Consider the following 119,176-nt stretch of genomic DNA (forward strand, 5'->3'; position numbering starts at 1 on the left):
CTTTATACATCAGGTGACATTTTTGAACAGCATACAGATAGTCCTCAATTTACAACTACAATTGAGACCAAAATTACTGTTGCTAAGTGAGATTTTGCCCATTTTATGACCTTTCTTGCCACAGTTGTTAAGGGAATTACTTCAGTTGTTAAATTAGTGACACAGTTGCTAAGTGAATCTGGCTTCCTCATTGGCTTGCATGTCAGAAGATCACAAAATGTGATCATATGACCCTGGGAACACTGCAATCGTCATAAATATGAGTCAGTTGCCAAACATCTGAATTTTGATCATTTGACCATGGGGATGCTGCAATGGTCGTAAGTGTGAAAAATAATCATAAGTAATTTTCTTCAGTGCTGTTGTACCTTTGAACAGTCCCTAAGAGAATTATCTATAGTGTGTACATCTCTTGTTGAAGAAACTTTCTGTTTGTAAATAGGATTGGTAGAAATTTAAAAACAGAGACAGAGATCTCAACTATATGGAAACAAAAGCAATAGGTGTGTTGAAAAAATAGATCATAATCTTCCTTGCAAAAAAGAATATTCAGACATAATGTTATACTTCAAAGGCAATATTTTTTACAAAAATTATTTTATTGGCAGTGTAAAAATTATTTGATTACAGTGTAAACTTTCTTTGTCACCTGAACTTGAAATAACACTGGTTACTGTTTTTAAAGAAGCACCTTTTGTCTGTTTCAGCAGTTATTTTAACTTACAGTTTCAGATATTTCTAACAGAATGAAAAAAAAATTAAATGTATTAAAAGTTATACAAAAGTTATATCGAATTTAAACATTTAATATAGTATTTTAGATTTCAATGATAAATATAACATGAAAATGTAATCAGAGACTTAATATTGGCTCTGCTTTCCTTACATGGAAGTCTGGTGAGCTATGATTTCTGATGCATATTTTATTTTCTTAAAAAAATAAATTGCTGTCTTTTAGGACGGCTATCTTGACAAATCTGATTTGCTTGTTGGGCTGTAGATATACTTTACCACAGAAGCAAACCTTCGTAAACCATTTGGAAATATTTTTATTAACCCACAGATTGTGGGTTATAAGACTCTACTTTGTTAATTTGAAGGCTAGCAAGTGGCACAGAAAATCTACTCCTTTTTTCTTAATATCAAGGAAATCATAGAATAAACACAATGACTAAAGAAAATAATTCATCTACCTAGTGGGTGGTTTCACAAATAGTAATTGTTCTTGCCATATGTAACTAAAAAGCAAATCTAAATTGGAAACAAAGAAACTACAAGTAGTCCTCATTTAGTGACTGCAATTGATCCAATGACTTAGTTAAGTGAAATAGACAATACGTGGACATACAGTATGTCAGAAAGAAGAGAGAGACACTGCAAAGATCACTGCCTTCTCCTTCAGAAAGGTTGTCTCATACAGTGTCCTGTGCCTGGTTTTCTTCTCCTTGCAGAGAGATTGCTTAATCGAGCTATTATTGAGTTGCTTTTCTCCATAGCCCAGCACTTCCCTAAAAAGTGCTAACCCTTTTGAGAGCTGTATGCAACATAATTTCATTTTAATGTATGGCGGTTAGTGTACATTCAAAGTGACAATAAAGTGATTCTAAGACCTAAGTCTAACCCCAATTTAACAAGCTCATTCCCTCCAATGCTGGCAGTTGCTGCCTGAAACTGACCAGACTTTAATCAGTTTCTACACTAAAGGGGTAGAAATGGTTGGGAAATGATTTTTTTATCACCATTTATTATCACCATATTTATGAACAATCACTATCCAAGACAGTTACTAAATAAGGACTACCTCTGCTAGAAAAAAAGGATATAAAATTTATGAAGTATATTTGACAAATTTTCATCTGAAACTATTTTCCCACTGTTAACACTTTTTGCTGTTCAATGCAGACATCAACAAGGTCCTACCAAAGAGCAAAGGAATTCTGCAATCATTTGCTAAAGGCTGTTTATTCTTCTACTGAAATTAGACAAATAACTCATATATATCCTTTTACTTCCACAATTTCTTTCTGCAAAATTAAGTTGGGGAAAAGATAGCATTAAGAGAATTACACAGAGATGTTGTCAATTTTTAATATCACCCTGCTTTAACCTTCTTAATAGAGCATCTAATCTTATTTGTATTCTCAAGGGTTCTGTGGAAAAGTGATTGTACTTAAGATATTTGGCATAAAAACATGAGATTCTCTTTGGCTTAGGTAGCTGATTATCATTACAAATAAACTCCTACATTTTGGGCTTCAAGTCATTTCATTAAATTCCTTCTTGGTGTTTTATTGCCCAGCGTTCAGTTGTACAAGTTATACGTTATACATGAGTTGCCAAAATATGAATCCATACTAAATAAACATGGATGTTTAATATTTGATTCTCTTGTGCTTTGTAACATCCTGTTACCATAATTCATACAATAACTGGTTTAGACGGTTTTATTTAACTGGCACAATTACAGCTAGTTGTTATATTTTGTGTTCTTTTGTTTCTTTTTTAAAAAGGAATGTATAAGAAGTGGCTGGAGAGAAGTGCCAATATTCGATGTGCTTCAGGCTCCAAGGGAAAGAGTAGTGATTATCTTAGAAATCTTTCCATTATCTTAAGGAAACTTGCTGCTTACTTAGTGGCAGTGTAGTTCCCCAGGGAGGAGGGAGTTACAGTTTTCAGTTCCTTTCTATACAATCCACTCCAATGATGTTATCTGGGCATCGGCAAGAACGGCCTCCTGGGGTAGCCAGACATAGATGAGTACATCCTCCATTGTTCAAGGAACAGTAGTTATGTCCTGCAAAATATATATGCCAGCTTAATGAATCCAAATTATTTATTTATTAAAGAAAGCCTTTTTACAATGGTGGCAAATATCTGTAGCTCAGGTAGAGGAGGAGGGTGGAGATTCATTCTCCGAGCTTTTGGGTTTGTTTCTGAATGTTTCATTACCAGGCTAGGTAACAACTTCAGTGGAGTTTAGGCCCTTATAAACAGAGGAACACTGATATTTACATTCCCTAAACTCAGCTGAAGTTATTACCTAGCCTGGTAACAAAACACCTGGAAACCAACTCACAATCTCGGAGAACAAACCTCCACACTTTAAACATTTTGTGGTAAAACAAATATTAAACCAGCTTGCATACGTAAGCCACAATGTACCTTAGGAGAATCTTCTTTTACTGTCTACCGTTTGCATACAAAAATGAAGACCTTGGTTCTTTCAGAGAATCCAGTCTAAATATCTCGCAAACTGTGCGACAAACTATAATAATAATGGACTGGAAAATCTGTGTGTTTGGTTAATGAGCCGCATATCACAGGGAAAGATAACTAACTTGGGTAGTTCCTTCCTAGAATTCTTCTCAGCATTCTTGAATAATACTTGCCAAAACTCTATTAGTCAGCTCTGAAATGGCATTTTTGTCGCACAAGCTGTAACCAATACTCAAATTTCCCAAATATTAACCAAGAGTCTTGAATTTGCTTTTATAATAATTTTTACTTCATTCAATCCATCTTCTATTTTAGCTTTTTTTGCCTGTTTCACAATTGCACAAACAAGGTGATTTCCCCAAAATAAGACCCAACTGGAAAATAAGCCCTAACATGATTTTTCAGGATGCTCATAATATAAGCCCTATCCCAAAAATAAGCCCTGGTTAAGATTGTCAGTCAGACAGGCACATTTTGGTACTGTATTTCCCCAAAAATAAGGTCTAATCGGAAAATAAGTATGAATGTGTCTTTTGGAGCAAAAATTAATATAAGATCTGGTCTTATTTTGGGAGAAACACAGTAGGATAAGCAAAGAATAATTTAAGTTCTTTATTTCTAATTTCAGCAGAAAGCATGCCAAAAGCTTTTTATTCTTGATAGTGCTAAACTCTTCATGGCACTGATCAGTCATGAAAACTGACTAAAATTAAAAATGATACTCTACTAAAATATATTACCAAGCAGGAAAATCTAATATTTTCTGTTTGTTTTGGCTCTTCTAAAGTGATCGAAAAAAAGAAATGCAATGTACTATTATGAATGAGGCTGATTTTTATTGATAGTGGAATTTCTCCAGAGAATTTTCTGAAATCCATGGTGTATCTTCTTTCATATTTCAGCCTCTACAGTTTGTTATAATTTTTTAAAAACTCACACCATTACCTGCTGGACATTGAGCCAAGGCTGTAGTTATTCCATAAAGACGAGTGCGCTTATAGGGTTGAAAGTTATCATTCTCTTTAGAGATTGTACGATCCACTGCTACCACAGCATCTCTATGGCACACAAAATAGTGACATAAATAAAATATGAGATAATGGAGAAAGAAGGAGAGAAAAAATTACACCTAAATAAACCAAAACTTGTTGGCGTGCACACATACACCCACACACACCTCAGGAAATTTATTTCAGTTATCTGTCTGCAGTGGATGGAGTATTTTTAATATATAGATTTGTCCTAACTACATTTAAAGTCTTTATCAGTTATAAGAGGCTTGGAGGTGGGGGAGTAGAGACTATGAATAAGCACAGGCTTTTTTGTAAATAATACAAAACAAACAAAAACAGGTAAATCATACCTTCTCCAGTCAGTGTAAAATAAATTCTTCCCATAACTTGTGATGCTAAAAGGATATTGAATTCCTTCAAGGATCTTTCGACGGCTCTGTTGATTGAGATCCATACATTCTACTCGTTTGGTCCCTGCATGTGAAAAAAATAAGCTGGACTTTGCAAGAAACCGATGGCCCTTTTCTTTATAAGGTTTTAATTTAGCATTAATATATTCTCAGCTAAAGAAGATAGCTTCTCCACATATAATTTGTACATGATTATTTGAGGATCCCCCTCCCCTTTTGGATAAATACAGTATATATGCAGTACTATTATGGCTTCCTTTTCAATTCTTCTATATTAGCCAATGTCAAATCTGTCTACCTCTTGTCCAGACATTCACACTGAAAATATTAATTACAAAGTTTGCTTGCTGTCACACAGTTTTGTGTTGGACACCCAAAGAACAATGTAAATAAAACAAAGATTCTTAACATTTGCTTTCCTTGGCCCTTTCTGTATGCTTGAATCATTCTAGGGCTAACCATTACCCATTCCCATTATGGGTAATTTAACATAATGTGTTTTGTAATGACTGACGGTCCAGAGAATTTCAGATAGCAGACTTCCACAGCTGTGCCTTCAGACCTGAGAAATTAAAACTGGACTTTGATGAGAGGTTAGGAGTCACCTCTAAACCACTGCTATTTTGAAACAGAAAAGAAAAAGATAAGCAGCAGTAATTGTTGAGAACTGAGAAGTAGCACTATCATGACAACACCTCGATATTTTTATCACCCAGCTGTTCACTTATTTCATCAGTTTAATTCATTCTACAGTGCAAGACTTTACCTGCATCTACCCAGCACAGCAATGAAGAATAGGTGTCAAATGTCAGCCCATTTGGCAGTCCCAAATCATCCTTTACAAGAATTCTTCTATTGGTACCATCCATATAGGAAGTTTCAATTTTAGGAGCTTCTCTGTTCCAGTCTGTCCAGTAAAGGTTTCTGAGTGTATTGATAAAGACACATAAACAAACAAATAAATGTAATTGTGCATAAGGAGGGTATTGGTATTATGTAGTATTATTGCTAATAAAATTACATGGATATTTCCATTAAGGCACCAGGAGTCAAGCTTGACGTGGGGGAAATGGTACCTTTGCACAGTATTTTTCTCTTTATTTTATTTTGATAATAATTTAATCACAGATTGAGGTTCACAATAATTTGATCTCTGACTGGAGGTTCAATGTGTTATGTAAACAGCAGGTAAATCTTGAATTTATCTGCTATTTACATAACACAGTGAACCTCCAATCTCTCAATCACTTTTTAATCTAAGGCGCTGTGCAAACTCAAGTCAGGCAGGTAGTTTATACATTGAATCTGAATGAAGTTAGGTAATTTATAGTTCAGCATCACCTAAGGAAACAGCTATGTCAGCATACTGAGTGAACAATTTAAACCAGAGGTGTCAAACCCACGTCGTCACAGCGGCATCACATGACATATTGGGACTTTCCCCCCTTTCACTAAACCGTGCATGGGCGTGGCCAGTGCATGACGCATCCGGCCCACACGCGGGAAGTTTGACAGTCCTGAGTTAAGCCATCACATATTTTTAAAAAGAAAAATAGGACATAGCATATTATATTCAGCCAGTTGTGTGATTCTAATTCACGTTTAAATTTTAGTGTGTTTAGTATGTTGCATGATCTCAGCCAGTATGTTGTGGAAAACTAAAATTTGGGGTAAACCCAGAGCTCAGTGAACGGTCAGTGAGCCTTTCGTGTGAATACACCTTTTCTTCCCAAGGAAAAAAAGATCAGACCTTTAAAAAAATCACTTGTCTACCAAAACACAGGGAAAGTTTTTTCAGTAGCTAGAAAATTCTAGGCACTATATACCAAACACTAAAAACATTACACTGCTTCTTATTATTTGTTAATTTAGCATACTGCTTCTGTTACATACTAGCTTCAACTATAGTGGTTTCCACCAAGGTCCTCTGTTCCGGCGGGAACAGAGGTTTAATCTCATTGGTCGAAGGGTCTGACAGCTCCCTATAAAAGGGCTGCTGTCAGACTCAACATTTGCTGGATTGTCCTCACTTGTTGCATTTAATAAAGAGCTGTTGTTACCGTTAGCTGTGTGTGCCTATCCATTACCCGATCTAACAGCTTCCATTCTATATTTTTCTTCAGTTGTATAGCTTAATCCTTTTTGTTTGTTACAGAACTATAGTTAGATTTGTAGCCCACTATGGGACTAAGACTGTTGCCTGTTTTCAATTTAGGCTTTCATTTGAATTCATGAATTCAAATGATTTTATTAGTATGCTGTACAAGGTAGGTTGTGATTAGTGTGAGTTCAAGTACTGTAGTGTGATATTCGATTTAGTGCAATTTATAAATAGATACTAGGTATGTTTAATGTGAGCCAAAATTCAATTAGTGTGAGGCTGGCACACGCACAGTTAAAACTAGTGCATGCACAGCCTCCCTTAAACCATAGTTAACATATAGTTTGAATAAATAAAGACAAGATATAGAGGAGAGGTGATATTCAGCCAGTTCTGACAGGTTCTGGAGAACCAGTAGCGGAAATTTTTAATAGTTCAGAAAACCGGCAAATAGGCTGATCCTGCCCCTGCTGCCTCCTAGCTGATCTTCTTTTGTTGTCCTGAACAGGAGAACGGAGCTGCAAAGCAGGTTAGTGGGGTGGGGAGGGAATGGGCATTTTGCAGTATCCTTCCCCTGCCACGCCTACAAAGCCACGCCATGCCCACAGAATCAGTAGTAAAAGTTTTTGAATCCCACCACTGATATAGAGTCATCTCTCATCCCTTCACTGATCTGGAGCCAGTCTGCTTTCTCATGTCTCACCCTGTCCTGTATATAGGTTTCATCTAGGATTCCTATCTTCCTAAGGACATTCCACTATTTGGCACAGTCCACACAATTGAATGCCTTTCTATAACCAATGTTTCTTTAAATATCTCTTGGAGGGTTTTAGTTGTTGTTGTTGTTGATGTTAAATTCCTTCTTGAAATCATTTTTTCTCAGTGCTGGCTTCTCTTTCTTGGCAATCTTCATCATCTGTTCTGACAGTCAGTTTAGATTCTTGTTTTTCTTTGGCAGTTATTTTTCATGTTCATCCTTAATGACTTATTCTATTTCATTACACAGTTCACCTGGTTCTTTGTCAATGAGGTTTGGGGACTTCGGAGCAATTCCTGAACTTCTTGAAAATGCTGCAAATGGGGTCAAACTCTTATTGTGAAAACTGCTTGGCTTGTTCTTCCACTTTAGCTTGACTTAGAGCTTGCACATAAGAAGTTTGTGATCTGTTCCCCAATCAGCCCCTGGCTATGCCTCTGCTATTATAACTGAGCTCTTCCACTCCTTGTACCATTAATATGGTCAATTTCATTTCCATGCAACACTGGTCCAGTTTCACCAGGTTGTACCTGATGTGAGATACTCTTCTCACCTTTTCTAGTCTTGAGCTACTGCTGGATTCCCAATTGAAATCATTTGCATAGAAAACACAATCTCATACCGGCAGCTTCAGCTTGTATACAATATTAATTTTTGTAAGCTGCCCAGGGTCACCTCTAGACAAGATGTGTGGCACAAAAGTCAAATAAATAAATGTAACAGAAAGTCCCTAAGCTGATCCCTACACTGAAAGAATTTCAACATTCAAAGGATGGGTTCACACAACATATTACACTAAACCAGTGTTTCTCAAACTTGGCGACTTTAAGTCCTGTGGACTTCAACTCCCAGAATTCCCCAGCCAGCATAGCTAGCTTCAACTATAGTTGAAGCTAGCTTCAACTATAGCATAGCTGGCTGGGGAATTCTGGGAGTTGAAGTCCACAGGACTTAAAGTCGCCAAGTTTGAGAAACACTGCACTAAACTATAACAGACTGGAGAATTATAGTCAGGTTCTTATGGGATTCTACCCTTCTCTTACTATGCTGTGGGACAATTTATTTATTTGGCTATAACATGTTGTGGACTGATAGTTTTAGCATGGGAAAAACCCTGATATAGGTACTGAAGCAGCATGGGCAGTAGGAATAGGAAATAGATTAGAAATAAAATAACAGGATATTTATACATCCCTACCCCCTCACAGGATCTGCAACAATGGCTCGAGGATTCACCAGCTCAGTGTCAAACAATACACGTCGATGGGTGCCATCTACTTTGGCTACCTCTATTCTGTCAAGCTGAGAATCAGTCCAGAAGATGGTACGACCAAGGTGATCCAGTGCTATTCCTTCAGGACTTTCCAAATCTTGAAGAAAGAGATATGAAGAGAAAGCATCAATCAAATGGCATGGCTAACATTCAAAGCCATTTCTGAGGAAGTTTATTTTGTTCATGAGATCTTCCTTCCACATTTGGTCTCAAAAGTCTGAAGAGGGCTTGAGGCAGCCAATGTTACAATGGTAATACAGTACCCCAAACACAAAAAAATGCAGGGGTCCCTAATAATAAGAAAAATGTTGAGACCCTAGTGCCATATTTTTATGTATATCCAGTGTGGGTATTGAGGATTTTGAACCAATTTCCTCTGGAGTGGAATATCTCATCTTGCTCCAAGCAAATTCAAGGAAAGTACATGTTGGTTGTGAATAGGATTTCCTAAAAATCACAGCAATAACTCGTTAGCGGTAAGGCAAAGGCAGACTACTATTCTTAAAGATATCGAGAATATCGAGAAACTACATGGGATAAATTATTAAACAAAAATATACATTCTGTTGAAGAGAAGGTAAAAGGAAGCTACATTGGTGGAAGCATTGGTGGATTTCAACTGTTACTTCAATATATTAGAATTTCTTAGTTATGGATTTACAATAATTGTTGGAACACTTGCCCTAACCTTCAAATCAATTACTATAAGTAGTATAAGTACAATCTTGGGAAGAATATATTTCTTTTGTTAATTGACTGATACAATTTTGTTCTGCACTTCCTCAGGAGCTCACAGTAGTGAATAACACAATTGTTCTCTCACAACTTCCCTGTTGAGTAGTTTGAACTAAAGAGTGCCACTGGCCCAAAGCTATCTAGTAAACTCCAAGGTTCAGTGAGGCTTTAAATGTAGGTCTCCCCTAACCCTAAATTATAATGGTATAATATATTGTGGTACAGTATAAGTCACTATACCCATTAGTACTTATCATATTGTGACTTTTAACATTCTAATTAAAGCAAATACTGTAGGTTTATTCCATATAGACATCTACAAGGAAATATCTACACTGAGTGCCTGTAAAATTTCATAAATATGACAGTCTCTATTGTTTTTTACTAAAAGAAACAAAATGGGGCAAACTTATAAATATTTAAATATTGTCAATACGCACTTTTCTGATAGATATACAATACTATGATTTTAAACTATTGACTGAAAAACAAACAGAGGAACACCTATTTTGAGAACTTTTTAAAATCAATTGGTCTTTAGTCATCAGGAGAAAATTTAGAGTTCTAAGTAGCTAATTGTTTTGGAAAAGAGATTTCAGCTTTAGAAGAACTCCTAAAAATGTATGCAACTAGTTTTTCTTAGACAGTGACCAAGTCCAAGGCAACAGGAAATAGCAGATGATAACCTCTACACTGGCTCCAAGGACTGATCACAAACACAGATTGCATATAGACATCTTTTTAAAAGTTCAACATTCATTCAACTGTGCTGGATTTTTTTCAGCTCAAAAGGGTTTTGTTCTATTCAAGAGAGACTGACCACAATTTAGGCCAAGACTGTAAGCACATTCTGTTTTTAAATTAATGTTATACAACTTTTGGTTTGTTTTTTTTTTTAAAAAAAAAGTATACTGCAGTTTGCCTGTTAAAAATGTTAACACTATCTTTTATGTATACACTCCAGGACACTCCCGCTCCCTACTCCTTTTCTTATTTAAAATAAGATAAAAGGAGTACTGAACTTTTTCTTTTCTTTTCTTTTTTCAGGTTTTCAAACCTATGTTTTTGTGATGAAAAGTTTCTAGTTGATTAAACAAGCCAGTAAAAGTCACTAAGTTATTTGATTCTGCCCACATAGTTAATGAAATGGATGTAACCATTTTAAGACACTTATTACAGTATGTAACTCTTCCAATACTGTTACAAAATTTGATTGCTGTTTGATTATGAGACCACCTCGTAATCAGTCAGGCATAATCCACCCATGTTTTAATGCAATGACATTTATAACATTAAAACCGTTCCCCCATTTGATTGTAATGTTGGGATTATGCAAGAATGGAAAGGAGTTGAAGGTTCAGGGCACGATGCTCAAGTGAACAACTGCAGATGATTATAAAGGTCCCATCTGCTCAAGTGAACAACTGCAGATGATTATAAAGGTCATAGGCTACTCAGCTGACATAGAATCTAGGTTTTAATGGGATTTCACTGTGCAAAGCCACTTCTACTTATCAGGAAGGGGTTAATGCAGACTTCCCTGTGGAAACTCTTTCATAGAGGCAGCTGTGCTAGTGCTCTGTGGCCTTGTGAGAAACAGCAGCCAGAAGAGCTTCATCCAAGTTGGCACGTTTCTTACATACATTTTAAAAACTTTTTCTAAACAAGTCAGTAGGTTATTTGTTCTCATTGAGATTGAAATCTCCATTCTAGGCAATAACTCACACTGAGCTCGGGGATATTTACTTCTGAGTTATATATAAAGGGACAGCACTGTACATACAAATTAGGGTTAATAAAATAAGCCCCTGTAGCAATAGATGCAATCAAAATGACATGCAAAATTTTATAATAAAATTAGCTTAATACACATCACTTTAAAGAAATAAATTACAAATAAGTATATGTCTTAATTTGCCTGTTATGCTAAAATAACATTGAAAACTGTCAAAAGTTGAAAAATGCAATACATAATAGTGTTTTATTCCAAAATATTTTAAAAATAGCAAATCAAATCAGTATTTATTGATTTGGGAACAAAGTTATCCTAACATTAATCAGTACCATCAAGATAAAAACAGTCTGGTTTATCAACATTATCAACATGTCAATTCAAATCTACACAATTTTTCAAAGTTCTTGGTTGTACCTAATAAATATAACAATCAATGGATTCTTTAAACAGAGTAGCATTAGTACCATTCTACACTAAAGTTTCTTAGTTAAGTTTCCTGGATCTGGTTGCTTGTATGAGAACTTGAATAGCAGTAGCAGTAGCAGTAGTAGTAGTAGTAATAGACCAAGTGAATCTAATTAATCTAGTTGATTAGGTATTTTTCTGCAACTAAAAAGCTTTTTGATGCAGCAGAATGTTGAGCAATTTTTCTCCAAAAAGAGACAAATACTGCAATTCTCTATCTGTGCACTAATTTCAAACTTACCCCATAGGGCTGATTTTTTTAAAATCAAGATATTGTGAGAGGTTATGCTGAGGACTTCAACGTTAACTGTAGAAAGTCATCTTTCATCTTTGGAAATATACATTGGGTTCAGTGTGACATGGTGAGGAAGGAAATCTATAATTCCTACCTGTCTTTATGATGGATATTGGTTCTCCTCCACCAAGGCTTGCTCTACTGATGGATGGGCTGCTGATATCTGTCCAATAAACCATCTTCTCCAAGCAGTCATAAGCAACTCCAATAACAACTTTATCCTGCATTTTAAACAAACCATTACAAACTATTATATCATATTCATAATGCTAAAGAAATGGCTACGAATTTTGTGGCTTGAAAATTCTACAATGAATAGTAAGAGACTAGTGAGGAAATTCAAGGTTAAAGCCTTACATTCTAGTTCTAATGAAGTCTGACTTTATTTAGCATTTAAGAATCAGTCCAGGTGGGTTGAGTGCTGCCTTCTGGCTTAAGGCGATACCCAAGATCAGAAACAAATTGCATTATAGCAATAGAAAAGGAATAGGTTGTCACCTAAATCTTGGGACCCCTGTAATCCCAGCTAAAAAATGAAGTGACAGAACAGTAGGACTATTTCACCTAATATTGATTTCAGTCTTTCCCAATTTGATATTTGCAAATTCACACCAGGCTGTATTTATTCCATTCCCATTTCTAAAACCCAAGACTACAGCTTGGAAACAAAATGTCACTGAACCACTTAGAGACATAATATTCAACAATATTTTTTCTTTTAGGTAAAGATTGTGATTCAGTGGCATGCAGAAGCTCCAAATTTCTGCTCTATGTAGTTAAAAAGGATCTAATCAGAGCTAAGAAAAATTTCATGATGACGCCTTAGGATGTTGCCATTTGTGTGAAATCAATTGTTTGACCATCTATAAGGCAGGTTCCTATATTTAAGTGCCAAATACCAATTATAGATAGATTGGGCTTCTGGACAAATCAGAATATATTACACACAGTCATGAAAGAATAACTATTCTAATTAATTTGAGAATAAAAATCAATTCCCCTCAATCTTTGAGCTTGATGAAATTCTAGTTTCCCTGTCCTTTATTGCTCGTATTCTCTTCTCCATATCCAAATTTGTCATTCTAACACCTGTTGTCATTGAAACAATAAATTTCTTGGCACTATTTCATTAACCTCTCAACTTTGGGTAAAAAAGATATGTACAAATGTGGCATGAGTGTATAATTAGAGTACTGGAAATTAAGGGGAGAAATGCAACTTTGGTTGAATGTGCAGAATCAATTATTTCTATTAGCTTTTCAAAAAAAATACAATGCTAATCAACCCATTAAGAGGATCTGAACTATTTTAAATGATGAAGACTCTACTACAGCAATAGCGAACCTTTTTTGGCTTACGTGCCATAAGTGGGGGGAGCGTAGGGGGGGTCATGCGTGGGTAATGCAATGCGTGACCCCCCCCAGTGAGCATGTGCACATGACAGGCGCTCCCGCCCCATTTTCTGCATGCTTTTTTTGCCCTCCCCAGGCTCCCAAGGCTTTATAGGAGCCTGGGGAGGGCGAAAACACCTCCCCTGCCCCCCCGGAGTCCCTCTGGAGGCTTTAGGGACCTTCAGGAGGCTTCCCTGAAGCTTCCGGAGGGCAAAAAACGACCCTACGAGCAAACCGGAACTTCCAGTTTGCTCGTAGTGGCATTTTTAGTCCTCCAGAGGTTTCAGGGACCTTCAGGAGGCTTCCCTGAAGGAAAGATTGAACTCAGCTGGCCAGCGCAGGCATGCGTGCCCTGACAAATGGCTCCGTGTGCCACTTGTGGCACGCATGCCATAGGTTCGCCATCCCGGCTAGATAGCAAGAAACTCAGAGTAATTTCAGAAGAAAATGGGAGATTAGGGAAATACTTACTTAGGTCAGACACAGAGAAGAGACAAAAAAAGAAACCTATGACAGAATATAGACACTGACCACTTTACAGGAAACTATTAGCAATTATAACATTTACAGTAGAAATATAATTGCATCAAGAAAGGAAGTACTCGGGAAGAAGCTTGTATGTCCCATAAATTTTTATAGCTGTCTACAATGGCAGTTAAAATCCAAGAGTCTCAAACAATGGAAACTTTATAGGAGATCGTGACTTGCTTACAAAGCCAATAAAAATTATCTCCACATAGAGTAAATTTGCTTGTAAAAGTTTGGCCTGATTATCTCAGAAGCAAGATAACTTATAAAATACAATGCTTCAGGAACATTTTATTCCTTTGAGATCCCTGCCTTTCACGACAAATTCTAAATAAATATACATGCCACATATTTTTTAAGGTCAGGGTTCAAAAAATGTACTAGACACAAGGTTAAGTCTAGCCATTCAATATACAGTTGCTCCTAGAACTGGATTGGAGAGGCATTTTTCAAGGCATAGAAAAATAGAAATGGATAACGAAGACGAGAGAAATTGCTGAGATGACTGCTTTAATTAGAGATAGGACACTGTCTAAATGTAAAGATGATTGGAAACTCCTTATTGATTTTTGTGTGTGTGTGGAAAACAGAAAAAAAAAAGAATATATGATTTTGAAGATTAGAATAAAAATGATAAGATTATAGAGAAAATCCAAAAAGAAAAGAAATGTATCATGTTCATGATATACTTACTGGCACGTGCAGCAAAGCTTTTGCGTCTGATTTCTTCATAACATTCCCCTCCAGAGGGACATGGTCAATCTTCCCACTCTGAGCAATGAGTAAGTGGCTTCCCGGAGGCAGGGGAATTGTATCTGGTTTTACCGAGGGTCCAATTGTAACAGGAGGAGCAACTGTGCCCAGACCTTATTGACCAATAATATAAAACACATCAGGTTACTCAAAGACTTGCCGTATCTACAAGGCCAGGTAATCTTACTGATACCATACAAGCCTGGCAATTTAACACATTTACGATATTGCTACAATACATGCATAAGAGATTGCAATTTGGTGCATTGTTATTTGACATTTAGGTCCAATGTCATTAGCTGCCCTAGTCTCAGATTGCAATGCATGTCTCCACCACAACAAGTGATCAGATTCTAAATGCAAAACTTACATGATTACACCACTGCATGCATGCGTCATCAAACATGCACACACACAAACCTATAGCATATAAATATTCATTGCATACTATGTGTTTCTACCAGGTTTCTACTAGGGACCTATGGTTTCTACCAGGGACCTATGCTTTCACTTTCTGGGGCTTTCACTACTAGGGCAGTGTTTTTCAATCTTGGCAACTTTAAGATGTGTGGACTTCAACTCCAAGAGGAATTCTGATAGTTGAAGTCCATATATCTTAAAGTTGCTAAGGTTGAGAAACACTGAACAAGGGTAAAATGCAGTATTGACTGGAAAACGTATGCAAAATGTTTCATGCTAACAATATTTTACATTTTCTGCTGCAGTTTCTATTATTGGAAATACAAATCTAATTATAAAATAAAACCAAATCATTCAAATCACATATATAGTATAAATGTACATTTCACTTAATCACAGAACTTTGATATACAAAAAACTGCAAATATCTCGAATTCATACATATCAATTTTCTTAGTTAAGTTGAACGTAAGAATAAGCAAAATTGAAATGAAGAAAATTATTGCTCTAACTTATTAACTTAGAAGCAACTTACATGGAGGTTGGATACCTGGGCCACTTCTAGTACCATCCATCTCATTACCATCTCTGTCCACACACCAGCAGTAACCAGTGCTAGGATGGCACTGGGTTGGCAAGTAATTCCCATAGATATCACACTGGGGGAAAAATTGGCCAATTGGCCTATGTTCTCTTGGGCCCAAAGCCAGAATTTGTTCTTGTTCTCTTTGACATTTGGTCTTCTCTACTTCTGTAATAAAAAGAAGAAGAATATGTAAACATTCTTTAATTTTATTTCTCTTAGGTGAATTACCTAAGCCCATATTCTACCCACATGAGTTCTTCAAAGTCAGCTGGAATCCATATAGATCACAACTGATCATTTAGACTACTCACTGTTTGTTTAGAACTGCAGTTAAAAGATACAAACTATTTTTTTCTTTACACAATATGCATTTAAACTTTGGATTCACTACACAAGGAAGTCATGGGGGTCAATGGTTATTAGCTATCATCATTGTGACGGTTTCTGAAGGCCATCTGTTGGCTTACTTATGGAGTTATTTGTAAGAATAGATTGATGGGCTAGATGGGTCAGAGAGCCAATCCGGCAGTACCTTGCTTATGTCTTTATTCTTTCTCTTTTTCTGTAGGAATAGTGTTTATAAGTAGCTATTATTGTTTCTTTTGTGTTTTGGTGGAGCAGAATCAAACCAATGGTCATTTTTCCATAGTTGTAAATAATATATGCAAATAATATATTTGAATAAATTAAATGCAGAAAACATTTGAGTATTAGACTGAGAAGATACTCAAGAGAGATAGAAATCCAGTAAGTTTATTCCTATGTTCTTAATTATGTGTGCCCTAAAGGTAATTAGATGAAAAGATCCCCGCAGCACAGCTATATATTCTACAGATGTAGTCCAATCCTTTTGGAGGATATCAGGCTGAGGTAGATTGTATAAAATGAGTCATCCTTCTCATGGTAGCTCTGGGAAGCAACATGTCATTTTAAAGTGATATTCTTAAGAGAGGTTCAAAGAAAAGTTAATTAACACTTCAATATTAGGAGGTTATACTTGAAATGCATTCAGTTTTACCTCTGTTACAAAGCATTACCAATTTGATGCAAATTTTTATCAGCAATTCATTTCCTTTGTGAAGGATAGAGCACATTACAGTTGATGAGTGGTACTTAGTGATAATAGCCTCTAGCCAGTGTCTGGGTTTGTTTCTGTATGTTAAATTAAGTCTATGAAGAGAAAGAGGTGACAGAATTCAGAAAGCTGTTTCTTTTTGAAATCAAACAATGGAGTGTGAGGATATAATGAATTATAGACACTCTTAGTACTTTTTAGAGTGCTACTCTTCCATCAGTACCTCTTTTACTGGCAAGAGGTACTGATGGATACCTGGATATGTATCTGGGATACATTTACTGGATATGTCCTGAAGAAATGCAAAATTTTGCAACTTCTTTAAAGAATGAATTTGCTAAATGAAAATAATTTCTGCATTGTAGAATATATATTTTGGCTTAAGTTCCAAGATGCCGAAAGCTGTGTTAAAATATTCCATCTATAATACAGTTGAAAAACTGTAAAAAATGGTAATAGAAGTATTGAATATGACCTTGTAGTTCTATCTTACAGCTATATATATCAGAACTGGATGACTGTCTTTTCACTTCCTTAACTACAAGGAACAATTATCAAAAAACAACAGACAACAACAGATCTGAAGAAAGAGCAAAAAGCAGTATCAAATAATTATACCTTAATCAAAGCTTGATTAATCACAGTATGCAAAACATAATAGCTGCCCATCAACTATTCCATGGAAGTACTCTTTAATGTTTGCACTCTTAAGAATGTTTTACATATTGTTTACCTTGTGATACACAGTGGAAGCCATCTCCATGATAACCTGCTTTGCATTGGCAGCTGAAGGACCCTGGGCTGTTGTAACAAACAGCATCTGGATGGCAACGGTTCGATTGACATTCATCTACATCTATTTTTTATAAGAGAAGAATAATATAGGATATAAGGCTCTTCCATGCAATATCTTATTGTAAATCCTCTGCAAAATATTTGAGTCTGCAATCCCATGGACTTTTCTGTGCAGGGAATCAAGGCACAGAAAACTATTTGTTTGATAATTCACAAATAACTTTTATGCACATAGATTGTGGGCATGCTAAACAGTTCCAAGATAGTAACTATCTTAATCAACAATTAGGGTGTTTTAAAGAGGAAAAAATTACAAAGTTGGAATATACCAGTGGAATATCCCATGCAACTCCTATATGAATAAATAAATTGTCAATGGCACAGTAAATTTAATGGGAATCAAATATTGGAGAAACATTTAATTTCCCCATAAACAAAAAATGTGTATTTATAGTAGTAGTATAGTATTCACAATTGGATTATTTTATAACTGTTAATATTGAAATAAACAATTGCTATTTGCCTGCAAATCCTGAGTATTCCAGATGGAATCTGTGAACTTTTGATAAGTGCATACTTTTAATAATTGGTTATTTCTGCCTTTTTAGAATTTCTGAAGATATATTTGTAATTAATAACATTTTCATATAAATTCTCACTGTACAGCACTGCTCACATTTGATTTCCAAAAAATAATATGAAAAAATAACTTTAAAAAAATATGGATTGTAGAATATTTGACCCCAGCAATAAAAAAAGCTTCTTTTAGTTCATTTTTTAAAAAAAAGTTATTTTCTTCACCGCATAAAAATTATTATGATAAAAGGATTGAACACAATTATCATATAACAGAATTGCATAAAGACACACACACACACACCAAAAAGGAAAAGGGAACAATGCTATCCCTCACCTATGCAGGATCGTCCATCTCCAGAAAACCCTGGAATACATGCACAGATATAAGAAGATCCACCAGAGTAGATGCAGCGCGCACGTTGGGGGATATCACATGTGTGTGAACCCATCAAACAATGATTCACTACACGGTCGACAGCTGTAAATCAGATATGCATATGCAAAGAAGATTAAAGTTTAAGCTTTTTCTTTTTCAACAACAACAAAAAAAATTTTTTCAGGAGATGCTGAAAACTGAGAAAAAACTGAGTACTGTAGACTTTTTTTTAAAGTAATGTTTTCAAGTTGGGATTTTCAAGGTATTTTTAACTTTATACTTTAGGTGTTGCAAAATTTGGGAACCAAATTGTTACTTAAAGGAGTAAAGTGTATTATAGCATCTAGCTAACACCCATGTCACCAGTACTCTATATTTATTTATTTATTAGTGTTTATCAGATATAATTGGGTTTCCTTCCTGTCAGTCTTGCAGTTTATATATAGATGCTAGAGTCTTCTTTTGGTTTAGTTGCTTCTTTTCACCAAACCCTTGCCACATTTCCTGCATTCTGCTTTTTCTCAAGCACAGATTCTCACATTCATGGTAGCTTTTTCCATCACTTAGTTCATTATGTTATGCAAATTTACTTGATGTTTCCTTTCTCTACAATTCAACACAACTCCATACATTTTGCTGTTTGAGACAATAGTCAAGATGGCAATCTCCAGATGTAGACAAAAAAGAAGCATGGCAAACTTTGTTTGCCCCATACTTCTAGTCTACTGATTTTGTTATTAACCGGGCTAGGCGATCTCAGAGAATCTAACATTTGCTATTCATAATGTGTTATGAGAAATTGTTCACCTTACTTTCTAAATTATCTCTCCCACCTTCCTTTTCCCATGACGTCTAGACATGAATTTTCAGATAGTATTCTATTTCTGCTTGAAAATGAATGGGGGGAAAGCACGCGCACGCGCGCGCGCGCGCACACACACACACACACACACACTAGCTTTTACTCAAAACCTTTTCAGAAGAGTTTACCACCAGTTTCTGTTTTGCATTTGCGAAAGACAGACAAATGGATATTCACATAGAACAGGGGTGTCCAAACTTGGGAACTTTAAGACTTGTGGACTTCAACTCCCAGAATTCCCCAGCCAGCCATGCTGGCTGGGGAATTCTGGGAGTTGAAGTCTACAAGTCTTAAAGTTCCCAAGTTTGGACACCCCTGACATAGAATATAGCACAGTTTTATAACCTATTTTTGCTTAAATATATTTTGTGACGGCAGCTACAGAGTGGAATATTTTTTTTGAAATTCTGTGGTATTGCGTGCGACATTAAGATCCTGGAAATTAATCAACTATGTATAATTCAATACATAATCAAAACCTCAATGCAGGACTTTGTTTTACATAATTGCTGGGTAGCAATGGCTCCATGTGGAGAAACAACAAAATCATGAAAGGGTTCTTTGCAAACCCTTGTTGCTTATACAAAGAATGATTTACTATCCTACGAAAATTTAAGCCACCAATGACCCAGAATTACAATTTGGCAACTGACTATAGCTGAAACTCGGTGAGATATAAAATTTTTGGCAGATTAATGAGTTTTAAACAAATACAGAACATTTCCAAACTGAATAGTCATCACTAAGGGGTCATTTGGGAATTAAATTGTCTCTAAAACATGAGAGAAACTATACTGTTCACAAAATGATACATTTAAGGAGTAAGTCGTTAACATTCTTTTTAAACTCTGAAAGTCTTCATCCATACTGTAAAGTATCCAAAGGCACATTGAACCTCACTTAAATTTTTCTACTATGAAAACAATTTTCCATTTAAAATAATTAAGTAATCACATAAATATATTCTATAATTAATTAATTAATTAATTAACCGATTATTATTTCCAAAATATTTTGTATAACACTGGCAACAAATAAGGCTATGTCCAATGTTGGCTATTCACAAGAAAAATATATAGTACATATAACACAGATTTCTCTCCTGCAATTCTCCATGACTTCTGGTAAAATCTGACATATTCTCCAAATAAAATTGTCTGAGTTTCCTACACAATACTGCAAAACATATCTAACTATTTTCCTTTCCTTCAGAGCTATATATCTATTGGGCCTGATTCCTAGTGACTAGATGGGCAAATGATACAATCTCCACTTGTACCGAGTTATAACCCATAGTGTTTCCAAGGTCATCTGGGGATTTTGATTCCTCATCGTTTAATCCAGTGTGATTCTTTTCCACTACTTCCCTCAACTTGGGCAAACATAAAAGTTTGTTATGTCAATCAGCACAAATCATACTCCCAAAGTTTGTGAATTTCTGCTTGAAGCAGTCAGTCTTTATTTAGCCCAAGACCATTCGATTGGCTACTTTTTGTAGCCAATGGTAGCAATTTCAATGACATAATTCAAAGGCACCCATCTTCCTTCTTTACTACTCAAAAACCACTACTTCAACTACTCAGAGGTGGGTTTTTTGCTTTTTTAAAATTAACTTTCGTATCTTCTCATAATTAATCTTACTTTACTTCGGGATGCTATGTATCAATATTCTCATTCTTTATTGTTGCAAAGTATAAAGATTAAATCATTATTTCACTTATATTCTCTATTATGTTTTATTTTTACTATCCCATCTGAGGTCAGAGGTGAATGGCTCTACATATGGTTCTATTTCCCCTTTTAAGATCTTAAGCAAAAAGGTGCTTGTATAAACACTGAAAGCTTATGCACTGGAGACAAATTCCTTGTGTGTCCAATCACACTTGGCCAATAAAGAATTCTATATTGTAAAAAAATTCTAATTTGCACTTCTCTTGCATGTTCTTACTTTCAACCTCAGATCCATCCAGTTTTTTCTGAAATCTTTTGACACAGTTAGCATTTTAACTGCCTTTTCTCTTGCAGCTTTAAACAGTTCAATTATCATTTTCACTTGGACCATGGGATTTCCTATATGATATTAGGTAGATTAAGTCACTTTGTAGAGAATAGGTTCTGAATTCTCACACTGTCTGAAATGTTTTTGTCATTCGATAAAACTATTTCTAAATGGCTTCAGTATTGTCTTTTTTTTTTTTTTTGCATTCATTTGCCTCTTTCTTATTTCTTCTGTGCTTTCGCTTTAATAAACCTACCTTAGTGGTAAATTTTCTTCTGATTTTTTTAATAAGACAGCTCTCTACCTCTTTAGCTATTTTCTCTTATTCCTTTGAGTTCTTAACTGAGACATATTTCCTTTTGTTTTCTTGTTTACACTTTAAAATGCTACATTCAGTCTTTGTACAACTTTCATCTTCTTTCTCTTCCCTGACTATAACAATAGCATCTTTTGATAGGTACTTGGATCGTTTCCTCTTCAAATATCCCCCCCTTTGGTTTTTTCATTATTTGACGCAGCTGCTCAGAATCACTTTTGTTTAAGCTAAGGATAGCAGATCTATTCAATATTCTGATCTTATCTTTTGACTGTTCAGTCTTGAGTTCATACTTTTCTGATATATGCTGGAAAAACTAAAAACAATTTTTCTCTTAGAGAACTTTGGGAACAATGCAAATCAACTTTAAAAGAAAAGGGAAAAACTATGTGTGAAGGGAGTGAGTAGGCTGAGTAAGAAGTGGAAGGAACTCTGGACATCAGTAACTAATAGATAATGCATTGTAATAAAGTTTTATCTAATTAATGACAGTTCAGTCCAGAATACAGGAAGGAAAGATTCAAAATATTCAAAAGACAGGATTTATCTTAATAAGTAGTGTTACCTTCTACCTTAGTGGTAGAAGAGGACTGGAAGTTCCTATTGCATTTCTAGGATTCTGTATCAAATTCCTAATTCCTATACTAAAATTCCTGATTGAAGTTTGTGTAATTCTTGATGTTGTCCTGCTGAATTGGATATGACAGTATAAAACACTGCATTTACAAGAGGTATTTTTAAAACCATTACAATTATTTGTTGCTCCTCAAATAACGATAATAACAAAAGTTGAGCCATTTTAAGACCTAAATTGTTTGGTGTCCTGTGAGGCATAAACGGGACAGAATGTCTAGGACGTTATATACCTTTCTACCTCCTTAAACATATACAGGCAGTCTTCAACTTATGACTGGCCACTTAGCAATTGTTCAGTTATAATGGATTCTTACAACCCAATTTTGAAGTGTTGACATCTGTAGACACTGATCACATGATTGCATTTTGGGCACTGGGCAACCAGTTCATTTTTATCGCTGTTTGGATCATCCCATGGTCACCAGAAAATATCTTCCTACATTTTTTGCTAGTTCCCAGCATTTATTCCCAGTTTTTGGCAAAAAAACCAAAACAAACCTGTCATTGGATAAAATGGATTCACTTAACAACCACTCTGAAAAAGGTTGTAAAATCAGGCAAGGCCAGTTAGAGACTTACTTAACAACTGCAATGACTTATGACTGTAATTCCAGGCTCACTTAAGATCTTTAAGTCAGGGACTATGTATATATAAAATACAAGTCGTCTTATACTGCATCTAGTTCAGTATAGTCTGCATTAAATCCCCAAACTATCTCCAGATTTCAGAGGATATGTTTTTTACTTCTTTTCTCTTTACTAGAGATACTGTTAACTAAACAATTGCATTTGACAGGGAGAAAGAAAAATAATAATTAAATACATGCCTAGCTGCAACAGCCAAGCACTAAACTTTCTTCCAAACAGATGTTGAAGCTACTAAAATATAAGAAAGGAAATGTTTAATACAGCTGCTTGGCAGATAATAAATTTTTTATCAGACTAAAACTTTAGAAACCTTATCACATTACATGCCTTCACTATAAACTATCCAGTCTCCCTTTATGAAAAGTTTAGTCTTAACTTAGCCACAGTTTTATATCTCTCTTCTTTGCTCAATACGCTTCATTAGGACACATTTAATATAGCAAATGATTTATTCAGTAAAGGTTAAAAGGACACTTCACAGCAGATTCTGCTGGGATCACATCTGGATGTATCTCTACTAGGGTTAGGGTTAGGAATCCATGATAGAACAGATGTCATTAGGTATGAAATTCAAGGCTATATTAAATTCCCTACTTTAAAAAAAATCAAAAAGGGGGCACACTCATTTTTTACATGCATTTGTTGATTGAGCACCTTCCATTTTTTATTATTTAGCTGTAAAAATCTCTCAGTTGCTCTTTACCAAATATCCTCATCCTCTCTGGCACTACTGGAATGACCCAGAACCACATAGCAGAATGGGGGTATTTTTACACATAAATGACAGCAGAACAAAGGCCATAGTCATCCATAAGAGTAACAAGGGGATATAACTGTAATAAAATGTTTTGCAATACAGTTTCTGCCCCTTATCTACCGGTATAAATGGAATTGTAGCAGGATGGAAATTGTATCATGAAAGGTACAAGGTACACCATATTAAGAAACCAATGCCATAGAGGTGAGGGCTACTTTTATTGTATGGGTAGTCCTCACTTAATGACCCTAATAGGGAGTAAAATTTTCATTGCTAAGCAAAGTGGACATTAAGCAACATGTCACGTGACTGCACTGCCTAGCAACAGCTATTCCACTAGTCCCTGTTGTGGCCAATAGGCTGGGATTGCACACCGTTGTTAGTACCAAAGGCGCTTTTTAAAGAGGCAACTGGACTTCCTGTTTTTTCTTTGAAGATGTTTTGCTTCTCATCCAAGAAGTTTCTTCAGCTCTCAGCTTCTTGGATAAAAAGCTAAACATGTTCAAAGAAAAACCAGAAAGTCCTGTGTCTCTTGAAAAAGCACCTTTGGGACAACCCATGACCCCTGGATGACTGAGGACCTCCATAGATATACAGTGTTGTTAGGTGAGGACCTCAGGCTTCTCCTACTCTGTAGTATTCCCCTCTACTTCAATTCCCCCATCTCCCATATCTATCCTCTTCTGCCCTTTTGGTCACCCTATACTCCACTATCTGTCCCTGCCATCACCCACCACTTCCAGCTGACCTTCGGTATCTTTTCCCTCTCATTGGGGGAGCCTCTGGCTGAAGTAGCTGCTGGCCCTGCCTAAACCTCGCAAGCACACTTTGTCAGCAGTGGAAGAAGATGCTGAAGGTCAGCTGGGGGGCAGGATTAGGCAGCAGCAGAGTGCCTGGTGGCCAAAAGGACAGAAATGGAGGGTGCGGGGGAAAGTTGAAGTGATTGCTACTGTTGTAAATGCCAAATGACTACAATTGGGACCAGAGTTTCTGTTGTACCCAAGTTGAACCCAATTTTATTTCAATTTTTACAGCAGTTGTTTTGCATGAATCAGGTAGTCATTAAGTGAATCCAGTTTTCCCAGTGGGTGGTTGGGGGTTTTTTTTTGGCTGAAAATCGGCAAAAAGTTTGCAAATCAGAATCACGCGATCACCGGATGCTGCAACCAATTGCCAAATGTCTGAATTGCAATTATGTGACCATGAGTGTCATAAATGCAACTTCAAGTCATTAGTCCCCTTTTCTAAGGCATCATAACTTCAAACAATCATTAAACTAATGATTGTAAGTCATGGACTACCTGTAGTACTTTCTTAAGCTAGTCTGGATTTCCCAAAACAACAAAGGAGGTTTTGAAATAAACTTACCTGTGCATGTTCGCCCATCATCTGAAAACTGATAACCTTCTAAACATTCACATCGGAAAGTCCCAGGCTGATTATTACATACAGCATTACTGCCACACACTGTTGGCTGCTCCTGGCATTCATCTACATCTGTGTAAAAGAGCAACATTATTATACAACTGCCACTCACAAATCTTTAAAGGAAGAGCATGACATACAGTATCTGTGTTTAGCTTTAGTTCAGCTGAAAGGCCATCTCTTGTTTTCCAAGCAAACCTGTTACAAGAGAGATTAGAAGCACCAGTCACGTGACTTGTCAAAACGTAAGTGATGAAGAACCTCGCATCTGATTTTGTCAGATTAGGATACCAGTGTGTTTGTCTTCCATCTGATTCTTACAGCACACTAATTTAATATCATGACAAGGTGTGCACAAGAGGGGATGGGTATTTATTTTTAAACCCAAGGTACCTCAGAAGATTGCAGCCTTGCAGAAGATGAATAAATTGTGGAGGGATATGGCTAATCCATCCTTTTTTTTCCTAGCCACCATGCTGTTCAAAATTATACTCAGGTTGCTGTGTAGTCAGTATGAAAAATTCTAAACATAACTCAAGCACAACAGCAGCAATTCTGTACTGCCACCCCTCAGCTCGGATACGCAACCTCCCAAGAAAGCTAATCTCCTTTAAGTTGGTCCTGAGAAACCACAAGCAAAAGTCAAGACAATATTAATTGTATGGCTTGACTCTGGTTTCCCCCTATCCCACCCCCACCCCATTTTTTAGATGATTAGGTAGGAATTGACTTTTATCTTCAGCATTTTTACTGTGGCTCCCATTTGGATTGCATTCCTTATAGCAGGGGTTTCCAAACTTGAGAACTTTAAGACTTGTGGACTTCAACTCCCAGAATTCCCCAGCCAGCATGGCTGGCTGGGGAATTCTAGGAGTTGAAGTCCACAAGTCTTAAAGTTCCCAAGTTTGGACATCCCTCCCTTATAGTTATGGGCAAAAGACCATTTCCAATCAGAACAAAGGATTAAAAATTCTTCCTTGGTTCTACATTCCCAATCTGGGTCTATTTTTTTTTAAAAAATCCCAGCAGAAACAGGTCAGATTATACAAATAACTTCTATATGTATACTTCACATATAGTTCTGTCCTAATTTGCAGGGCTCCAGGATTAGCAGAAATGCTGTAAAAAGACATTGTATAGAGTACAATTTGATCATATTGCTATTTCTGTTGAGGAAATCAGGTGACTTTCTATTGGCACACATATACAAGGAGAAAATATACCAGAATTTGTCATGTATAGAAAGTTTATAACAAATAGCAAACAGCAAAACATAGATTATGAAAGTGAATACAGTGATGAAAAATCACATTGATTTTATATGTCCTATTAAAAATAAAATTCCTACCATAACATGTCCGTCCATCTCCCCGGAACCCCACTGAGCAATCACAGGTAAACTGATTGTCTGTTCCTGGACGACAAACTGCATTAACGTCACAGCTGTGGGTGCCTGTGTAACAAGGATTGTGGCTTACATCGCCCGAACCATCTGCCAAGAGACCATAGAAGTTACTTTTAAAGAAGATTATCTGAAAAATAATAATCTTTCTATATTTGTGCTCTTGAAAAAGTGGTTTAAGTTAACACTGAATAGTTTCCAGGTCTATAAGATGCCAACAGGTGTAAAATCTGGACAGCATAGCTTTTAAATGCTCAGCAAAAAAGTGTATACTCCTCATGTTTGTAAAGATTAAGGCAAACTATGGAAATGTATCTTAAAGGTAATAAACAAGAACTAAGAAGAACTAAGTTCTTCTAGGCCCATACATTATTTCTACATTTAGAAACTCTAAGCATTTCTCTCAGTTCAGAATAAGTCTAAATATAAGTTTAATAAATAATAACTATGACATAATAGAATGAATTATAGCTGTATTCACAAACAGCATGCTACATTTCTACTCAGCTTTTTCTGCAATTTTGTTACCTATCCTGTATGGATGGTTTATCAAATCCTTTAGAATGTTATCTATCTATCTATCTATCTATCTATCTATCTATCTATCTATCTATCTATCTATCTATCATCTATCTATCTATCTTTCAGTCATAACTCAGCTTGGCTTCTGAACAATTTTAATCATTTTACAATGCAATCATTTTAATCATATATCATTATAGTCAAATTGCATTATGCAATGACTTCATAAGTGCTCTTAAGCACAGAGATCTAATAAATGAGTTATCTTACTTATGAAATTTCATGGTAGAATGTTAACAAATCAGATAGAGAATATTCAGAAAGAAAATATTCTTTAGCTACACCCAAACAGTAAGGTATTTCTCATTTAAGGAAGCAATCCATATGCACTTACATGGAAATAATCCTTACTGAAATCACTGAAACTTACTTTAGAATAGCTATATACAGGTTTGTATTATTGTCAGTGTAATAGGTCCTTTAAAAAACAAATTGCTTTTATGTCTGCTCTTAGAAGATGAATAGCGCTGTTCATGAATCAAACCATTCTGAAGTGAATATCAAAGAGCAGAAGAAAAAAACATTCTCCTTTTTTAGAAAGGTTGAAAGTTTGGGTTTCCTAACTAGCAAAAATATCACCAAAGGAGCAAATATCAACAATTTATGAATTTATATACGGCAGATGGACAGTGAATTCTTTTTTCTCGTGTACTAGCACTCAGGTCTTTCATTGATACTGGATGGCACAGGTAGTTCAAGGCAAGCACAAGAAAATATTCTTTACTAAAATGTGTATGGAAATTTTTTGGCACACTATACAGTGATGGACACTAGCTTAAGTTACTTTAAGCAAAGATTTGTGAAACTCATACAGAATAGAATTGTTAATGGAACTTCTAGGATCAAAGGCAATATGTCAGAAACTAATTTTAGAAATGAACAGCAGGAGGCTGACTGTTGCCTTCAGTTATTACATCCTGAAGATGTTTGATTTGACTCTGTGGGAAGCAGGATGGTGGACTAGCAAAGAGAAGGGCTCTTTTATATGGACTGTTGCATCTGAAAACCCACAAATATAAAATCAAAGACAGGCTCCTATGCAAAGGCAGTGGAAGTGAACCAGGCTAATTGTCAACCGAACATACCAATTGGGCCAATTGAATTGCTCATTGCATATCGCAAAATCTGCTCCTCTTTGTTATATAAGACAAAGACACTGTCCACTGATAGCTGCTGAGTGGCTGAACCAGAATGATGGGAATCATCATGGATGCATTCATCAAACGAAATAGTTTGTCGCCATTGATAAGAAACTGTGTATGTTGGTGATACTCCATTTCTTTCTGGCTCTGCCACAGTATACTCTCTGGTAGAAGAGGATGTGATAACTGAAATATATGAAATAAATTCATATTAATAAAAATTAGCCACATTTGAATATATTTCATTTAACGTAACAATATTAAAATATGACAAACAATCTAGCTCTACAATGATGGGGCTGACTCTTGATAATGTATTCACAGAAGACTCTGAAAGATATCTTCTTCCTACTGACAGAGGAAATGGGGTGGAGGACTTATTTATTTTCTCATGCCTCTGCACTCTTTCGTCACATTTCATACTGTTTTAGAGCTATTTTGCTTCTTCAGAACAGCTTTTCAGACTCACAGGGGGAGGAATGTGAAAAACAGAAATTTGTTTCACTGCTTCTTTCTCCACTATGAATGGTGCCGGGGGGGTGGGGGTGGTGGTATTTTCCAATTCATTCCTTCATAAAAGGCTAATGTTTATTTTATCTTTTTTATATCTTTATGCAATAGTTTAAGCTAAGTCTCAACAATATCAATCAGCTTGTGTTTAATTTATATTCAGTTCACTTTTATTCAACTAAAGACGCTAATTTTGAAAAATGTAAACTTTTTATATTGCGCAACTAAAGACCTCAGCTGACAAAATGTTGAACTGGGCTAAAGAAAAGCAGCAGATCTCCTGAGACAAGTGTTTCCCAATCTCAGCATCTTTGTGTGGACTTCAGTAGAATCTTCTTAAAATGATCCATTTTTCCCATCAGGTTTCATAATAAAGCAGAAATATTTCCCATTGCATCACACAATTCAATTTTTGTACCATGCCTTGTTTTGCAATCTTAAATTCCATCCATCAAACGGATGATTTTGAGAGCAAGCTCTTAAAATCTATGAAATGGTAAACAACACTGAATAGTTAATCAATTGATCATAGGTCTTACAGATCTAGACTACAAAAATCTGGACAATTACTAGCTGTCAGCTAAGAGGCACAGAGAGCTCAACACTCTGCTGCCATCTACTGGTCATCTGAAGTTTTGCAGCCCACATCTGGTCAGCCTGGTTAGCAGGTCACATCCTCAGTTATTTGAGTACAAATTGATAAGACTTGAGTACTGAACAATTTCATTACAGAAAGTTTTGTCTGGCAAAGTCTTTTCAATAAAGCATGTTCCACACAATGGATGTTTATATTTAAGTATAGTAAGAACAATGTGAAGGATCTTTTTTATTGGTAATTATAAATGATCACATAAGGTTTCCTGCAATATAAATTGGGGAAATAAAAAAAAATGTGGCACTCCGAAAGCTTCGGTTGAAGTTTTTATAATCTCTACAAAGATTGCCAAACAAATTGAAAGAGTTCATGAGAGAGGGGGGGCGTTATTAAATACAAACTGTGTCAAAATAAACTGTATTTGTGGAGTGTAGTCCTTAGCATGTCCCTCAAAATTCTCAATCAAGATAATCCCTTTTTTTGAGCATATGGCTGGAAACTAATCATTTCGATCAGAATGTTTGTTACCAAATATAAAGGTAATTTGTTGGCTAAAACACAGCAATAAATTAGACAACTTCAATGTCTTGCTACAATAGATACATGATACCAATGATATAATTATAGCTGATGCATTGTGCTAGCCTGAAGATACAATACATATATATATGGGGAGGAGGGGGAGAGAAACAATGGAACAAAATACATGTTTAACAGAGTTAGCAGAACTGACCTCATTTTCTCTCAGCAACCCCCAATCCAACAACTTTGCCAAGAATTCTGAAACTAGTAAATGCCTGACTAGTTAGGAAAATCTTTGAATTAGAAATGGTTGTCATTGTGTTTTTAGGGTTAGGGTTGCAATTGTTAATACAATGAAATGGTTAGAAGTGATATAAAGTATGGTTGAAGATGTTAAAGAATTTGAAGTAAATCTAAACTGCTAATATGTATGTAATAATGATATTTTGATATATATAAAATAAGAGAGAGATGTAAGACTCCGGGGAAGTACCATCTTCCGTATGATTTAGCTGTCAAAAAATTTTTCCACATTTATGTACCCTTTTCCCCAAAATACTTGAAAAAACCAATAAAACTTAAAAAAAAGAAAGAAATGGTTGTCATTAATCAATATCAGTTATCTCCTTTCTTCAATAGTCCTTAAGTTGTTTCCTGGGCTGAAAGAGCTGCTTTGAAGGGCTGAGAAGTTACCGGTAGCTTTGAATACCCGTATATTGCATATGTTGATTTGGGTTCTGGTCCCTTAATGTCAATTAGTTTCATAAATGGTGTGATATACCTCCTATGGTTAAAAAGAGTTCCAGCCTGGAGAGACCAGGGACTGAATAGATGATTTCATCCTGCATTAATAGATTTGGCTGCAAGCTTTCCTGCAAATGTGTTTAACTTACCCGAACTAGAAGCGTGATATAACTCAGTGTAAGGTTCTATATGGACGGATGAGCCGAATGGGATCTCAGGTACTTTGCCTTCAAGTTGGGTGCTGATTGTAAGATGCCCATGTTCATCAATCCCACTGAACTTCTGCTTAATGATCAGCTTTTCATTGTTGCTGAGGAATGTAACTTCTGCTTGCCTTGTAAACTCGCCACCTAGAAGATAAATTACATTATGTTTTATTTATCTGTTGGAAAAGCCACCCTCTACGTTAAAATATTAACCTTTAGTCTTGGTTCACCTACTCAGCTAAACCTTAAGTGGATTGTTTGCTTTTCGTTTAGTATTATGTATATACACCATTAACTGTGATTTTGTTAACAAGCTACAGTTTATATATGTCTGAATTCTAAGAAAATTTAACAATTGTTGAAACAAATCATGTTTTAATATGATTATGGGATTAGATTCTGCCTACACAACCTATGGTCCATTTTTCTTGCTCATCTTTGGAGCCCGCATTCTCACTTTCTATTTTTTGTGTCTCCTTACTTTTTATTATTATTATAATGGCTTGTTACACAGTCAACCAGATGTTTAGGCTAGATTTGGCATTTTATCCACCTATTGAGTCCTTCCCAAGGACCTGGAATAGGCAGATGTTGCTATTAAGGGTATTCATCACAGGCTGTAAGCTGTTCCAAAGTAAAGCTATCTTTTGCAACTGACTGATTGTGATTTTGTCAGTCTGATAGGGTTTAAGTAGTGCTCCTGATGTTTTTGGGCTTCACGCAAGAGGCCTGTTACTACTGACAGTATTTTTCTTTCTTTCTTTTGCTACAGTTGTTTCACTTTTATTTAAATGTTTTTGTATTTTATGATTTTTTTTCTAGTAGATGATGATGATGATGATGATGATGATGATGATGATGATGATGATGATGATATTTTATTAATAGGATGGGGGAAATGATGGGAAAAAATAGTTCATGAAAGAAAAAAACAGTACATTATGGTGTGGTTTTGCTGCTTGTCTTCTTCTGAAAATAGTTACAACAACCTTACAAAGCCTCCTCTATGGGAATGTAGAAATCATCACAAATATTGAAACATAAATACAATACATAATTTTGAAAACAAATGTTAGAAATTACCAGTAACAGTGAATCCATTTTGGTAACCTTCCTGTTCCACGGCAAACATCCATCCAATGACACCCCCAATGGAAGCGAGAGGAAGCAAGGAGAAACCCAGAGTTTCTGGAATTGTGCTAATGGCCGTGTATGCGCGCCCATGGTTCATCACAACGTATGAGTGGAGGTCAGTGTTCTCAAATACAACTGGTACTGGGTTGTTTCCAACAAAGATCCGTCCTTTGACTTTTCCATTGACTCGCTGAGGAGAACCTAGTAAAATAAAACAAGGAAATGTAAGTATTGTACTCCTGTAGTATTGTAGATCTTGGTTAATGTGATGGGGCTCAAGGTTGACTCAGTCTTCCATCCTTCTGAAATCAATAAAATGAGAATACAGATTGTTGGGGGCAACATGCTGACATTGTAAATATTGTAAACATTGTAAAGCACAGTAAAGAATGCTGTAAAGTACTATGAAGAGGTTTATAAGTCTATATACAACTAATTGCTATTGCTGTTAACCAACTAGCAAGTTGTGTTCTTTTAATAATAACTTTAAGAACACTAGGAAAATATGGAGTTAATCCCTTTTTCAGATTAACAATTTTAAAAATAATTATGCATTAATTTGAAATCCTGTAGTAGCTAGTAACATTTTCTTTAATCATTTCAGAAAGTTAAGTATTTCAGAGTTCTCTACTATATCCCGGACTGGATATTGTACAAGAACTTGCACAGGGCCAATTTGCTGTAAGAGAATAACATTTACATTCGCCAAAGAAAAGACACTTCAGAAAAATGCTGTGCTATATTATTTACCATAGATATTTAACTTGGAAACCAACATTTACCTTCAGCTACACATTGCCTGCCATTTCCTTTGTAGCCAACAATGCAACTGCAACAAAAGCCACTTGGGTAGTCTTTGCAAACAGCATGAACTGAACATTGATGGCGGTTGTTTGCACAGCTTTGCTGGACATCTGTATTGTAACGGAACACTGTAGATAAGGGGGAAAAATACAATGCTTTCTGTGGAAGACTGGTTAAGCTCAACAAATTTTAAGCCAGTTATGGTGTCTTTTATCTCCCCGTTTGTTAGCTAAAAAATGTACAGAGTACAGAACCACATAATATAGGAATATATTTCTTATTGTAGAAGTAATGTCTCCTTAATTACTATTGGCCACATTTAGTTTTCCGGCATCCAAACTCCCAACTTCTGCCGGTTGTGAAACAGAATAGAAATTCAGCCTAGTAGAGCCAGAAGAAACAGATTGATGGCAAGATCCAATTTTACAATTTTTCACTTACTGATAGCAAGATGCTTTTTTTTTATCCCTGGCACCAGACTTTCTTTTGCATTGTTCCCAGACTGTCCTCCCTCAGCAGCTGCCTCTAGCTTTCAATCTCCAAGCTTTTAAAAATGTTTTGCAATGCTTTGAGTTATTAGGTGGTGTTGGTATTTTTTACTATGAATTTTAATCTTCATTATTGCCTCCATTGAGAAATGGAGAAAGAATCCAAAATTAGAAGACATATGTTTGACAAGATTACAACTGTATAATATGCCTCAATTCATGTCAGGATTGTTTCAAAGGACTTTGATAACAAAGAAGTATACAAGTTATTCACAGTGCACTACTAAATATTCCAGCTCTTTCCCTTCAGTTAGTTAACAATGCTATTTTCTCTATCTAAGACCAGGATTGCAAAGATTTTATAAGCTCTACAAGGTAGACTAGACTAAAAAAAAACCAAAATCATATAGGTCAGGAGTAATCAGCCTTAGTAACAGAATCTTGCAAATCTGAATGTGCTTCCCCTTCCTCCACTTTATATTCTTGTGAACTAGAGGGGGGCCTCTCTGAAATATTAACTCAAACTGTTTTCTTGGAATGGGTTCAAACAGGTCTGATCATTGCCTTGGTAGAAGTTCTTCATCCTGTCCTTCAAAGCCATTCCCTATATCCAGAACAACTTTTGAATTTGCAATGTTGGGAGAAGGTTTGTTTTCTTAGGCAGCTAAGGGCCACAAGAGGCAAATCAATGGCAACATAACATTGCATAAATTCTTAATGTTTAGGAGGAAGAATTCAGCTTTTGAACTGCAGGTTGCCTCTCCTAGCCTAATTAGTAAATGTATATTAAAGGCAGCTCACATAGGAGACATATTTCGTTCATCAACAACACCCAATTGAGGACTTCTTTATATGATGCAAAGTTAGCAAGTGGAAGACATAAGCTGTGAGACATTTAACACTTCCTATGCCCATGCATATTTAGAAACTGTTGGGGTGGGGGGGATTCCTTCCTATCTGTTGTTCATCATACAATGAACACTCTGTAAATAAATACTTTTGTATATCATGAAACAGCCTATAGTACTGTATTTATGTAAGATAATCAATAGAAATTTTTCTAGGTGATCTTACCAATTCCAGTTTCATCATCTTCTTCTACTTCAATAATCTGACCATGCTGGTTGGGAAATTGATGGATTGGAAACTGTAGAGGTGGATTTTTTCCTGTTGGGGGTGGAAGTTTAACTGGAGGCTGATCAGTTAAAGTTTGGTATGGAAGCTGAAAATCATCTTCTATTGCTGGCTGAGGTAAGTTGTATCCAGTCTGAAAATTATCTCCTCTATCAGAAACATCATAGGAGACTTCTTGATGGCTTATTTCAATGGGATCTTGTTGAAGAATGGAAGGGTCTAGGGTCACTTCCTGGAATTGCTCATAGTCGCTGTATTCTACACTGGCAGGAGATGGAGTACCTTTGGCCGATAGGATATCATTTGAGCCACCAATCTCAAATGCCCAAACTCCAGGTTGTCCCAAATTGCTGGCCCTAAAAACAAAAATAATAATCTAATTATACATCAACCAAAGCATGCTCAAGCATTGTATTTTTTTTTTATTTTAAAAAATTAAGTTCCACATCACAAATTACAAATATAGCTGGAGTAAAATAATCCTCAGGAACTGCTTTGTTCAATCCAAAATGGGAAGGCTGGAGTGTAAAAATTATTGCACAAGACTAAATAATATTTCAGGGGTACTTATGACCTTAGAGAAAGTAAACATATACATACAGTTTACACAAATATACAGAGCACATCACAGACCTGAATTTTAGAGAGACAGGAAATTCATTTCTGTTTAATATAAATGTTTATTTCAGAATCAGGCCTTCCAAGCTGCAGAATAAAAGCTGGAAACGTACAATTGCTATATGTTTCTTGGAACTGGTGTTGTCTGAGGAAGATCAACTGAAGTTCCCACAAAGATAATGAGCATTTGGACTTGGAAATGTTATAACCCTTTCTCTCTTTGAATAATGAAAAACTATGCATTGCTTTATTATCTTAAAAAATCTTAGTAGTATATAACGCTTCTAACTAAATGTATTTTGTTCTTTTGTAACTTTTATCCCAATAAACATGCATCAGGTCCACACTGGCACTTATTATAACAACACATTGCTTCAGATTAGCTCTGAATACACCCTTGCAGTTTCCAATATGAAATACTACTTACATGTTATTAACTTTGAATAGGTTCTGTAACATCTAAGTAATGTATGTAAGGACATCTAATATGTTCACGCACACTGATACCACCATACTTCTTCCTCCTCTATCTCTTTTTGTCTTATTTGTCCATTTTAAGATATTCTTTTTTTTAAAGCTGTCTCTTACAATATGAAAAGGATTGGGCACATTATAAATTTGTAGCTATCGGTATCTTTCCACCTACAATTTCTGGGTCCTTCATGTGATGCAACTTAAATAGCATTTTATTCATTGAAGATCACCATCAAGATTTATGGAATTACTAGGAAATACAAAATTATTTTGGAAAAAATAATGAAAACCACATACTTGCCCAGGTTCCTAAGGATCTCTTCATCATTAGCAATTATATTGTATGATCCAGCTTTCACCCATAAGAAGTAATATGTAGAAGGTTGGCTGAAGCCAACAGTTGCTGGGACAACTAGGTTATCATTTTTGGAATGTGTACTATAGAACTGCAAACCATCTTCTGGATAAAGGAAAACCGCATAGGAACTAGCATCAGAAGAGGCTAAAACAGCCTGGAATGTGTTTCTCTGTGGGGAAGATTTAAATTTCATTTGCAAAAAAATTTAAAAAAAATAATTAAGCACCTGAATGATATACATTTCATAAAACAAGCCAGATTAATTATTTATTGCAGAAGACAATAATAAGTTTACCCAACTTAGCATGCTCCAGTTCCACTGAATTTCAAGTTCCCAGAATTCCTAGCTAGCATGGAATTCCATATTCCCATGCAGGCTAGAAATTCTGGGAGTTTCTGAAAATTCCAAGTTAAGAAAAGCTAGAATACAGAATCAAGACTTCAAAGAAAGCAAGCTAGAAAATTTAGAATTTTTATAAGAAACATTAAATTGTTCATGCCAAAGCAAGTTTTTCTCTAAGCACTGAACATTACAAAGTAGTATAATTCAGAAATGAGCAAACTCCCTTTCATAAGTCGTTATTTATTAAACTGTTTTATTCTATTTCCAAAATATCTCAAAGAAATAATAAACAGTATTCAAGTGTAAAAACAAAATCTAATTAAAGTTAAATTAATTAAAACAAATTTAGATGAAGAGAGCCTTGTTTTCCTGATATGTGTGTGTGTGTGTGTGTGTGTGTGTGTGTGTGTGTAATTAATTCCACTTTAGGGTTGTACTCCTAAATCTATTTCCAAGGAGATAAAACAGGTGATTTCAGTGGGAATTAATTCTCAGTAAGCATGCACAGAATCATCTACACTTTCAGCATTAAAAAATAGTCAGTGAATGATTTTTTTTCAGTAGTAGACTGTTACCTGCTTACCTTCACTTCTAAAGTAGCGTCTTGTCCAGATCCTACATAAGGAGCCACAGAATCCCAGGTAACAATGACAACACTCTCTGGATCAAAGGTAGTATTTGGAAAGCCCCTTTTGGTGTACATGGTAGCAAGCTGGAGGATCTCAGGGGAAGAATCTTCCCTGTAATACACATTTCCATATCCACCTGTCGTATCCAAGTCAGCATAAAAGGGAGCAATACCTCCAAAACTAAGAGGAAATTGACCAAGATATTCATCTTCTCTTGATGGCTTACTCACTGCTATGATGCCATTAGTAAGAACCTAGTTAAAAGGAAATGTATATGTTGCAAATGCTCGGATATAATGCAATCAAACAATGCTTACCCCCCTTTTTGAAAATATAAAATATCTAAGAAAATTGTGTATTTGCCTATCTGAATAATAGGTACATTGTGTATTTTCCAAAATGAAGGATTGATGCTTGAGTGCAGTCCAAAATACAACCTGAAACCATCACAGCAGGGCAGAGCCTAACCTGAATATTTGTAATCCTTATTGAAACTTAAGGCCATAACAGATGTTACTCAAATAACATTCTTTTTATCACCTAGCTTGATGAAGGAGTCAAAAGCACACATTTTAATGTATTCTCCCGGTTGGCCTAAAGATATACGGTTATCATAATATGAATTTTTTAATTTAGTTCATTCAACACTCAACACTTTTATTTTTTGTATGATACTATCTTGGGTAGCAACTTCACCTATAGCATTAAATGTATAGAACAGTCAGGAAATATATAACTAGACTCAAATAATAGAAACCAGCATTCCACTACTCCAAGTCAAATTAAATAAACTCCTTAAATACAATTGCAATGAAGAGTAGAATTTAATAATTGTATTCCGCATAGTTCAGCATTGATTTGATAAGAGTGGAACTATTGCTCTTTCCAGACATTACAAAATTCTGAGTCTTTGTGAGGTATGAAATATGTTTGAGGGAAATTTTAATTTCAGAGGATTTTGGATCATGTACTAGAGATTTTAGGTTGATTTATTTAAAGTGTCTTAGTTAAAAGACACCTTTATGGTTTCTCTTTAGGCTTCTCAGGTTCAGCTGTGGAGGAAGAAAGAAAATAGTCTATGTGTTCAGAAATTCTATCTTGATTTTTTAGGCATTCATGATATGGACACTATGTTTCTGTTAACAAAGCCTAAAATATTTTTAATTTCTTTTTAAGCAAGTGCATGACATAACTGGCACTTTATTTGACCTACCATTGAGAACCTTTTGACACATCCTGCTAAACTCGCAGTGTTTCTCAACCTTGGCGACTTTAAGTTCTGTGGACTTCAACTCCCAGAATTCCCAGAATTCTGGGAATTGAAGTCCACAGGACTTAAAGTCGCCAAGGTTGAGAAACAGTGTGCTAAGTAAATCCTCACCTTCATTTGCTTTGCTTTGATGTGATGTGATTGTTCCCTATCTCTTCCAAAAAAGCCCTGGTTTTACATTTTTATTTTGTATGCTTCCCTGTTGGTTAGAGTGGAATCCTGATCCCTGATGTGCTATTTTTCTGTTTACAAAGAACTGCTTTCTTTTAAAAAGAATAATGTAGTTGTAAATTTAATACGATTATGCATCATGTTTTCCTTGAAATGTCACTGCCTGCTCCACCACTTCAGTGTTCTGGTACAACTTCAGTCCTCATTTTGTTAACCTGCAATTCCACACACTTAGGAGAATTGCGTGCTGCATTGACTAACAAATGTCTATAGACTCATTTTTATTTAATAGCATGACTGGTGGAAGGGAAATCTCTATCAGGTTATTCTTCCCATATTTATTGTAGTTAATATAGTAAATGCCATTCCCTTAGATTGATTTGTTTTCTTTTTCATCTTCAGTATTAGAGTGGTATATATAATTCATATATTTTAATTCTCAGTACAGAGAAAAGATTTAGCTACATACATTTGACAAGTCCCAATTTAGCAATAGCAATAGAATATAGACATATACTGCTTCATGGTGCTTTTATAGCCCTCTCTAAGCGGTTTACAGAGTCAGCATATTGCCCCCAACAAACTGGGTTGTCATTTTACCCACTTGGGAAGGATGGAAGGGAGTCAATCTTGAGCCAGTGAGATTTGAACTGCCAAACTGCAACTAGCAGTCAGCTGAAGTAGCCTGCAGTACTGGGATGAAATTTGTCAAGTACTGCCTCCTGGTGCTCCAGAGAAGCAAAACGTCAACTCTCGAAATGACTTTAGTTGAAGCCATATTCTTTTTTAGATTGCCATTTATGGGGGGAGGGGTAACTATGGGGTGTGAGATATCTTCCTCCCATGTGCCAGACATAACAGCGATAAGGCCCATGGGAATCAAGATTGACTCAATGAGAGTTCTCAATGGCCAGAGGGAGTAACTGAGCAGACTGCAATCTACTTGGTTGGCTAACGTGACCTGTGACACTAGGGGGGTGGGGGGATGTCTATTTCTTTTATTATGACAAAACACAGGAAATATTTAGAGTTGGTTTCACATCTGAACGTGCCGATATGATGTACCCAATACAATGGATCTTTGAGAAAACCACAGTCTCAAGAGTCCTGAATTGATTGGGGCCATTACTCAGAACCATGACATTAAACTAACTAACTTAAATCAACGATATCAACAACCAAAGATAGTTGTTTGTAGTACAAGTATCACTTTTAGAATGTGACCTGATATCACATCATTGTACTGTTTGAGTTTCCCACCCTATGCTAAACCATAAGCTATGTATGGTTTATTAATAAACTAGTAGATGGATTTACACTTCATGCTAAAACAAAAACAATGATTTGTAGACAATAATGGCTGAATTCATTGCACACACTAAGCCAAGCACAGTCAAATCATATTTTGGCTTAGAATAATGTCTACCTCCCCCAGCACAATCCATCCTACTATTTTCCTTAGCCTCATATGTATATTGCACTATAGATGCTAATTTAGCAGGCTTCTGCTTTCAGTGTTCTGTTACTTGACTATGAGGCACAAACCTTATAAGGATGTCAAAAGAAAACAGAAAAGATTCCATCTGTGCTATTTACTTTACAACTTTGGCATTTCCTTACCAAGATAAGATAATTGCTATAGTTATACTTTCCCAGAAGGACTGAGAAGAACCTTCTCAAACAGATGCAGCTGTAATGCTTCTGGATAAATATATACAGGATGCCAAACAGATAAAAACGAGTTAGGTTGTCTGGTAAGAAAACCAAAGCTACATCTTTCAGAGGCCAAAAGTTTTGATTCAAGGATATTTATAAAAAGCATTCTGATATCAGTGATATCACACTAATATCAGTGAGTAGGAATATTTAATAAGTAACAGAAACATTTGTTGTTAAACATTTCTAGCTGATTTATGATGGGGTCATATCGTTGTAGAAGTGACATCATAAAGGAATTTTGCAATGATTTCTTAACTTCAAACTGAAGATAGGAATAAATAGATCCCTCAACTCCAGAATTAGGTTTCCCCATTATTCATACCACCTCAGAAGATCATATCTTCCCTTAAACATAACTTCCTTGATTTAATCCAAAATCATAAAATTTATTCATTGATTAAATACTAAAAACCTCAAAAATAGAGTATTTGATAAGTTGTAAAAGAGATAATTTTATGTCACTGAATAAACATTTAAGAATCTGCTCCAATTGTGTAAACTTCTGTAGCTAAAAAAAAATACTATTCATCCATCTCTTCATCAAATCTTTGATGATGTGACTCAAGAGTAACAAAAATACTAATGTAACACTATGCTTTATAAAAGCTAAAGACTGCGACATCAACTTCTGCCTATTCATTATCAGATACTGATTAGCCACAGAAGAATAATTGTGCTTTGAAATGAGATAGCTAATCCAGGCTTTGCTTTGGATAAGAAAATAACTATCAAAGTTTTCTATCTGCCTAAATCTAAGTGCTGTTGTTAGTCAAATATCTCCATTTTATTCTTTTATAGAATATTCACTGATGTGGAAACAGGTTCCTCTTCACTTGGAACACAGGAAGGGCCAATTACCATGTTAGCAAGTCACCATGTTACGTCTCATTTCTCTTATTGTTTTTTTCAATTTCTGTTGCTGTTATCTGTATTCTGCTTTATACGGTGCTCTACCCAAAATAAATAACTAAAATTTCTGTACCCAGGCTACAATTCCAAATTCTGCAGCACAAAAAGAAGTAAGATACTTAACTTTACAATCACTAAGATGGAATAATTTGTGATTTTAACAATTATTACTCGTATGCTTAAAAACATTGAGTATTTGTATTTGTATAGTATTTTATTTGTTTTGCCTATAGGTTTTGTAGTTTTATTTTTTTTTAATTTTATAAGCTGAGCAAAGTTGCCCTGTAGTAAGGTGGGTGTCCAATAAATTTAACAAATAAACATAAACATATGTTGAAGCCATGGAGGTTCAAAACTAAGGCTCTTCAAAAATTTTGAAAGCGATATTTCTTAATAAGTGACAGCCTTCTTTTGAAGCAATAAAGCAGCTGCATCTTTTTCTGGTCTGAACGAACAGATGTGATGATTAATACATTGGATTTGATCCTAATAGATTTAGATTCATCTCAATGAACAGCCAATCAAACTACAGATGTTCACATTTCTCTCATTCCATTCTGTGTCGTGTTCATAGATGTGAAGCATGTCTCATTTGTTGATGTCTCTACTTTATGGAACAACGTTACCTCTAATGTCCATATGGCGCCAACCCTGTTATTCTTCAAGTTGTTTTCTGGATCATTTTCCTCAGTGAATAAATGGACAAGTATGATGGTTTTTTTTATTTGTTTATTTGGATGCTCTATCTAGTTTTAGGACCTGTGCAGAAAACAGGTCATATTTTAGATCAAATCTATGCAGAAATATTGAACATCCAAAAGAATTCATAAACTTTTAAGCACTACTGTAAGTGACATTTGTAAGTAAAGATGTCTCTTGCATAGACTATACGTAGTTCTGCCTCAATTAGCTAGAGGAATTTGTCCAGTGTTTCAAATTATGACATTCTTATTATGAATGTCAATCACATCACACAGTAGAAGGACATTACTATATACATGAGCCATAGCCCATTACTATAATATCAAGAGGCTATATTTCGGTTGTGACAACTTTGTACACAGCAGAACTTGCAATTAAAGCTTGGCATTTAAACAGTTTGCAAAAATCGGGACAGGCAATGTAAGGAGAGGTTTTTAATCTCAAATTGTGAGGAGTTACTGCTTACCAAAAAAATAACAGTGACTATAGGAGTCAATTATCTCATTCAGGGCACAGCAGTTTCCTCTTTGTTTTCACAATGAATGGATTTGTATTAAAATGTTACTGTAGCTGAAAATGCAGGTAACGTTTTAAAATATGCATGCTTTCCAAACTTATTTAATTGAATACGGTGCTCTCTTCTAACACAGAAATTAACCCCCGCCCGTTGATCTGCATTTCTCATGAACAAGTGCATTTCCAGAACAGAGGTTTTACATATAGATGGGTAGGTATGGGGTGAACAAAAGACTTTTCTCAATTTTGGACATTGTGCAAACAAACTCATGTTATAATGATCTAAGTGTGAGGTGAAGTGATCATTATTTCCAAAAATGCAATTGAAAATGTAAGTGATCCCAAGAAGTTTTCACCAGACTGATTTCCAAGGAAGGCTTCTAGAAAATTGTACTTTACATTAGTGATGCATAGCAGAGGTGGTATTCAGCAGGTTCTGGCCAGTTATGGAGAACCGATAGCAGAAATCTTGAGTAGTTCGGAGAATTGGTAAATACCACCTCTGACTGGCCCTGCCCCCACCTATACAATAATACAATACAATAGCAGAGTTGGAAGGGACCTTGGAGGTTTCTAGTCCAACCCCCTGCCTAGGCAGGAAACCCAGACAAATAGCTATGCAACATCTTCTTAAAGACTTCCAGTGTTGGGGCATTCACAACTTCTGGAGGCAAACTGTTCCACTGATTAATTGTTCTCACTGTCAGGAAATTTCTCATCAGTTCTAAGTTGCTTCTCTCCTTGATTAGTTTCCACCCATTGCTTCTTGTTCTACCCTCAGGTGCCCTGGAGAATAGCTTGACTCCCTCTTCTTTGTAGCAACCCCTGAGATATTGGAACACCGCTATCATGTCTCCCCTAGTCCTTCTTTTCATTAAACTAGTCATACCCAGTTCCTGCAACCGTTCTTCATATGTTTTAGTTTCCAGTCCCCTAATCATCTTTGTTGCTCTTCTCTGCACTCTTTCTAGAGCCTCCACATCTTTTCTACATCGTGGTGACCAAAACTGAATGCAGTATTCCAAGTGTGGCCTTACCAAGGCATTATAAAGCGGAATTAACACTTCACGTGATCTTGATTCTATCCCTCTGTTGATGCAGCCTAGAACTGTGTTGGCTTTTTTGGCAGCTGCTGCACACTGCTGGCTCATATTTAAATGGTTGTCCACTAGAACTCCAAGATCCCTTTCACAGTTACTACTGTTGAGCAAGGTATCACCTATACTGTACCTGTGCATTCCGTTTTTGTCGCCTAAATGTAGAACCTTACTCTTTTCACCATTGAATTTCATTTTATTAGATAGTGCCCAAAGTTCAAGTTTGTCAAGATCCTTCTGTATCTTTAGCCTATCTTCTGGAGTGTTGGCTATTCCTGCCAGCTTGGTGTCATCTGCAAATTTGATAAGTTCCCCATTTATTCCCTCATCCAAATCATTGATGAAGATGTTGAAGAGTACTGGGCCTAAAACAGAGCCTTGGGGTACTCCACTGCATACCTCCCTCCATGTAGATGCAGTTCCATTGAGGACTACACGTTGAGTGCGGTTGGTCAGCCAGTTACGAATCCATTTGGTGGTGATGCTGTCTAACCCACATTCTTCTACTTTATCTAGTAGTACGTTATGGTCTACCTTATCAAATGCCTTACTGAAGTCCAAGTAAACTATATCGACGGCATTCCTCTGGTCCACTAATTTTGTTTTCATCTATTCTCTGCCTCCCGAGTCCCAGCTGATTGAGAGGAAATGGGAATTTTGCAGTAACATTCCCCTGGAGTGGGGAGGGAATGGAAATTTTACAGTATCCTTCTCTTGTTACGCCCACCAAGCCATGCGTACTACTGGTCACAGAACCAGTAGTAAAAAAATTTGAATCCCACCACTGATGCATAGGAATAAAGAAGATTTATTCAGAGCAAATATATTCCATATCTGTTATTTTCCTATGTCCCTGTGTAATGTATGACTCCCAACAGTGGTCCACAGAAATAAGCCTCTTCAATACATCTTAATGTAGGAGGGAGCAGTACAGGCATGTGCAGTCAGAGAATTGCACCCTCTCAAGTATCCAGAACACAATTCATGCAGTGCTTTATATGCCATCCATGAAATCCTGAACTCGCTGCAGTCCAGCCAAGTCCTTTAGCATTTATGATTTATGAGCTAATCCTGAGAGTATCGTCGCCAGCTGCCTTTCCAGGTTTCATCACGCACACACTGCACATATGTGCAGCAGCCAGCTGTTCTTCTGGGTTCGGTCGCACGCATGTGCATTGGCCAGCTGTTCTTCATGCTCTCTTTCAGATTCCAGCTCTCCAGTATGTTTCAGCACTTGGTCAGTGGTGGGTTTCAATTTATTTTACTACCAGTTCACTCACACAATGCTTTGGTGCATGCGCAGAAGTGTCCAGGCGGGTGGGTGGAGCCTCCCACTGCCGCCACTACCAGTTCGCCCGATCCAGGGTGAACCGGCAGAAACCCACCTCTGCACTTGGTGCCGAAAAGGTTAGCCATCACTGTCCTATAGCTATACGGAAGCCACAACTTAGCAGTCATGGAGCCAAACAAACATTCTCTGAAGATCAGAGCAAAGCTACCACAGAAGTGAGGTGGTGAACAGACTCTGGCTAGCTGACTGCTAAGTGGGCATAGGCATGTGGTACATGTGCCTCCAGCCAGCGAACATGAGGAGTATTAAATAGTGGGCTTCCACTGGTCACCAATGACCTGCAAAGGAGATATTTCTTTCTTTCTTACATTATCTCCTGCATTAAATTCTTGAAGGATCATCCATCAGAGTTGCCCAAATCTTGTTGGTGCTGGACTTCGAGAGATGTACAACAGGATCCTTGATTGGCTACTGGGATTAATTAGTTCAGCACTGTTCCTCTATACATGCATCTTGCAGTTGTAGCACAATGATTCTTAAAAAGTGGTTTTCAGGCTACAGAGTACTCTTAATATGGACAACTAGGTGCTCAACTAGAATTTTGAGCAATACTGCATAGACCCTTGCAACATTGTATCTGAAAGCAACAAAAGGTAACAGTAATCCCTGTCAGTCGTGATTGTCTCTAGGGCTCGATGCTCATCTCCCTTTCTTGGCCGAGGGAGTCAGCGTTGCCTAAAAACAATTCCCATGGTCATGTGACCAGTATTGCTATACGCCAAATATACATAGAACTCTGTTACTTCACCGCCAAAGTGATACATATTATTCTACTTCTATTTGCAAGCTTTCAAACTGCTTGGTAGGAAGGCGCTGAAAGCAGCAGGGTGGTATAAATTGCCCCATACACCCTAGGTATCAATGATGGTGAGATGAAGCTAATATGAATGTCTCTACAATACAGGCACTGGAGGAGCACATGCTCTGTTGTTTCTGTGTATCCAGAGTCTCAAGGGCATTGTCTCTCTGGGTAAGGAATCTTTCTATATTGGTCTTTGAACAGATCTTGAGGGGAGGGCATGACATTGTGCCAGAGTAAAGGTCCTTTGGTGTTTAGGTATTTTAAGTTTAATAAAGTATGTCATAAGGGAGACACAATACTTGTTAGATTCCCTGGCAATAAAATTTGGGGTCCTAACTAGGTCCATTTGGTGCACTGTGTCTGCTATACTCATGCTTTGGCCTGATTGTATCCCATTCTAAGTAGAACACCCGGAGAGAAACCCAAAGCTGATATTTTAGTTGCGGCTGTTGCTTACATGTGGATTGAAAATCATTACTCACAAACATCAGATGTATATTCAATCAGATGGAAGGTCTCTCTAGCCCAGCATTGTGTGGCCCAAAATTACCGATCACATGCTATATAAATTTCCAAGTAGGTCTTACAAGTTCAACAGCATGATCCTGCTTGTATTTCCCAATAAACACCAGCAGAACATTTTGTGAGACTCCCCAACTAGCATAAATAGTAAATCACACCCCTGATACTTTCAAGATTTAGCTTGTCCACACTCAGCAGAAGACTCTAAGACACAGATTAGCTAGATTGGAATCTTTGTTGAAACTAGAACAAAGCTGCACACAACAGCTGATAGTTTACTATCAGGAAAAAGATGTAAATGATTTGTATACTCCTAAACTTGTTATTCCTTCCTTCTGTCTTTTGGAATTAATGGATCCTGGCAAAGTGCTCCATGGTCTTAAAGCCAAACAGCTGTTGCATGTCCACATAAAGTTGCTTCTGCCCCCGGAACTGTTCATTGCAATTTCCAGCAGCTTCATTGTAGGTCAATACAGTATTTACATTGTCTAGTAGCTATTGGGAACTTTACAGCAATGCTGTGACCTGCAATAGTTTTATATACTTTTTCTAATTTTTCTAGATTAAAAAAAAAACAGATTTATAAACATTCAGAACATCTCATAAAATAAGTGACTCAAATAACCAAGGATAATGTAGGAATATGAGGCAGCATGAAAATATGGAAATATGAAGAATTCTTCATCTGATGGCATATAAAAGACAGTACTGAAGATGCCTGATGAGCAGATTCTGACAGATAAATTCTTCAACCTGCAATGGAACCACTATCATAAACAATAACATAAAAAACCAAAAGAATTCCCGGTCTTGACTGGTATATATAATGTATCAGCCCCTCTTCTACTGGGAAGATTTACAGGGGCTGATACATTGAACTTATATACAGTCATGTTAAATGGAAGACAGTCATCCCTTAAACACCTTGGTCTACCAAACTACTTTGAAAAATAGGGTAACCAAGGGTGTCTAACCTGGGCAACTTTATGACTTGTGGACTTCAACTCCCAGAATTCTCCAACCAGAATGGAGTTGCTCACAAAAGACATGGTACTGTCTTTTATGTGCCATCAGATGAAGAATTCTTGTTTGCCATACATGTCAACTGTTGAGTATCTTATTCCATATTTTCATGCTGCTTCATATTCGTACTTTATTCTTGGTTATTTTGGTCACTAATTTTATGAGATATGCTGAACATTTATAAATATTCCATTTATAAATATAAATATACAAATGTTAAAGTTGCCAGTGTTGGACACCTTTGGTGTAAACCTTGGATTTCTGGAAGATTTAGTCCAAAAATGAATGAATGAATGAAAGAATGAATGAATGAATGACACAGCTTTATGAAAATGGCATACACAACCTCTAAATCAGGGGTGTCCAAACTTGGGAACTTTAAGACTTGTGGACTTCAATTCCCAGAATTCCCCAGCCAGCCATGCTGGCTGGGGAATTCTGGGAATTGAAGTCCACAAGTCTTAAAGTTCTCAAGTTTGGACACGCCTGCTCTAAATAAATGCCTTTCATTACTTGCTAAGATTTCCTTATCATCAAGCTGAATTTCTGGTGACTTCAGCAATACATTCATATAGGAACAATATGGAAAGAGCTTAACTACCTCTGGGATTTTTTTTCAATTCCAGCCTACAAACCTAGGATTTCCCAATGGCTTCTCATCCAAATACATGTAATCCTTCACTTACAACAATTCATTTTGTGACCATTCAAATTTACAATGACACTGAAAAAAGTGACATGACTGTTTTTCACACTTCTGACCTTTGTAGTATTCCCATGATTGTGTGATCAAAATTCAGATGCTTGCCAATTGGTTCATACTTATGACATTTGCTGTGTCCCACGGTCATGTGATTTCCTTTTGCAACCCTTCGACAAGTAAAATCAATGGGGAAGACAGATTCACTTAACAGCCATGTTACTAACTTATCAACTTCAGTGATTCATTTAACATGTATAGCAAGAACAAATGTCTCACTTAACAACAGAAATTTGGGGCTCAATTGTGGTCGTAGGTCAAGGACTACCTGTATTAACCAGGTGCATCTCTGCTTAACTTTTTCAAGAACAGTCACAGTCAACTAAGTGCTACCACCTATTTGAAAGCATTTTATGGGATTTGGCTGTTTGAATGAAATCAGAATGTGCCTGAATATAACAAACCCACATATTCTGAAAGCTTTCAATTTTAAGCACAAGAAGAAAAGCAAGATGACCTACTCCTATCATTGTTCCAATCCTCACCATGCTGAGAAAAACCAAGATCAGATCAAATCAAGCTAGTAATCAGCATGAAAGAATAATCATGGATTAGATCTGTGGCTTGAACTGTACTAAGAAAGGAATGTAAATATTTAGAACAGAACAGGGTCTGCTTTTTTGTGCTGACATGCATGAACATTACTTTATTTGCATGACCGGCAACTTCAGTGGATTCAACTGCTGAAATGATAGTAACAATTCCTTTTCTAGTTAGCATTGTGAATCTTGGGGGAAAAAACAAAGGACATCTGCTTTCTATTTTGTTTGGAATTAGCAAAAGTCTATCCTAATTGCCAAAACAACTCAGAACAAATCCTTCCCACCGCACCCAAAACATATATTTGCTTTCCTCCTGCATAATTTCTTTTTCTGATATCCCATGCAATTTCTCAAGCATTGACATTTTATTGAACAGATTCTACTTATATCAGATCACCCCTGGTTCACAGAAATTCAAGGGACACCATTCCGTTCAGAATCGCCTGATGGAGGACAGCTACAAAAAACATAGGAGTTTCTTCTTTATTAGGAATGCTTATTTAAAACCCATATTCCAGGTTTTGACTTGAGGAATCGGTTTTAATTATGAGACTTACAGTAACTGCAAGCTACATGGACTCATGTAGAATTACAATCAATTCAGATGGAAGGATAAAATGGCCCTGAACATAGGCAAGAGCGCTCCTTGCCCAAGACACAACCCAATGGCAGTCATGCCTCTGCAATAGGGACCAGAGATTCTCAACTCAAAGAACAAACAAGCAAAGGAAAAGTCTCTCTTGAGTTGACATAGACATCTACCTAGCTTTATGGACGATCAATATGGAAGATTTTAATTTCCCAGACGTTTCACTTCAAGTCAGTTTTTGGACTCTTGGCAACCTCTTGGCAGTGGCGGATTAAGACTCACTGGTGCCCTAAGCACTGACAAATCTTAGTGCCCCCCCCTCCTTTGTACATACTGTACAAATCTTCATTGGGTTTTTTTTCCCTTTCTCAACTTTGTGGTGCTCCCTTGGGCCTGGTGCCCTAAGCACATGCTTAGTCTGCTTAATGGTTAATACACCACTGCCTCTTGGACTTGGACTTGTCCCTGCCTTTTTCTGGGGAAGTTCTCCCCCCCTCCAGAAGTGGACATTGTCTGCTTGATAGGGTTGAGAGAAAGTGACTGGTCCAGGGTCACCCAGTTGGCTTTGATCCTAAAGCCGGGATAAGAACTCACGATTCCTGATTTCTACCCTGATGCCTTCAACCAAAGCCAGCCACCCTCTCCCTTTTAGGGATGAAGCAGCCGCTTATCAGAGTAAACTTCCTCCTCCTTGGCTGGCGGCCCGAGCAGCAGCAGCAGCAGCAGCAGCAGCAGCAGCCTCTTCCACCCGCAGTGACAGCAACTCCGCTTCCCCCTTTCCCCCCCACTTCTCCATCCTCTCGCGCTCCTTCTTTGGAAATCGCATTCCGGGACCCTCCCCTCCCCTCGCCCCCACACCGTTCAGGACCTCGTCCTTGGCCCGAATCCATTCGCCGCGGCCCCTCCTTCCCTTCCTCTTCCTCTCTCTCTCTTTCCAGCCCGATCCCCTTCCCTTTCGCCTCCCGGGCACTTACATAGAGGGAGCGGACGCTCGAGCCGTAGAAGTGGAGCGGCGTGTCGAGCGAGAGAGGCGCGGAGCTGACATCGTCCCCCGCTTCCAACGCCTGGTCGCCCCGAGCCAAGCCGAAAGGGAAGAGGAGCCCCTCGCCAGGGGAGCAGCTCCCCGGCGCCAGCAGCGCCAGCAGCGCCCACAGACTCAGCCCCCTCATGGTCCCGCGCTTTTCCCTTCCAGTCGCCTCAAGGGCGAGGCGGCGGGACGCGCTACAAGTTTTAAACCCCGCCGGGGGCTGCGAAGGAAAGAGAGGAGGGGGACGCGTTCGCTAGAATGGGGAACCGACCAATCGATTGAGGATTGAGGAAAAAAGCTACCCTATCGCAAGGCGAGGACTGGCCTGGGCTTCCCTCCCCCCCCTCACTCCCCCACCCCAAGCCATAAAAGAACGACTCGAAGCGTGGGATCCTTCAACTTCCTCCCATTTCTCCGTCCCCTTTCCCGCCTTCTTCCACGAGCTCCTATGATCACTTTCTGTAAGACGAGCTCTTCTGTGTCTTACTCGCCTACTTGCGTGAGGGGTTGCATATTAATAAATAAATAAACGGAACGAGAAATGTTTTTTTTTCCCCTCATCCTTCTTTTTGCCGGAGAAACTGCCCGGCTGGATTTACGCTAGAGCCGATCAAATGTTCGTGCAACTTAGAACTAAGGAGAAATGTCCTGACAGTTAGAACAATTAATCAGTGGAACAGCTTGCCTCCAGAAGTTGTAAATGCCCCAACACTGGAAGTCTTTAAGAAGATGTTGGATAGCCTATCTTTCTGAAACGGTATAGGGTTTCCTGCCTAGGCAGGGGGTTGGACTAGAAGACCTCCAAGGTCCCTTCCAACTCTGCTATTGTATTCTAGCCAGAAAAACTCCCTTTCGTTTTCCGCTGGGCATCTAGGATTGTTTTGAGCGTTCCGAATTTTTCAGCATCTCCTAGTAGAAAAAGTGCCGGAGGGGGGGGGGGGGGATGCTTCTCTTAGACTTAAGACACTTTGACAACAATGCAGTGTTGCATTTTTGAAGTATTTGACAGTATTGTTTGTTTAATTAAGTGCTAGGTACACTGCCCAGAATTACTTTCATAATAAAACCAGATCGGTGGTTTGAAGCCAAGGTACTGTCACCTTTGCCACCAATCTAAAGACAAATGAAAAACAGGACAAGCAAATCCTTTCTTCCTTCCAGCTGACAGACATTCAATTTCTGTTCTTCCCTCAGTCTTCAGTTCATGCAGGATGCATTTCCGGGTAATTTTCCTCCTTGCACACGTAGCTCTTATTTATAAAGGGGAGAAATGTAAGATGTCCAAGCTCCATGAATCTCTAGAACCGCAGGGAGAAAATTTAGTTATTTAGAACAAAGATGAGGCAACTTCCACTCATAGTGTAAATAGTGCCCATAAGTTGCAAAACATTCATCTTACAAGTACTGTAGAAAATTTCTCTGTGTGTCTGTGTTAGTGTACCTCAATATAGTCAGAAATGTACTGTACTGACTCACAGAAAAACAGAGATAATGGGATTTATCCTGTGTAGGTGATTTTCGAATGGTGTAGGAAACTTGCATGGAAGAAGCCAAAGGGACTTCCATCATCTTAGATGGCATATATTGGGTAGGTTACTTGAGTCATGAGAGAGATCTACTCTATTATTTACTAAGATATGCCCTTGAAATTAAAAAATCTCTAGCCCAGAGCTTTGTTTTGCATATCAAAAACTGACCAGAGCTTATGACTCTTCTGCAAGAAAATGTAGTAAATTTTATTCCAATCTTTGTTACTTCAACAGTGTAATTGTTGGGAATCGTGGTTATTGTCCTTAAAAACAAAACTGAGAATCAGAACTCCTTAAATTCAAAGAAAATACTTAAAGTGTTAAGGCTGGAAATTCGGTAACTGTATTGTATGTATTGTACTATATGTACAGTATATACACAAAAATAAGCAACAAAATTGAATAGGAAAATAGGATCTAAAAGAAAATTTAGCTCTATGTAGACTAGTGTTTCTTAATCTTAATAACTAAATCTCTGGACTTCAGCTTCCAGAATTCTCTAGCCAGCATGCTGGCTGGGGAATTCTAACTCCAATAAGACAAATCTGAAAACTATTTCTACCATAAACTGTAAAGAACTATGACTCAAAGAAAGAACAACTTTGATTACATAAACCTGAGATCCTGTACATTTTTTTGTTATAGTACAGTGATGGCTAACCTTTTTGTTGTTGCATGCCAAAAGTGTACCTATAATGCAATTCATGACCTCTGTGTGACACCAGCGCATTCGTACAAGACCCCCCACTCCCCTTGCCCTCCCATGCATGCACATGCGACCCCACACCCTGTATTGGGCCTAGTAGGTTTCTCTACAGGTTCCTGGGAGCAAAAATGGGCTGCGCCACACCCCACGTACCCCATTTTGGGCTGAGTAGGCCTTCCTGCATCCTCCTGGGAGCAAAAAACCCCTGCGCTTCCCCGCACATGTGTGTGCATTCCCCGCTCCCCTACACATGCACGTGTGACCCCTGCATGTGCCCCACCCCCGTGTGTGCACAGCAGAGACCCAAATATCAGATGGCCGGGGAGGCGCGCACACATGCAGGGTGGAGCTGAGCTGGGTCGACAGCTCACGTGCCATAGGTTCATCACCACGGTTATAGTATGACAATAAGCTGTCTTCCCAAAATAATGAAACTTTTAAAAATGCATGAAACCTACAGTTTTAAATATCCTTATATTGTTTATAAAGAGGAAGGAAATTAGTTATTTTATATGTTTAATCTTTGTGTTTGAATCACATTATTTTAATTTATTAACCACTTTCAGCACCATCCAGTTAAATGAATATACAGTATATATACCACACAGTAAGTCATTTACTGAATGATTTTATATTCAATACCATCCTCTATAAATATGTGGAAAGAAACATGAATTACGGTAATTAAAACAGTTTACATAGCTGCCTATCTGAAAATTGTGACTCTGTGCAGCACATGTACAGGGATAAAATTAAACATGCACAACAAAAATTTAAATAGTAATAGTGGCCAAAAACAAGTGCAACTCAAATAATAAAAAACAGACAAGCATTTGATGGGCTTACCTAACCTCCAGACCTGGGAGATCTGCAATAACAGGAAGGGCCTTAAAGATGTCCACTTTATTTATTTATTTGTTTGTTTGCTTGCTTGCTTGTTTATTCCAGCAAGTATGAATTATATAACAGATATACCGTAAGTATAGACATGATTATGAATATATGGAATGAATATGAATACAAGGGAATATTAGGACAGGGACGGTAGGCATGTTGGTGTGCTTGTGCACGTCTCTTAAAGACCTCTTAGGAATGGGGTGAGGTTGACAGTATACAGTCTAAGGTTAAATTTTTGGGGGTTTGGGGAAGAAACCATAGTATCAGGTAGTGTATTGACAACTCTGTTACTGAAGTTGTATTTTCTGCGATCAGGTTTGGAGCAGTTTACCATACGTTTGTATCTATTGTGAGCTTGTGTGTTGTTGTGATTAAAGCTGAAGTATTCATTGACAGGTAGGACATTGTAGCAGATAATTTTATGTACTACGCTTAGGTCGGATCAAAGATGGCGACGTTCTAAATTGTCTAAGCCCAAAATTTCAAGTCTTGTGGCATAAGGTATTCTTTTGCCAACAGAGCAGTGGAGGACTTGTGAAGTATTCCTGGACTCGTTTGATTGTATTTACCGTATTTGTGAAGTATAAGATGCACCTTTTTCCTTCAAAAAAGAGGGTGAAAATCTCGGTGCATTTTATACACTGAATACAGCATTTTTGGCCTCCCGAAACTCTGCCCCCTTCACCAAAATGACCATGCATAACCTTTAGGAGGCTTCCAGAGTGCTCCTGGGGACTGGGGAGGGCAAAAATAGGCAAACAATGGGCCATTTGCTCGTTTTTGCCCCCACCCCCACCCTTCTAAGAGCTCTATATAAGCCTCCTAAAGGCTATGCATGCCCTTTTTTTGACAAAAAGCGGGCCATTTTTGGGAGGTCTGCAAAGTGCAAAAACTTTTTTAAAAAATTTGCCTCTTCAAAATCTTGGTGTGTCTTATACTCCAAGAAATATGGTATGTCTCATATGCAGTGCAGGCTCCAGACAGATGAGCTGTATTCAAGAATTGTTCTAGCAAAAGTTTTGCATGCCCTAGTTTGCAGTTCAATATTACCGGAGAAGAAGCTACGCAAGATTAGGCTAACAACTCTTAATGCCTTTTTGGCAATGCTGTTACAGTGAGCTCTGGCACTTAGATCATTTAAGATGAATACTCCAAGGTCCTTGACAGTGTGCGGGTCATCTTCGAGGTCGTATCCCCCGCCGCGCTTGTATTTTGTGTTCTGATTTTTTTTGCCAATGTGTAAGACAGAGCATTTGTTGTTTGAGATTTGGAGTTGGCAATTTTTTGACCATTCAGTTAAGGCAGTGCTTCTCAATTATTTTCTGTCATGCCCCCCCTAGGAAGAAGAAAACATTTCGCGCCCCCCGCGCGACTGTAAATAGTATCATTTGTCTATAAAATTGTTATAAGTACACCTCTGCATAACACTGTATTGAATAATGCAACGCTTCCGACGAGAAGTCAGATGCTGGGTGACACTGTTGTGTCTTATCTACCAGAGAGTTAAGACCCACTAAAATTGAAGTCCACAAGTCTTAAAGTTCCCAAGTTTGGACACCCCTGGCTTATAGCATCGTTTTGAGGCTAGGAGTTGAACAATTTAGGATGTGTTCCCTAAAATCAATTATATTCCATTTGCAAAAATGATTATTGCTACCTTCAGAAACAATTATTGTTCCAAATCCAATTACAACTGCAATGATATGATATAATCCTTTCCTTGTAGGGTCCTATCAACAGGATCAAACAAAAATACAGTCCAAATGTTTCCTATAAATAGGACATGTTATGAACTTTAATAGTGAAAAAAAATCTTTCAAAGTTCGAACCCTTTTAGATAAAGGATAACACCCACCAGATACAAGGAACTTTGAGATTTTCAAAAGACTTTTTAAAATGCTATTTCTGTTCCTTGGGATATCATTATGAAATTGAAGTTCATTCTCGTACTTCCCATAAAAAATATGGTTTCTGGATTTGATAGCAAAAGCTTTTGCTCCCGCTTCCCCTCACCCGCCGCGGCCAGTTGCAGGGCGCGGATCCCGCTCGGAGAAGGCGGAGCGGCAGCTCCTCCCTCAGCCAGGAGCCAGCGGGGGCTGGTCGGACAGGCAACCTCATCGGGAAACTCCAGTCCGCCGCCTTCGCCGCCGCCGTTGCCGCCGTTGCCGCCAGTTAGCCCAGAGGAGACGCGAACGAGGCCACAAAGACCTCTTTGTGCACCGGCGGCCGCGGCCCCCTCGTTTGCACCCAGATGGAAAGGGAGCCTTCGCGCCCCCCTTTACGGAGCCGCGCGCCCCCCCTGGGGGGCGCGCCCCACTATTTGAGAAGCACTGAGTTAAGGTCATCAGCGAAGAGAGCACAGTTGCTTATAATATGATCCCAAAGGTCATTTATGTAAAGTATAAAGTGTGGGTCCTAATACAGTGCACCTATCAACAGTGAGGACATCGCTGTTAATAGGTGCAGGGTTTGATAGGGCTCTCACAGAACCTCATCCAATGAATCTTCTCCTGAGTCTCTCCAATAATGCATTCTCTTTGATACTCTGTACCCTCTCTACCTTTAGAGAAGACATACCTCTTAAGTTAAGCCTTTAAATAGCAATCATTTTTATTCAAAGATGCTTATTTTAATTATTTTAATCTATTTTTTGTTTTAAATTGCAACTCACCTTTGGTGTTCATTTCAAATTGAAAAGCCACATACAGACCAGATAAGCATGTCCATATTTAACAGAATAGCAGAGTTGGAAGGGACCTTGGAGGTCAGGTAGTCCAACCCCCTGGTCAGGCAGGAAACGCTATACCATTTCAGACAGGTTGTCCAATCCCTTCTTTAAAACCTCCAGAGCACTCACGACTTCTGGAGAAACCGATTCCACTGATGAATTATTCTGTCAGGAAATTTCTCCTTAATTCTAAGCTTAGTTCTCTCCTTGATTAGTTTCTATCCATTGCTTTTTGTCCCATCTTTGGGTCCTTTAGAGAATAGGTTGACTCCTTCTTCTTTGTGGCAACCCCTTAGATACTCAAACATTGCTATCATGTCACCCCAGTCCTTCTTTTCACTTACGTCCATATTTGTTCCTTTAGCTAACTGAAATACTTTTAAGTTTAAGATGGAAATATACTTTGATTTACCAAAGATTATATACTTAAGAAAAAGTTTAGCAGACAAAATACAGATGCAGTAAAGGATTAAACCTTATCTATTGACTTCTGCAGTCTCCTTTGCCCCCAATTAGTTGTTTATCAGATAATCCCAGGTGGACAGAAGTCTCCTCTGTCTGTCCTACTCCTGTCCTTTTAACTCAGTGAATTGATTCACCCATCTTCTGCACCCATTTTCTGCTTGTGCAACAATGGTGGGATACGACGTACCGCTGCCTGCTGGGAGCACCAGGTACCGTTCTGGTACGGGGCTCCGGAGGGGCCACCTGCCCGCCTGCCGTCCTTACCTGTATTTGAGCCGATCGGAGCTGATGCGCATGCATACAGCGTGTACTGCGCCTGTGTGATGCTCCGCCGAGCAGCTGGAGCATCGCTGAGCTGTCGCAGAGCATCATGGGCTGTAAGTACACATGCGTATGCTGCGCGCGTGCATGTGGTGGACGCCCGGCCCCGTTGCACCATACCGGTTGCACTGGGATCCAGAACCCACCACTGGTGTGCAGACATAGAGTTTTATATAAAGTTTAATAAAATGAAGTTGGGGGGGGGGAAACAAAATTGCTTCTCAAGTTATTGTTTTTAAAGTGTTTGGGGGGAAATTAATTTGAACACATATTTTGTCTATTGTTGTGGAGATCAAAAACCAAATTATGATGTTTATTGCTTAAAGTTGCTAAGTATATTTGCAGCTGTCTCTGCTGGTCAGTAATGGAAACTTCTCTTGAGAACGGGAAAGGCGTTTATTTTTGAGCTGACTGAAAAATATAAATGTTGCAAAAAATAAATCCAGTTACCTCCCTCTCTTCCTCTCTCCCTCCCAGCTTTAAAGTATTTAATTAAATATAATACTTTGACAAAGTAAAAGAGCTTGCACAGAACTGGGCATCAACTCAATGAAAGAGGAATTGTGTTTGATGCATAGAACACAGCTCATTATAAGCTGAACAGGAAACAGTCACCACATTCTATTGCCTCTTATTAATTCACTGGCTTTAAGGCCAGAGCCTTTCTTCAAGCCAGGGAAAGAAGCTGCCATGGAAGTATTGCCAGGAGATCAAGATCTGAGAACTTACATCTTCATAAAGTTGGGATAACTTTCTGATATTTCCCATTAGGAGCCTCAGATTCGTTGCCTCATTTCAATTCATTGTTTCCTTCTCTGTACAGAGAAAGAAAAGAAGAGAGGAAACATACATTGCTTGTCCTTGGATCATGTATGTCGTAACTTAATGATTCCTGGGAAAGCTTTCTTCTTGACATTATGACAAAAAAATTGCCGTTACTACTGGGAGCACATCCCAGAATCCCCTTTAGAAAAGTGCATTCCACCCTCTCCAATTGTTTGGTTGCACTTTGTCTATCTCTGACTCTGACTCTGTCTCTCTCTTTTAATAAATTGCTCTTTTTATTATTAATACAATAATACAATAGCAGAGTTGGAAGGGACCTTGGAGGTCTTCTAGTCCAACCCCTTGCCTAGGCAGGAAACCCTACCATTTCAGACAAATGGCTATCCAACATCTTAAACTTCCAGTGTTGGGACATTCACAACTTCTGGAGCAAGCTGTTCCACTGATTTAATTGTTCTAACTGTCAGGAAGTTTCTCCTCAGTTCTAAGTTGCTTCTCTCCTTGATTAGTTTCCACCCATTGCTTCTTGTTCTACCCTCAGGTGCCTTGGAAAATATTTTGACTCCCTCTTCTTTGTGGCAACCCCTGAGATATTAGAACACTGCTATCATGTCTCCCCTAGTCCTTCTTTCTATTAAACTAGACATATCCAGTTCCTGCAACCGTTCTTCATATGTTTTAGTCTCCAGTCCCCTAATCATCCTTGTTGCTCTTCTCTGCACCCTTTCTAGAGTCTCCACATCTTTTTTACATCGTGGCGACCAGAACTGAATGCAGTATTCCAAGTGTGGCCTTACCAAGGCATTATAAAGTGGTATTAACACTTCACGTGATCTTGATTCTATCCCTCGGTTGATGCAGCCTACAACTGTCTTGGCTTTTTTGGCAGCTGCTGTACACTGCTGGCTCATATTTAAATGGTTGTCCACTAGGACTCCAAGATCCCTTTCACAGTTACTACTGTTGAGCAAGGTACCACCTATACTGTACCTGTGCATTTCGTTTTTGTTGCCTAAATGTAGAACCTTACTCTTTTCACCATTGAATTTCATTTTATTAGATAGTGCCCAATGTTCAAGTTTGTCAAGATCCTTCTGTATCTTAAGCCTGTCTTCTGGAGTGTTGGCTATTCCTGCCAGCTTGGTGTCATCTGCAAATTTGATGAGTTCCCCATTTATTCCCTCATCCAAATCATTGATGAAGATGTTGAAGAGTACTGGGCCTAAAACAGAGCCTTGGGGTACTCCACTGCATACTTCCCTCCATGTAGATGCAGTTCCATTGAGGACTACACGTTGAGTGCGATTGGTCAGCCAGTTACGAATCCATCTGGTGGTGATGCTGTCTAACCCACATTCTTCTACTTTATCTAGTAGTAGGTTATGGTCTACCTTTTCAAATGCCTTACTGAAGTCCAAGTAAACTATATTGACGGCATTCCTCTGGTCCACTAATTTTGTCACTTTGTCAAAGAATGCAATAAGATTAGTCTGGCATGATCTGTTTTTGACAAACCCATGTTGGCTTTTGGCTATTACTTTGTTTGCTTCTAGGTGTTTGCTTATTCGTTGCTTGATTAACTTTTCCAGAATCTTTCCTGGTATTGAGGTTAGGCTGATAGGTCTCTATCTCTCTCCACCCCCTCTCTCCCTCCTCCCCTTCTCCCTCTCTTGCATAGTTGTATGAAACAGACCAAGATAAGTGTGAAAAAGGTAATTGCCAATCAGTAGCCAAAGAGTATGTTGGAATATTCTTTGTTTATATTAAAACTTTTTTTTAATTAAACACCCATTAAAACATTGGACACAGTGTAACTGTCCTGGCAATGTCTTTGCCATACATATTAGAATATAAAGTTAAATATTATAACCACCATGCTTATTTACAATTGGTCTATTCAGTATTTACAAATATAAGGATATCATATTTCCATCCATGTTGTTTTGTTCTTGCCTTATACATTTTCACTGTTATGATTTCATACATAATTCTAATCTCCATTCTATAAATCTTAGTCATTGCTTATTTTGGGTCTTTCCTTTTTTGTTCCAATGATCAATAAAATTTATCCCAGATCTTATAATATTCTGATTTGTCCTTGTTCTTCAATTCTCATATCAATTTATCCATTTTAGTACGTTGACATATTCATCAACAGAATTAGCAACTTGCCAGACCTTGTAGGTATCTCTAAATTTTCTGAATTTTATCAGGGATTGGAAACTCTCCAACCTTCCAGAGTAATCCACAGACATGTGACTAAGCAGGGGGAGGCAGATAGACATGGCTTTCAAAACAACCACCAGAAATAGCTTCTTTTAAGGTGAGTGCTCATTTTTTGTCCCCAGGGACAGTGTGATCCTACCAGCAGGGAGGGGAGGCAAAGTAGGGGGTACAATGAAGCAGTGCAATTCAGCCCCAATGTGCTCGAGTGCCAGAAAGGAAGTGATGATCCACACTCCCACATTCCTGATAATAGTGGTTTTGGGCTGGTTTTTTTTTTGCCAGCACAAGACAAGGGTAGCACCAGCTAAAGAACAGAAACCCCAAACTTTGGAAGCTACTAGATTGGAAAAACTTATAACATCCTAAAAAATTTTTTTTTTCAGAACAAAACACTTAATATCTAACTGTGCAAACAGGGCCGGATTTAGATGAAAAGAGGCCCTAGGCTATTCCACTTATGAGGCCCTTTCACCTCCCATTTTTAAGTTTGTAAATTACATGAGAGATAATAAAATACATCATTACTGTGATATATACGGTATCAATATATTAAATGAAACATGTTGTAATTGGTACTAATCTTTATAAAAAATGTGGCACGGATAATAAATAAAAATAAAAGGCCCCTCTTGATCTTGAGACCCAGCCTAGGCTGAAGCCTAGTTAGCCTATAGGAAAATCCGGCCTTGTGTGCAAACAAGTCTTACTAGGAATAATGTATTCAACTGTATCCCTGAACTTACAGTAGGTTATTCCTTCAATTTAGACTGTAGATTTTTTTTTAAATGATTTTTTGTTATATCGTATCTTTGTCAATCAGATATATTAAATGATCATTTGCTTTTCAATAAAATGCATGCATGCTGATATAGATTAAATACATATACACATAAAATTGTGTACTCTCAAATGTAGCCAACTTTTACAATTTCTTTTAATATAACATTATCCAGGCTCACGGAATGAGACTATAATTCCATGAATTGCAACTATTTATCCTTCTTGACCTCAGTCGTCTTGGCTATAATGCAGCTCATTCTATTTAGACGTTACAAATCAAAACAAACACCCACACATTTTTTCCAAATATGGCTTGACATTCTTTTGTACATTATACAGTGTACATTTGTCCAGAGCCAATGGCTTGCTTTGTAAAGCAATTATTCAACAATCAACTCCTGAGAAAGTACACAAGATTTTGCAATAAACAAGGCTGAAGCTAAGTTCTCCTGTAAGATTCATGTTCATTGGTGGGAAAACTACAGAAGCTAGAAATTGTGAAAGTCTGAGACTCTTACAAATTATAAGTTTTTAAATAATGTATGAGCACTGTGCACAGATTTCAAAAAGCAGAAACAATGTGTTAGAACAGTCTTTGCCAAGGAAGCATTTTCTACTCTATCTGATCAACACAACAGATTATCAAAAAGCCAATTCTTTCAGCTTCCATGGGGGGCGGGGGGAGCATAGCAAAGAGGAAGCTTTAGATAACCCATATTAAAGTGCAATGCAATTGAAACATGAGTAATAGATTGAGAAGATGGGAGTGGTTGCCACACTTGTGAGATTTTTGTTCTTATATTACTAAGTATTTCAACTCATTTTAATGCAACTTAACTGTATAGGTCAGATATGGGGAGCAACAGCAGAATAGCTTGCAACCCAAGTCATTCTTTGCTTGTATTTTTTGGTACTAAACTTCATATATGCTTTCAGGTATACCCTCTGTGTTTCATGCTTCATAACTACTGTGATATTTTTTCCTGTTGAAGTCAACAGAACAAAATATTGGATTAAAAATAATATTTTGGAAAGTAATGAAACATTCCTGCTAAGAGAGAGATCTGCTTTTTAAATGAAGTGTTCCTCTAAATTAGGATCACAGATATGTGCAAGTAGTGAATTTATTGAGGAAGGACTGATCTGGAAACAGTATTGCATGCATGTATCTGTGCTTACATGTTGTATCTGTGGCTGAACAGACCTACGAAAACAGGTTTCAAAACATAATTGCTCCACAGGTTTGCAATTGCCTTTAAACAATTGAATGTTTGGAATGACAAAGTGGCAAAATTTGTGAAAATGGGGTGGGCTGGCATGCAATTAGCAATAGCACTTAGATTTATATACTGCTTCACAGTGCTTTCCAACCCTCTCTAAGTGGTTTAGAGAGTCAATATATTGCTCCCACCAATCTGGGTCCTCATTTTACCAACCTTGGAAGATGAAAGGCTGAGTCAACCTTGAACCAATGAGACTGGAACTGTCAAACTGTTGGCAGCCAGCAGTCAGAAGAATTAACTGCAGTACTGCATTCTAACCACTGCACCAATGCGGCTCTGTGCATCAGAGCAATTTATTATTTTTTCATGTCTGGAAGAGATCCAGAAAGACTCCCTCATCAGACGGAATTCCTGATGACTACATGTCCATACTGTTTTCTTACAAACAATGTGGAAGTGATTTACTTTATCTTCTTCCAAGAATGTTTTTTCAACTCACCAGTCTGCATCCTTGGAATTTCCTTGTGGTTTCCCATCAAATTACGGTATTAGCCAGGTCTCACTTTGCTTATTTTTCTTTTAAAGTCAACCAAGGTCAACTAGAAGCTGTTATTGATTTGCATCACAGTTATAAAATAGACTGTGCATTAACAGTAAAGTTGTTGTCATGTTGATTCCTTGGGTAGTCATGTATATTGATGAGGTTAATTGGGATAATACATAGGATGTCCAGATGATGTCTCCGTTTAGTCATTAACTGATATTTAATATTTTTGTCTGTTCCCTCTTCCCCACAGATGGAGTTCATAGACATACCAAGAATAGAGGTGCAGACTTCTATAAAAGTATGAATAATTCTTGCATTGCTTTACTTTCATTCATTTTGCCCATACCTATCTTTTCTTCTTTCTTAAATCAAAGTATGCTTTATTTGACATTGGGATACCCTAAGTGAAAACTATGTGGATGGGTTAGTGAAGCAGACCTGCATTATGTTTGTTTGTAGTGTCCTGAAGTACAAACCTAGATGCATTGTATGCCATCCTAAACTTGCTTGTCTTTAGAATTGCATATATGTATTTATATGCTGCCATTATAATCCTTCAAGAACTTAAGGGCAGCATAGAGGAATGAAACTGGCACAGAAAAGTGAAATAGGCTGAGCTGAGAGAAAGAAGATCCTTCAGAGCAAGGGTCACAAACCTTTCGGACCTCAAGGACCACTAAATTCATAATTTTAAATCCTGAGGACCACTAATATGATCTGCCTAATGACTGGCTAGGCGTGGCTAGGGGGTGTCATGTGACTGGGTGGGCGTGGCCACCTCAATGTCATTTACATCAAGAGGTGCCTCACCAGCCTCTTTCACCCCTCCCCTCCCAGACACTCCTCGCAGTAGCCACCATGAGAAAGAGTTGGCAAAAACAGCAGAAGCACCTCACTGAGGACTACGAGCATAGGCTTTCCGAGCAGAGGAAAGACCTGCGGGAGTGCAAAGCCAAAATGCCCATTTACCAAAAGGCAAACTGCAAAGACCTTTCTTTATTCCTCTTTTTCTTTCCACCAATGTATTTTCCTCCATGTTGCAGTATTTTCATTTTCCTGGGCAAGTGGACAAATCCCAACACTACCTCACCAAGCATGGGTCAACATGCTTTTCATAGTTTATGAAAATAAATCAGCATTTTTACTTTAAAAGATTTCTTATAAGCCATCTGGGAAATAAAGGTAGAATAAAAGCCTGTCCTTTCGTCAAGCTAGCTTCCCATTTATTAATTAGAAAATCTAAAATAAATGAAGTCATGCGGACCAGGGAGTTTGAGGAAATCCAAAAGAAACATCAACAAACATTAGGAAACTTGAGGCAAGCAGACCAATTAAGGATAAGAAGAATCCAAACACAGGATAAGGAAACTGTGTTTGGATTCATTCAGAAATTTATAAGAGTTATTGAAATGTCTTCCCATTTTTTTCCTTTGCTGACAGTATACAACATATATTTGAATTACTCTGATATTGGAACTATGTGCTAGATATAACTAAATAGGCAGTATTTAGATTCAATGTTGTTACACAGGAACTGAAAGCTCTTTACACATCCTGTTTCTGCACAAGACGGAAATATTGAAGCTATTCAAAGTTCTGCTGCATCAGCTGCATCATATCCCCCAAAATCAGAAATTTTAGAATAAAGTTTTTTTTTGGGGGGGGGGGGAACTGCTGTTCATTTGCAGATTTCCGCAGGACATATTTAAAAAAACAAACCTCTCTACATATCACACAATGCCTAAAATGTGAAACATCCTCCTCCCCCAGGGCATCCTCCTTTTTCCAGTGCAGGAAAAAGAAACCCTAGAGAGACACCTACTGGTTCTTATTATTAAATCACTCTCAATTTTCCAAAAGTCTGTTTGCAGTTAAGAGACAGAACACTAGTAATCTGACTGAGAGTTTTGAACCAGTTTTGCTTAGGTAGACAATTATAAGGATTAGAAAACTCATTAGAAGCCTTGACTTCTTCTTCTTGTGCCATATCTGTCATCGGACATTGACGATCATGCTGGCTATCCTATTTTTATCAACAGCCACACGAAAAAGGGCTGCTGAGTTTTGTCCAAACCAGTTCCTTAGGTTTTGAAGCCATGACGTTCTCCACTCTCCACTCTGTAGAGCAGGATAGAAAAGATGCAGCATCTGACAAGTCTGATTTTCAATCTTAAGATTATGCCATGACTGCAGAAGACCTTTTTGATTTTGAAGAATGATGTTCGAGTTTTCTCTATCCTTGTCTTTACTTCAGTGATCATGTCCCAGCTTTCATGCAAATTAGAACCGAGGTACGTGAGACTTTCGACTTCCTTCTGAAGTTATCGGTGGTAAATTAATAGGTTGTTTGCTGACGACCATGATTTTGGTTTTTGAGGTGTTAAGTTTCAAGCCGTACTTTTCAGTTATTTCTGTGACTCTGTTGATGACAAACTGAAGGTCTTCATGCATAGTGGCAAGCAGAACTGTATCATCAGCATATCTTAAATTGTTGATCTGAACACCGTTTACTTTGAGGCCAGCATCAATGTTTTCCAGTGCTTCATTGAAAATTGACTCAGAGTAGATATTAAACAACAGCAGAGACAGAATATACACCTTTCTGACCCCTCTTCGTATTTCTGCTTCCTCTGAGTATTTTTGGCCTAGTCTCACATTTGCTACCTGATGCCAATATAGATTTTTTATGATTTGTATACAGGGACGTGAGGTCAGGGGAGGCAGGGGAGGCAGAGCCTCACCTCTCTTCACGAAATAATAGTATATAATATATTATATTATATTATATTATAAAATATAAAATATAGAATATAAAATATAAAATATAAAATATAAAATATAAAATATAAAATATAAAATATAAAATATAAAATATAAAATATAAAATATAAAATATAAAATATAAAATATAAAATATAAAATATAAAATATAAAATAATATATATATATATATATATGTGTGTGTGTGTGTGTGTGTGTGTGTGTGTGTGTGTGTGTGTGTGCATGTGTTACAACCCCTGGTATGCCTAAATATATATATATATTATATACATCCGGCCGGCCGCGCCAGGGAGCTACGGAGGGCGGAGGCAGAAATGTTGTCGGTGCTGCCGGATGACGAAGGCACGAAAGTGACAGTCGCTTTCGTGCCTTCGTCATCCGGCAGCGCTGACAACATTTCTGCCTCCGCCCTCCGCAGCTCCCGGGCGCGCCTGGATGGAGGTAGCCAGAATGGTGCTGAGGCAGTCCAGCGGGCGAGCGACCGAGGATCAGGCTGCCTCGCTCGCTCTTTTGTCCGCCCCGACCGCCTCGGCATCGCTGTGGCTCAACTGTCGCTTTCGTGCCTTCGTCATCCGGCAGCACCGACAACATTTCTGCCTCCGCCCTCCGCAGCTCCTGGGCGCGGCCAGACGGATGTAGCCTCAGCGACGCCGAGGCGGTCTGGGCAGACGAAAGAGCGAGTGAGGCAGCCTGATCCTCAGTTGCTCGCCCGCCGGACTGCCTCGGCGCCATTCTGGCTACCTCCGTCCGGGTGCACCCGGGAGCTGCAGAGGGCAGAGGCAGAAATGTTGTTGGCACTCCCGGATGACGAAGGCATGAAAGCGACTGGGGAACGACGAGAACCTTCCTGCCTCTGCTGGATTTCGCGCACTCCTCGCGACTGCAGTCGCAAGGAGCGCACAAAGTCCAGCAGAGGCAGGAAGGTTCTCGTCATTCCCCAGTCACTTTCGAGGACTGCGGAGTGTGAGCCGGCGGAGCACGCTCAGGAAGGCGGGGAATGGGATCACATGTGCTGGAGGCTGAGGCAGCCTGAGCCTCCAGCACACATGGTCCCTTTCCCCGCCTTCCTGATGACGTCACCAGCCTCACCAGCCATAAAGCTCACCGCACGTCACTGTTTGTATGCCTTTGTCATCTAGTCCCACTTGTTTCAGGGTTTGTAATAGTTTACTGTATTTTATTTTATCAAATGCTTTTTCAAAATCAATGAAGCACATGTAAACACTGTGATTGATATCTTTACAATGCTGTACAAGAACTTGAATGCTGGGTAGAGTATCTCATGTACCAAGATTGTTTCTAAAACCAAATTGGGTGTTACTTTTATGATCCTAAATTTTGTTGTATATTTTTCTGTGAATTATTCCCAGGAATATTTTCAGGGCATGCCTCATTAAGCTTATTGTTCTGTATTTGGTGCACTTTTTTGCATTTATTTTTGGGGGGATTGTCACAAAGGTTGACTTTAGCCAATCATTTGGTATCTTTCCTGTTTCATATATTCTCAATCTCAGCAACTTTAAGATGTGTGGACTTCATCTGAGGCCAGCTGGAGAATTCTGGGAGTTGAAATCCCTACATTTTAAAGTTGTTGAATCTGAAAAATTAGGCATTAAGATGATGTAGTTTTCTAAGAAGATACCTCATGAAACCTGCTACTGTAGAGAGCTGCAGGTTCAGGCAATGGAGTCAGGAAAAGCAAGATTATTTTGGAAATAGAAAATATAACCACTAGGAATTGGTACAGTTCTCATACTGCAGGGTAGTAGTGCCCTGAGGTTTAATCCTGACACATTTTTGATGTGTGAAAACTCTGAAGATTAATTTTCACTCCCCGTTCATACACATAAAATAAGAAATGTTTTTAAGCTGCACTGCTTACACATACATGACATTGGAGCAAAGTATAAGTAGAATGTATGTGATTATGGTTTTCCATGTTGACACAGCAGCTTACAAGGTTCAGAGGCTGGTTCTTCTCAGCCAGACTACTGCCCTGTTTCTGACATCAAACATGCTGTTGAAAAAATTGAAGTCAACCTCCCATTCTTAAATATTTTGGGATGTTATTTGGAACTTATTCTAGGTGAAAAGGCTGAGTTCACATGAGGAACTTATCTGTGATTAATCTAGCTACGATTTATTAAATTAACCCAACTTTCTAGGCTTATAGAACACAGGATTTATATTTATACTTATCACCCAATATGCTTGGCTAATTTGGGATTATGTCGTGTGAATATAGCTCAAAAGATGTTAATGTGTACACTAACTTCAGGAACATATGTAATTATAATTTCACCTCCAAATTTATATAGTACCCAAATTGAAAAGAAGCTAGCTAATATATTTCATAAGAAATGCAATATGTTATATATTAAATCCAAAAGTAAGAAGCAGATGGACTTCTGAATCTTGTCCTGATAGGTTTGTTCTCCTATACGTTTGTGAAGTGGTTTGTATTTTGACATCTCATTGTCTTTTGATGTCAATTATTGCATATATTATATACCGTTGGACAAAGCGAGTCACATATTATAGTGGAACTTTTATTTTTATCCCCTTTCTTTTATAAACATACATCCCACATTCCTATCTCATTTTATTCACAGAACAACCCAAGGAAAAAGATTGAACAAAAAGGTTGTTCCAAGCTCATCCTATGACCTTCTGGTTGAATAGATGACTTAAATCTGGGTCTTCCTGATTCACTCTTATATATTAGCCACTAAATTATTTACTCACCTTGGGTTTTAGGGCCTTCCAGATCTGGCACTTTACCATCTTTGGTGCTGAATGGGATTGCCCTGTCTCAAACAAATCTAGTGCATAACATATGGGGAGTTCCTCCGGGATTTGCAACTCCTGCTCAGAGAGCAGAATCCTGTCTTTATTCCACCACAGGGAGTCAGTGGGACCCAGAAGGCATGCCTTTGCTGCCATAATGCCCACTTTATAGAACATGGTTGTCAAACTCATGGCGTCACATTGCTGTCACATGATGTTTAGTGGTTTTTCCCTTTGTGGAGCTGAGGTGGGAGTGGCTGCGTATGACGCATCCAGCCCACAAGCTGCCAGTTTGACACCCCCGTTATAAAACATCATCCCCCTGCATGAAGTGAGACTGTTTCTATCCCTACTGATTTTTTGAAGCCCCTCAAAACCTGACTATGCCATCAGGCCTGGAGAAACCATGGGCCAGTCAGGTTTTGAGGTAACTCCATTACTGTTGACATCTGCTGTTCTCCCTTAGCCTTTAAACATGATTTGATTTTTTTAATGGAAAATAATTGTTTTTTTTAAATATATTACTGTTTTATAGTTTTATTGTACACTCATTGGATGGGTGGCCATATGCATCAATAAAAAAGTGGGACTTTCCTTATTTGTCCAATCACTGTAAACTGTAGACACACTTTGCTGTTTTGTTATTCTGACATATGTTTATTGGAATATTTTGTTGCTTTATATACAATAGTAAAGCTTTTTTTGTTTTTATGCCCTTTGTATGTCCTAGTATACTGCAATAAGTCGAATTCCAACAGACAAAGAAACTAATTTTCCCCAGGGTTTCCTGACAATTGCATTACTACCTTATCTTTTATCTCAGAAACTAGGTGAGGAGGACAATTTGAAACTTACTTTTGGATTTCCCCAAATATGCTAATTAATCCACTGCCACTAAAATTTCACCCATTGGTTCTTAAACTTTTTTAAAAATTAATGAGTTTATTTTCCCTTTTTCCTTTTTTGTTTATAAGAAAACATATTTATAAAAACTAGATTCCTTTGGGAGATCTCCTAAACTGAAACAAAATTCTATCACTAAAGGTAGATAATATAAAAGGAGGAGTTGCTAATCTATTTAAAGTTAATACACTCACCTTTATCTCTGATAACCTGGCTCTAGTTTTAGGTATTTCTTTCCATCATTTGCTTGGAAAAATCTCTGATCTACAGTTGTTTTGTTATCTTTAAAACAGTATCCATCCTGCTATAGCACTTCTCTGTGCAAGACATGAAATGGAAGGGGGTATAATTTCATCCTCAATTTGGTGGGGTTATAGGACAACCACTTTTGTTCTCAGGAGGTTCTCATAGGCAGGCTTTTATTCTATATTTCTCACATATCCAGCTGACAAATACAGCATAGCCTCCAGGGTTTGTTATAACAGGGGTGAAATCCTACATTGATGTCCCTGGCAGTTCTGACAAAGAACAGATTCCTCCTTGAGGATCTGATTGGATGTAATACAGGATAATGAAGATAGAAAACTGTTTTGTCTTCCAAGCTTCTCCAACATCCAGCACCCAATCTGTTAGAGACAAATTCATTAATGCAAGTGGTGAAGATAAATTGACAGGACCCACACATTCAGCAACTAAAAATACACCGTAGTCAAGGATTGGCAGACTGAGAATAGGTGCAACTATAATGCAAGCATAGTATTTTTACTTGAAAAACATTCTTCTCTTCAACAAACTGAAACTCCCCAGTACAGTAAAGGGGATTCTGTAAAGTTATTTGATCGAGGCTCTGCATTTCCTGAGGTGGAAATCCAACACGAACAAGACGAGTCACCCGTTTTCCCCTTCAGAACAGTTAGCATCCCCAGGAGAGGGGGGGGAACACAAATGAGGAGGAGGAGAAAGATGCAAGGAGATGCGTAAATAAGATCGGCAAATTAAAAGACAGCCTGGCATCTTGGACTGCGTTGGAATACGTCAGCAGGCCCCTTGCTGAAGAACAAAGCTGTGCTGAAAACCCAGGAGCGGCCGAAGACGGAGGGGAGGGGGGACACCCTTCCCTGTCCGAGAGCCAGCGAAGGGGGCGTCCCAAACAGCGGCTCGCTCCCGGCCAACTGCTGATGGAGGACGCGCCAATGAATCCCTCTGTCCTGAGATCATGTGCTTCCAGCCACCAGTGCGCTGCCAAAGAGGAAGTGCGGGTTGTTTTCGTTCGCTCGGTTCCCCTCCTGACGAAGATGAAAGGCGGCGGCGGCAGCAACAGGAGCAGCAACGGGAGCCACCGTCGGCAAAGTTAAGCCCGAGCTCTGCCCGCCCGAATCCCGGGCGCCGATGGAGGCCCTGGAATGGGACGCGGTGAGGAACGGCAGCTTCCTGCCTACTCTGAGCCCGGCTGTGCCTCCGTACGTGAAGCTGGGTCTCACCGTGGTCTACACCGTCTTTTATTCGCTCCTCTTCCTCTTCATTTACATCCAGCTCTGGCTGGTCCTGCACTACCGGCACAAGAGGTTTAGCTATCAGACGGTCTTTTTATTTCTATGCCTGCTCTGGGCTTCTCTTCGGACGGTGCTTTTCTCCTTTTATTTCAAGGACTTCGTCGCCGCCAATTTTCTCAGCCCCTTCGCCTTTTGGCTCCTCTATTGCTTCCCGGTGTGCCTCCAGTTTTTCACCCTGACGCTTATGAACCTTTACTTCACCCAGGTAAGGGGAGGGACGTTTCCGAGCTCGGATGGCGCGGTCCTCCTACGGCAACAGATCGCACGGCCGCGATGTGAGAATATCTTACTTTAGATAATGTCAGGCGGGTTCATATGTTAGCTAGGACCCCCGTTTATCGAAGCTATGGGGGGTTCCGGCTCGTCAAAGTGGACATTTGGAGGAGGAGCCCTACTTTGTAGATAGAGACAGTAGCAACAACAAAAAAACTTCTTACTCAGCCAATTGGTCAGACCAGCTGATGTTACAGGGTTTCGCAATACAGCATAATTCAGCAGGCAATCTGGATCTCAGTTGCTCTTAAGAGGAGAGAGAAGAAAAATAGGATAAACCCAAGATTTCTGGCCATTTACTTTAAGCAAAATTTTCATCAAGCTTTGTTTTTATCCACTTGGGAATAACTCCTTCCTCTTTCTCCTCACCAAAAATTACATGGTTCACAAACGGGATTCACGGTGGATTATGTAGTAGTATCTTTAACTTTATTTTCTGGTTGTTAAGTGAGCAGTGCTGATTTTACATGCAAAGCAAATCTTTTCTTGAACACTGGAGTGGGTGCAAAATTTTTAAATGGGATCAGGGAGATAGGAAGTCTCAAACTATTCTTAAGCATCCTTCAGTTAACAACATGCTCAGAGAGGCAGCAACCCTGTTTTGCAGTGGTGTGTGAATAATTGAAAGAATTTTGGAAAGAAATGCATATTATACACTATTATATTATGTTTGAAATACATCACATAAATGATAAGGAATATTGATGTTAAATTTCAGGCTTTGCTGAGATTTTTTTATAGAAACAGGCAAGGAAAAAGCATTACTGAAATTTTAAAGAAGTTAGGCAGAACATTATTTTAAAATAGGAAGTAGGGAGGGGTCTTATTGACTTCATGTTGTTTTTTCAGCTAAATAGTAGGTTGATTGAAGTTTAGCTTCAGTGCTTCATATTATAATGATTTATAATTTTTATTGTGATTGTGAACTTGGACCAGAATCACTCATTAAAGGTGCCTTAATATTCGCAGATATACCAGTCTTTCATTACATGCAAATGAAACAAAGTTTTATTATTACTCTATTGGACTTGCAAAACTGTTACACAGAAACCAATTAAGTTTTGGCATATTTTACTTCTTAGAGGCTAAACTGAAAGAATATAGTCAGGTTCACACATTGCATTAACAAATAGTTTGGCTACTGTTTAGTGAATAAGTAACAAGTATTTAGGTGGAATAATGCCACAATCTATAGTACTAAGTCAAACTGCTGCTCTTGCATGTTTATTTCACTGTAAATAATTCCCACTGAATATAATGGGAATTGATTTAGAGAAGCACATTTAAAATTGTGATTCAAGGAAAACATGTTTACGATTGCTTACTATAGTCAAGAGATTCAGATAAACATCAGGCGACAAGTTTGGCTTGTAAATCTGCCTGTTGCCACAGTCTACCCCTTTAACTATTACACCTACATTGTCACATCAGACATGCATGGGCAAGTGTAAAAGGGAGGCGAGGAACACACTCTCAGTCCAGAGGCAACCTTTAGCCAAATAAAAAGACAGGTTGTGCTTCAGTGTGCCTTAAATCCAGCCTGCTTGGTGTGAACAAGTTACTAAATGTTAATAAGACTTAGGAAATACTTGCAAAACTGCTTAGAATTCCCTCTATAAACACTGTTTGTTAATAGGACAGAAGAAATACTTTAAAAGAGTCACTTAAATTATGCCAAGAAAGTTAAATAATTAACAAATAGTTAATTGGCATAAAAAGAGGCTGAGTTTTTCTTTCAATCTGTTATGATGGACTTTTCCAATGTGGTGCTTCTGATGTGTTGGATTTCAAATCCCATAATTCTTATACAAGTTTAAAATGGAAAATTGACTCCTGTGACTTTATGGACACATCTATGTACTTTTCCTGGCAATGATATTGGAAATGGTTTGCCATCTCATTCTTTTACAATACATTTCAACTTCCCATTTTAGCCTACAGTTTCTGGGCTGTCCTGATAGTCTTCCCTTCCAATACTAACTAGGGCTGATCTGCTTATCCCCCATGTCCAGACAAGGTGCTACAACCTATTGCAGTGATGGCGAACCTTTTTTGGCTCGCGTGCCACAAGTGGGGGGAGCGCAGGGGGGTCATGTGTGGGTGTGCCGCACCCATAATGCAACGTGCGACCCCCCTGTGCGCACAATGCGTGACCCCCCCATTTTTACATGCTTTTTTCGCCCTCCCCAGACTCTAGAAGCTTTATAGGAGCCTGGGGAGGGCGAAAAGAGCCTCCGCCTCCCCCCCGGAGGCCCTCCGGAGGCTTCAGGGACAGTCCGGAGGCTTCCCTGAAGCCTTCGGAGCACTTAAAACCATCCTCCGAGCAAACCGGAAGTGACTTCTGGTTTGCTCGGAGGGTGGTTTTAAGCGCTCCGAAGGCATCAGGGAAGCCTCCAGACGGTCCCTGAAGCGTTTGTAACGCTTAAAACGACCCTCCGAGCAAACCAGAAGTCACTTCCGGTTTGCTCGGAGGGTGGTTTTAAGCGTTCCAAAGGCTTCAGGGAAGCCTCCGGATGGTCCCTGAAGCCTCCGGGGAGGTGGGGGAGGCTCTTTTCACCCTCCCCAGGCTCCTATAAAGCCTCTGAAGCCTGAGGAAGCCTGAGGAAGCCGCGTGCCATAGGTTCGCCATCACTGACCTATTGAGACAATGGTAATGGAAATGTGGGATGGAAGGAATGAAAGAAGAAAGGCTTTAATATGTTCTTGCCTTTCAACTCTTTCTTGCAATCTCTGCCTCTGTGACTGTTTATCTTAGTTGGGTTTATTTTTAGATTTTGAGCCATGATAGGCAGAGCTTAGGAGGAAGAAGTTGCAGGAAAAAAGTAGCGGAAGGCTGATTTGTATCATTTTTGAATCTTACTCTTTTCTCATAATAACAGATGAACCGAATAACAGAAGGAAGGAGCCTTGGAGGTTTTCTAGTCCTAGCTCAAGCAGGGGATTCTATACCATTTCAGACAAACAGACAAAACTGGCCGACAAAGTGGACAATATATTGAAAAATCCTGTGTGTATTACATATAATGTAGATCTACTCTGAAGCATTGTATTTTAAATAAATTCAATAAATAAAGTCCCTCTCCAACAAAATACTGAGGAAGCATAAACCTGTTTTCAAAACATTTGCTCAGTTCATTTCTGTATCCTTTTTACTTTAGGACTAGAATTTAGCGTAGATGTTTTTCCACCTATATCAGGATTTATGTCATCCAATCTATTACACATTTTGTGGCATGAATTGTACTGTCTCTGTTCTTTTGGCCTTTTTTGTCTTTTGTATACAGTCTAATAGAAAGTGAAGGGTGAGAATACGTTCTCTGTCATCTATACAAATCATATGATTGCATTTTGATGCTTGGCAAACAACTCAATTTTACCGCTGTTTGCAGTGTTCTGTGGTCATGCGACAAGAATCTGTGATTGTTTTGCTGGTTTATGGTGTTTACTTCCAGTTTCTGGGCATAAAACCTCCACCCATCGGGGAAAATGGATTTGTTTAACCAGCACCGCATTCGCTTAATGACCCCTGCAAAAAATGTTGAAAAATAGTATCTGGTCACATGATGCCTCGACTTATGATTGCAATAACTTATCACCATAATTCCAGGTTCAATTATGCTGCTAAATCAAGGACTATCTGTCCTTGGATAGGAGATCAACAGGGAATATCAGGGCCGTAGGCTAGGCTGAGAAATTAAAAAATACATCTTGGGAAAAAAGCAATGGCAACTCACTTCTGGATTATTTCCAGGAAAACTGCATGAATGTGTCCATCAATCAAGATTAATCTGAGAATGTTTCGACCTTTAAATGAATATTGTTTTATCAAAGCCCTCCATTCCGTATGTTTGTACATGAATGTTATTCTGTGTTTTTAGCCTTATCTTTAAAGCATCCAGATAAAACTGTTCAATTAAGTCTGATTTGAACATGATATATGCTGCCAAAAATAATAATAATTAGTTGGGTTATACATCAGGTCTTTCATTTAACTCTGATGTATGCCATTCAAGCCCTGGCATCTCAAGGCTAAGAATCCTATTGATATGCATTGCTGGATGCATATTGTGCTTAACTGTGCATGTTTATTTTTTTGTTCCTGCTTGACTACAGCATATAGAAATTGGATCATAATGCACAGGTAGTCCTCAACTTACATCAGCTTGTTTAGTGACTGTTCAAAGATACACTAGCACTGAAAAAAAGTTATAAACTTATGACCACATCACCACAGGCATGTGATCAAAATTCAGATGCTTGGCAACTGATTCATACTTATTATGACAATTGCAGTGTCCTGAGGTCATGTGATCCCCTTTTGCAACCTTCTGACAAGCAAAGTCAATGGGGAAGTCAGATTCACTTAATAACCGTATTACTAACTTAAACTGCAGCTTAACAACTGTGGCAAGAAAAGTTGTAAAATGGGGCAAAGCTCACTTAACAAATGTCACACTTAACAACAGAAATGTTTGGCTCAATTGTGGTTGTAAGTCAAGGATTGCCTGTATAGAAGTACCCTCCATGGTATTATCCCTAATTGTACTGGACTACAACTCTCATCATCCTTAAGCATATCGCTTTTGAAGAGTTTCCTGTGCAAAGTTGGGAGAGACTAATTACAGTTTGATCTCCATTTTTAGATTAGTAGAAACAAATGGAGATTTAGAGGATAATAAAAAATATTGGACAATTTGATTACTGAATGTTTATCAAATCCAATATGATGTGGCCTTCCTACCATTGCTAGGCTCTATACCAAAGAATCATAGACATAGCTAGACCAAAATCTACATGACTATACATCCCATCTCAAACTGACTTTTCCTATGACTCAGTCTTAGGCTAAATTGGCACTAAAGAAATCTCCTGGAAAATCAGATCACCCATAGGATTCATAGGCTAGCTTGAATGTCCACTCTTTAAATTTGTTTATCCATATCTAGAAATGCCTCTGTATGTTTGGTGAATATTTCTTCAGTTTTCAAGTGGTTTTGAGGAGAGATGTAAGATGAGTTGCTAACACATCCACAAGGCTGAAGTTTCTGGTGATTAAGCTAGCTGGGCTGCTTTAGGTTTGTGAGATACATGTATGATGATGATATTTAAAGGAAAAGGAATTGCTGTTTCTTCGGCACATGGCAAAGAATAATAGTACTCCATTATGAAACTTGTGTGTTGTGAATGGAGGAAGAGAAGTTATTTGAAGGGTTACAGATGTTTTACTACTTATAGCATTGTAACTGTAGCACCAATTACTGTCATTTCAGTTTGTTAACAGGGCAGGGATGAGATTTTTTCTTCTAATTCTCAGCCACCCATCAATAGAAGTGAAGACAATCATGGCTCATCTGATTCTGAAAATGTTGCCAGGCTAGAAGTGTTCAACAATCAATTGTGCATGATAGCTACAGAAGCTATAATTTCCCCAAAGAACCATCCTAAAAACAGCTGGGGAAGGGAATATTCAGGAAAATAGTATAATGGAGATGGGTTGAGAAGAGCACACATGCAATAAAAGCAGCCCTAAGCCAAGCCAACTGATTGTAAAGATTGGCTCAAGATTATAAAGATCATATGACCTATCATATAATATTAAGAAAAGAACTGATTATTTGTGACTCTTTGTTTGATTCTTAGTAAGTTGTGAACTTGGAAATATTTTATTTATTTTTGTGTATTTATTATTATACTTCTATGCTGCCCATCGCATTGAGGCGACTCTAGGCGGTTTATAGTCATACCATTAATGTAAAACATTAAAAAGAATAAGAACCTTACATTTAAAATTAAAATTCAGTTAACCAGGTGGAAAGGAAAGGAGCAAAGTGAATATGGGGAAGGAGGAGGTAGAGTCTGACAAATTCATGTGCTCCCCTCCCTTTGGAGTACCTGGCCATGTGGAAGTGTCAGGTCTTCAAACCCAGAAATGAAGGTGCAGATCTCATTGGGGGGGGGATTATTTAGTTCTTTTACTAACTGGGGGGATGTCAGCTACAGATTTAGCATTCAAGGATATTGAAGGAAAGTTTTGAGAAAAAGTATTTTCTCTCCAAAGATATATCATTCTGAATGTTCTTATTAAGCATGATTAATAATTATGAGTAACAGATTGTCTGGTTGCTTCTGAAATGCATGACAGATCTAAGTAGTCTCAAAATATGTAGACTTCAACTCCAAAACTTCCTCAATCATCAATGAGATTTCTGGTAGCTGAAAGCTGCAAATCTGAAGTGAGACCAGTTTGAGGAAGCTTGTGTTACAAAGATACATGGAAGGGAAACTGCAATTTCTGGTAATACATTGAACGTGGGAAATAAATAAAATTACGTTATTTTACTTTTGTAAAGTTGTATATGTGGCCTATTTATATATGCCCTGCTTCTACTTTTGCTACGTTATATAATGCAACTCTGAAACAAGATTATGATGCCTTTGAGGGTTCTTTTTAAAGGAAAGAAGGGTGAAATATTTCCTTTGTTTAAAAAGAATTGAGTTAGAGAGTACCCATTTGCCTGTGACTAACAGAATCTCCTCTAATTTAAAAAAAAACACAATCTACAAGCAAAAAGCTAAAGATAGGGAAGTCCTAGGCAATAGTCAGGAAGCTTAGATGACAATCATGAAAGCAAGCATTGGTGCTTTTATGACCTGCATGAGCCTCATTTGCCCCATTGATCCTTTCTCTGATCTTCGCATGGGACAGCACCTGGTCTGACGGATCATCAAGCAATGCCAGGGTGGTGAGCTGGGCTGGAAAGTTGAAGAGCAAAGGAAGATAAGTGGCAAAAATACCCAGAAATTAAATGGCTGAATCCAAGCAGTCCCTACAAGTTGAACTCAATCTGAGACAGTGTTTCCTGTTTTAATCTTGGAGCATAAGCAATTAGACCACCACAGAACTACTAGATAGGTTAGAACAGGAGTCCCCAACCCCAGGGCCACAGCCCACTACTGGGCCGTGAGGTGTTGAAAACTGGGCCGCCCAAAGTTGCGGGCAAGTGCTTATACATGTGCATTCCCTTGCGCGCAAGTTAATGCTCATACATGTGCATTCACTTGTGCGAGCAGTTGTCAAACATGTGCCCCCCTGTGCTTGCCCATCACTTGCCAAGAACCATCCCCTCTCTTCCCTCCCTGCATCAGTCTGCAAAGCCAGAAAGTTTGGGGAACCCTGGTGTGGTACACAAGCACTACTACAGAATTGTTTCCTTTCAAAACAACCTGACATTGAATAGATGATCATAGTCATTATTTTTGCTTGGTTTCTCTGATTGTATACAAAGCTACTTTCGCTTCTGCAGGTTTTTTTTTGTCTAGGATAAGATATATATTTCCTGTAAACACACTGATGAATAACATTTTGCTGCCACATAGAAAATTGTCTATTTGCAAATTGGAAAGCAAGTGTGCTACGTATGTGGCCACGTCATCCATCTGAAATATAATGAACTCACAGTACAAGAGAGTGCCAGCCCTACTATGCATTGCATGTTTAATAACACAGTCTCATTTTCTTACAGGTGATTTTCAAAGCTAAATCTAAATACTCACCAGAATTACTTAAATACAGGTAAAAACATAATTCCAACATGAATGAAGGGGGGGGAAAGCAGTTGCATACTACTGGGACATGTTTTATTTTATTTCTAGGAATAAAAAAACATGCCCATGTATTTCTGAAAAATAACAATTATTTTTATTAATTTATTTAGAGAATTTACAAAGCTATCTATTTACTGTATGTGCATAACTCTGGGCAGATAATAACAATAACCCTAAAATACATAATAAGACCTCAAAACACAAATACAAACCAAGTTAAAAATAGACAAAATACAATAGCTGGGCACCATAAGAAACTTACACTTATATTGGGCTCATTACCATCCTAGTCAACTCCTGCAGGGAGAGTCAGGTATTCACTGCCTTCAGGAAATTTAAGAGGGCTTGGGCCTTCCAGACCTGGGGGCGGAAGGTTGGGGGGAAGAGGCTGTTCCATGATAGGCACCATGACTAAGAAAGCTTTATTACTTTTAATAAATTACAATTATATTTAATTTATAATAATTTTCTGAGAAAATTTAATTAAGATTTAGTTAAGCTACAGACTTGGTTTGTGCAAGCTACAGCGATTCGTCGCTTTAGAAATGTCAAGATGCAGTCCAATGTCCAAATTCAGTGATAGGAAATTTGGGTTACAGAATCAAGGCTCTAAAATTATTTTATAATAGAGAGCATATTACACATTTCTGGAAAAACTGAGCAACACAAAGCCTTTTTAAAGCAGCCTGGAATCCCAACACACCTGGAAGATACCAATTTGAGGAAGACTGCTTTAGTATTGTACTAATATTTGCTAAAAATAATAATTGTAAAAGTAATACTATTTTCCCTCTTCTTGCTTAGGTTACCCCTCTACTTGGTGTCTTTCGTGGTCAGTCTACTTTTCCTGCTGGTGAATTTAACGTGTGCTGTGCTTGTGAAATTAGAAAATTCAGAAAGGAGGATAATTGTATTGGTCAGGGTTGCTATAAATGACACTCTGTTTGTACTCTGTGCCATCTCACTCTCCATTTGTCTCTACAAGATTTCCAAAATGACCTTAGCAAATATTTACTTGGAATCCAAGGTAAAGTACCTCTTAGTTTTTTGTGTTTTGTATGTGTTTTTGTTTAGTATGGGGAAATCATTCCAATGCAGACAAGTGAATGGTATCTTGTTCAAGAATGGAAGGATTTTTCTTCAGTGTCTAATCAAGATTAATGGGGGTGAATCCAATTGATAGTTCATTTTTTTAAAATAAAGTTATAAAATTGATGTTTGTAATCAGTTTAAAGGCAGTAGCAAGCCACCTCTGAAAACACTTTAAAAAAAAACCCCTACATACTTGTCTATGTATTTGCCAGGGTCCCCGACTAACTAGATGACACACACATCCACATATCAGTCTGAAAGCAACCAATTACAGGTTTTACCCAATCAGCTAAAATTATTACATTCCATTTAAATAACTCTGAAAACCTCTAAATGTCCTAAGTAAAAATAAACCCTTTTCAAAACTTCAACAAAAGAAGGGCTTCATTGGCAATAGTCTTATTCTATTATCCAGATCTAAGGAAAAAGCAAACTTAGTTGTTAGATGATGAGATATTCCGAAATAAATGTCAGTTTATTGTAAAATATCAGAATTATTTTGTTCAGTTGGGTATCCAATAGCATTTTCATTATGGTTTTCTCCAAAACCAGATTGGTATAGGTATATCCAGGACCACACTTGGTTCTCTCCAAATCTCCAGAAACAAACTTAAACATCTTCAACTTACAACCACAATGGAGCCCAACATTGCTCTTGTTAAGTGAGACATTTGTTAAGTGAATTGTGTCCCATTTTATGAACTTTCTTGCCACAGTTAAATGAATCACTGCAGTTGTTAAGCTAGTAACATGGTTGTAAAGCGAATCTGGCTTCCCCGTTGACTTTACTTGTCTGGTCACAAAAAGTGATTACATGACCTTGGGACACAGTAACAGTCTTAAGTATGAACCAATTGTCAAGCATTTAAATTTTGATCATCTGATCATTGGAATGCTGCAAAGGTTCTAACTGTGAAAAATGGTCATAAGTCACTTTATCAGTGCCATTGTAACTAAACGGTCACTAAATGAATTGTTGTTAAATTGAGGACTACCTCTATTGAAAAAGAAATATCTGAAAGAGCAGTTTTTTTTCCTGTGGATACTTTCTTGAGAATATGTTCTGCTTAGATTGTTCTGAAACAACATATAAACATGAATAGTAGTCAGGAAATGTATTCTTTGAATTATAAAGTTCACTTTATCCAATATTGACAAACTGCAATTTTCATACCAATTTGCATAATATTTACTTTTTAAGAAATCACCAATTTGTCTAGCATAATAAACCAATGCAATGTAATTAACATTGCCAAAATAAGAATACTAAATCATTCCGAAGACCTAGCTCAGTAGTCAATGAGCTTCTAAAGTTGATGGCACTATCATTTGATTTTTCATTACATTAAGCAAGCAAAAGATTTAAAAAAAAATCATGTTAAAAATGTTTTAAACATTCCAAGTGCCCCAAATCTAGAATGCAGAGATTTTATGAGATGGGCGTATGTCTCAACCTTTCAGCAATTTTGTCACTGAGCAGCTTATACTGGTATTTTAGATGCCATGATCTGGCATTTTCAACATCCTATCCAATCAGATGACTGAAGGACCATAGTCTAAGACTGGGAACAATAATGAACTTCCATCTGTCACTTCTCAGCAGCTAACCAAAGACTGAATTATCTTTCTCATTTCCATCACTGAAGATTTAATGAAGGAATAAGTGGACAAAAGAGGCTTTAGAACCGATTAAGCAGACTGCTTATATTCTTACTTGGAATGAAGACAGGCTCTTTCTCTTTCAACACTGAGACTGCTATTGTTTATTCCTTGAGATTTTATTCTTTCCAAAAGGTTCTATAATGATAGAGAAAAAAAGTCCCCCCCCCCAAAGAAATATTGGTTCCTTCTATTTTAGAGGGTTTTTGTTGTTTTTCTCTGCAGGGATGATATTATAGGAGCTAATTGTCTTTGATTAAGGAAATTTTCCTTTAATTAAATTATTTTTCTATCTTTCATACGGTAGTATTCTGTTATTAGAAATGCTCTAATTTATGCCCAATTGGTAGTCCTAATGCGACTGCAACTGTTTTATGAACATGATTTTGCAACTGTTATGATTACTTGTTGGACAGTGCAATGATTTGTAACAAAATAATCCTTGCATTTGTTCTATTTTATAAATTACATTTAAAAAAGATGCTGAACATTTTCCAGGTGTCCAACAGATATGCATAATGTATAATTCCTGATCAGCTGGTTAATATCAGCATATCTATCCTCCTGCTCTAGAAAAAGCAGACTGAATTATTTGCAGGTCTTAAACTTTTTTCTGAATTATGTTAGCTTCTTTTTTCCACTATGGTGTGATATATTTTTTCCAGTGTGGAACATTAAATAGACAATGTTTCCTTGTTTTTTTTCCTTCTACTCTGCACCACCCAAAAAAAATATGGCTTTCTCTTTTCCAAAGAAACAGATTGTAAGGTATCAGACTTTTTAGATTCCAGCAGAATTACAAAGCACAAGGTTTAGGATGGTCCAAAATGACTTGAGATTTGGCTACACATTGTCTCTCAAACTAGAACCTTGAACATTTTTGTGATCAGTAGACAATTGTGTTTAATATCTGTGTTTTAATATTTTCTCTAGGGATCATCAGTATGCCAGTTAACATCAATAGGAGTAACTGTTATACTATTGTATACCTCAAGAGCCTGTTACAACCTGGTTATTTTATCATTTTCTCAAAATAAGGCAATGAACTCTTTTGATTATGATTGGTACAATGTATCTGATCAGGCAAGTACTGTGTAGTAATTTCTTCTAACAATACAGTGTTCATTTAGATACTTAAATGATATAAAAGTAAACATCCTTCCTCCCCACTCCCACATCATTGCAGTTACTAGCTTAAGATCTTTACAGTATATATACAGTATGTCAAGAAAAAAAAAGATTACAAGACTACTGGCATCATTTTCATAAAAATGAGAATGGAATCTTCAGTGGAGGATTGAAGGAAATGTTTATATGTAACTGAACAATCATAATCCAGAGTTTGTTAAAACCAGGGAAACCATAAGTCACTTTGCCCTTTGCAAAAAAGATTTACTTTTGAGAAAATCATAATGGGTGGTGGTAAAATGTTAGGTTTTCTAAAATTTTAATGGCGTATTGTATGCCAGTAATACTTTAGCCAAGGAGAGTTTTAAATTTCATTTATAAGTATAATCTTTATTATCATTGTACTTAAATAAAACGAAATTGGTTTCATTTCATTTGGTTTAGCTTTATGATGAAAATTTAACAATATATCAGATAAGCCAATGGGAATCTTTCCTATTCTGTATTAACAGTTTAGAAGAAAGGGGATTGTGTAACAGGAAGTTAATCCTGTTATCTATTTTAAAATGTATTTAAATGTGGCATGCTTTCAAGTGATTCATACGTAGATTACCTATGTGTTAGTCAATCTGACTGATTCTGGATTAAATCAATTTATCCATGATTGATTCAGACTACAGTTCAACACTTTGAAGCTATGTTTTCAGAATGAATCCTGCTTAGATATATATATATATATATCTAATACAGATTGTAGTATTGATACAATTCATTAGTAAGTATTCACTAATTGAAATGTTCTGACAGGAAGAATGTGCTCAGCAATAAGTATTGATAATACAGATAGATGCATATTCATTTATTTAGGCTGAGAAAATTTGGAAAATATCTAGATTTGGAAGCTGCAAAAATCTTAGAAAATTGCTTGTCAGATAAGGTTTCATCTCGCTATCTGCTTACAAATATTTAATACTTGACTATTTTAAACAGTTTTCCCTTTAATTTTGTAACAGGCAGATCTGAAATGCCAGTTGGGTGATGCTGGCTATATAGTATTTGGAATAATCTTGTTTGTGTGGGAACTTCTCCCAACTTCCTTGGTGGTGTTTTTCTTCCGTGTTCGAAATACTACAAAAGACCTAGTAAGTTATATCTAGTCTTAATGTTTACTTATTTTAAAGGAAATGACTTTTTCTAAGAATAAATTAACTGTTGCAAAACCTAAGTGAACATTTTTTAATTTGCTTTTAAGATATTGTGGTCATGACACCTTAGTAAATAGTCTCAGATGTTTATTTATTGCATCACTCCCACCCTGTGAAATAAGTATTTCCTACCTGCCAATGTTTCTATCAAACTTAAGCTAGAATCCTGTTCTTTCATACAATTGCCTAAGGAAGCTTACATGCTCTTTTCAGAGAAAAATGACCAAAAAGGGGAATAGAATAATTCTTCGTTTTCTTTTTTGTTACCACTTGCCATCTTCAATAAGCAGCTGATATACTATTTCTTTTTCTCTTATTATGAACATATCTGAACAAGCTTGTGGGGGGGGGGGGGTAGGGGTGTTAGTATTTATTTCTAACATCAGTTTACTCTTAAGTTTTAACTTTTCAAATGCCAACTCTAAAATCTTGGCAACACATATTACACATATCTTGGAGTCCTAGTGGACAACCATTTAAATATGAGCCAGCAGTGTGCAGCAGCTGCCAAAAAAGCCAAGACAGTTCTAGGCTACATAAACAGAGGGATAGAATCAAGATCACGTGAAGTATTAATACCACTTTATAATGCCTTGGTAAGGCCATACTTGGAATACTGCATTCAGTTTTGGTCTCCACGATGTAGAAAAGATGTGGAGATTCTAGAAAGAGTGCAGAGAAGAGCAACAAAGATGATTAGGGGACTGGAGACTAAAACATATGAAGAACGGTTGCAGGAACTGGGTATGTTTAGCTTAAGAGAAAGAAGGACTAGGGGAGACATGATAGCATTGTTCCAAAATCTCAGGGGTTGCCACAAAGAAGAGGGAGTCAAACTATTCTCCAAGGCACCTGAGGGTAGAACAAGAAGCAATGGGTGGAAACTAATCAAGGAGAGAAGCAACTTAGAACTGAGGAGAAATTTCCTGACAGTTAGAACAATTAATTAGTAGAACAGCTTGCCTCCAGAAGTTGTGAATGCCCCAACACTGGAAGTCTTTAAGATGTTGGATAGCCATCTGTCTGAAACGGTATACGGTTTCCTGTCTAGGACTAGAAGACCTCCAAGGTCCCTTCCAACTCTGCTATTGTGTTGTATATCTTTCTTGGTGATTTGTCTCTCATTGGTGTGTGCGTGTTTGTGTGTAATTTTTAAACTCACTCAGCTTTTGATGAGTTTTGCGCTATTTTTTGACCTTTCTTGCCATATTTCTTAAGTGTATCACTGCAGTTATTAATTTAGTAAGATGGTTGTTAAGTAAATCTGGCTTCTCCCTTGACTTTGCTTATCAGGTCACAAAAGATGATCACTGCCTAAGGACACTGCAACCGTCATATATATGAGTCAATTGATCATATGACTATGGGGATGCTGCAATTGTCATCAATTAGTGTGAAAATGGTCATCAATCACTTTTTTCAGTGCTGTTGTAACTTTGAACAGTTGTAAATGAACTACCTGTATTGGTAGTTTAGTTCTTGCAAAATTTGCTCCATTTACAATAAGACTTTAATATTAAATAACTAATTTAAGATCAAAACCTTTTAAGAAATAGTGTGATTTATTTATCAAGATTTATTGTAGCAAGGGAGGAAAAAAGATGTAGCCTCATAACAGCATTTTTTGGTCCTGTATGATGAATTTTGGCATTACATTCCTAATCTGTGCTTCTGGAAGATTTGGGGATTTGACTAGAAGTCTTCCAAGATCCTTTCCAATCCTTTGATTCTATGACTCTAAAATAATACATTTTAAAAGGCATCCTATGCATCTAGTGCCCATTACCTTTGGTTCTTTGGCATAGCTAATCACAAACAATTACAATTCTCTTTATCCATTTGCAGGTATCAATTCCATATGTTCTGCTCTGAAGTGCTCCTATTTCTCATATATTGTTCATCATGGTCTCCCACTGTAAGAGCATTCTTGATGGTCTTAAAGCTCTTCTTAAATTCTATCAGCACAGAACATCTTGCTTCTGGTTCATCAGTGTTTTCTACAGAGTAAGGTCCCCTTCACTCTTTTGCTTTTAACACCCACCCCCACCCCGTCCATTTCTTGCTTTATTGCCTCATTTGATTGATCCGAGAAAAGTTTGATCTTTTCTGAGTTGGAATACAGCCACTCACTGCTCTAATCCTCTATTTCTTTTTTTCTTAGCATTGTAGTGAAGTTGCATATGCATGCTTTATTTTGTGCCAAGGATACAAACATAGCGGAAGCATTGCTGGTAAACTGTGATAAACTCTGCCCATTTTCAATTTCAGAAGGACTGTAAAAAAAATTTGCAGCTAAAATTCTTTTACAGCTCTTCTGTAAAATTCCTATTTTCCATTTGCTCGTTCATTCATATTCATCAGCCTTTGTATTCATTGAATTTATATTCATTAGTTTTCCATTCCATTCATCTGCTTCTGCTTACTCAGCAAGAAGCATTACTCAATCATCTACAATTAATAATCAGCAATTCTGAAGGCAAATTCTTTATAATTAGCAGCTGTACAAAAATGTTTCTTTCACTTCTCATAATTGAGGACATAGTAATTCATAATTTCTTTAACATTTCTCCCTTGTATTTTTCTTCAGTTCAATTCCACTCCTAATTTTTGTTCATTTTCCTTGATTACTTAGGGAACTTGCTCCCTAGCAACTATCTATCTTATATTATTTGTACAGTCTTGTTGCATAATATTGTTTGTACCATTTCTCAGAAACAAAACATTAGGGGTGTATATATAAATATATGGAGATATCTGTGCAATCTCAACATGCCATGTTTTCTGGTAGTAAGAAAACCAACTGTCAACAGAAAATTCTCCAGTTTTCTCCAGTTATCAACATTACATATTCTGGCAGTGAGCCACCAGAAGACATAATAGTTTAAAACAATTCTTATCTGCATAAACAAAAGTTTATATGGGAAAGGAAAAATAGTTAATTCAATTAGTTATTAAATTAATAGAAGATGAAGGCTAATGTTTGATTTCTATCAGTATAACTTTGCAATGGAAACAATTTTCATGGCGGTTTTCCCCCATTATTTCTGTTTTGCCATCCCCATAAATCTGTCAACGTTTCATCTGCAAATAACATAAACCTTACCACTACATATTCTAAAGAGAGCTAAATATACAATGAATCAAAGTTTTATCTAAAAACAAAATAAGATAATCTTAAACTAACCAACATACCAGAATGTCACTGAAAAGATACAATGTTATATATAATTTTGTATATGCAGCAGATAAAGGATTTTACTGATAGTATGTATGATCTAATCACTGATGTGGATTTTTATTTGAAGTTATATATTCAATTTGTAATACCGCCCCGAGTCCTGCCTGGAAAGGGAGCGGCTAATAAATTCAAATTTATTAATTTATTATTATTATCAGTATTCTAATAGCAGGTGATTGATAGATCTAAATGAAATGAAGAAAAACTAAAATATCTGGATATCGGTGAAAAAGAGGAAGTGGCTGATTATTTTGATGTAAATTTAATGTAAATCAGACCATTCCTCAAACTGACTGGTAGAAATGTTTATTTGAGAAATTGAACAGTCAAAGTAATTGAATTACTAGAAAAAAAAATTGGAAAGACTCCTTCCAAACATAAAATATCTTCTACTACAGGAAGGATAATTGATCATTTATATTTAAAGCATAATGTACAGGACCCCTAAAACATTTTGTTACTTGTAGCTGTTTAGAGATAACTTTAAAAAATCCTGCTGGATCTTAAAAAGTTCTCTCAGAATAGCAAGAGTTCCTTATCCTCCTTTTGCCTTGAAAAAAAAATTCAGACTATAGACTAGTCAGTCTGACATTGATACTAGGAGAACTCTAGAGCAAATGTTAAGGGGATTATCTGTTACCATCTTAGAACAATGTGATAGTTATCAGAAATAAACACAGATTTGTCAAGAGTCTTGCCAGACCAATCTGATCTTGCTGTTGACTATATAACTTCTGTAAGATTGTTGACCTATCTTAACATTAGCCAAATGTTTGATAAAGTCCCACATGTCATGCTGGGGTGTATGGCATGACAATAAGTGGCCTGGTGTGAAAATTATATTCAGAGTATACTCAAGGGTTTATCATACTGCTGACGGTTATCAAAAGGAATGCCACAAGAACCAGTCCTGGGTCCTCTAATCTTCATTTTTTAAATAACCACTTGTTTGGAGCAAATGGTACGCATATTAAATCTTCTGATAAAACACATTGAGGGTAGCTAATATACCAGAAGACCAGATTATCATTCAAAATTATTTTGATAGATTGTAGGCTGAAAGTAACAGTAAAATATAACAGAAGGCAAGTAGAAAGATCATCACTTATGAAACAACCATTAGATGCACAGGCTATAAAATACTACTTGTGAAAAAGATCTTGGAAAAATAATTGATTGCAGAGCAGCTGTATGAAATTCGTACAAAAAAAGGAAAATGTAATTTCAGATTTATACTTCTGAACTTATACTTCCCATGACTTGGGGGTTAAAGAAGTGTAACCCCCAAGTCATGGGAATTAATGGTTCTACTGTATTATTCTTGGCAAGACCCGACTTCAAGTTTCCGTATCAAGCCTAGGTACAAACTTTTAAAAAGATACAGAAAAAATTACAACCAGGTGTAGATAAGGCAAGCAGGATACATAAATGACTAGAAATGAAGTTCTAGGAAGAGAGATTGAGGGAGTTGGGTATGTTTAGCATTGAAACATATTAAATGGTGATATGACAGTTTTATTCCAACATCTTTAAAAAAATGTCACATTTAGAAGGTCAAGGCTTTTATTTTCTTAAAGAATTAAAACATGGGCTTAAGTTACAGAAAGGCAGAATTCAACTGAATATTGGGGGCTAACCATAAGAGCAACAGTAGGACCAGTAACCCAGAGATCATGGACCCCGAAACTGGCTAATTCATGGGAAAACAACAACCATCTGTCAAGATACTTCACTTTGATTTTTTTTTTTACTGACTAGGGGTTGAACTTGATGATCTAAATGTACCCTTCTAATATATGATTCTAAGCATTTATATTTTTCTTTTTAAAAAGAAACCAAAGAACAGATTTCTACAACAACAAATAGCTTCAATTATAAATAACTTTTCTTTTTTCTCTAGACGAATCCAGGAATAGTACCAACTCATGCTTTCAACCCAAGAACTTATTTCTTTGACAATCCTCGCAGATATGACAGTGATGATGATTTGGCATGGAGCATATCACCACATAGCATATATGGCAGGTAGGACAAACATGTGTATAGACCTTACAAAAGAATGGCATAACTTTACAAAGGGCTTCAGGGTCCTAGAAAAATGCAAAAAAAAGGTAGTGTTTTAACTAGAATAATTGGTGAAACGGATAACCACATTCTTCTAAAAAATCCCATTAAAAGTGGACTAATCAATTACACAAGTAAACAGACATGTGACACAGACTGATATTTTGTTCACAATAATTATGCATATCTTTTATGCATATCTCTGCAATCAATTACCATAGCATATTATATGCAGCACAGTATACTTTCTTTAGGTTTATATAAGTTTAACCTTGTTTATATATGCCACAGAAAAATCTTGGTGGAATTTACACTTTCTATCAATAAATCATACAATTTAGAAGAAAAGGAATTACTTCATTAATGAACCAATCCAATCTACTGAAAAGACAATCAACCTAACAGGTTATGAATGTTGCAAACATACATCATCAATAAGCAAAATATCTTTGGTACTATTCCTTCTTTGTTAATCAAAATTACTTATGTATAAATAAAAAAAAATAAAAAGTGAATTTTTTCGTGTCCTGGATTAACAGCTATGTATAAAATTTAGGCTAAGCAAATGTCTAGTCAGATGCACTTAGAATTTATTCCAGGAACAGGAGTGATGCAAATAGGTCTACACCAGGGGTGTCCAAACTTGGGAACTTTTAAGACTTGTGGACTTCAACTCCCAGAATTCCCCAGCCAGCATGGCTGGCTGGGGAATTCTGGGAGTTGAAGTCCAAAGTCTTAAAGTTCCCAAGTTTGGACACCCCTGGTCTACACAGTCAGAATATGATTGGAAAAATGCATCTGAAGAGCTTTTTAAAATTGCATAACTTGAAACACTGTTAAACCTTCACTTTTTTTTTTTACAAAGTCCATTGTTTTTATCTTTTAGCTTCTCTCCTGAATCCTATGACTGGGGACATCTAAATAACAGCTTAATGGTTCAAGTTGGATCCCTGCAACATGATTTCATATCAGATTCTCAGCGCCGAAGCCCAATATAACAACAGACCAATGATACTCCTTTATTCAACTTTAGTAAGAAGAATTGCTTTGCAAGGACTTACATACTTAAATTATGTACAAAAGAACTGAGTCTGATTTTATGTTTAAAATATTTGAGTTTTAAAGAGTTGAGTTGCTTAAAAAAAATCTGTTAGAAAAATTGTTTGAAAAACTCTAAATTTTGAAAAACAAAATATGAATATGTATAGACCTGGTAGTGTTTAAATTTTTAATTTAATTGTACAATATAATGCCCAGTGAAACCTATGTTGATAGGAGTTTTTGATCTGTATTAACATGCAAATTTAACTATTTAAAATGTATTATTAGTTTTAGTAAATTGGTCATTAAAATAATTTTGTATACATTTACTCATGCATGAGTGAGGTGACAAACAGATTGGAAGAACTGTTTTGTCCCACTAAGATTGTCTTCGTTTTATTTCGACTTCCTGTCTTTCTTTGATTATACTAGGAGTTATAGTATAATCCTAGTATACTAGTATACTAGGATTATACTATAACTTTAAAAAACACAAAAGAATTTGCCCTGAGGTTACTGTTTACAGTTGTGTTAGCTTCAGCAGTCCATATAATAAATTGGAGTTTACAGTACTGACTTGTCATGGCCAGATCTTCTCTAAAACAGTGTACGTACAATTTTTATTTGCATGCGTACTTTGATTCTGGACTACATTTCTGAATTTTCTTCACTTATTCATTTATAAGGAAAAACAATCCAATCTATCTATTCTTTTTCAAAATAGAGCGAAGTGTGTACTTCTTACTTTATCTCCTGCTATAGTCAGTCTACCAGCTTATGACTCATCCCAAAAAGTACATCTTTGTACATATGTCATATATAGTGTATGCAAATTAAATATTTTATGAAAAATGTTTATACAGCTGGTCCTTGACTTTCAACCATTCATTTAGTGATCATTTAAAGTTTCAATGGCACTGAAGAAAAGTGATTATGACTGTTTTTCATGCCTTATGACCATTGCAGCATCCTCATGTGATCAAAATTGTCATGTGATCAAAATTTGGACCCTGGACAACTGGCATGTACAGGTGAAACTCGAAAAATTAGAATATCGTGCAAAAGTTCCTTTATTTCAGTAATGCAACTTAAAAGGTGAAATTAATATATGAGATAAGACTCATTACATGCAAAGTAAGATAGTTCAAGCCATGATTTGTCATAATTGTGATGATTATGGTGTGCAGCTCATGAAAACCCCAAATCCACCATCTCAGAAAATTAGATTACATGCAATCAATAAAACAAGGATTGTACATAGAACAATATCGGACCTCTGAAAAGTATAAGCATGCATATGTATTCAGAACTTGGTTTGGGCCCCTTTTGCAGCAATTACTGCCTCAATGTGGCGTGGCATGAAAGCTATCAGCCTGTGGCACTGCTGAGGTGTTATGGAACACCAGGATGCTTCAATAGCGGGCTTCAGCTCTTCTGCATTGTTCGGTCTCATGTCTCTCATCTTTCTCTTGGCAATGCCCCATAGATTCTCTATGGGGTTCAGGTCAGGCGAGTTTGCTGGCCAATCAAGCACAGTAATCCCACAGTCATTGAACCAGGTTTTGGTGCTTTTGGCAGTGTGGACAGCTGGAAAATGAAGTCAGCATCCCCATAAAGCTCGTCTGCGGAAGCAAGCATGAAGTGCTCCAAAATCTCCCGGTAGATGGCTGCATTGACCCTGGTCTTAATGAAGCACAGTGGTCCAAAGTCCTGTTGCTCCTTGGTCCAAAGTCCTCTCTTCTGATGAGAGCAACTTTTGCCAAAAGCACCAAAAACTGGTTCAATATCGTGGGACCGTGGGATTACTGTGTTTGATTGGCCTCTCCATTCTTCCTTCATACTCTGGGTCCTTGGTTTCTAAATGAGATGCAAAAGTTGCTCTCATCAGAAAAGACGACTTTGGACCACTGAGCAACAGGACTCTGGACCACTGTGCTTCATTAAGACCAGGGTCAATGCATCCGTCTACCAGGAGATTTTGGAGCATTTCATGCTTCCTTCTGCAGGCGAGATTTATGGGAATGCTGACTTCATAAAATGTGACAAAACTCACCTGTCTTACTTAGCAATGGAAATTTTGGGCTCAGTTGTGGTTATGATTTGAGGACTTCCTATACATTATTCATTTTAAAATTCACAAAGCACTTTACAATAAATGCAGAAATACTTGCCCATGTATTCAATCCTACATGACAATTATAATCTTCCAGATCCAAGAAAGCCTTTTCCTGGTGGGGTTAAATTGTGACCTCTTTAAGGGCAACCAGAAGCATGTCCTAATGCAAAGAAGCTTTTCCCCAACCCTGAACCCATCAGTTAATCCCTTTAAGCTAATTTAAAGTAGCCATGATGGGAAAGAGGCAAGATAACAAATGACAGGGCAAACCACCACAAGTGTCTTGGTGGCAAACTATATCTCAAAATGCTCTGCGAATTTCTTGTAACAGGTTGCTAAAAGTTGTAAAAGAATAGTTCCCAGGGCAGACAACATAAAACCCAAAACAAAATCAAACAAATAAAAAACTGATCTATACATCAGAAACAATATGTAGTCTTTGGTGACCAGTGATTTATGACTGTTCAAAGTTATGACAAACTATTTAAAAACTACTTGCCACCCATACTCAAAATTAAAATTGCTATATCCCCTCCCACTCCATAATTGCATTTCAGGCACTTTTTAATGAATTCACATTCACAACATTTTTTGTGCTGGTTTCTAGTCCATTGGATATGTTGGATTCACTTAAGAATCACATGGTTGGCTATGTGATTGGTTATGTGACTATGGTGACTTACTTCATGATTGTTGTAAAATCGAGACTGGTCACGTGGTGCCTTTACTGAAGACTACAATGACTTAGGACTGAAATTTCAGAGTTATTGTGGTTGTAAGTTGAGGACTGCATTTAAAAGAAATTCTCTTTATTGCTCTCAGTCACACAGGAAATATTTTAGTATATCATGTTGTACATATGACCAGCTTTAAAGAGTTCTTTGCAAATGGTATTCTAACTGGGACCTGATAGGCTTCATTGTTTAGAACTCTCCGGAAAACTTGTGGACATCTCATATTCCACAGCATCTAAAGGCATTCATAGATGACTGTGCTGCATCTTGTCATTCCACAGATACTCGACAATGCTAGTAATTCTAATTATTGTAAAGTTCCTCAGCCCAAAAGGAATTAGTCAGCACAGGATTATCAAGTCTTTGCTGAGCTAGAAACCTAATCTAGATATTTGATAACAAATTATACCATATTGTTGATTTCTTTATATACATTTCTCATTTCCTATCCCAAATAAAATTGTAGTTAAGAATTGTACTTAATAAAATTGGTGACATAACAACAGGAAATACAGTTAATCCTTGAGGTTTGACAGGCTATTTAATGAATGTTCAAAGTTACAATGCGTACCCCAAAAGCTAAATACGAATCTGCTTCAAACTTATAAACTCTGCTGCCCCTTCACTCCCTTGGTCATTCCCCCTTATGACCGACAGGAGAGACACTGCCATCCACCCACCTATTATCCTCCCATCCTGCCTGGCCAGGTACTCATAGGCACTGGGCCTGCTTTGCCAACATACATGCACTCTCCCCATCCCCACTCCCTCATATCCTTTCGCTTACTTACCTTTTGACAAGCTGAAGAAGTCAGGGTAGAGAAGGCCGCTCCCTCACTGGGTCACATGGCATAATCAAGAAGAAGAAATCCTGTCACTTTTGCTTCCTTTGCAATCCTTTTCTTTCCAGCCAGCATAAACCACTAAGATTTCTTCTTAGCTTCACCAGGGTAAGACTAGCGTAAAGCTATAGCTGGCGGCACTAAGAAGAAATTGCACTGATTTATGATGGCTGGAGAGGACAGGCTTGCAATGAATCAAAGTAGGCATGATTTCCTTTTAGTGCTGCCAGCTCTAGCTTTACGCTAGTCTTTTGCTAAGTAGAAATTGAAGTGGTTTATGCTGTCTGGAAAGGATTGCAATGGAAGCAAAAGTGACAAGAATTCTTCTTGATTGTGCCACCTGGCCCAATGAGGGAGCGGCCTTGGTGATCTTTACATTAGTAGTAACTGGAGCAATCAAGCTTAGAAAGTGTAGTATGTAATGACCACAATTGTTCCTCAGTTAGATTAAATGGCATGGAAAGCAACTTCTTTTGTCCATTTCTTTCTATTGGTAATAAGAATAGTAAGAGAAACAGAAAACAACTCTTAACTGTGGCTGAATTCAGCCACTTGGAAATTCTTGTTTCTATATGGCAGATTCAAAGGCTTCTTTCAAATCTCTATACTACTGAATAAAAACTCATGTTGTCTATTACACACAACTAGCTATTTTTTATTTCTTTCAATAAAAAGAACAGCTGAGCAGACAAATACATAATTAAAGAGATGCTTTGAACTCTCAAGAGACACTCAGAATTCCAGACGTAATTGTAGCACTTCTTGTATTTTGGCCACATTTTAGCAATTAAATTCCTTATTCAATATGAAAGCAATTCAATAGTCAAGAAGTCTGAAAACTAATGAAAACTGAAAATTACTACAACATTGTTTTCTACTTATAATTTCTGTATTTTTAACCAATTAAATAAATAGTAGCCTTCACAATCTTGGATGTACACAAACCTCCTGAGTAATGTACTTCTGTAATCTTATTCATAGGATCTTGACTTAGAATCAACATCTACCTTCGATACACATAAAATGAGGTCTACTGGCTCTCCCATTAAAAAATCAGCAAAAGCTAGCATAAGACAAAGTAATATTTCTAAAATAGATATTTCATTAAACTTATATTTAGCGTAAAGAGAGAAAAATATTTTGCTTACCTTGCCCTTTTTTTAAGGAAGCGATTTAAAGAAAGCTGAAAGGATTCATGTCCATGTGACTTTAGTTTCAAGTAGCACACACCAAGAAGAACTGAAGCTATAAGAACCTTGCATATGGATTCCATGCTAACTCAGTATTATTTACCATTAAAACGTGAAAATTAAACACTTTTGAATATCAATTTCCATTCAAAACACAACATTAAAAATAGCAAAATTTCAGATCACATGCTTTAAAAATATGTCCATAAATTCTGAAGCCTATAGCTCTTAGTCTATTCAAATCTCCTTCAGCATTTTGAGTAGGGGGGGGGCATTTATTTATTCCTGCAATGCCAACACACTAGATTATTTTGAATTTGGATAATGGGAAAAGGTATGAGAAATAGATGAATTAACAAAAATAATCTTCATTCCATTGTACAAAATCTTATGTCTGATTCATCACAAATTGGATACAATAAAGCTAATTGACAAGAAACAGATCTTACAAGTAACAGACCTTGCCAGTAACATTAAATTATAAGGCACAGACAAGTTTCCCTAGTTGCAGAATCTGATACAAGACTATTCCTATCTACCATAAAGATCTGAAGTTCCTATTTGTTAAGCGCTGAACTGAATGCAATCTTTAGAATATTGCTCACTATCTATTGATTTTAATAAACAATGAAATCTTAAATTATAAGGACAAAACATTATAATTTTCTTCATTTAGTTATCACTGGAAACTTTCACATATGTGGAAATACATACAGCTGAGAATCTTCATTTTTAAAAACTTAAATCACAAAGTTATGGAATTATGTTGCTTAAAGCATGCAGTATAAATAGAGACACACACAACAACAATAGCAGCAGACATGTCTTAAATTAGAAGATTTTAAGAGCACTTTTAATTCATTTTGTAAAGACTTGTTTTACTTATCAAAGCAAAGCAAAATATGTACAAATCTGTATATTGTACTTAAACTGACATTCATTCCCTCACAGAATACAAATATTACATTACAAACAGTTTTTTAATAAGGTGCTCCTTCACAATTTATAGACTTCTTCCTACTGCAGATTAAGAATTTAAAGGTTTATTACCTGCAACAGTTCTTTGATAACTAGATCCCCCTTTGTAGATAAAGATTTAGGAACAAATGTATAGAATATCCATTTTATTAGAGACTATATTTTTAAAGGTGTAATTAGAGATTGCATAGATAGAATGTGCTCTGTTGAATTCTGGAAGTGACTTTTTCTTTTTAAAAAAGTTGCCATTTATCTGTGAAAATATTTAGTTTTATTTTTTATTGTTTTTGAATAGAAGAGCACCAGAATAAGAAGAATTTTTAAGGTTTTTGAAATGGAAGATTAAGGTCCATGACTAAAGCTTGAGCTGAATTTTTTAAGCTAGCAGCAGTTAATGGGAAAAGCCTTTCAGTATCCATTCAGAATAAAAACTGATAAATTTAACCCAGTTTTGTCTTATCAGAGAAAGCAGCTGTGTTGTAGAAAAATAAAATAAAAAAGGAAAGGAGAAGAGGACAAGGAGGCAAACACAAAAATAACTTGAGATTCCCCAATAACTACTTCCCCTGGATGCCAAGGGGCTTATTTTAGTAAAATATTTACTGGCCATGACAGAGACTGTAACAAACAAAATACAAATGCAAGAAAACATTTTTCTTACATATCGTCAATACCTCCAAATAAACATTAAAAAAGCATTTCCACTCAGATATTTTTAGAAAGAATCTTTTTCATGTAAGCAATGTAGCCAGGATGAGGTTCCTGCATGGTGATGTAAAGTAGGAGAGGCAACATTTCTTTTGAATGATGATGAAACAAAAGTAGTAGAGAGTAAGAATAGTGAAACAGTTGAAAACAAAGATTTTACATAACTAAAGCCAGGTAGTTTATCCATAAATATTTTGTCCAATGTAACCTTTTCTATTTTAAATATTCAAATTGGAATTATATATATTCTTGCCTTTCTAGAACAGTCTTGTATGCAGATTGGCTTCGTTTTGCCTGGTGATAAATTAGTGGCTGCTTCTACCAATAGGTACAAAGCCTTCGTTAACTTTTTTGTTGCAGTAAGACTTTGAAATTCTGTAGCTCTCGTATACTTGTAGAAAGTCTGTGAAGAAGAGAAAGGAAGAAGGATCAAGTCTACAGAAGTTCAGTATTAAAAGAAGGAAGCTCTTCATGCATGAAACACCAACTTGAATTTTAGATCAAATCAGAAATTTGATCGAAAACTAGCTTAACAACCGTCATAAAAATAATCATAACATTGAATCAAATTAATAATTGCAATGATTTGTGACCAGAATTCTGGGTTGAATTGCTGTCATAAATTGAGGGATACTTGTACATACATATTTTTAAAGTCCATATTACACGAAGAAAAAGCCCAGCCTATCACTACATAGCTATAACAAATTTCAAGTGTAACTTACCTTCCAAATGCATTCAGAAGAGCAACTATTTCTTGCCGTGTCAATTGAAAACCTTTGGACGGACTGTACTCAGAAAGATTCTTTATTTCTTTTTCGGAGAATAAGATTTTCAAAGCAGTTCCTAAACCTTGAGTCTGAAAGAGAACCAATATATTAAACAGCAAGAGTGCAATATACATTCATTAACAACTTTGGGCATTTCTACACTTATTTTTGGGGTAGGCCTATATTACAAACATGCTAAAAAATCCAGCCAGGGCTTATTTTCTGTTTAAGTCTATTTTCTGGTTGGGGGAAACACAGTATAAGTCTAAGTGCTATTGCTATGCAGTATTTTAATATAAATATTGAATAATATTTGCATAATGGGGTATGTATTCCTACTATATAGCACTTGTATTCTATAATTGGTGAAATGACATGTACTATTTGAATAGCTTGAATGTCATAATACAGCAAATGTGAAATATCTATAGTAAAGCTAAAATTTACCATATTGATATTAACCAGCCTTAGAGATGCAGAGTATAGGGAATAGTTTAGCTGGTGTGAAAACTGTTTTGCTATGTAAGAATGTTAACCTTAAAAATATGAAAAAAAAATCAGATACCTGTAATTTTCCCCATAAACGACATTTATCACATCCAACACAATCCATTATGCGAGATATGTTCTTGAAATGCAATCTGAATTCTTCCTACCAATACAGAAAAACATGTTTAAAACTTTTTATAAGGCATTAATGATTCTCAAGATGTGGGCCAACATTCTCTTCTCTCAATGTTTTTCTTTACTTCCTAATTTTGTGTATCATTTTCATTTTAGAGGTAACCAAGCCTTCAAACTAATTAGTTCAAACTATCGTTTGCAACCATTTTTAATCTGATGGCAAGTTGTCTGAATGTATCCATAGTTATTCTATAAATTCTATGTCAGTTTCACTAAGTACTATTGGCTTTGAAAAAGATATCTTGTCAAAAGGATGAAATCAACATTGCTGTGGTGAAGTTCTGCACCTTTTGTACATGTGTGCAACAACATATCTAAAAAAGAGGTGGAGTTTGAATTGGCATGACATAATACTTGTTCCATCATTTGATCTCCACCCCTGGGTGCTTCTGCTCCTGGTGTTTCTTTCATATTCTCATAAAAAGAAAAAGTTGCATTTTTTTATGTCGTAAAGAAGCTTATGAATTGGCATTTACCATAAAGCTATAAAGTACAGCTGTAAACAGTAGAAATATGAAGATGATTCAAAATTATGCAAATAGATAGCATGACAGAGATTCTAATTAGTATCTTACATTAATCCAATATCTTACATTCTGATGACTTGCTTGCTACTTTTCTGAAATATTACTCGTAAGAATTTAAAAGTAGCTTGATGTTTACTGATGTTGCCTCAAATATAAAGCAAAATAATCAAATGCATACATAAAAGCAAAGAAACATGATTTAATCTAATTTAAAGTATCTTTTATTTGTACATATAAATTATCAATGTAAAAACTATGTTTACCTTTAAAGATCTGGCTTCCTTTTTGTTTCCAGAAAACATGGACTTTTCATCAAAATGCATAGGAAAGGACCTAGATAAATTTTGATAATGAATTAGACTTATTCAACAAAACAGTTTGGATACTACTAATAATGATCCACTTTCTACAATTAATTGAAATAAAATGTTTAAAATATAGCTCAAGAGCCAAAATATATATTATAGGCATACCTAGTTACATGGTTTGTCCAATTCTATAAGCAATGCAGAAATGTTACTTTTATGTTTTTTCCTCAAAGGATTCTTAACAAATATTCCAAAGGAAATAACAACATGAAATACTTCATTACACAACAGTTTTAGCTACAATTCTCAATTTTGTCTTTCTCGGCAACTCTTTTATAAAACTCTTTCTTTTTTTCATCTGGATGTAATGTCTTGTGGGCTTCGTAGTATGTCACTATATCCCTCCCCCCCGCTAAATAGAAATAAACAAACAATTACAAACTAACTTTCTGACAATAGAGAATATTATTGTTCAAAAGACAGAGAGAAAACTTCATCCAAAACTACATATTGTATGCACATTATGATATCTGACAGATATTTTAACAACTCTACTACTTTTGTCTCCAGAATGAATTTGTCAGCTTAACAAAGTAGATTTGACTAAGAAACCAATCCTATTCAGCAGGAGTGTCAAACTCAAGGCCTAGCGGCCGGATCTGGCCTGCGGGATGCTTAGGTCTGGCCCATAGGCCCACCCTGGAAACAACAAAGGACTGGCCCACAGTGCCTCTGTCAGAGAAAACGGAGCTTACGAGTGCCACAAGCTCTGTTTTTGCTGGCAGAGGGTTGCAGGAGGCCGTCGCAGCTGAGAATGGAGCTCAGGAGTCATTTTTTCTGGCAGAGCTCTTGGGCCACAACAGGTGCCCCAAACACAAATGACATTGAACTGGCCTTGCCTACCCTGGCCATGCCCACTTCGGCCCGAGGTCAAACACAACCCTGATGCGGCCCTCAATGAAATTGAGTTTGACACCCCTGCTATAGAGGCTAGGATTGTTATTATTGCAGGGTTGTCAAACTCAAGGCCTGGGGGCCAGATCCAGCCCGGCTTATATCTGGCCCGTGGGGGTACCCTGGAAACAGTGAAGGACGAGCCTGCAAGCACTCTCCTGAGCTCTGTTTTCGCTGGCAGAAGATTCCAGGAGGCCATCGCAGCCACAAATGGAGCATGTGAGGGCCACAAGTTCTGTCTTGGTTCGCGGAGGGTTGTAGAAGGCTGTCACAGCCAAAAATGGAGCTCGGGAACCAGTTTTTGCTGGCAGAGCGCACGGGCCACCAAAGGCACCACAAGTGACATTGAGCTGGCCACGTCCACCCCCAGGCCGTCTGAGGTCAAACACAACCCTGATGCGGCCCTCAATGAAATAGAGTTTGACACCCCAGTTTTCTTGTGACAACTATTTATTTTATTTATTTTTATTTCTTGGATTTCTAAACCGCCCCCTCTCCCAAAAAGGGACTCGGGGCGGTGTACAATCAAATAAAATGCATAAAATACAATAATATAAAACAATTAAATACTAAACATTTGGATGGAGGAGATAAGACTGTACAAGAAATAAATATACTATAGAAACCCTAAAAAACATCCCCAATTAAAATACCCAAACCCAATTAAAATATATCCCCGGGAGGCAAAACTAAGAGAGTGTCAGGCCAGCTGATTGAAACAGGTGAGTCTTTAATTTTTGACGGAAGGAACGGAGGTCGGTGGTAGTTCGAATGTCGGGGGGGAGGTCATTCCAGAGGGTTGGGCCCATCACAGAGAAGGACCTACTCCTAGGTGTCGCCCGCTGGCATTGCCTAGCGGACGGCACCAGGAGGATTCCCTCCCTGTGTGAGCGGATTGGTCGTAGGGACGTGTGTGGTAGGATGCGATCCTGCAGATAACTAGGTCCTATGCCATGGAGCGCTTTAAAGATGGTAATCAATACCTTGAAACGCACCCGAAAGGCCACAGGTAGCCAGTGCAGCTCACGCAGGAGAGGTGTTACGTGGGAGTATCGTGTACTCCCCATGATAACCCGCGCGGCTGCATTCTGAACTAGCTGCAGTCTCCGGATGCGTCCCAAGGGAAGCCCCATGTAGAGGGCATTGCAGTAGTCCAGGCGAGACGTCACCAGCGCATGAGTGACCGTGCGCAGGGCACTCCGGTCCAGTAGGGGGCGCAATTGGCGCACCAGGCGAACCTGGTGGAACGCCCCCCTTGCCACGGCTGCCACATGGTCCTCCATTGACAGCTGGGCATCAAGGAGGACGCCCAAATTGCGCGCCCGTTCCACAGGGGACAGTTGTTCGCCCCCTATGGCCAGCGATGGTGTCAGCTGGCTGAACCGAGGCGCCGGTATCCACAGCCACTCGGTCTTGGAGGGGTTGAGTTTGAGTCTGCTGTCCCCCATCCAGACCCCGACGGCTTCCAGACACCGGGACATCACTTCGACAGCCTCGTTGGGGTGGTTTGGGGTTGAAATGTACAGCTGAGTGTCATCAGCGTACAGGTGGTACTCAACCCCAAAACCACGGATGATCTCACCCAGCGGCTTCACATATGCGTTGAACAGGAGAGGCAAGAGGACCCCTGCGGCACCCCACAGGTGAGTGGCCTCAGGGACGACCTCTGCCCCCCTGTCAACACACATTGCTTCCGGTCGGAGAGGTAGGAGCCGAACCACCGCAAAACGGTGCCTCCGACTTCCATCCCCTCCAACCGGCGCAATAGGATACCATGGTCGATGGTATCAAAAGCCGCCGAGAGGTCTAATAGGACCAGGATAGAGGAACAACCCCTATCTCTAGCCCTCCAGAGATCATCGACCAATGCGACCAAGGCTGTCTCTGTGCTGTGCCCGGGTCGGAAGCCGGACTGGCGTGGGTCTAGATAGTTGGATTCGTCCAGGTGTCACGGGAACTGCTGCGCCACCACATTCTCAACAACCTTCGCCAAAAAGGGGAGGTTGGAGACTGGACGGTAATTAGCTAGCTCCATTGGGTCGAGCGAAGGTCTCTTGAGCAAGGGTCTCACCACCGCCTCTTTCAAGGCGGTTGGTAAGTATCCCTCACCCAATGAGGCGTTCACCAGGCCCAGAAGCCAGCCTCGTGTCACCTCCCAGGCTGCCAGTACCAGCCAGGAGGGACACGGGTCCATTGAACATGTGGTGGGCCGCAGCCGTCCACGCAACCTGTCCAAATCCTCAGGAGCAACAGAGTCAAACTCATCCCAGAATGGTCTCTCAAGACTCGCTGTTGACGGCTCGTCTGGTCCACTGACGGAGGTCCATCCGCTCCGGATCTGATCAATTTTGTCCTGAAGATATTCCCCAAACTCCTCTGCTCTTCCCTGTAAGGGTGTCTCCCGCGTCCCCTGCGATAAAAGGGAACGGGTCACCCGAAACAGGGTGGCAGGGCAGTTATCCGCGGACGCAATAAGGGCGGCACAATGCCTACGCTTGGCCGCTCTTATTGCCACAAGGTAAGTCCGCAAATAGGCTCTTACCTGTGTTCGGTCAGATTCGGAGCGTGAGGACCTCCACCTGCTCTCTAGACGTCTCCTGTGGCGCTTCATCACCCTTAGCTCCTCAGTAAACCAAGGAGCCCGGGTGGGTCGATGCCGCAGGAGAGGTCGCAAAGGCGCAACCCGGTCCAAGGCCCCAGTCGTCGCCCTATTCCAGGCAGTCACTAGGTCCTCGGAGCGGGAGCGGGACAGGGCTACAGGTATTGGCCCAAGCTCCGTCTGGAATCTGTCCGATTCCATCAGGTGCCTGGGGCGGTACCAGCTTGTAGAGTCTGGTTCCGCCTCCTCGCAGTGGGGGATAGCGCCAGGGAAGTCCAGCCGGAGGGATGAGTGATCTGACCATGACAGGGGCGTGATGACTAAGTCCCCTATTCCCAGACCACTCGTCCACTGTTCAGATACAAAAATGAGGTCCAGTGTGTGGCCCCCTTCGTGAGTGGGGCCCTGAACTAATTGGGTCAGGTCCATGGCCGTCATGGAAGCCATGAACTCCCGAGCCACCTCGGAAGCCGCTCCCGTTGACGGCAAGTTGAAGTCCCCCATGACCAAAAGTCTGGGAGTCTCAACCGCCGTCGCTGAGATTAGCTCGAGGAGCTCGGGCAGGGCTGCTGATGCATAGCGAGGAGCCAAGTATACAATCAGCAAGCCCCACTGCCTCCCTGGGCCCCAGTTCACACCAAGGGACTCACACCCGGGTATCTGAAGGACAGTGAACTCCCTCGGCTCTAAACATTCCCGAATAACCACCGCCACCCCACCACCCTTACCCAGGGCCCGGGGCTGATGGAATGCCCGGAAACCTGGTGGGCACATTTCCACGAGGGGTAAACCACCCTCGTGGCCCAACCAGGTCTCCGTTATCCCTGCAAGGTCTAGCTCCCCCTCTGAGATCAACTCATTAATGAGGGGGGCCTTGTTGGTAACAGACCTTGCATTGCAAAGCATCAGCCGCAGGCCCTGGCTCTGTAGTTCTACAGTAACAGAATCTTGCAAGTCTGATTGTATTTTGTCCTCCCTTTATCTTTGTGTAAATTAGGGATGTGCTTGTTTGAGAGGGTTTCTCAAGTTATTTTCTTGGCCCAAGTTCAAATCCCTCTTGCTCTAATCATTTCCTTGGTAGTGACTCTTCCTTCTGCTCTTCAAGGCCATTTCCCATGGCTTTTATTGAATAGCAATATCACTTCATTATAGAATTTTAGATAGGAGTATCAAACTTGATTTCATCGAGAGCCGCATCAGAGTTGTGTTTGACTTGGAGGGCCATGTGTCTGTGTGTAGCTGGGGGAAGGAGTGGGCATGGTGGGCATGTCTGGGGTGGGTGTGGCCATGATGGCAGTTTGACACAGGCTCAAGATGCATTTTTCCCTTCTTTCTTTCCACAGTTCTTTACTATAACCATTTTCCTATTTCTTCTAACAGATATTACTGGCAAACATTTACTTATTCTTCATACTCCACTAGACTTTTATTTCTAAATGTATATCCCATTATTTAATAGTAATTGCTTTTCTAGGCAGAAAAGCTATTTATACTATTGTATTTTTATTATTCAACTAATAATAAAAATACAATAGCATAAATAAAATGATAATACAAGATCTAACAGTAGAGGTAAATTTCCAGGATAGTAAATAGAAATGGCAATTATAGTTTATTGCTTGTAGATTAAATGGACCTACAGTATGTAAAATCTGGCATTAAACTGTAGTATTAACATGGGATGTTGCTTGTTTTCTATCCAGATTAAGGGTTTACTTGAGGCCACATAATTGTAATCCAGTCCAATCCAGTCCTCCTGCAGCACTCTGTTGGCCGAAAACAGGCCATACAAAGGCCCTGCACGGCCTCGTGTGGCCGTTTTTTGGCCGGCAGTGTGCTGGAGGCCTGGAAGGCAAACCCCCCCCCCCCCCCGATGGCTTGTTTTAGCCAGCAAAGGCACCGGTCCTTTGATATTTCCATGTCGGCCCCAGGGCCAGATTTAAGCACCCTGTGGGCTGAATCCAGCCCACGGGCCTTGAGTTTGACATCCCTGACTTATATACTGCTCTACAGTGCTTTACAGTATTCTCTGAGTGGTTTACAAATTTCAGTATATTGCCCTCCAACAATCTGGGTCCTAATTTTACCAACCTCGGAAAGATGGAAGGTTGAGTCAATCTTGATCTAGTCAGGATCGAACTCCTGGTTGTGGGCACAGTTAGCTTGCAATACTGCATTCTAACCACCGTGCCATCATGGCTCCTATTAAAATTCACCCAGACCTTCTAACTTTTTCCACTGAGCTATTTGACCCCAACATCCTGTAACACAGAGGACTCAGCATTCTAAAATGCAGCAGTTGTCCACAAAAACAATATTGTATAACAGATTACTAGTTCACTGAATTCACTTGAAATGGCACCTTTCTCAATAATTTGACATTTCTAATCAAAACACTCCATCTTTGGGGTTAACTAATTCAAAGGAAGAATAAAAAATGTCAAAGGATAAAAAAATGAATATTCTTATATATCGGCTGAGTATATCACGTTAGTTCGTCAGCAACCTGAAGCTAATTTCCTGTATGTGTTAACCACATGTGTGATCTCAGCATAATGTTTCATTTGTCCCGTTTTGGCAACCTGAATTTCTTCCAGTATCTGTCATAATCCTGATGATTTAGTTATTTATTATAAATTTATTTATAATAAGTTATGGTTAAACAATCGTTTAATCTTATATGTGAATTGAACCTTATTTTTAGGTCTGTTTTAATACCTTCATTTTCCTGCAATTCTCTAAACATCTTCTGAAATCAACTTTATTCAGTTGTCTGTATCTGAATACATACTAAAGGTGGAGAAGAAAAGCACACCTACTTTGTATCTTGGAAGATTTCTAACAAGAGAGACTTAGTTTCTGTATCCTCCTGTGAATTTCCAGTATAAAGGTCCACAATTGAACGCTCAAAGTATGATGCAACCTTTGACAATGCACGCAGTTCCACCAAATATAGGAAATATAAATTTTTTAGTCGTCTTGGTCCTTCACTTTTTGTTTCAGTATGGTCAAAACGATGGGCAAATTCTTTGACATTAGGTCCCCAACGAGGTCTTCCCCATGTTTCTGAACAAAGAAAAACAATGCTTTAAGGTAAATATTGAAATTATTTTTATGGGAATAGTGGAAAAATTAACTTCCCACAATAATAAAAAGAGAAGGGGCAATTTACCTTCAAGTAAATAGTTTGCGCAAAGATGTAAGTTGATGCTTGCATGAAGTCCTGAAATAAGTTTATAGAATACACGTTTTTCAAGACAAAGCCCTAGATGAGATAAAAATATTGTTAAAATTGAATTAGAAAATAATTCAATACTCCAGTTAGAAAGTAGTTTGCTATATAAGTAGTCTCCACTTACAACAGTTCATTAGTGACCGTTCAAAGTTGCAATGTCACTGAAAAATGTGACTAGTGATTATTTTTCACAGTTACGACTTTTTTAGCATCCCCATGATAATGTGATCAAAATTCAGATGCTTGGTATCTCACTCATATTTATGACTATTGCTGTGTCCAAAGGTCATGTGGACCTACCTTTTGTGAGCTTCAGACAAGCAAAATCAGTGGTGAAGCCAGATTCACTTAATAACTGGTTACTAATTTGTAAGCTGCAGTGATTTACAACTGTAGCAAGAAAAGTTGTAAAATGAAAGGGCAAAACTCACTTAACAAATGTCTCATTTAACAACAGAAATGTTGGGTTCAATTGTGGTCATAAGTTGAGGACTACCTGTAACAGTTCCACCTTTGGAAATTCTTGAAAAAACTGGAAGAGTTGCTTTTTGAGACTGGCAATATTCCACTGGGATAGATACAAAAGGAAAATTTTGGTCCCTTCAACTATTGCAACTTATGGAGATGAGTTCTGGAGAACTGATGGGGACTATCTAGAACAGCACAGATAATTGCAGGAAGAATCAGTCAAGATTCCCTCTGTCCATTTCTACTAACAGGATCCCCTAGCATGGTGGTTCTCAACCTATGGTCTGTGGACCCCTGGGGTCTGTGATATCATCACAGGGGGTCTTTGAAGGCTTGAAGATGATTTAAATTTTTAGTTAAGTCTGGCCACAAAAGGTATTTAAAGGGGGTCCATAGTGAAGAAAAAGAACCACTGCTCTAGCAGATCGAAAGCTTTCTATGACTGCACAATATTTTTCATTCATTCAAAGCTGAGCTGAAAGACTGGAGAATAAAGCAATAGTTCAAATTCTGCCTTATTCCCACTAATCAGTTTCCAAGTTAGAACATTTTATAGAAAGCACATAGTGGATCTTTTTCTTTAGCATGCAAAGACCAGAAATGGGTAGTGGCTAGATCCAAGGTTCATTACAGTTCTGTCACATAATGGAAAACAATGGTTTTGTTTTATATTTAAACCTCACAACAAAATGGATCCAAAGTGGGTGAACATTGCCAGATTAGAGAAATTGATCAAAGCAATCCATTGATAAGACGTATCTTGAGTATAGGAGATATTGCAATATTTTAGATAATATTTACAACACTTGATTTGAATAATAAAATCAGTCCTATTATATTTCATTTACAAGTGTAGTAATCACTTTACTATTTTTTTCTATTTATGTGTGATATGTAGTTCCTATGCAAAATTGACCTAGAGCAAGGGTGGCAAACTCACATTGCCACGGTGGCATCACGTGATGTATGGGACATTTTTCCCTTTCACTAAAGCGGGCATGACCGTGGCCAGCGCATGACGCATCTAGCCCATGGGTCGGGAGTTTGACAGCCCTGACCCAGAGCTTGCATTAAAAAAACAGCTGAGCAAAGCATTCAAAACAAGTGATTTGTAAAGAAGAAGGGGCTTTCCAAACTTTATTAGAGTGAGTGAAACTCTTCTGGAAACATCAAGCCAGCCATACAATACAATAGCAGAGTTGGAAGGGATCTTGGAGGTCTTCTAGTCCAACCCCTTGCCTAGCAGGAAACCCTATACCGTTTCAGACAAATGGCGATCTTTACAATCATCCTTGGTTTTACTATTCCAAAATATTTAGCACCATCCATGCCTTGGCTAGCTCCCTGCTTTCTTGTAACTCAAGATCCTTGGTAAGTAAATTCAAAACCACAGGTCCAAAATCAAATTTTTGGAGAAATCCACTTCTTATACAATAATACAATACAATAGCAGAGTTGGAAGGAACCTTGGAGGTCTTCTAGTCCAACCCCCTGCCTAGGCAGGAAACCCTATACCGTTTCAGACAAATGGCTATCCAACATCTTCTTAAAGACTTCCAGTGTTGGTGCATTCACAACTTCTGGAGGCAAGCTGTTCCACTGATTAATTGTTCCAACTGTCAGGAATTTTTTCCTCAGTTCTAAGTTGCTTTTCTCTTTGATTAGTTTCCACCCATTGCTTCTTGTTCTACCCTCAGGTGCCTTGGAAAATAGTTTGACTCCCTCTTCTTTGTGGCAACCCCTGAGATATTGGAACACTGCTATCATGTCTCCCCTAGACCTTCTTTTCATTAAACTAGACATACCCAGTTCCTGCAACTGTTCATGTTTTAGTCTCCAGTCCCCTAATCATCTTTGTTGCTCTTCTCTGCACTCTTTCTGGAGTCTCAACATCTTTTCTACATCGTGGCAACCAGAACTGCATGCAGTATTCCAAGTGTGGCCTTACCAAGGCATTATAAAGTGGTATTAACACTTCATGTGATCTTGATTCTATCCCTCTGTTTATGCAGCCTAAAACTGTGTTGGCTTTTTGGGCAGCTGCTGCACACTGCTGGCTCATATTTAAATGGTTGTCCACTAGGACATATCCTTTTAAAGGCTGAAACTTTAAAGCATTATTTCAAATGCTATCCTGGCAGGTACATGCAGAGAACTGGGAACTGCCTTCAAAAGAACTGCAATGGCTTGCCATGGTTGCTTTAAGACTTACTTCAATTAACATGATTTGCAAGGCATGTCTTTAAAATGTTTTGCATAGCCCTGTGCAAAACATTTAAAGGATGATTGTAAAGGATGGTACACATTAATTTCATCATTGAAAGCATTTAGTAAAAATGATCAAATCTTGCAAAATCAACAAGTTTTTTTTTAGCTAACAAGCTGACTGTTACATTTTTTTCCTTGAATAGAAATTCATTCCTTAATCTTTAAATTTCATAGGACTTTCTTATTACACAGTTTGCTGTTTTTCATTAGAATTTTTATATTACTGAATTTACCTTCTAGCCATGTATAAAACGATTCTCCTGTGAATACAGAAATAATTAATTTCAAACAAGGCCTAGACATATCTAATCAATAAATACTTTGAAAATCTAAATTCACAGCATATCCCAAAATACATATCAAAATTATCTAGCCCTTTCATCTAAAAATTTGTGAAAACTGAATCTTGATGTATCACTTCATTGCTTCTCGTTAAACATTCTTAAATATTTATTTCTCAAGTTGAAAAAAGGGTTCAGCTGTTTTAAATCTGATTTATGCTTATTTCAAAACAAGTCATAGTAACAGAATTTATATAAAGATCCCTGGAATGTAACAGAACATCAGAAAATCAATCATCATTCTAATCTAGTTTGCTGGACCTCACAAATTTAATAATGATCCCTATAGAATTATAGTATTAATGGCAATTGTTTATGCATATCACCAATTATTAGCATCATCTATTAATCATGAGAAAAGGAATAGTAATCCTAGACAACATTTGTGTTCCAATATAACCAATAAATGTTTGTTAAACTTTTCTTTCTTTATTTTTCCTACTTTATATCTCTCACTGAAATTCATTTATTAGGTACAGTATGGTAATATTGTAAAATTGTAATCCTGGGGGATTTCCCATTTCTTATGATTTTTTACAGAATCTTAAATAATACAGTGAAAGAATATTATGTCACAAAAACTTACCATCATCTTCTCCTGAAAAAAAAAAGTTATAAAAGATAAGTATTATAATTTATTTCATATTTATTTCTGCACAGAGTATCAACATATACTGTATGTGTGTTAAATTGGTCAGAAGTTTCTGATTGCAATTAACTCCAACACTATTTTTCTCAAAAGTTAAAGATTCAAATAGTGATATATTTGCCATCCATAACAAAATGGGAGAATACTGGCACAAGATTGTAAAGGATATCAATTTTTTAAAATGTGTTATTTCTTCTTGCTTTATGTTATAGGTCACTTTAAAAGAATGTATTTTGTACCTCCCAGAATAAAAATATCCAATTAAAGAACATAAACTGAGAGCAGATGATTGGATTTTTTTTTACTAAATCAGACTAGTTAATTTTATTTCTGATGCATTGATTTAACTGAAAAATGGAAGTGATTTCTTACAAAGATGTGCCTTCCCATTCAAATCAGAATTATTGTTTGAAGAACTATGGTTTCAGATGTAATTGCTAATTATGCACAACTATCATATATAGCTAGGTCTCAATGTGTTTCATTATCTGATGAATGTATATTTGCCAAGTTGAATTAAACAAATAGAACAGGGGTATTAAACTCAAGGCCTGCGGGCCAGATCTGGCCCACAGGGTGCTTAGATCTGGCCCTCAGGCTACCCTGGAAATAGCGAAGGACCAGCCCGCAGCACCTCTGCCAGCAAAAATGGAGCCCAAGCTCTGGAACTCGTTTGGGGGCTCGGGAAGTCGTTTTCACTAGCAGAGTGCTTGGGCCACCACAAGTGCTCCCGATACAAGTGACATCAAGCTGGCCATGCATACCCCAGCCCTCTGTTGCGGCTCTCAATAAAGTTGAGTTTGACACCCCTGGAACAGACATTAAAAAAACCTTAGGTATTAATAAAAATGTTAGTGACAATATCGCCAATACCATCAAACAACAACATCAACCTACTCCAGGTCCTTGGGAAGAATTTTGGAGCTGGATAAAAATGCAAAATCCAGTCTAAATATCTGGCTGATTGTGCAACAAACCACAGTAATGTTTTACTTAAGAACTAATATTCAGAATAGATATATTACAATTACAAAGGATTTAACAACTCACCCTTGGTTGGTGCCAGTGGATTTAGTGGACGATATACAGATCGTGGCCTAGGGAGAAAAATATGGTAATTTATGTTTTGGTAATTTAAGGAATTTTAAATTTCAATACCAAATAATTTTGCTCTCTATTTTCACTTACTTGAAGCAATTTTCTTCATAGATACTGTTCCATACTCTCCATGCGGAGGGCCCTTTGTATCCAGTGTATCGTTCTGGATTCAAGAGCAAATCGACATATTGAGCATCAGGTGATCTCTCATCTAATAACAAAGAAAAACTGTGCTGCTTAATTATGAATTGGAACATGCAATTTGCCAACACATTCAGTATAAGGAGCTGTCTTGATGTAAAAGATCAAATTACAGCAATAGCATATAAAAGCATTTATGAAGAAATAAACAACATTGTGCATTTTATATTTTTACATTTTAAATGTGAATATTGTAAATAAAATGGATATTAAAGGTAAATATATAAATATTTTAAAATATGACATATTTTTATTTTCTTTTATATTTTTATATACAATTGAACAAAGTACAGGTGGTCCTCAACGTACGACCACAATTGACCTCTAAATTTCTGTTGCTTAGCGAGACATTTGTTAAATACGTTTTGCTCCATTTTACGAACTTTCTTGCCATAGTAACACAATTGTTAAATTAATCTGGCTGCCACAGTAATTTTGTTTGTCAGAAAATGATCACGTGACCCTCCAAGCCACTGCAACTGTAATAAATATGAGTAAGTTGCCAAGCATCTGAAAGGTTTCTGTTGGTGCAGTTTGAAATTGGAATTGGTTTTTGTAGCCACATATGCAAATTTTGTAAGTATTCCAAACCTTAATTAAAAGGTTGAAGAATATGCATCTTTGGTTGTATCTTATAGCAGCCCATTTAATAGCTTACTTCAATTTTATGAAGACTCATTGATGATCACTTTGAATATAATTTCCAAGCTAGCTTTCCATTCTCTTAATTACTGTGCCAACCAGGTTCCCCTTAGAGTAACATTTTGGATTAGTAGTATTTGCAATTGTTATACTTAACATTAGCCAAAAAAGCAATAAGAGACAGTAAGCCGAAAGTTTATTTACATTTGAAACATTATTAAACATGAAACTATTTTTAAGAACTTTTAACACATTCTGTTTTTAAAGTGTAAGGATATTTAATCTAACTTTATTTACTTAGTTACACAGTGAAGAAAATATGCCTCAAATTTTACCATCCAATTCACAAAAATGGTCCTGGGAATCATCATATCTGGCCCAGTCAATGAAAGCTTCTTTACTTTGGTTACTATATAAAAGAGAGATAGAAAATAATATTAGCTATGGACTGAATGCATTTATTTTTATATAACTCTCAAACTACATAGAAATCAGAGATAGGATTATTAGGATGACCCTGAAAAAAATATCTGTTATAGTCCCAACAAGCTTTCACAGAACCTCGTAAAATCACTAATGATTAAAAATTAAATAGATCAAGACAAGATAATAGGAATAGCATAAACACCTATATTATTTTCCATATAGTAATAGAGCCAGAAAGCACTTTCTTAGAACTATTTGCAATAATCATTAGAGTTGCATAGTTACTGTACAAATTCAGCAGAATTAGATTACGTATTCACGCTACATCTGTTGCAATAAATAACTGTTTCCTCGTTGTTGTTCTATAATTTTTTCTGAACCCATTAAAATTAAGGAAGTTTACATCTAAAACTAGAACCATCTGACCAAAAGTAATAAGGAGGTTATGAGTCAAAGTGAGATAGTTCATTATTATACAGTATATTGTACTAGCGTATAGTTTTAAGAAATTAAGAGGCAGTCATTTTGTAGAAACTATCAGCTATCTGATGCATGTATTCATCCCATGTATAATTTAAATTGAACTGATGCAAATGTTTCAAACAAAAGGTACATCAAATATGAAACTATTTTGTTTCCTCAGAACATCAGGAATAAAAAATATATAGAGAACCATTAAATAAGAATTATGTCTTCCACTAATATTGAAAGCATAATTACCTTAATGTACTATTAATTGCACCCAGTTTGTTAGCCTGTTCACAGTCTTCATGTTCTTTGGTATGGTTTGCTATCTTTGAATACTGAAAGGCAAAATATGTAATCTTTAGATCTCCAATACCAATATTTTAGATAAATACTTGCCAGTTATTTATCTAAGTTATTACTCAAATCAAAATAGTACTTAATTTTTTTAATACATTACTATAATCTCTTCCAAATCCTGAACTTTCTGTTGCATGTATTCCCCCAAATTCCTCATTGTACTAAAGAATTATTATAAACCCTTAGTCCCATAAGTCCCAGACATGAATGTAATTTTTAAAAAAATATGAAAATGATACAAGGAGTTCTCTGAGCTTTTCAAGCACTGCAAAACTGCTTGCAATATTTACTTCAAGAGACTAACAGAGCAATAGAATAACATAATTATTCCAGTGCTTATAAGCTAAAATTTATATCATGTTATCTTTCAACCAGATTCCTATCCTATCCTGTTCTGTTTAGAATAGTTCTATTTAGTCTCTTGTTACGTTTGAAAACAGAAAAAAAGAGGCAGGAGTGGGTGAAAGGAGGACAAAAATATCAACTCTGCTTCTAGGACAAGGAAGCATAATGAAATATACTATTGCCAGCTGCAACTTCTTCTCTATTAGAAGACAAAAGCAATATAAAAAAAGCAAGAAAAAGCTGGAACTGCTTTTGCAGTGGTGCAAAACCAGCCGGCAATGGTTTTGTACAGCACAATGTTACATAAGAATTTGGGAATGGCATGAGTAGACAGCAAACTCAGACAGCAAACTTTGCCATATGTAAAAGAGGGGGGGATTAGATTATTTTGAAAGAAATTACTTACTTTGTTAGTACTTTCAGCTTTAATTCCAACTGGAACTTTACTCTAAAATAAATACAAGTGATGTAAGCATTTATCTTTACTTTTTCTCAAGCAATTTTCAACCCTCAAAATAAATGTACTAAAGAAAATTCAGAATTGGAGCCAAACAGTCAGGAAGACTAGTTGTGCATTAATTCCCTAGACAAATAAACTGACTATTAAGAAACTTTCATTTATTATCTGACAGGTTTGAATGTCTGCATGCCTATTTCAAGGGAGTCAAATTCAATCAAAGGCAAAGAGATTTCCCTATAAAATGCTTAAGAAAAAATGATAAATCCAATTTACCGAAGGAATACCTATGCTACAGTCAAAGTCTGCATAGCATTTATGCAAGAATGTGTATATAAATAATCATTCTGTCACTGACATCCACTTATATAAAATCCTCACAGTAACAATAAACATTAGGTTGTCAACAGAATAGTTAATCCAATAGAAGAGAATATATGTAGCTCAGTGTTGAACTGTGGAGTTCTTGATACTCTCTGAGCCTGGTTGTTTGCTTATAGATGTTTCATTACCCACCTAGATACCATCACCAATGATAGCGAATGTGAGTATTTATCTATAATAGCTTGCCCGGCCAATATTGGTAGGGTCTAATTTTCATTTGATAGTTCCTTGATTAGGGTAAATAGACATTAATAAAAATAAACACAGCACTTTTACGCAGCATTCAAAAGAGACAATAAAAAAACAAAGAAAGAAACAAAAAGAGGTTGCTCGCTTAGAGAGACAGTTTGGTCTCATGGTTAAGCTGCTGGTCTAGAAACTGCAAGACTATCAGTTCTAGTCCCACTTTAGGCATGCAAGCTGGCTGGATCCTCACCAATCCCTCTCTCAGCCCAACATCTCACAGAAATGTCATTGTCAGGAAAATAGGAAGGTATATTAGATAAGTGTGCCACCTTTAGTTATTTATAATTATGTGAGGCGACCAAATAAATTTTCCAAATAAATAAACAATAATAAAGATGATATAGCAAACAAATAATTTAAAAAGTCCAGAACAAATCCCTTCCGGCAGCCAACACTCAGACAAACGATCAAGCAGAAAGCAATATTCCAATCAACCATTAAACCAAGGAGAAAAAAACCCAATAAAGTCAGGACAAACTACTTTATATAAACTGTGAGAAAATCTCATACTCACTGTCACGAATGATATTACCTAACTGCAATCCAACATCTATAAGCAAACAAAACTCAGAGTACACCAAGGGCTAGAAAAGTCAATACAATCTTGTTTCAGCTTTCTCCTTTGTTTTGAAACTTACCTCAGGGCAAGGCTCTACATGGCAATCCCTGATAGAGCAATGGCCATCTTCAGCCCAGAATGGACATGGTCTTTTCAGATTAACCTTAAATAACAATTTTTTTAAAAATGTCATTCATATTAATTTAAGAAGTGTTTTAAAATTATGAGACTAAACAAACTGAACAAAAAGGAAAAAGGTCATTGGAAATAATTCTGAGAGTTCATGTGTAACAGAGGAGGAAATGCAGCTCATGCCAAAGATCTAGTACCTCATAGTTATGAATGCATTATCACATCCACTTAAAATTTGACAGTTATAATCTCCACCAACGAACTGCTACTTATTGCTCTGTTTCCCTTCAGTTCTTCAGTTATATACATAGTGTATTTCATTAATTCACTAAGAAAAACAGTATAATTTTCAACTAGTTATAGGTTTCAAACTAGTTAATAGTTACCTTTAAACAACTTTTGAAAATATCTTGCCTTGAGTGTAATGTTTCCGAATATTATCGATTCCACCCTCAATGGATTTTCATTGCCACAAATAAAGTAACGTTCCAGAATGTATTAGGCAGCTGCACTGGTTCACAAGCTTCATGCAGCTGCTTTCAAGACTTTCCCTGCCTATCGCTTTGGGCACATTTACACACAGCCACTTTATAGTATTTTGCTGGCTGCCCCAAAGGGTCATCTGTTCATGCACACCCACAGAACCCAGAAACAGCTCCAAAGAACCTTCCAGGGGGGTGCAGCTGCTGCCTAAGGAGGGGCACTAGCAAATGAGTTGCATAGCCCTACCTCCCTCTTTCCCCCACTGCCTGGACCTCCTTTTTTTAAAAAAATTACTGATTTCTTTACATCTTATTCTTTTCTTTGGAGAATTAAAGTTAGCTTTCAATCAGCTTTATAATAATATGTCATTTACTTTACCTTGTAATACCTGAAGTAGTCTCGTTCTTGAAGTTTCTGTATTTTGGGAAAGATCTTAAAATTGTTGAAGTCATCTATGCTTTCTATGTCACATAAGCAGTCATCAAGTAATCCTGTTACCTATGAAAAAAAAACCCAGCTAGAAATGGTATTTACACTAGAGATTTAGGCTCCAAGAAGAAAGAATTAAAAATAGTAGGAGGTAATAGCAATTTAGGTGGAATTTAACTATTTTAACTGATTGGGTTACTTTATAAAATCTAAAACTAAAAAAAGGAAAACTATATAGTTTGGTCTCTTTACTTTTAAATAAGAAGAAAATGTTTCACAATTGGTCTTCCCTTTCTTCATTACAACACACCTGTCAAATGAAACCTGTCTTTATTTTTGTAAACTATCCACAGTACTAAATCACAGTAACTAATTAGAAGCTATTAGGTCATGTTTCAAAGAAATTTCCTTACTTAAGAGAAACAGAATGACCAAGGGCAGGCAAAAAAGCAGTGCAGGAGTGGGTGCAGGAGTGGGTGCAGGAGTCAGTTCCGATTTCCTGCTATTTTTTCCATTGAGTTTCCTAGTGGTAATCTGGGAGGGACCATAAAAAATCCTGTTCCCTTCCCAGCAGGTAAGTAGATTGCTGCTGCTGGGTGGGGGAGGGATGGAAGGATTGCCAGTGGCTAGGAAACTGTTAATACTGAAAATGAAGAACGTGTGACCGTTGCAACAGCCCAGTAGCAGTCAGTAGTACTGAAGCAACCATAATTTCCCAAATTTGATTCCGCTGGGAATCAGGAATCTTGTATTTTGTACACATATTGTAAGTTAGCCCATTTGAGGTAGCTTGGTTCAAAAATACTTGCCCTACGATACACTCTTTCTCCAAGTTAAAGGCCATGACAATGAGAATTTTGGTAATAAGTACAATGTTTAACTATAAGAAATGAATACAAAATGTAGCTAAATTTGAAATAAGCAGTATTATGTTAAAATATTTGAAACATTTGTCCTGTTCTTGTACCCTAAATATTAAAAGAATAAAGTACTTATTGAGCTAATTAGACAAAAATATTTCCAATATGTATGGAAATACTTCAACAATAATCAGTTATCACAGGACTATTGGAGTGGGTAGGGGAAAAAGTATGCTACTCAAATGAAAAATTTAAATGCCAAATCTTTAAGTGCAAACTGTACTCAAGAAGAGTATCATGGCTGAGACCAGGGGCATCTACAGGTGTCAAAAAGGTTGAAACAGTGGTCGCATCTATGTGACTGAAGCCATTTTGGATGTGTTTCGCAGTTGTAGCCACCATTTTGACTGCCAAAGTTGACTGAATATCTACAGAGCGGGCATGAAAACAAATGTGGATCTACTGTTTGATCTCTCATTAATTTGCAAATAGGAAAATAACTCCTTTTGCTTAGCAACAAAATGACTCCTGACATGCTACACAAAGCATAGCATTGTAATAGTAATAGATAGCTTTGAGGAACAGTGTATTCTGTGGGAAAGGATTATACATTTAATACGTCAAATACTCAAATAAAAGTGTATGTTGTTGCCTTAAAATGATCCTGTTGAGTAAATATTAGGGAAATAAATAAAGAAAAAATAGATCTTCCAAGCCTTCTTTCATCTCTAATCTGTAAATTTTACAGTACTTAAATGATTTTTGGCAGTCGCAACTATCTGCAGAAGTCCATCTGGTGGCCCAAGTCAAAGCCCATTCATAGCCTCAGTTCTCCTCTCTGGGTGTACCATTTACTTATGAAATGTATTTGCCATCCATCTTGTTTTGAAATGATGAAATCATAAATAAATACTATTCAGAGGGTAGTGGTCACAACAGAGAGAGCACACTTCCTAGATCCCACAAGATGGCAGCATTTAATTATGGGGTCCTAGGACTCACCCACATTATTTTATTGTTTAATTTAATTACATTTTCCAAACATTTCATGATGGCAAAAAGTTTGAGAAATGCTAGTCTATCAACTTTAAATCTCTTTAGCTCTGTGTAAGGTAGGCAAGTATGAATTTAGTAGAAGTCCCCAGAATATTTCCAGCTCTATTGAATATATGGGCAGGTTGAGCCAAAATTCTAAAGTGCTCCAATGAACAACCAATAAGAAATAACCACACATTCCTTCAAAGCAAGGAAACATCCTTTTTACAAGGAAAAAAAGGATATTCACTTCCAATTATGCACTGACTAGACTCAAATAAGATAAAAAGTTAGTATCTCTTCACAACATATATTACATTTGCCTCTGCAAGATATGCTTGCAGTAATGAACTTGAACTGCTTTAAAAAATGAGACATATTAATGAAGGCTACTTTTGTTGAATAAAACAGAGAACATTGCACTCAAGGTTTGCTTGTGGTCTTCTTACTGATACGCAGATTGTATTTTGACAAATGAATGATCTTTGTGTGGTAGATAGGCTTTTGTGTAGTCCACCACAGCTCTTATGTTCTGGAGAAAAAACCCGCACTGTGATTAGCATGATTTAACATAAAGATATTTACTTGCTTATCAGCTTTTCAAGTAAGCTGCATATGCTCCTGAAGACAGTTTCATGAAAAAAAATGTTGTATTCTATACAACAAAACTAAAGTCAAATTTAAAGCACATTTCATACAATGGCTCCTGTGCTGTTTTAAGCAGCTATTATAAAACTGTGTTTATAAATCTGCATGTCACACAGGTACATTCATGAGGGAGATTGTCTCTAGACAATTAACAGACTCTGTGCAATACTATTCATACTTTTACCTGTTTTGGGAATTCATATACTACATTTCAAGAGCTCCCACCCCGAAGTATTTCTAATAGGAAAGCAATGGTTAAAAATAAGTTTCTCAATAACATTTTCAATACTTTGAGACAGGCTAGGGGGCTTACAGTAAAAAATATTGCATTTTAAACAACCATCCTTCATCTTATGTCTACCTGAGCTTTCCTAGAAGTACCTGTTTCCCCAAAGAGTGAACTACCTCAAACAGCCAGAAAGATGGGGCTCCTCTTGCCACATAGCTGTTTGCTCCATTGACTTTTAAACAGACTTTTTCATGACATAACCTGGAGTTTCCACAAAACCCACTGAAGTTTTAAAAAGATAATAAACATTAAGCACTCAAAGCTCTCCTTCCTCTATTGAGCAGGCTTTGCACTTTATTCACACAGAAATACAGCACCCCACCCTCCCCTGCCTTTCACATAAAAGGTCCTTCATACTCCCTCTCTCTGCTCCGTTCCTTACAGGGTACAATATAATCCTAGTTGACAGTCTCTCGGCTTAATTACAAATCAGCATTAAACACCTGCTAACCTAGAGCAAAGAATCCCCCCCCCCCCCCGCCAACGCCGGAAGAGAGATTTCCAGGAGGTCTCAGCGAGTGAGCGGAGGAAGACTTTCTCTCGCAACTCTCCCATCTCAACTCCAACAGGAAGGTTTGGAAACCCCAAGGCACTCCAGATCCCTATGGCTTTCCCCCCCTCACCCCCACGAACTCCCTGCCCATGGGGTGACTCCGCTCACCTGGGCCTCTATGGCACACCAAAGGCAGCAAAGAGTCACCGCTGCCAGCAAGAGCTGCGCCGCCCGATCCTTTTCCGCTGCAGTTCTCCGGACGATTCCACTGCTGCTCATGCTGCAGAAGCCGTTCGCCGGGGTCCCTGGGGGGCCCGTGCCCCGCGCCGCCGCCTTTGGGCAGCCAGGAGTACGGGATATCCGCCGGCACCACTGGGGAGGATGCCTTCCCTGTCCCGATCCCCCGCTGTGCCGGGAAAGGGACCTGTCAGGCGAGCGGGTGGATGCGCTCACCTCCTCCAGCCGCCGCCCTAGCTCCTTTCCCGGTGCCAGTCCTCACACACATACAGACGCACACACTGCGAAAGGAGAGTAGACGCGCGCTTCCCCTGCAAGCGCTTTCCTTTACATAGGAGGAGGAGGAGGAGCAGTAAACAGTAGCAATCACAGAGCTTCGTCCGCGCAAAGCTTCTTGGGAAACGTAGTACACCAACCACCTCTCTTCCCGTCAGCTTATGTTTCTGTCTCCACAGTACTGTACTCGAGTGACGAAAGGGGAGGGGCGAAGAGAGTGGCCAATAGGAAAGAACCACGCGCACCTTCAAAACAAGAGGAGGCAGTTTATAACCGTCAATAGAAGGCAAAGGCTCTCTAGGATAGAGGGGTGGGGGCTTGCGGGAAAGACGAGGTAGCGATTAGCTTTTGGAAAACGTTTTTTGTGCAATA

At 37.7% G+C, this 119,176-nt stretch overlaps 3 protein-coding genes across 4 annotated transcripts; 1 reads left to right on the forward strand and 2 right to left on the reverse strand.

Annotated features, from left to right (window-relative positions):
- Positions 1-586: 586 nt before the first annotated feature.
- Positions 587-50,127, reverse strand: NID1 (nidogen 1). Of its 2 annotated transcripts, none has more exons than XM_081940658.1 (20): positions 49,779-50,127; positions 36,786-37,085; positions 35,799-36,028; positions 34,350-34,765; positions 32,766-32,897; positions 31,933-32,184; positions 30,793-30,993; positions 28,216-28,458; positions 26,495-26,638; positions 25,090-25,218; positions 18,462-18,605; positions 17,487-17,609; positions 15,628-15,843; positions 14,613-14,785; positions 12,095-12,221; positions 8,696-8,867; positions 5,406-5,563; positions 4,580-4,703; positions 4,162-4,274; positions 587-2,794 (listed from the first exon to the last, which is right to left on the reverse strand). In XM_081940658.1, the coding sequence occupies exons 1-20, from the start codon at positions 49,971-49,973 to the stop codon at positions 2,673-2,675; spliced, it is 3,714 nt and encodes a 1,237-aa protein (XP_081796784.1). In that variant the 5' UTR covers positions 49,974-50,127; the 3' UTR covers positions 587-2,672. The 2 variants fall into 2 exon arrangements, with proteins under 2 accessions (XP_081796784.1, XP_081796783.1); XM_081940657.1 differs by having other exon boundaries at positions 32,766-32,915; positions 49,779-50,126.
- A 19,040-nt stretch (positions 50,128-69,167) lies between these two features.
- GPR137B (G protein-coupled receptor 137B) lies at positions 69,168-89,793 on the forward strand. Its single transcript, XM_081944218.1, is given in 8 exon segments — positions 69,168-69,859; positions 69,862-70,268; positions 77,860-77,909; positions 78,746-78,968; positions 81,626-81,779; positions 82,838-82,962; positions 88,164-88,288; positions 89,214-89,793. Coding segments are annotated over 8 exon segments (1,329 nt in total). The 5' UTR covers positions 69,168-69,726; the 3' UTR covers positions 89,326-89,793.
- A 6,156-nt stretch (positions 89,794-95,949) lies between these two features.
- ERO1B (endoplasmic reticulum oxidoreductase 1 beta) lies at positions 95,950-118,940 on the reverse strand. The gene is made up of 16 exons (XM_081940245.1): positions 118,460-118,940; positions 114,916-115,035; positions 114,002-114,085; positions 112,683-112,724; positions 111,827-111,909; positions 111,016-111,089; positions 109,928-110,048; positions 109,790-109,836; positions 108,677-108,688; positions 107,983-108,009; positions 104,951-105,043; positions 104,598-104,844; positions 98,181-98,250; positions 97,272-97,358; positions 96,662-96,795; positions 95,950-96,339 (listed from the first exon to the last, which is right to left on the reverse strand). Exons 1-16 carry the CDS (start codon positions 118,568-118,570, stop codon positions 96,279-96,281), a joined length of 1,413 nt encoding a protein of 470 aa, XP_081796371.1. The 5' UTR covers positions 118,571-118,940; the 3' UTR covers positions 95,950-96,278.
- Between the last annotated feature and the right edge of the window lie 236 nt (positions 118,941-119,176).

Source organism: Natrix helvetica (assembly GCF_964273705.1).
Source record: "Natrix helvetica genome assembly, chromosome: 2".
Classification (NCBI taxonomy): domain Eukaryota; kingdom Metazoa; phylum Chordata; class Lepidosauria; order Squamata; family Natricidae; genus Natrix; species Natrix helvetica.

What these genes read in the sequence shown, in the direction of transcription:
- NID1 (XM_081940657.1), bottom strand. Translation starts at nt 49,973, where the DNA reads ATGAGGGGGCTGAGTCTGTGGGCGCTGCTGGCGCTGCTGGCGCCGGGG. An exon ending in CAGGCAATGTGTAGCTGAAG is followed by an intron (nt 32,185 to 32,765) that starts GTAAATGTTGGT and finishes TTATTTTACTAG; the next exon opens with GTTCTCCTCAGCGAGTCAAT. An exon ending in ATATCACGCTTCTAGTTCGG is followed by an intron (nt 28,459 to 30,792) that starts GTAAGTTAAACA and finishes CATATATTTCAG; the next exon opens with TTATCACATCCTCTTCTACC.
- ERO1B (XM_081940245.1), bottom strand. Translation starts at nt 118,570, where the DNA reads ATGAGCAGCAGTGGAATCGTCCGGAGAACTGCAGCGGAAAAGGATCGG. An exon ending in ATGTAGAGCCTTGCCCTGAG is followed by an intron (nt 112,725 to 114,001) that starts GTAAGTTTCAAA and finishes TATTTATTTTAG; the next exon opens with AGTAAAGTTCCAGTTGGAAT. An exon ending in AAGCTGAAAGTACTAACAAA is followed by an intron (nt 111,910 to 112,682) that starts GTAAGTAATTTC and finishes TTTGCCTTTCAG; the next exon opens with TATTCAAAGATAGCAAACCA.